Here is a 144179-nt window from a genome sequence, read left to right as displayed (position 1 = left end):
AAGCATACCCACCTATTACTGATTTAAGAAAATAAAAAAACACCCGTTGGAACTTGAAAAACAGAATCGACTTTTTTTACCACAGTTAATGTATCGATAAAATCATTTACTATGTTTATCAAAATACTGAGCTAAACGTCGTGGTTTGTGTCAAAATGACAACACATTAGTGTTTAGGAATGTGGTAGGTTATTGTAAAAGTTGAATTTGTACTCAATTAAACTTGAGAAATAATGTAAAATAAAAATATTTTTTTAATAATTAATCTTTTTATTCGACAAATTAAAAGTAATATTTGTAAAACTAATAAAGCTTTTTTCAAAGATTTTGAGTTACATAACCTTAACTACGTGTATAAAAATTTTATTTCTATGTTTCGTGAAATTGTTCATGCCAAAAGCCATTTTGTTGTAAAAAAGCTTGCAATTTTCCAATAAATAACAGCAAAATTTCCTTTTTCAGGAAAAGGCTCATGTTTAGCAATAATTTTTGAATAAAAATATTGTCGTTGTATGGATAAATTCATAAACGTTCTCTGACGTATATTTGAATTAAATAAACTAATATTATACATTACAAATATTAAGAATAACGATGTCCTGAAAAAGAAAATTAAATACTACATATGCATAAACACAATATTAAGTGGCAATCTATAGTAATGATTTAATCCGTCGCTTTAAATACAAAATACAAGAGAGAAAGAAATTAAATATGTCCTTACTCAACGCTCTTAGTTTTCACAATGTTACCACATTACCGGTAGCGGTATCATTGGGGATTAAGATCTCTCCTGCTTCCTTTTCAAACCTCTGTAATGAAATAAATACTTACAATTAGTTCTTCTGGTGAATACAAACAACCTATGTCATGTTTAAATTAAAATAGCGTGTTCTAGTTGTATAAGTATTTATAAATTAAATAACATCGTAAAAACACTAAATAGTGTTTATCTTTTTGAGAATGAACAATTACAGTAATTGTTTTGGAATCACATCGTAAAAATAGTGGATATTTTTTTACAGTACGTTTATTCTACTTACCTTTAGTTTACATGTTCTTACATGTTATATAGGTTATTGAAACTATATGTAAATATAATCTCCATTATGATTGATCATACAAATAATAATTAGTTGTTAACGTATCTTAAGCATAATTTGCATATTTTTATTAACGAATATTGTATTTATATTCATATTTCATTTTTCATCCTAGTACACATACGAAAATGTTATATATCATATTACGTGTTATATCTTCCATACACTTTTTACATTCGTTAAAAAATTAACTAATGTAATGGAACCAGAAATGGACATTTCGCACCGAGTCCCCCTTAAACCTTTTAAAATAATATTTAGGAAAATTGTATTTTGAAGAAATTAATGAGATATCCGTACATCAACTAATTAGGAAATATTTTGGCCTTAAAACATGAAAGTGTTGTATTCAGCAAAGATCTCCAAATACCTTTGAAGCCAGATCAATCTCGAATATATCTCCGTAAACTGCCCATTAGTCCTTGGAACGACTGTGTTAAGAAGAGTAAGAATTTGATATTAAGTCCTTGCTCTCTTTCTATATAATGTAGTTTTAATATTCCTTTTTTTTACTCTTTGTCAAACTGTGTTTACACAGAAAGATCTCAACAAATAATAGTCCTTGCTCTCTTTCTATATAATTTACATTTAATCTCCTTTTTTACTCTTTGTCCAACTGTATTTACACAGAAAGATATGTATGATATAGAAGCCTTAACAAATAAGTATTTATGTTATATTACATTGAAACATGTTTTATTGGCAATTGTAAATTTTAACTACTCTATAATATTGTATTATTCAAGTACATTTAAGTATAACAAAAATAAATATATGTTATAGATACGACTTCTTTGGATATGATAAAAAATGCTCATACATCTAGCTACTAGTCTTATAGCTGATTTAGAAACTGCTTACACTGGCATCTCTAGTAGCAGGCGCACTCCGACTTTCAATTTTGCATTGAATATAATATTTTGTATGTAGTGATAAATGCATTATCCGAATTATCTATATACAGTATACAGTATATCTGTATACTTAATAAACTGAGGGTTGTCTCTGTAACAACCATCTTTCAGTCGCCCTCCTTAACCAATTGTTATGATTGAGTTTTAAAGCGTATGATCTAGCATACCTGCGAATGGTAATTAAAAATTTAACTTCTCTAAGGTATTTGCTACCCGAGCCCTTTAATTATATCTAGAGGGTGTCATTAATAACCCAGTACTGCTGACAAATGATTTTATAATATTATTTATAAAGGCTTGCATGTGAAATATAACAATAACTATTGGTTGTTTCATTGAAAGTTCAAACACGGTCAGAATGTAAACGAAGGACAAAACTGTTTATGAAAATCATTTTAAAATACTAAAGTAATTGAAGTAGGTAAGTAACAAAATAACACAAATTTCACACGGATAAAAATTGTTTGTTGTAAACTATTAATTTTACTCACCTAATGGCTGTCTTACAGTAAATCATATAATATTTGAAAATTAAAGTGTAATGCTGTATTTGTTTTGCCTCAGGATCGAGTTTAAGGCAACAAGGGTTTAAGGGGGGGGGGAGTTTAAGGGTTTGAAAACACAACATTTTCAAATTGTCCCTCTCTCTTAGTTTAAAAACCACGACTAAGGATATATTGAACAATTATAAATTGCATTGCCTATATAATATGATATCTCAAACGTACTGAAACTACGATCGTTGGACTTAATATAACACTTGTGTATTCAAAATATCTCCTTTTTTAAACACAAACTAAATAAACTACGTTAGTAAAGTGGCTGTGCTCTTTATGAATTCTAAGAGTATGAAGTAGGACGCTTAATAAATAGGTCTGTATATAAAGCCAAAAGACATTTATTCATGAGCTAAACCAAGTATGATTTTATCCAGGCTAATGACAAAGTTGGCTGGAGTCAAACAGGAACGGGTTTCATTATTATTTCGATTATATCGATGCATTTTAATACGTTTTCTTAAACATCATTTCATTTTCTTAAAATTATATTTTACATTTACAATTGTTTGTAACTAAAATAGTGATAAATGATATATATATATATAACATTTGAGACTGAAAAGGAATATCATCCTGCTTTATCATAATATTTTTATCTCAAAGTCAAAATTTATTATAGGTTGTCTGTTATCCGACTTGAATTGAAATTGAATTTGAATTGTAAAATTCTTTATTGTTCATTTCAAATACAACAGAACAATACAATACATATTTATACACTAAGGTTCTACATAAGTATTACATGTACATTGTATTTATTCGAATATAAACTAAAAACCCAATACTCTTCACAACATAAATCTAACTAATTATTTTATTAAATGACGAACAATAAAGCCCTGAGGTTACAGAACCTGTGCAGGAAACAAACATTTTTAGTAATTAACTCGTGGTTGGAAAGTCCAGCCCGTCACCATTCCCACAGTAGTTTTATTACAAAATTAAAAACAATATATAAAACTAGGCTTCAAACAATAGCTTTAACACAGCAACCTATCACAACAAAACCTTATCTACCTATCTATTTGAAAACTGACCCTATACTGTCAATCTTCGTAATTACAGTACTATTTTGGAGTGTCCTGAACTTGCAGCTTATTTGAACATAACGAGCATTCCTGACTTAATAAGTGCAAGATTATTAAAAATAACTATGATGTAATGTTAGACCAATGAGGTAAGAAATGTGTTTATACTATCTATTTCGAGCAAGTAGTTTCGTGTTAATTTGCTGAATACATTGACGTTTTCACTTGCTTTGATGGGCTCGGGAAGAAGGTTATAAAAGGTGTACTTTTTTCCTTTTAATTTTAATATTATTTTTATAAAATCCTATTATAAACTAAATAGTTAAACATTGATTACATGAAACTAAAGGAAAATAAATAATAATATTGGTTGTACATTAATAGTTTTTAAAGCCATCTAATGGTCAACAAAACATATATCGTAATAATATTTATAATAGGCCCGCAGATAAAAATTGATACTATGAATAATTGTATTTTACTATTCCAACTAAATAAGCCTCCAATACTACCTATCAGAGTTTTCAAAGGAAGAAAACTAATTTCAATTTATATTGTTTACTAGAGTCATGAAATAAACAGCTATTAAGCTAATAAAGCTAATAAAGTACAGATAAAAGTAAAATAAATGCATATATAGTGCATAAATAGTAGCTAGGGAATTTATAATAGGATGAATTTGTAGTTGAAATGGTCCCACCTTTTTTTATAAGTCAGTTCGCAAATACATCGCAGGGGTATTACCAAATCAAAGTAGCTAAGTAAGGTACTCTAAGTACTTGTGAGCTGGTAGAAAGTTTGCTGAAACACTAAGATTGGTCCAGACCAAACTTGACGTCAAGAGAGTTTGAAACAAATCACATATAATCTTGAGACGATGCAATCCCAGATATATGACATGTTCAAATATATGAGACGGAACAAAATATTACGATGTATCAGTTTTATTACGAGATATTTCATCAATACTAGTAGATGATATGTTTTAGATTTTCAAGTAAGTTTATTAAATTTTATGATCTAGTGTTGATTTTGTACTTAATTAAACACAAGCACTGTAAACAGGACCCAACTACTTAAGTTTTCTTAAAGTAAGACATAGCTTTATTTCTTCAATGCATTAAACAAAAGATATTATAGTTGTGTTGGCTTGTGTATATTAACAGTGTTACTTACTTAATGTAATGCAGCTTGGGGAGCCAGCTAGTATAGGTGTTAGAACGCGGGGCACAGGTCCCGAGTTCAAATCCCGCCAAATCACCAATGGACTTTATCCAAGTGATATTACCGAAATTCCTAGGTCCAGCCTGAAGCTATGTGATAAAAAATCCCAGGCTCGTGTTTAACGTCTAAGGACAAAAAAAAATGTAATGCAGTCAAACATTAAATTTTTGCCAGTCTCTAAGGGTGCGTAATTTATTAGTACGACATCAATATTCATAATCTTCCACTGATTTCCATCGTTAAGCTCGATGAAATGTTAGAGTTTTATTAAAAGCTGTCAGAGGAAATGATGGATATTGCAATTTACTTGAATCCTAAACTTCTTCCTTTACTCTTTCCTTTTATTATAATAATTGCCTTTAAAACGCCCACTGTATAAGGTTTCATATCATTTGCATGACCATATCTGCCTTAATGTTATTCGATGCCAACACGTCATTCGAAAACAAAAGAAGGAGTAAGTTTGATAACCGATTTGAACGTGTTATTCAAATTAGTGCAAACCAACTTGAACAAATCCGAACTATATCCGTGCTTGAAACTATAATGATAACACGTGAACCGTAGACAGTTAAAGAGGAATACAACTTATTTATATCAGTTTGTACAATAACTGGAACTATTAGGTTGAAAGTTTGAATGAATTCAAGCAATTCCATTCAACGGTTCGTGACGAACATATTGAGTGACCAATTTCTCACAACAGCAATTACGCATGTGCCAGTTCATTTGGCAAATGCATACACAACATGATTGATGGTGCTGTGGGAGCCAAAACTATGCACGCACAGATAGTTGACAACGGCTGGTTGTTAAACGTGTGTCATATTGATTGTAATCGGACGCAATTGTTTTGTGTCGCGATTGACGCAATGTTGTTATTATTATGATAACAAATATTAAGTAAAGTAAAATATACGGCCGATGTCATAGTCACTTTCATCTGTCAACAACAATAAGTATTCTATATGTCCAAAATAAAACTCAAAACCTAAAATAATTATGGATAACATCGAGACAAAATTCGTAACTTCCTTATCCAATTGTAATGCTATTTTTGAACCAAATAGTTAGTAAGACTACAAAGGTAATTGCGTCAGTAAAATTTCCGAACAATTAATTTACTGCCATAACAGCACTACGTGTTTGTTGAATTGTTAATATTTTTAATTTATGTAAACAATCTTTTTACGATCCCTTAAATGTTAGGAGTTTTAAATACAAAAGATTTTACTCTAATGCTGCTCCTCGGTCCCATTAATTAAAGCAATGTTAATTAAGGTAAGCATAGCCTTTGTCATGGCAGCAGCTCTAATTAGCCAACTATCTCTGTTCTGCCCATTAGTAGCATTGATGTAAGGGGGAAGATTTGTTTTAGCTATCTCGCAAGAATAATATCGGAATACCGTAGTATTAAACTGCTTCATTTTTTAAACCTCCTGTATTACATACCTTACTACATAATTTGTGATTTATTTAAATTAATATTTTTAATGGGTATTTGGGGGTAATATATTTGTTTGATATTTAACATTCAACTTAATTTGCTTTAATTATTTACAGGGCTTACAATATTTTTCAAATCTTATGCATTCGTTCCACATTTAAAAAAAATCCAGTTTTGAGTTTTATAAAATATTTTGACACATCTGAGTATTAAAGAATAATTTATAAGCAAGCTCATACGTACAACTTGACAATAAATATAACAATTTCACATATCGTAATTGCAAAAACATTTTCTTAATTGTTTTGGTAATTTGTTATCGCTACACTAAGTGTTTCTCAGCTATAGCAGGTGGGTACATGCATGAACCATTTTACGAATCAAAACCTATCAAACTTAATGTTTTAAAGTTACTTATAATTTACCTACTTTTAAATTTACCATACAATAATTTCTTCCTTCGTATCAAGTATAATTGTAATTTTCTAATTAATTACTAAAGGAATAACATCAATTGTTTCAAACGATAAATATTGGCAGTGGCGATATGATGTAGTCTCAAAACAAATATTTTTACAAATGATAATATTAGTAAAGCTGCAAACAGAGACAACATTTTACAAATTCTCAGTAATGTTAATGTGACAAAATTGATTTATAAAAAATAAATCCAACAAATAGTTTTGACAAGAGTTAAAATATGGTTTATGTAATTCTGTTTTGGTTGAATATGGTTTATGTAATGCAATTGTTTAAGTAATGCATGTGATTGACACCTATATGATATTGATAGTTTTTAAGTTTTACATTCAGTCTAAAACGCAGTAATATCTCAGGAAGCATCCGAACCCAGGAGTGATTAAGAGGTCTCTACAGATTAAAAATCAGTTTCTGTGCATCCTAGTCCTACAATCCCGAAAAGAGAAAATAATATAATTGCTTATAAGTTTACTTACCATGCCAGATTTTATAAATTAAATTAAAAGACAATATAAAATTTGGCAATGCAGGTTTGCGAAGTAATTAAAGACTTCAAAAATAAAGGTCTTATCATCTTAAAGCTAACTAGATTAAAACTTAAAATGTCCTTTATATTTTATTCACAATAGAAATGTCGCATATGTAAACAGGAAAAATTTGTATTTACAACAAAAATATGAGTAAGACTAAGGTTTCTGTTGTTATTGTAAGTAAATAACTTCTTGATCAGCATTGTACGTGTTATTAAATTTACGAAATTTCCGTATTGTACGTACAAAACAACAAAACAATTGTTACTTATTTTACACGAAATAGTCTACAACAAATGTGAAAATGTAAGAGCATATATTTTGCAAAGTAAAAATATAAACGTAAAATAATTAAAAACAAAAGTAATATGCGATGCTAACATATACAATTCGTATATGAAAAGATAAAATATAGTGTTTCCTTACCGTTTACAAAATATATTATTTTATGTATTATTTTATGATTTAATCTCAGAGTTTGGTTTACCAATTAGTCTCTGGTTGCAACATTTAGGATAAGCAGGAAATTTAAACTTTGTTATCTTTTATTTTCAGACTATTTTTTTTACCTAGTATAAACACAATTTTTGTTCAAATATATTCTTTGAAGAATATACAACCCTTCTTCAAGGCTACAGGGATGTATATCATCTTAACTTTTTTACTCTTTACTAAAAATTATTCATAAGGAAATTTATTATTTTTTATATAATGGTTTTTATTGTGTTTATAGTGACTAGGATTTGACTAGTTTTTTTATATAATTTATTAAATATTATATTTCACGTTTTACGATGTCGTCTCTTTACAAACCTGATGTTGACAGCTAATTATTCCTTGGTTAACCATCCTGTTGCCACGAGGCGTCCTGTATTTTATGCAACTCTGTTCGTACAATATATGAAAAAATAATACCCCATTTCACTTCGGTAATTAACAATACTGCATAACTCTACTGATTTCCAACTAATTTTTTTAAATTAATTCTGTGCTACTTTTTAATTTTCTTGTCTTTAAAACAATAAATATTATAAACGGTTACAGATTTCAAACCTAAACGTGTGACAACATCACATAATGGCAGAGTTGTAGATTTTAAACAAGCTAACAAAAGTCTGGACTAAATTTAATGGTGCTATATTCCGTCAGTTTATTATGTAAAAAATTTAAAGATCATTGTTACGGTAAGTATTTAGAACGATTTGCACTTACAACGATACACAACAATATCCTACTCCAACTATGTTATGTAAAAGTCACATAATAATTGTTATGATGTGTAAATGCATTTTTAAAAACATCTTAATTTTTTATTATTATTGGGATATCAAATGAACAACCAAAATATCAAATGGATTACAGTTTGATTGTTAAAATATTTGCTTATAAATTTCATGTCATTGGTAAAATCCACGTAAGATTATTTCGTCGGGTGTAAAGTCATTATTGTTTAAATGTTTAATACATTTCCCAGGCAATATCTTGTAACTTTCCATAGTATAAAATACTGATGAAATACCTTGGTATTAGTTATGCACATCATTACAGAAGACAATATGACAAGGAAAGTATAGAACAACATTGTGTGGTTCTGGCTCATTTATGATGACATTATGTGGGACGACAGCAAATGTAGAGTAATGACGTGTGGTAGAATACACTGCATGTCATAAACAGCACAGCTTTCACTGTACAATTAGTATTTTATATAATAAATTAACTTATCGTTGTAAAATTAGTAGTTTTCTATTGTGCAATTTTCACAAAGCTTTGACGATACTTACATTCATTCATAATCACGCAATATACGATTAGTGAAATTAATATTAGTAAATAGATACTGAAACGTATTCAAGTCTAACTAATTCAGTTGTTAATTGTTAATTTTAAACGAAATGTAAATCCATGAAAAAATAAACAATCAATTCATGTCACATAAAAAGGTTAGCCCATAAGTAAATACACACACAACAAAATGTAAAGTTAATATATTCTAAAATGTAATAAAATCGAAATAATGCATTAGCACAGTCAATTCTCTTCGTAACTATTTCCAACTTATATATAGCTCATTGCATCACTGGAATAGCAAAATATCAGATAATACGAAAAATGCTTCAAAGCTCGAACCGTTATTAACACTAACTGTGGTTTGGACTTATCACAAGATCTAACATACATTTTAGGATATAATATATCTGGTTTTTAATTTCATAGCTCAGTTACAATATTACTACGATAAACACTAATTTTGTATGGGTAAATAAATTCCCTGTATTCTCAAATGATTTTTTTTTACTATATATAAAATCAGATATCATTCCAAAGATCTCAGAGAAGACTCGATTCAGTGATAATAATTACTTTCTTGTAAAGCAGGACGCAGCAGATTAAATCTAGCGTAACCAAGCGTTGAACACCTCCTTGAGGTAAGATCAATGGTAACGACTTGGCTTTTTAAACTATGTCTGTGGTTTTTCTTTTAATATTTGTAAACATTCTCATTTGATATTCTTTGACTTTAATATATTGTGTCAACAAGATAGACAAAACTTGTAATGTAGTTATCATGTTAGCAAATATCGATTAAGTTATACTAACATGAAGGGGTCGTTACAGAAAAAAATCTTATGGTATTAAGTATGTAGATAGATAGTTTACCATGTATTTTGGATGATCCAATAAACCTAAGTAACAAATAAGAGATTCAAACATTACATAGAATAACATATATAGTTTATCCTGACTGTTTTTAAGACTCAATACAATTAAGTGTATACAACTTTCAAAGATCTTAACGCATTTACATATCTTCAAACCGGGTCAATACAAAACCAAGTATTCTAGATTGGCATGGTTCTTAACATAACAAAAAAACTTTTGAGGATTTACTTTTAAAGACTACAAGCTCAAATTATTATAAGTTTTCGCTAATACTGCAACCAAATACCTTTACTATCAATCTATAACACTCCAGATGACAGGGTCTTTACTGGACATGTTAGTGGTAATTATTGTGTTTAAACCCGGGTTAATATAGCGAAATAACTTATATATACAATAGCTTACAATAGCTCACACAATGGAACACTAATCGCAAGGATCCAACATTCTAACATTGTCTAAGCTGTTTACCCTACACCTTTTATAGACTATAGTGTTTTGTGATTGGTTATTATTTGAATGTTACTGTATCATGACTTGACTGCCATACCTTGCATATTTTTTGACTGCTACTCTCTGTAGTGTATTCAAACTTAGGTTGGGCATTTGTGTATTGTCAGTTGTATTGTGTTACCCAAAACGTTGTGTAGAGTTTTTTACCATCGTGATGGAAAATGTCTGCATTAAACATTTGACCAACATTAACTACAACATTACCAACAATAAGTTTCAAACAAAGAAACATATTTTGTTTAAATAAATAGGTAAGACTTCGTTGTACCTAAGGTTATTTCAACATGGAAATTTGCTTAGTATTTAGGTGTGGTGCTATGAGGTACATAATACATACTTTGAACTAATCATATTTTGTCAGGCTTGTCAACTTAAACCATTTGAACAGTTTATGTGAAATGGTGGTTGACTATAAATTGTTCGATGAGTTTGAGTTACAACTACGGGGAAACTGTGATAATTTTAACTGTTTCACGATTGCTAATTGCTAACTTGACAATAATGAAACCTTAGCATTGTTATCCCTTGGCAATAACTTTACCATTGATTAATCTTCTCCCTGATTAGGACCTCACGTTAACTATTTCAGTTACAGTATATTTCTGTAGGCATATAAATCAGATTAGAGGGCAACATAATTTATTTGAATATTCAGCAAAAGTTTTTTTATACAAAAGGGAACATTTAATAAAATTAATTTGGCTCATGTTAAGAAATCGGTGTAGTCTTATTGGGTGAGAATAACCAAATAAAAAACTACGCCGTCAAAAGTAATAATATTGAACGGATAAACATAAGAAATATTCATTATAGATGTATTGTAAAACATGACCACAAACGAATTCTTTTTAAGATTGAAATCACAGTTATGGCTTTATTTAAGTTTTCTGACCATATTTATTTTCCAATATAATTTTCTATGCATTATTAGGAAACCTAAACAAATTTACAAAAATGTTTATTGTACGTTATTTAATTTAGTGTTGCTGAGCTTTTAACTATCAAATACTATCTCCAAATAACGTTTGGTTTTCATCTTCTCCTGATTAACTCTCAGTACATATATAACAATAGAATACAAGTATGAGATTTGTGAATATTTTAATTTCTTGTATTTTTTTTTTACAAGATTTAAACCCCCTCTATTTAAAATGTATTTAGCCCTATCATTTTTCACGATTGAAAGTTTATTATAAAATGTCTTAACATTAAATACACAATAACATGCACAAATGTTAAACAAACAGCCGAACGACGCAATCAGTAACAGCTGTTAGTGTCGGTGATATCAATTTTTATGTTCAATACTTTCCAAAACAAAAGCCAGCATTTCGTGTCTATTTATTTAGTTCTTTGTGACCAAATCATGTAGACTAACTTTTATGTCAAACATATTTTACCTATTCATATGGTATTGCATGCGCATAGCGATTTATATTTGCTATTACTGCGTTGCAAACCACTAAAAGACACATAATTAATTAGTTTCTTTATATCATATGTCATTTCAACGACCGTGCTTGATTATAATAGGCTCCAACCACTTCAATTTTATGCAATATAGCTATGCGTATTATTATATAGCTTCCGTATGTATTCATTGAATTCTGGTGCCTGTATCGACAGTAAATATAATTTGCTTAGTATGTGAGAAGTTATAAACTCCCAACCATAATACTGACGGGTAGAATCAATATTTTATAACAATAATTGATATGCTAGCTTCGCTTATACGGGGTAAGATACTTAACGAAGCACTATAAAAATTTTCTTCTTTTAAAATACGTAAGTATCATGGCTAAAACTTAAATCTTTTAGAAAATAAACCCTAAATTTCCTAACTTTAGAGGTAAGAACATAATTCCAAAACACGTTGTAAATTATAGGAAAGTTCATATTTGACACCATTCGACGTATTGAGTGTGAGAAGACGTAATCAAAGTTTGTCGGTGTGATTCAACTTGTTGGAGAACTCTGGAGTTGAGATTGAGTTGTCAGACGAGTCGAACTCTGTTTATCATTGAACAACTTTACTTGATCTACAATACTTGTGATCCATACACTTCAATTATACAATGTTTGAGTTTCTATTTAGCTATGCTGATTTGTATATACTTTCCATATGCAATCATTGTATTCCGGTACTTGTATCAATAATTCATACAATTTGTGCTATCGTTAGCCCATCTAAAATAATAATTAAAGTGAAAAAAAAACAATTTTACATCCATTTGTTTTAATAAAAACTAGCAACAGCTATTTATATATAAACATGATTTACAATTTATGTTTAGTATTATGACACATTTTACAGCTAAAATAACAACAGATTATGCATATAAAATCTCACAAATTTGTATGGACTACATTACCTATCACGCATTATATTACCATAGTATTACCATACCAGTTAATATTGTCGAGCTGTGTTGATAATTTAAAATAAAACCCTGAGATGGGTGGTAGATTTTTTGGTGTTTTGTTAAATGCCAAGTAGTTGTTAATCTAATAATATAATTTTACTTGAAACCCGCGATTTTCTTTCAATCAAGTAAATTAGACTAATTCTGATGCATTCATAAAGGGTTTAGTAGATGTTACAAAGTATTTCAACTGTTATATAACATGAAGCATTTTAAGCGATCGTAATGTAATACGTATAAAGGCCACACAAGAATAATTTGACGAACTTAATGGTCAATTTGATAATGTTATTCTACCATGAGTTTTCCTAAATAAGTCTAGAAATTGATCTGATCATTCTTTGCTAACTAAAAAAGTTACACCATACTTATTTAACATGGAGCATTATTTAATGTCATATAGTTTACAGATTTAAGAAATAGGCCCTACTGATCCATAAATTATCCAAGCAAAGATTTCGTAGGACAGTTATGCTTACATGTTAATATCTTTAGAAAACACCACGTGAGCTATAAACTAAGAATTTACGACAAAATACTGGTTAGGGTAAGATTCCTGACTGAATTCAATTAATCTTAGCTACATTAATCATCTTTAGCGGCAACACACAACATGGCAGATATTCTACATCATTTTACAACAGATACAGTATATTGTTTTGTGCTACATCAACATTTACAGCATCATCATTTATTTTGGTCAAAAACTTGTTTTTTAAATATATCTATATTTATAGTGGCGGACTTTCTTGATTAATCCAAAAACTTTTACATGACATTATGCATATTTAGAACGATAATTTCTGAATACAGCTAGCTTGCTTTTAACAACACTGGGATCAATAAAAAATATATAAACGATTTATGATAAGTGCGACTAAACACCAAGGCTTTAATAGTCCAATAAGTAATAAGAAATATGTATAGAATTCATACAACCCAGGTCTTTTACTATTTAATTTTCAAAATAAAAATGAAAATAAATATTCTGTTCATATTAAGAATTTTTTTATATCATTTAAATAAATTAATGATTAGTCTAAAAGAATTCTATGTTAATGTTACAGTAGTGACCATATTTAGAACATTACAATGTTCAAATCAAATAGTCGTAGACCGAAGTCCATTTGCATTGGTTTTCTCTAAGTCAGCTTAAATCTACCTTTGCTGTAACCCAACAAAACTAATGCATCTTTTAGTTAGGCTTTTGAGATGGGTAGTATGCATATCATGAAATTTGTAAATTTGATTAATTTTAATGAGATTTAATTTATTTTACAAAATAAAATTGTCGGGTTGTACTAAGAGTTAGGATACATTAATTTGGCTATCCACCATAATAAACATTCTCATGACATTTTGTGTTTGATCACTTACTTATTGCGTATCAATATAAAACTAGTAAGTCATAATAACAATTTTAGCATGAATGAACATGAATTTACTGAGAGCTTAAGTTATAAAAGTCATTTCATAACATGGAAATATTAATAACGTTTAAGTGATATTCCGACAAGAAATAATTAAATTTCCATTGAAACAACGATTCCTTTTTAGTTAGCCAGAGTCTCTATAACAGATTTCAATATTTTTGCTAAATTAAAGTTATCAAGGGAAACTTTAGTTGTTTTTAATCAATTCATTGAAAGGGTTGCTAGGTCACATCGAGGGGAGGGTGTGTTGGGGTTGGAGAGGGGGTTTACATCTGCTAGTGTCTGTCTTCCCTTTAGCTCGTCAGTTGTGCTCGGGCAGTGGCCGCGATTTCGTCTCCAACTTATACGGAATAATTTCAATTGAAAATGACGTGAATCTCACAGCTGATAGGCAGTCCTGTTCACCTTAGAGAGGTTCTCCTGAATGGTAGGTATTGGCTAACTTCACTAAATGTATAAAACTTATAAAGAATCATAAATGGAATTTTGATCGTTGCAGTAATGACCAATGATTTACTATGACCATTAATATAAAACGACATATTTCGTACTATTTACTATTGTTTTGTACGCAATAGTGATACGTATTTTTTTTAATTTTAAATGCACGTAAACAAAAATTTAATTGTTATTTGATGTATCTTTTCGTCCCACCGATTCACTTCGATCTGCTTACATGATGTAATGCAGATGAAAAATAAAAAATATCTAGTGATTCTCTTCTTAGAAAAACATCTTTTGACATAATGAAACATGAACTCATTAAAATGTAACAATAATGAAGTGTTGGCAAACCGTGGTAGAGTAGTTAAAAGGGCTTCCTGTGTCCAAAAAGTTGTTCAATTTTGAAAAACTTAAAACTAAAAAAAAAAATTGATAAGTCGTCACATTAATACTCTCCAATATAAGAAAGATAATATAAATCTGTTCAATAATTGCTTTCTATTTAAAAACCTAATCAACGATGATATTCATTTAGAAAATATTTAGTAACATTAGAATGATAAATTTTTTGGTTTTATTTGGAACAAATGTCTTCTGAACTATGATTATAAGTTTCTTCAAAATAAACTAGGATATTTATTTACCACAGTCAATAGTCGAGAGAGTTTATAGAGAACTGTTAAGTAAAGACGGATCACCAAGAATAATCTTTTCACCCTCAACCTACACAACTGTCTGCTCCAGGCATATCTGAAGCTGAGAGATGTCCGTATGAATACCACGAGAGAGGACGTTTGAAGATATCATAGCTTGTTTGTAGTGCTCGTAAGATATTTACTTATAACATTAAGGAAAATTTAATAGCTTAAAGAACAAATAGTTTTAAGTAGTATAAATTAAAAAGAAGGTAGCAAATTATAGATTACAACGACCTCTAGAATCTTGCATATACTGTACACGTAATTTTGTCTAACAACCTTGAAAACAGGTATTGACTTAAAGCTGTCGTATGGTTCAATGTACATAAAACCTTTGGCATTTGTTCTATTGCTAACTGAAATATTCTGAAATATATCGTTTTACTGATTAGTTTTAAATATGTAAGCATACACTGCTGTTGTTTGATGATACTTTTAATTGTTGAAAAAGAAAAAAATATATATAAAAAAACTTAAAATTCTGAACTGTTATTGTAATTGGTGCTTTTGTATTCATTGATATTAGAATACGATAGACATAAGAATAATGATAAATGGTGATTAAATTTGTATTTATTTTATTTATTTATTCCCTATTTTCTTAAAATGGCACAGCCATTTGAATAACCAAGTAATCCTCAAAGCCAGCGTACATTATAATAATAGCATTGCTTTTACTTATTAAAATACCATGTGAATTGCGAGGGTCTGATAAAATATATAAAAGTATTATGAGAATTCAACTTCTCTTCTGTTTTTCATAATTGATTTGCCTTTCCTAGCATGTTTTTACCAAACACTTTTGATCTTTTCGCCAGTTATATAAAGCAGAGGTGAAGTTCAAAAAATATAAAGTTTCCTGTTTAAACAAATAATAATTCACAATAAACAAATAAATACTATTGACTGTACATATAAATACTTTGCAAAACAACGGTAACTTGTGTTTGTTGCAAAAATGTCGACTATCTAATAGTGGTTGATAAAAAGTGTTCCTGACCTTTAGGGAACTACAATTGGATCATGTCCTAAAGTGAAAACATGCATTTACGATCGTTACAGGAATATTATACAAAACCCATCGAAACAGTAAAAACACTAAGAAAGCCACCAACAGAAAAAATTTTCTTTAAACACGAATAAAAAAGCTTAAAAGTATAGATAAGTTGTGTTTTTAAGCCCTAAAACAACTGCCTGTTAGATATCCTAAAATGCCAGATGATTTCGCAGCATTTTATTTTGTTAATACAATTTTTAATGTCTGTGTAGCCGAGTGGTTATAGTTCTGGCCTTCAAATCTTAAAGTCGCTGGTTCGAATCCAAGCGAGATCATTTCCAGACGCAAATGCCATTTGTCATTGCCTAGTAATTAACTATACCATCTAACAAAAAGTTCAACGTTAGGTAGTAACAAGACCGGGGTTTGGACCGTTCCCTTTTAAAACGTAAAGAATGCCACTGGTGTAACACACACACATAATAAAAAAAAATAAAAAAGTACAAAACATTTATGAGAAATGTTATTTATAAGAAAGTTATACCGAATCATATTTTTAAGGAAAAATAACGAGTGTAGTATTGTGTGTATAGTAATAAAACGTAATCACATTTTATAACCTTCAGTTATGCTGTTTGATCATAATTTAATATCACATAACATTATTAAATCTCCATACTTGCCTGAAAACGATTACATAATAGGTGTTGAGATCAAAACGTATTAGGGATGTATCGTTAAGATGTTTTTTTTTCTTTAGAAACTATAAATAAGATACCATCTTAGGCCAAACTATGATTTTCTCAAAACAGTTTACATTTCTTTTACAAGAAGACATATTTTACAATACGTCATATCCATTCTTGCCTGGAAACGATAACATAGTAGGTGTTGAGATCAAAACATATTAGGGATTTATTGTTAAGATGTTTTTTTTCTTTAGAAACTATAAATAAGATACCATCTTAGGCCAAACTATGATTTTCTCAAAACGGTTAACATTTCTTTTACAAGAAGACATATTTTACAAGTCATATCCATGTGTTAATCATTCGTGGTCTTATTGGAAAACGGCAAAGAAAAAATCTTTGTAATGAGTTGTAAAACGTATAAATAAATTTGAATTGCATTATTAGGGGATTCTAAAATCATCGATTTGTCAAAAGTATGAATCGGAAAATTTTTTAATATGCACTTACTTATTGCGTATCAATATAAAACTAGTAAGTCATAATAACAATTTTAGCATGAATGAACATGAATTTACTGAGAGCTTAAGTTATAAAAGTCATTTCATAACATGGAAATATTAATAACGTTTAAGTGATATTCCGACAAGAAATAATTAAATTTCCATTGAAACAACGATTCCTTTTTAGTTAGCCAGAGTCTCTATAACAGATTTCAATATTTTTGCTAAATTAAAGTTATCAAGGGAAACTTTAGTTGTTTTTAATCAATTCATTGAAAGGGTTGCTAGGTCACATCGAGGGGAGGGTGTGTTGGGGTTGGAGAGGGGGTTTACATCTGCTAGTGTCTGTCTTCCCTTTAGCTCGTCAGTTGTGCTCGGGCAGTGGCCGCGATTTCGTCTCCAACTTATACGGAATAATTTCAATTGAAAATGACGTGAATCTCACAGCTGATAGGCAGTCCTGTTCACCTTAGAGAGGTTCTCCTGAATGGTAGGTATTGGCTAACTTCACTAAATGTATAAAACTTATAAAGAATCATAAATGGAATTTTGATCGTTGCAGTAATGACCAATGATTTACTATGACCATTAATATAAAACGACATATTTCGTACTATTTACTATTGTTTTGTACGCAATAGTGATACGTATTTTTTTTAATTTTAAATGCACGTAAACAAAAATTTAATTGTTATTTGATGTATCTTTTCGTCCCACCGATTCACTTCGATCTGCTTACATGATGTAATGCAGATGAAAAATAAAAAATATCTAGTGATTCTCTTCTTAGAAAAACATCTTTTGACATAATGAAACATGAACTCATTAAAATGTAACAATAATGAAGTGTTGGCAAACCGTGGTAGAGTAGTTAAAAGGGCTTCCTGTGTCCAAAAAGTTGTTCAATTTTGAAAAACTTAAAACTAAAAAAAAAAATTGATAAGTCGTCACATTAATACTCTCCAATATAAGAAAGATAATATAAATCTGTTCAATAATTGCTTTCTATTTAAAAACCTAATCAACGATGATATTCATTTAGAAAATATTTAGTAACATTAGAATGATAAATTTTTTGGTTTTATTTGGAACAAATGTCTTCTGAACTATGATTATAAGTTTCTTCAAAATAAACTAGGATATTTATTTACCACAGTCAATAGTCGAGAGAGTTTATAGAGAACTGTTAAGTAAAGACGGATCACCAAGAATAATCTTTTCACCCTCAACCTACACAACTGTCTGCTCCAGGCATATCTGAAGCTGAGAGATGTCCGTATGAATACCACGAGAGAGGACGTTTGAAGATATCATAGCTTGTTTGTAGTGCTCGTAAGATATTTACTTATAACATTAAGGAAAATTTAATAGCTTAAAGAACAAATAGTTTTAAGTAGTATAAATTAAAAAGAAGGTAGCAAATTATAGATTACAACGACCTCTAGAATCTTGCATATACTGTACACGTAATTTTGTCTAACAACCTTGAAAACAGGTATTGACTTAAAGCTGTCGTATGGTTCAATGTACATAAAACCTTTGGCATTTGTTCTATTGCTAACTGAAATATTCTGAAATATATCGTTTTACTGATTAGTTTTAAATATGTAAGCATACACTGCTGTTGTTTGATGATACTTTTAATTGTTGAAAAAGAAAAAAATATATATAAAAAAACTTAAAATTCTGAACTGTTATTGTAATTGGTGCTTTTGTATTCATTGATATTAGAATACGATAGACATAAGAATAATGATAAATGGTGATTAAATTTGTATTTATTTTATTTATTTATTCCCTATTTTCTTAAAATGGCACAGCCATTTGAATAACCAAGTAATCCTCAAAGCCAGCGTACATTATAATAATAGCATTGCTTTTACTTATTAAAATACCATGTGAATTGCGAGGGTCTGATAAAATATATAAAAGTATTATGAGAATTCAACTTCTCTTCTGTTTTTCATAATTGATTTGCCTTTCCTAGCATGTTTTTACCAAACACTTTTGATCTTTTCGCCAGTTATATAAAGCAGAGGTGAAGTTCAAAAAATATAAAGTTTCCTGTTTAAACAAATAATAATTCACAATAAACAAATAAATACTATTGACTGTACATATAAATACTTTGCAAAACAACGGTAACTTGTGTTTGTTGCAAAAATGTCGACTATCTAATAGTGGTTGATAAAAAGTGTTCCTGACCTTTAGGGAACTACAATTGGATCATGTCCTAAAGTGAAAACATGCATTTACGATCGTTACAGGAATATTATACAAAACCCATCGAAACAGTAAAAACACTAAGAAAGCCACCAACAGAAAAAATTTTCTTTAAACACGAATAAAAAAGCTTAAAAGTATAGATAAGTTGTGTTTTTAAGCCCTAAAACAACTGCCTGTTAGATATCCTAAAATGCCAGATGATTTCGCAGCATTTTATTTTGTTAATACAATTTTTAATGTCTGTGTAGCCGAGTGGTTATAGTTCTGGCCTTCAAATCTTAAAGTCGCTGGTTCGAATCCAAGCGAGATCATTTCCAGACGCAAATGCCATTTGTCATTGCCTAGTAATTAACTATACCATCTAACAAAAAGTTCAACGTTAGGTAGTAACAAGACCGGGGTTTGGACCGTTCCCTTTTAAAACGTAAAGAATGCCACTGGTGTAACACACACACATAATAAAAAAAAATAAAAAAGTACAAAACATTTATGAGAAATGTTATTTATAAGAAAGTTATACCGAATCATATTTTTAAGGAAAAATAACGAGTGTAGTATTGTGTGTATAGTAATAAAACGTAATCACATTTTATAACCTTCAGTTATGCTGTTTGATCATAATTTAATATCACATAACATTATTAAATCTCCATACTTGCCTGAAAACGATTACATAATAGGTGTTGAGATCAAAACGTATTAGGGATGTATCGTTAAGATGTTTTTTTTTCTTTAGAAACTATAAATAAGATACCATCTTAGGCCAAACTATGATTTTCTCAAAACAGTTTACATTTCTTTTACAAGAAGACATATTTTACAATACGTCATATCCATTCTTGCCTGGAAACGATAACATAGTAGGTGTTGAGATCAAAACATATTAGGGATTTATTGTTAAGATGTTTTTTTTCTTTAGAAACTATAAATAAGATACCATCTTAGGCCAAACTATGATTTTCTCAAAACGGTTAACATTTCTTTTACAAGAAGACATATTTTACAAGTCCTATCCATGTGTTAATCATTCGTGGTCTTATTGGAAAACGGCAAAGAAAAAATCTTTGTAATGAGTTGTAAAACGTATAAATAAATTTGAATTGCATTATTAGGGGATTCTAAAATCATCGATTTGTCAAAAGTATGAATCGGAAAATTTTTTAATATGCACTTACTTATTGCGTATCAATATAAAACTAGTAAGTCATAATAACAATTTTAGCATGAATGAACATGAATTTACTGAGAGCTTAAGTTATAAAAGTCATTTCATAACATGGAAATATTAATAACGTTTAAGTGATATTCCGACAAGAAATAATTAAATTTCCATTGAAACAACGATTCCTTTTTAGTTAGCCAGAGTCTCTATAACAGATTTCAATATTTTTGCGAAATTAAAGTTATCAAGGGAAACTTTAGTTGTTTTTAATCAATTCATTGAAAGGGTTGCTAGGTCACATCGAGGGGAGGGTGTGTTGGGGTTGGAGAGGGGGTTTACATCTGCTAGTGTCTGTCTTCCCTTTAGCTCGTCAGTTGTGCTCGGGCAGTGGCCGCGATTTCGTCTCCAACTTATACGGAATAATTTCAATTGAAAATGACGTGAATCTCACAGCTGATAGGCAGTCCTGTTCACCTTAGAGAGGTTCTCCTGAATGGTAGGTATTGGCTAACTTCACTAAATGTATAAAACTTATAAAGAATCATAAATGGAATTTTGATCGTTGCAGTAATGACCAATGATTTACTATGACCATTAATATAAAACGACATATTTCGTACTATTTACTATTGTTTTGTACGCAATAGTGATACGTATTTTTTTTAATTTTAAATGCACGTAAACAAAAATTTAATTGTTATTTGATGTATCTTTTCGTCCCACCGATTCACTTCGATCTGCTTACATGATGTAATGCAGATGAAAAATAAAAAATATCTAGTGATTCTCTTCTTAGAAAAACATCTTTTGACATAATGAAACATGAACTCATTAAAATGTAACAATAATGAAGTGTTGGCAAACCGTGGTAGAGTAGTTAAAAGGGCTTCCTGTGTCCAAAAAGTTGTTCAATTTTGAAAAACTTAAAACTAAAAAAAAAAATTGATAAGTCGTCACATTAATACTCTCCAATATAAGAAAGATAATATAAATCTGTTCAATAATTGCTTTCTATTTAAAAACCTAATCAACGATGATATTCATTTAGAAAATATTTAGTAACATTAGAATGATAAATTTTTTGGTTTTATTTGGAACAAATGTCTTCTGAACTATGATTATAAGTTTCTTCAAAATAAACTAGGATATTTATTTACCACAGTCAATAGTCGAGAGAGTTTATAGAGAACTGTTAAGTAAAGACGGATCACCAAGAATAATCTTTTCACCCTCAACCTACACAACTGTCTGCTCCAGGCATATCTGAAGCTGAGAGATGTCCGTATGAATACCACGAGAGAGGACGTTTGAAGATATCATAGCTTGTTTGTAGTGCTCGTAAGATATTTACTTATAACATTAAGGAAAATTTAATAGCTTAAAGAACAAATAGTTTTAAGTAGTATAAATTAAAAAGAAGGTAGCAAATTATAGATTACAACGACCTCTAGAATCTTGCATATACTGTACACGTAATTTTGTCTAACAACCTTGAAAACAGGTATTGACTTAAAGCTGTCGTATGGTTCAATGTACATAAAACCTTTGGCATTTGTTCTATTGCTAACTGAAATATTCTGAAATATATCGTTTTACTGATTAGTTTTAAATATGTAAGCATACACTGCTGTTGTTTGATGATACTTTTAATTGTTGAAAAAGAAAAAAATATATATAAAAAAACTTAAAATTCTGAACTGTTATTGTAATTGGTGCTTTTGTATTCATTGATATTAGAATACGATAGACATAAGAATAATGATAAATGGTGATTAAATTTGTATTTATTTTATTTATTTATTCCCTATTTTCTTAAAATGGCACAGCCATTTGAATAACCAAGTAATCCTCAAAGCCAGCGTACATTATAATAATAGCATTGCTTTTACTTATTAAAATACCATGTGAATTGCGAGGGTCTGATAAAATATATAAAAGTATTATGAGAATTCAACTTCTCTTCTGTTTTTCATAATTGATTTGCCTTTCCTAGCATGTTTTTACCAAACACTTTTGATCTTTTCGCCAGTTATATAAAGCAGAGGTGAAGTTCAAAAAATATAAAGTTTCCTGTTTAAACAAATAATAATTCACAATAAACAAATAAATACTATTGACTGTACATATAAATACTTTGCAAAACAACGGTAACTTGTGTTTGTTGCAAAAATGTCGACTATCTAATAGTGGTTGATAAAAAGTGTTCCTGACCTTTAGGGAACTACAATTGGATCATGTCCTAAAGTGAAAACATGCATTTACGATCGTTACAGGAATATTATACAAAACCCATCGAAACAGTAAAAACACTAAGAAAGCCACCAACAGAAAAAATTTTCTTTAAACACGAATAAAAAAGCTTAAAAGTATAGATAAGTTGTGTTTTTAAGCCCTAAAACAACTGCCTGTTAGATATCCTAAAATGCCAGATGATTTCGCAGCATTTTATTTTGTTAATACAATTTTTAATGTCTGTGTAGCCGAGTGGTTATAGTTCTGGCCTTCAAATCTTAAAGTCGCTGGTTCGAATCCAAGCGAGATCATTTCCAGACGCAAATGCCATTTGTCATTGCCTAGTAATTAACTATACCATCTAACAAAAAGTTCAACGTTAGGTAGTAACAAGACCGGGGTTTGGACCGTTCCCTTTTAAAACGTAAAGAATGCCACTGGTGTAACACACACACATAATAAAAAAAAATAAAAAAGTACAAAACATTTATGAGAAATGTTATTTATAAGAAAGTTATACCGAATCATATTTTTAAGGAAAAATAACGAGTGTAGTATTGTGTGTATAGTAATAAAACGTAATCACATTTTATAACCTCTTTATTATTATAGGTGGTATCAAAATTATTTACCTACAAGTAGCTGAATTATAGGACGACTCTACTGTTCCAGTTATATATTCGGTGTTGTTGATATCACTACTTCAGATATACATTAGGATTTGTGTATCCGGCTTTAATAAATAATTTTTTTTTAAATACGTCACTAACTACATAGTAGTTAGTTTTTTACTACATCACTAACACTAAGTGTACAAAAACGCTTATTATTGCAAAACCTATCATTCAAAATGTAATCTTTAAAAATTTAAACTTTCAATCATTTAAAGAATTCAATAATCTTAAGTTTTATTAGAATTTAGTTATTAGATTGCAGAGTTTATTAGAATATCAAATGTCTTCAATTTGTACCACTAATCAACAAATCCAATAATAACATTTAAATAAGGAATATTGCGATTGAACCAAAACACAAACGACGAATTCTTGCGTAAATAGTTCAACCGTTTTTCCTGTAAAAAGAGTAAAAACATCGTAGGAAAATACAGCTCATCTCTCACAGTAATGTGGCTGCTTGTATCCACATCAAAAACATTTGGCAAACTCAGTCAGTTGCATGAATACAAATGTACTGCTTACATTGAACAATTCCGAGTAAATTTTCCACATATATTGTAGTATGGTGAATTTACCTCTTGGTGATGCCAGAGAAGCAAAGGAAATTACATGTTTGCGTAATATATTAACCGTCTCTAATTTGTGAATCGTACAGGGTAACACAAATATAATATTTATGTACAGAAATATTGTCGTGTACAAAAACAAACGAACCTGATTGAAGAGTTATAATTAAGAAATAATTATCTGTGGTATTCCTTAATTATGTAAAAAAGCAGCTTTGTAATTGATGTTTTGTAGAAACATATCACGTTTCTTGTTTCATATAGCTTCTTTCACAATCCAATATAAAAAAAAATAACTCGTTGCAATTGATGTTTTGTGGAAACGTATGACTTAAATATGAATTTTTAATTATGTAATTGTACCTTTTAGTATCAATATTTTACAAAATCACACTCGTTTTTGAATTTTAAGATTAAAAAAACTTACGTTGCATCATTAAAAAGGTTATTTTTAAACTCTTTCGCTATAAAAAACCGTTGATTTGGTAAGAAATGTCTTTTTTCTTTCGTTTTAGTGAAAGGGAAACTTTACTAACGCGGGTATTTGTTATTCATAGAATGTCGTTCTTCCTGAAACTGCCTGCATTGGACACCCTTGACAAGGGTACAAGTGGCCATATATAGGTAAGGGCTTTCTGAACCAGAATACTGCAGAGGATTAAACCATTATCTTGTTTTATTGAAAACGTGAAGTGCATATTTTATGTTCTTATTTGTTAGCAGAGCTCCAAAAGGACCTTTAAAACACGACATTGCTCTAAGAAAATCTAGAAATGCTGTCAATACAAGCTGGGATTTTCTCAGGAAGATATCGTACTGTAACAACTAAAATGACAAGTGTTGAAATCGTATAATGGTTTTGCTTTATTAGGAATAATTGATATTTTACGTAATACGTTTGAGAGGCCGAGTGGTTTCAGTGCTCGCCTTCAACAACCAACAATCACCAACGAGTGCAAACATGTTTTCAGATAAGTAAAAATATCACTACACGTACACGATAAATATTTTAGCCTTTTGCAAAAGAAAGTATTTTACTTACTGTAGTTAATTCTCTAGAAGGCTGGTGCTCGTTGGTTAGTTGAAACAACTTCAAGATGGCCCAAGTGGTCATATAACAGCAAGGGTCCCCTGACCAAAAAAGTGTCCACTGCACAAAATGTCTTTCCACCTGTTTTAATATTTATACTGGTTAGCATTTTCAACTTGTTCTAAGATATAAGGTACTTCATGCAAAACATATTTTCAAAAAATTATGCTTATTTCAAAGCAAAGCGTATAATTATTCTTCAACTAGGTTTATAATTATTATTTATGCTTCCCTATTGATTTAAAATTATTTTTCCAAAAGAAGTAAACTAGTTTTTAATTTATTACAGTGCAACGCTAATTATATATATTTGTTTAGAGTTATACGTTGTCCACTATGCAAATGTATATGTATTTCAAAGGGTTTTAAAAGGTAAATAGAGTGACTGCAGCTGTAGAGACTACAACATAATTTGTATTTTGTTCATTATAACAAGGAACATTAAAACATTATGCCTAGCGAACACTTTTTAATAGAATTTATTTAGAATTTACTTAGTGTTGTAAGTATTTAAATAATCACTTAATAGTTTTGGCTTGCAATTTCAGTGTTTATCACATTCTAGTACTTTGTCAGATTTTATGGAGTTTGTTGGGCATAGCAAGATTTATTAGTGTCCATTGAATATTTTTAATTTAATTCTTTAATGTGTGTATAGTAAAATTGATTAACTAAAATATCAAAGTGTCAATTGCAGAAAAAATACATTTGAACAGAACACCAGAGAAAATATAAGAATAATGCAAAAGGGCGCAAAATATTACTAAGTAAGTAGAACAGTAAAAAGGTTGTGAAGAAAGGTAGGGAAATGTAGAGCCCATCCCTCACAGTAATGTGGCTACTTGAATCCACATCAAAAACAGTTGGCGAAACTCAGGCTGTCGCATGAATACAAAATGTGTTCTTTCACAATGAACAGATTTGTATTGCCAAGTCTGTTTGTTTATATAGAAAATCATATATGCCAATGTCCTCTTATATTGGATGAGCGTGCTGGTCTAGTCTAGTGGCCGAGTGTGGGACTTCGGTCTGTGAGGTCCCAGGTTCAAATCCCATCGTATCACCAATGGAATTTACTCAAGCGATAATGCCGCATACCCTAGATCTAGCCTGCGATCCCGGAGTCGTGCCTAACGTTCCGAGACAAAAAGAAACTTCCTCTTTTATTGATAATACGTGTTAGTTGCATACATGATCCATAACTGGGGTTTCAATAATAATAACGAAAAATCAATTATTTCTTTTTACCTGGCATTTGTTTAGAATTTTTTTATCAGAATGACTTAAACATGTAAAGAATTATAAACAGAGTAAAGATTTAAGGATAGTTTATACCTATGAGTTAAAAAAAATATTTTATATTTCCTTTTATGTAAGTTTTGTTTAAATAGCACTGACATATACTAAATACAGAATTATATGAATTAGAACAATGTTTTTACTGGCCCCATTCTCTCCAGTCCAAGGTTTGTGGACGACAGTTTTAAGTGACGTTTTAAGAGGCCATAAAGCAAGTAGAGGATCCCCTTAGCCGTAGAGAGGGCCTCTTCAAATATTCTTTCCTAGGCTTTTCCAATGAAGAATCCGCATTACGATGAATATTGAGTTAATTTTGATTTGTCACAACATTAAAAGTAAAATGGCTTTATCTTCTTTATTTTCACAGCGTTCCCGAAGTTGTCCAAACTGGTTTTTCCTCATGTTAGTTACCAGCATAAACAAATTTTTCAAAGCGGTAATTTTTTTTGGTTGAATGGCAATACATAAGCGGAAGCATTTTGGTAGAACTCTTTGTTATAATTCTTACAATGTATGTGATACATTATTTACGAAAAAGAATATTAATTTCAAAATCAACAAATGCTTTTGAATTGTACGGAATTAAAGGGCTTTGCTACGATTTTTTTGTACGTTATTCTGAGGTGTTTTATGTTCTTAGCCATTAGGCTATACATACTTACAAGCTATTAAAAACTCTGAGTTTTAACAAATGTTTCAAGTTTTGTTATTGAATTAACGCTGTGTCCTTCAAATGGACAACTAATTTAGGAAACAATACCAGGACGATGCTAATAATTTTAGGTAAGAACCCAAATGGACGACAATTTTTGTTGCTCCATGTTTGTTAAATGGTTTATATATATAATTAGACGCGCCCTTACATATTGCACTATATTTACATATAAAAGGCGTAAATTTTATCATATTACAGCCCCCGATTTCGATTTCTTAGACACTAAAAAATATAATAAAGAGGTGTAAACTATTTCATTATTCTTGAACCAAAAATATGTTAAAATTGGCTACAGTTCAAACTTTTTAAGTAACGGTTTTCCTTAATTTTAATTTATGAAAGATTTTTTGGCATACAAGATTTATTAAAGTGTTCCCGAAAGCTGGACAATGTCCCAAAATTAAGTCAGCCGTGCGACGGAATGAAATATCCCTCTTTCAATATTCCGCTGCGCAAGAGACTCTGGTTTCACTTTATTTTTATTCGACTCCTTTTATTGGCAAATTCTTTCAAGACAAGTATTACATTATTGCTTTTAATGTCAAATGCATTTAAAGCTCCCTTCGCAGACTTAGAAAGATATCCACTGCTTTGTACATGTTCAAGACAATATTATTTGTTTACGGTAAATGGTTATAATTAACGAGCATTACAAATGAATATTTAATTTTTATTGAATAGTGTTAGGTCATGATAAATTATATGTGTGTATTTACGGCTTAAATCACACCAAGATTTACGATCACTAAAGGGGTTTATTTTTTTATTTTTATTGATGTAATAGTTGATTTGACTATATTTCCTTATAGAAATACTGACCTAAGTAACACTTTCAATTGTTTTATCATGTATCTACTATTCTTGAATCTATTTACTTGATGAGTTTAAACTGAAATAGCTTTGAAAATAAACTTCCAGATATTACATTTTAAGTTTATTTAGTAGATGTTGTGCACATTTTAACATAGTGACATGAAAAGTGAAAATTACTATTTTCACATATTGTAGCCACAGTAGTAGCTATTAAAACACCTCACAAAAATGCAATATTCACAAAGGCTAGTATAGAATGAACTGAGTTTTCTCTTAGGTTTTAGTGAGCTGAATCTTTACTGACTAGTATTTGTTATTCATAGAATGTCGTTCCCGGTACTGCCTGTAGTGGACACCCTTGACAAGGGTACAAGTGGCAGTGTAAAGGTAAGGGCCATCCGAATCGCAAATACTGCATAGGTCTAATACATTCCACCGCATTTATTGAACACGTAAATTTATGTTTTATTCTGCAAAAATATGCCATTTTGAAAACTTAGATCTATACAGATTGGGTAAAATAACTTGTCGTATAAACAACACTATTTAACAATAATACAAAATATGTAGGTACTATTTAAGCTTGTTAGATTTTTAAGTATAATTTAAGTTTGTACCAGAAACGACACTCTATACCGATGTTTTCGGCTATGGTTGAATGCAAATTCTCGATGACAATTCGTATAATTGATTGTTGTAACTCTGCACACGTAGAGACTCTGTATTGGTTTCATTTCACATTCAAACGTGACTTGCATTGTTGCATGTGTGTTTACGCTATACAGAATATTGAATAGCATACTTCGACCTATCATGAAAACGCTAATAAAAGAATGCAATAAAGTGTATTAGTTTCTAGAAAGGTCTATACAAATAATAGTGCGACATTGTTCTGAAAAGGAGAGAAAAAATTGGATTGGAGTGTCATATCGAAATCGATCACCACTTACCATATTTGATGTATATTTACCGTCTTTTAAGTGACGGTATAAGCGTAAATATATTTTTTCGGTGTTATAAGAACTTTCTTTTATTTACTTTCCTTATTTCAAGGAATCAAATTATAACTGTATTGTTTTAACCAATATATTTTTAAATAAGAAGGTACTATAGACAATTCGACTAATAAAGTAAATATTTAAAATTTATTATAGACCTCCTAACAAAGATGTTAAAATGATGGTTAAGATGATAACATGTGTATTATAAGCACAATACATAACGTATAATATTTTATAGTATATTTCACTTTTGGCATTAACATATTTTATGAATTAATTGTAATCGTTTATTTTTCCATTATCGTTCCACTAAATGCAACTAATTCATTTGAATTCCACAAAAACCAATACAATCTGGGATATGTTTTTATCGCAATGCCATTACGGCTATGAATATTAGCTATTATTTATTTGAAAGCCTATAATGGTTATGCATTAAGAGAAAATTTATTTTCGACGTATCACGCTTCAAACTATAAGTTTAAACCAACCAGGGTTAATTGTTTTATGATAAAAAATTAATTACCTTTCAACCAACCATTTACCTTTTTTTATGTATTAGTAATGACTTTAATTTCAAAGTAGATAGCTATACTGTATATTTCCTTTTTACAGTAAAGGCAGTATAAAATGTTTGTGACTTGGGGGTAAAGTGTTTTTTTTTATTTTTAATTTTTTTTTGGCCTAGGTTGTTTGGCACGAGCCCGGATTGTTTTTTACGTTACCACAGACTAGAACTAATGGTTGTGGCATTATCAGTTAGATCAAATCCTTTGGTGATTTGGCGGGATTTGAACCGGAATTTCAGGAATCGCGGTCCCGCGCACAAACCACTAGACCAGCACGATCCTCCAATACTTCCCAGTAAAAAAATAGGTAGCACGCCGAACAACAACAACAAGTTAAAGGAAGCGTTGTCAAGGACTTATTTATGTTTATGTTTCTCTTAGCTAGGTTCCACATCATGTATTTATAAATATAATAAAATCATGTTCAGGTTTGATTCACTCTACATGCACAGGCCAAATACCCCTAATACTGTTGAATGTAAACTTAAATATAGCAGCAAACCTTATTTTATAAATACCATTATACAAGTATACTTTATTTGGGATAACAAATTTGAGTTATTCACGATGTGGTCTCTTCACGAGAAAAGCTGGTATAGACAACTTGAAGATAGCCCAAGTGGTCATATAACAGTAAGGGTCCCCTGACCACTAAAGTGTCCACTGCACAAAATGTCTTTCCAACTGCTTTAATATTTATACTGACTGTGTTTTATCTCTCAGTCTACGTTATATATTTCATAAAACATACTATTTGAAATCACTTTTCATGACAAAAGCGTGTAAGAAACTTGAAATCTAGTTTGGTTGTTATTACTTTCTGTTTTCCTAATAATATAAAACGTTTTTCCCAAAAATACAATACAAAACAAAATTACCAATCAATTGTATATTATATTTTTACTGTGTTCATGTAATTAGTTGTATGAAATGCTAATATGGATTTATTATTGGAGATTTTATTAAAAAATACGGTTCTTTTTATTTTGAGGTTTTGTGTGCACAAGACATTTGCGTTATTTTTAGACAAATAACCGCTAACACTGTGAGTAGCTGGAAAACCACCAACATAGGTTTTTAACCTAAGGTATTTATTGTTTTTTCTTTTTTTCATGTGTGTATTTTTGTGTCTGTTGTTGTATGGAAAAACAATAAAGATTAAAAAAAAATTCATTATTTTAATACAATAAAACTTTAAAATTATAAAAAGTATATAATCAAGTAAAGTTTACAAATTAGTACAGCCTTAGATAAATTAAAATAATAAGTGGATATCAATATAATTGTTTTTAAATATATTATAAAAAATATATTACATTTACATTGTAAATAAAATATAAATACTAAATATATTCTCACATTTACTGTTAGTTTTTCTTCTATTTAAAATACTAATAGCTATATACCTAAAATTATTACACTATTACAATAACATAAATTGTAAATTGTTTCCATTTGGATATCTATGATACAAATTCTTCTAAATTACATATGTTGTACAATTTGACTAAGACACTGTACTGTTGTTGTTTCTGTTGCGTTATGTTCTACTGCAGTCGTAGCTCTGGTGCAAAAGTAGGGTTTATAACTTGGTTAAGTAACTTCATTCTTAATTGCACTCTATCGATCTATATCATTTTAAACATTCGCTTCACTAAATTTTCACCCTCACGCCTTAATTATCAAATGTTAGCAATATTAAAAAACTTTGTAACTGATAGTATTAATTACCGAGTAAAATTGCATAATAAAATAAGGTTTATTTTATGTTTATTATAAGTCGTTGCATTATTTTTTTGTACACAATACTAGTTATTTTCCAAGCCCAACTGAATAACAATAATTAATTACTGTGCTTATTTTAAACGTAAATTTGTACTTCACTAGTAATTATTTTAATTAGAGGTGACTTGGAATTACTCTTCGTTTAGCATTTTTTATGTCCCAGCCTAAGCGACTAATTCCGACAATTTCTACGTAATATCAATGTACTAACTTGTAGAGTATTAGGCCTATCCATCTTTATTTTGAAATTTTCCTCATATCAGTATACAAATCATAAAATCGGTATGGTTGATTACCCGATGATAGTTGAATTCAAACAGCTTTAACAGCCCAAATTTGAAGATTATGTAAATTATGTAAATCATTCATATTTTTGTGTACATTCTTTAGCTAAATTATAATACATTAAATCATTAGGTACTTACATCTTGCACCCAAGCCCTTTTTAGCATGCATTATTTAAGACATCAGTGGTAAATCCTACTAATTTGATGTAAAGCTCACAATAATATACTAAAAAGATAAAAACGAAATAGCATTCGAACAAACTACTACAGAAAGGACAAGTATAAGGGACAATGACGCACAGTATTGCCACATAAAAAGAACAGTAAAAAGAATGTGAAGAAAAGTAGGGAAATGTAGAGCCCATCCCTCACAGTAATGTGGCTACTTGAATCCACATCAAAAACATTTGGCGAAACTCAGGCTGTAGCATGAATACAAAATATGACCCTTCGCATTGCACAGATTTGGTAGAGTCTTACCTTTTATAAGAAAAACTTGAAAGCAACGTCATCTTAAAAATAGAGAATATTAAAATTTTTGTTGATGTAGGATTTTCTTATTTTAATTCTTTTGACATGTTTACGATTCGTTTTAAGGATTTAGAAAAAAAAAACAATATAAATGATATTTCTTCTACCAAACTAAGTACACAGTTAGGAGTACAAGTAATTTATCTACTAACTTATATACACAGTTAAGCTGAAGCGAGTTCAGTAAATTTGTTAGACTATGAACTAACAACAACATTTACCCGTACAAAACGCGTAACGATATTGATTTTTTTAAGAATAAGATATGTTGAAACATTTAATGTTAATTTTAAATGTATGTGTACCAGAGAACAGACCAAGTCTCTATATTTTGACAATGTACACAGTGTGACACGATTTTAGTTTATAACTAAGAAAGAAATATGAGACTTTGCCAAAATGTGAAGTAAGGAAATTTGCATGCACTGCCAACTTTCTCTTTAGTGATAGATTTCCCAAGCAATTATTAAGAGACACAAGAATTACATGTATTCAATGTATAAAACTAGTAAATTGATTAAATTAATATATATTTTATTGTTAATTATGTTTCGAAACTAATTTAAAACCATATATGGGTTTAAACTAGTTAAGCAAACTTAAACATAACAACATAACATGATAAACTCATCATATAACATAATAGCCTATATGCTCATTAAAATTAGAAAACAAAATTTAATGATATTTTATTTCCTGCAATTTAATAAAGACACTGAAACTTTTGAAACGTAACATTTAAATCCAAATTCTAACACAACCTTAAAATTTATGAAAATGCATAGGAATGTCATCTCAATATTTTTGAGCTTGTTATATTTACTTTTTATATGTTAATTATTACATGGCCTTTTGTAAATAATTTTGATAGTGAATAAATTAAGGATCAAGAGATATATTGACCCAAGTCATATACGGCAGAAGATTTTTTTATGACAAATATCACTATAATATTACTATACTATATATACTATACTATTACATAAGTGTTTATTATGAGGTCATGTCATGTTTTTTTTTTTGTAAACTACACCAAAATTTAAATTAATTATACAAGTATCAGTACACAAAAGTGATTATGCATATAAATATATTTTGTTTTTGTTATAACATGGTTTTAATTCTACGCTTAACATGACTGTATGTGGTTTATTAAAAACAGAAATAATAAATTAATAAAAAAATATAAAACATAACAGATAGCTTATGGTGAGAAATTTCTAATTGCAGCTTTGCCCAGTCAATTGGATTGATTGATGGGTTTCTCTTTTAAACAAAAGCTTTTGAAACTGGTTTTAGTGAGAGTGCTTAGGTCATGTTTTAGTTTAAGCTATTCGCTTGATATAAAATAAATGAATTGCATTGAGAGTTTTTAGTTTTTGTGAGATGTTTTTTTAATCTTTTTGTTGTTTCCCCTTTAAGGCTTAGACTTTTTAGCAGCTTCTGTCTTTTTATATGATCGATTTCACAGATCTTGCTGAACCAAATTTATTTTAATACTAAAATTTACTTATCCACATAATATGTTTTCCAAAAACAAAAGTAATTTTATGAAACGAAAGTATTTTTACAAAATAATAAATTACCATCCAGGTTAGCTTGAAATTTGTTAAAAACATTCCTTATACATATTCCTAATACATTTGAGAAATCTTATAATCAATTAATGAGGTGAAGACGCAATTTAGGTACTTTAAAGTCCCAATATTTAATTAACTATATATTATTTAATTCGAATTACTATTCAACTAACTATTATGATACCAATAAACGAATACATTTATTTGAACAGTGCCACTTCAAACTGAGACGATAACATTCAAATCAAACAATATTTCAATCGAAAGCAATAAAATACACTAATGATTTTACATAGCAGATAAAACCTTGAATATTAATCTTGGTCATTGTAACAATAACTTTTACCACCGGAACACTACAAATTACCAGACTGATCGTCGTCCTAGAAGTTGGGGCGTTATGTGCAAACTGTAATTGGAATAGTGGCATGTACACAATTGGAGAACGAAGCCAATAGAGTTCCGAGTGTAGTTAGACTCTAGTGCGCGTTCAATCAAGTTAACAGGCTGTTAATTAAATTGTAGTTATCGTTCACAGACCGGGTCTCGTAGCTGGCGCCAGAGTGGTGTAAACCATGGACGAGACTTTGTTGTTTGGTCAATTTAATATTGATTACATTTACAGCTTCTAAATTGTATAGAGGAATATTCTTCGACAAGATAAATTATAAACGTTAGCTGCAATTTGTTGTCAAAATGATTTCTCATTTATTCATTATTATATATATGTGATTCAAGTTAAAGCTTGTAACATTTGCAAAAGGAATTTACTAAAAAGACAGTATACTGAGTTCACAGCTTAGGTTAAGGGTAAGAGTATCCTGTGTAATACACACTTTTATTTAAGTTGCTAGGTGAATGCCAATTGAAAAGCTCATGGTAGAAAATCGTTTGGAAAAATATATCAATCAATCAATTAATCAATAAAATTATCCTTAATTTGTTTTTTACACAATATACTGTACATGAATATGAATGATCATGAACCGATTTTAATTTTCTGGTATATTACAACAATATAATACACTATTATCTTACCTGTTTAAAATTATTGTAATATGACGAAAACAATAGATAAATCGTAAGTTATTTATAGCTACGTAATAATAAATAGTTATATAGGTGTTTTTTTAAATTAAAAATTGATACGCTACGTTGTTAATTATTTGTGTAAAACAAACACAGCTTTCTTAATATATACTGGTTACTATCCATAAATATCTACTTTGCAGTTGCGTAAAGTTCAAAGAGGAGTAAGATAGGAATCTGTAACGAGTTATTCTAGGAAACAACAAAATGTGAGAGCTTTCATCTGTAAACTATATTCTCCTTTCAATATGAAGTGTTAGTTTTCAGATACATTTACTTGATTAAAACATGGTAATCCACAATTCAAAGGTTTGAATCTATGACAATAACACTTACCATTATATTAGATTGATATTATATAATTGTATTATATTATACATTGTATTATATTATATATTGTATTATATTATATATTATATGATAATATAGTTTTAGTGCTATTAAATGGTGAATCCAGTTTTGATGAACAACGCAATGCCGTTATTACTTATTCTGTTGCGAAATCGAGTGTCTATATAGTACAACAGTTTTTTATAGAGCATCCAAAAAACATAGTGTCTTAGAATTACGTGTTTTGATGTCAATATTGTAACAGCATAACAATAATTTTACATGGTATAAAAAATGATAAATTATATTTTTAAACAGAACCGTTCCTACAATGTTGGCTGAACTTCTTAACAAATTCGCAAATAATACTTAAAGTGATGTGTTAGAAGTTGGCAAGCGGGTTAGTTGTTTTCTATGACCTAACTGTGTGTTAAAAAAAAGTCTCTAACTTTCCAACGTTCCCTAAACTTCGATTTTAATTGTAATTTTTGAAGAAAATCTCATAAGTAATAGTATTTATGGCATTTATTTACTGTTTTTCTTATAAAAGAGAACCATTTATCGAAAGTAGATTATTCCGATTTTTTTATGGATGGTGAAAAAACCACGTTTAAATATTCCTTTATATACTAAATATCCTTACCCAAATCTAACGTAAAACTAAAAAATACGGGATCCCCAGTTAGAGTTTAAATTAAATTTATGCACATAGACAACTCGCACAAAATATTTTACTTATTTTACATTTAATTCCAAAAAAGCCCGCATACGAGTTTAAAAGCACAGTTAAGGAGATTAAAGTAAACCAACTCAGAGAGGATGATCATGGTTTTGGCAGAGTGGAATCACCACATCTCACATCTTGCAGCTGTTGTGGTGAGGTGGGTAGTTGATGGGGGATGATGGGATGTGGAAAGGGGGAGAGAGAGTGAGAGCCCCCCCCCCCCACTGAGCACTCCCCTCTCGCCTACACAGTTGGGTGTCGGGTCTCTACGTCGTCAGTTGTGTTCGGACCTCAAACCGAAGTGTATTGAATTCGGGTCCGGGTTTCAGTTCAATTCGCAACAGCCGTCGTGATTGGACGTATGGCGTCAGTGTTCTTGTAGTGGAACTTCCTATGGTGAGTGGATAAATATAGTTTGTTTGATATTAAAGCCAATAATGATAAATGTATTATTTTTAATAAAATTACAGGTTTTCCCTAAGTGCGTGATTTTAGGATCAAAAATCTATTTTCATACATAATTATAGATGACGGTAAAGTAAAAGTATTTGACGGGGTAATTTATACAAATTATTATGTGACAAATGCTTATTTAGTATGACTACCAAAATATGCGGTAAATTATAACTGATTTCATATTTTTAATTAAAAAAAAATTATAATGATATAGCACTCTTACACATTTCAATTATAAAATCATTATGTTGTATGTTGTGTTATATTACCTACAACAATTCGCAATTAACAGAACTACTTGGTTCGATAGGTATTGCAATATTTACACAGACCAATTGAATTAGCAATTAAGGAGTAAATTGTGTCGAGCTCTACAATAAACAGGCAATCATAGCATGTGTAATTAACCTGATTGAAAGTTGATATTTTGTTGCAATTAAACCTCATTTTTGCGCAACAAACATAATTTTCACATTTATGTTTTTTGATGCTAAGGTCGTAGATGTTTTTCTTAATTTTTTATCACTATACTATGAGGCAAAATTTTATTCTTAATATTCATAGTGTTTGTTCATTTGGGAGAATTTTCCTATGCGTGTCAGGAAAAAACTGATTATTTTAAAATAAATAATAAAATTGTATCTAGCAATGCAAAAATTAAAATTTTAATACTGAGAAACATTTTTTGTATACAAGTTTACAGCTTATTTAATAAAAAAAAGTTCCTATAACTCTGTATGTATTAGTGTACTTAGTGAAAGGCTAAACGTGTTTTGTGGTTCATATATCTTAACGGCCATTAACAATGCAGAGAGCCTGTTATAAATAATGCAAGAGAATTGAAACTCTGCCAGAGGCTGTAGTGAGTGTTGCCAAACGCTGAAAATGAATCAGCGCAGGTCGTTTTGTAATTACTTATTTTCCTAAATGGCTTTTTTACATTTACTATGTTGTAGCCAAATCCAGTAAGGATATTGAAAATAGGATAATTTATATATCAGTATAATTTATTTGGTCTATGTCTGAAAATTAATTTAGAAATTTTTTTTCCCTACTGTCACCCGACAAAGATGGGCTTCCTTGCAAAAGATTATAGTAAAGTACGCCTTACTTTGGCACACACAAGTATTCAAACCAAACAATACAAAATAGCGTTCTTTTACTATACACGTAATCCATGTACGATTGAAAATAAGTTTCCTGTTGCAGAAAACCTAAGGACTCAATAGATAATAAATTTCAATATAAAAAAATCAAAAAATTTTAACCCCAGGTAAAGGGATGTTTCCTATTACAGCATATTTGCCTTTGCATTCCATAACTTCTTGGAAAATAGATAAAAACGATACTCCGTGATGTATTACACCGTTTTACATATTTTCGTTATTTATACATGTAATGTGGTCAATTGGATATTCACTTTTATTTATTCCAGGCTCTAGGCTGGGATTCTTTTTCATATTACTTCAGGGTAGGCCTTGAGAAAAACGCTTACCTATGCTTTACTATGGCACGTCAGCTATACCTCCACTACCGATATCTCCCCAGGAGTCGTACAAAGCAATACGAGGCAAATTTCCTGCTTACGATCGCAGCAGATGTACTTACTTACTTGATACTTACTTGATACTTGTGTCCTTAATCCTTGACCGACAATGTCGGATAGATTGCGTCAGAGACACATTAACATACTATTTATTTACATATTATTTAAAACTAATATTTACAAACTTCTTACTAAACAAACTATTTATTAATTGAGCTGTGGCGATTTGATTTCCTAACTGATTTCCTACTGTAGTGCTGTTTTCAGCTAACTTTTAGTGGCACTTCCCTTAATTCCTCTAAAGAGTAGAGGGGTCTATTAACCAGATGGCCCTGCAGTACTGCCCTGAATTTATTCCTGTCTAACTCTCTCACTCTTTTTGGCAGCGTGTTAAAGATCTTAATTGCTGAGCGAGGGTAGCTTTTGATGGAGTGGCTAAGCCTACACCGCGGCAGATCAAGGTCCTGGGCCTTTCGAGTGTTATGGCTATGCTGGCCTTCCCTCATATCAAAAAGGTGGAGGTTATCTTTTAGGAGTAGCAAACTGCTTAGGACATATTGGCTGTGCACTGTTAGCATGTACAGTGACAGCCTGGATATAACAATGTTATCAACAAAAAGGCTAAGAGACTCAGGCATAATTAATTCATTATGTAACTCAACTCTATTTCGATAGAGAACCGTGAATGTGAACTTAGAACCGTGTACGAGTTTGAGCTAATATACGGTCTGTTCAGTTTGTTACAGCTTTGCCACCAATACGTTATCAGACAGTACCAAATTCGCTAGTAAAGTACCGGTATGGATCATAAACATAAACAAATGACGTTTTTGGCAAGAAATAAACATTATTTAACATTATTTAAATAATGGAACTGTCCAAACCATATGTGAATGATATTTAGTAATGGATTCGGGGCAAAAAACTTAATTTTGTTGATGTTTTTGATCCATACCGTTATTTTTCTAGTATTCGTGCAAATACATCAGTTAACTTTTTAAAATAAAATATAATATAGGCAATTATATGTTACACGAATATAAGAACTTTAGCGGTTTTATGTACATATTCTGTTTCTAATATCAACTATAAAACTTAAACTAAAAGAGTAATGAACTATATCGGATAGTAAGAAGAAAAATATTGTTAGGTATGTTCAAATAGTTTGCTTTGACTGTAATAATATTTGTATTTATAGTACAATATTTATTATTTATTCTCATAAAAATATTTATTGCAATGTTTAGTCTACGTGAGTTAGTTCTGCTATGGACTAAATCAGCACTGAATGTTGTTGTTGGTTGGAGCTTGCATCTGTTTGTATAATCAAGTGATCATTCAAGCACTTCGTAGTGTGTGATTATGTACGTAGTGACTAAATATGTTATTCACTAACACGTTGTGTAGGTTAACTCATTATGTTATCCAATATTTAACTGTTAATGATAATTAAATAAAATCTTAGCTAGAAATAAAGGTTCTAGTATATTCACAAAAGAATAAAACAAACTAGTAAAAGAAAGAACATTTTTATCTTATTGCCATCTCAACACTAAAACAAAAACATCATAACAAAAACATAAACCATATGCTTTTAACAAGACAATATAGAATAGAATATTAGACATATGATCCAATATCACACTTCTCCCCCTTCAGATAAAGCTCCGCTTCTCTTACGTAGCTGGTCTGCGTGTTTTCGCTTCAGAAGTCCACCAACCCTGACTTGGTATGATAGCTCACCAGTTCTTGATGCAATCACTCCTGGATTCCAGCCGGCACCTATTTCTCTCTGCACCCAGACTTCTTCCCCCTCAGAAAATTCTCTACGTCTACTTTTGCCATCGTGATACTCCTTTTGTTTAAAAACTGATTCTGCTATCACGTCTTTCACCGTAGGCTTCAAATTGTCCAATGGAGATCGAAGTCTTTTGCCGAAGAACAGTTCAGATGGAGGTTTGCTCGTAGATTTTTGTGGTGTGTTTCTGTAGGCAAACAATAGCTTCGCCAACTTTTGTGTTTGATCTTGCCTGTCACCTTTGCTGGACAAATATCTTGACTTGAATGTTTTGATGAACCGTTCAACTTGGCCATTCGTCTTCGGATGATATGGTGTACTGCAGACATGTTTTATCGCGTTATCCTTGCAAAACTTCTCAAATAGCTCTGACGTAAACTGTGTCCCATTGTCCGTGACTATCATTCTAGGAACTCCATAGCGAGAAACCATTCCCGTAACTTGTTCACTGTACTGGCAGCCGTAATAGATCTAACCATTGAAATCTCTGGCCATTTAGAAAATGCATCTACACCAACTAACCAATACCACCCATCAAATGGTCCAGCATAATCCAAGTGTAACCGTTCCCATGGACCATATGGTACATTCCACGAGTACAGAGGTACCTCCGGCTCCCTTGGACGGTTCATCTGACACCCATTACAAGTCTTCACATACGTTTCTATGTCTTCGTCAATCTTGCTCCACCACACATAGAACCGTGACAAACTCCGCATAGCTTCAATTCCAGGATGTCCTTGATGTAAAACACGTAGTGTTTTCTTTTGAAGGGTCTGTGGAACCACTATTCTATTTCCCCACATCAGAATTCCTTTCACAGAAGAGAGTTCTTCCCGTCTGTGAAAAAATGGAGACAAATATGAAAGATCATTAGGCAACTTTTGTGGCCATTGTGATTCCATAAACATCATTACCCGCTTGCAAGTCTCATCTTTTCTAGTCTCTTCTTGCAGTTCCTTTGATGTCAGAGCCATATCGTCTATCTTTTCCTGAACCATTAGTTTTGCAGACAACTCTTCTCTTGATGGGAGGTCACTCTCGCTGGGCAGTCTAGAGAGTGCATCCGCCAACACATTGTTCCTACCTTCTATATACTTTATATCAAAGTCGTAGTTGTTTAAGAAAATAGCCCATCGAACCAACCTGTTATTCATCGTCTTGGTCAAATCCCGATGTTTACCAAATATTCTCTCTAAAGGCTTGTGGTCACTAGTTAAGGTAAAATGTCTGCCATAAAGATACTGGTGGAATTTGACCACTCCAAACACGCAAGCAAGTGCTTCCCTGTCAATTGATGAATATCGCTTTTCTGATTCCTGCAAAGTACGCGAAGCAAATGCAACTGGTCTTTCTACACCATCGTGATCAGTTTGTAGGATAATTGCTGCTACACCAACCTCCGAGGCATCACAGGATACTGTTATGGGCAAATCATCTCGGTAAGGAACAACCGTTGCATCTTCTGCAATCAGATTGCGTGCTCTGTCAAACTCCTCTTGTTCTTGGTGATTCCACACCCAAGAAGTCTTAGAACTTGTTAATCGGTGTAATCTTGAACAAAGACCATGAAGATGAGGAATGAACTTCTCATAATAGTTGATGGCTCCCAAAAACGCTCGAAGCTCTTTCTTGTTTGTTGGAGTCTTGGCTTCCTTTAATGCCTTTACTTTATCTTCCCTAGGATGTATTCCATCTTGATCAATTTTATGCCCCAAATAGTAGACACTGTTTCGACCTAACTGACATTTTTCTTTCTTCGCCTTTATCCCCGCAGCTTCGAGACGTTTCAACACTGTTCTGACATTGCCCAGGTGCTCTTCTTTGGTTCTTCCACTGACTATGATATCGTCTATGTTCACCCCAACCAAAGGGATATCACTGAGGAGATTTTCCATGAAACGCTGAAATTTGGCTGGAGCATCAGTTAAGCCAAATGCAAGGCGTTTGTAGCGGAAATACCCCATATGAGTAGCTATTATTAAGTAGTTTCGATCTTCCTCTGCAACCTCTAACTGTAAGTACGCATCTTTCAAATCAATTACAGTAAATAATCGACCTCCAGCAATTTTGTTTGTCAAATCAGCAAAAGTAGGCATGTGATAAACTTCAGGCACAATCGCCTTGTTCACGGTAACCCTGAAGTCTCCACAAATCCTAACCCTACCTCCTCCTTTGTTGACATTTACAGTAGGCGTTGACCAGACTATTGCTGTTTCACTTGGATCAACCTTCTCTAAGACTCCGCACTCAACTAGTCGGTTCAACTCATTCTCTACGGAGTTTTTCAAAGGAAAGGGTACTCTTCTGGCTTTCAGTGCAATTGGTGGAAAATCGTTCTTTACATGTATTCTAGCCTTTACTCCTTCAATTTTGCCCAATCCATCAGAGAAAACACTATCAAATTCCTTCACCAATGATTGGACTTCCTCTTCCGTAATATTCACATTATCATTTGTTACATTGTTTGATTTTACACTTACTTCAGGTGGAAGTTTCATTCCAAATGATACCATCCACGGAAGTCCAAACAATGGAATGTCATCTTTTTCCATTACTGCCACTGGTAATTTCCTAGTTTCCCCATTCAAACACACTGACACATAGCATTTGCCTAAACATGCTAACGGTGTTTGACCATAGCCTGTCAACCCGGAGAGAGGTTTAACCTGGGGCTTACCGAGTTTCTTCCATAATGTCTGCCCAATTGTAGAAATTCTAGCACCAGAATCGAATTCCATAAGGCAGGGCAGTCCATTCACATTCACTCTTATTGAGGCACGTGGAGTTCTGTTTGAAATCTTCTTAAGAGCATGAAGATCAGATTCGACCCCATCTGAACTGTGCTCACCATCGGAATACTTCGTGTCAATTTTACTGACAAACTTCCTTTTGCACACCCTAGCAAAATGTCCTATCTTCCGGCATTTGAGACACTCTTGGCCTTTTGCTGGACATTTCTCCTTGACACATTTATATCTGCCACAGTTCTCACATCCATTCACTTGACCAGTTGTTTGCCGCTTCTTGACAAAACATACGTTCGATGTAGTACTGGCATTCACCTCGTTTCTGGCACGCTCCATCGACCTGGCCAGCTGGAACACTCTCTCTGCCGTGACAACACTGCCACCGGTCTCTACACCATCCGGCCAACGATGCCTTACTTCCACTTCAAATTGTTCATTGAACACCCCTGCGATGAAACGATCCCGGATCCGTTCATCCAAGCCTTGGCCATACCGACAGTGTTTGCTTAATTTCTTTAACCGGGTGAAATATTCTGTGAAGGACTCACTTTCATTCCTAACGGCTCTTTCAAACTCAAAACGGGAAGCGAAAATCGTTTGGTTTGGACCATACAGTGTGAAAAATGCAGTCTTAATTTCTTCATATGAACAAGAATCAAGGTTCTTCGGGATGAAATAATTTTGCATCTTCTGGAATGGTTCACTTCCCACATAAGCCAGTAGTAAGTCTTTTCTCGCCTCCTTACTACGCTCATCTGAACCCCCCAACCCTTTCACCCGACAAACACGTTGAAAATGTTCAATGTACTCTTCTGCTGTTTCTTCACATTTGTATTTCTCAAAGACAAACTTCTCCATTTTCCTCTCCAACTCACTGTGAGACTCTTCATCAACTTCCCTATCACTCTTCTGCTTCTTTCTAGACATCCTCGTCGCCAGTGTAGTATATTCACAAAAGAATAAAACAAACTAGTAAAAGAAAGAACATTTTTATCTTATTGCCATCTCAACACTAAAACAAAAACATCATAACAAAAACATAAACCATATGCTTTTAACAAGACAATATAGAATAGAATATTAGACATATGATCCAATATCACAAAGGTATACCTACTAGTTGTTTTCGTATGGACATGTTCAGTTGTTCATCATGAGTTTAAGTATGTTTTATACTTAAAACATTATGTTTTATACTTAAAACATATGTATCTATATATTAATAGTTTAATTTAATATATGCAATGGCTGTGCGAAATCACATAATAGTGTTTTCTACCTGAAAGTTCTAATGCCACTCTCAACGTGTTACCTGATATAAAGCTATACTTTTTGCGTAAAACTGACACTTTTAACAAATATCAGCCATTCAAAATATGTTTATTTTATATCATTACCTCGTCAACCAACACCCAAAAATTGTCATATTTGGTGTAGTTTGTGTACTGCATGAGAACTTCAAAATTGAATAATTCACCCTGATTCTAAGAATTGTTTAACGAACTTAATAGATGGCTAAAAGCATTGTTAACTATATATAATACCTAAGGGAGTATGTTTTATCTATGATAATACTTAGACATTAAATAACATACCAAGAGTATAAACAATGGTTTTAGAAGTAAATTTTTGAATCATCGAAAACATTTTAGGGTGTATATTTATTTGATTTGATTTACTTGAAGAATGTTTAAATTTGCACAAACAATTTGCTTATTAAGCAACATATGTTTAAATGCCTTTACATATGAATAAAAACTTTCTGTGCGAAGGTAGCATATTTAAAATGAAGGTCCAGTTGATGTTAAGGGAAAGTATGAAATGGTCATTTGTGAGTCAAAAGCTGCTCTTGTGAATACAAAAATACCTGCTGAATGCTAACTCACTTATTCTTGCAAATCATTGCGTTTGCATTGGGATTTTCATGTGTGTTGTCTCTTGGGCATTTTACTCACAGAGAAATACTCAAATTCAGACTGATAATATTCCCTTTCATCTTTCCATATTTTATATGTTTCCATGGAATATTTGTTTATCGCAGTATTTTAAATTTAAAAAGCTTGATATTAAAACTAAACTATTAACAAAGATTTTTTTTTATAAATAATAATTAGTGAAAAACCCTGATTCATCCACAACCTAGCAAACGCTTTAATAAATATTGCAGACACTCTATTTACAACCATTTATTATTTTGAATCAAAAGTTTTATACTTGAACGATGAAATTGTTTATTTTCACGCTTTAAATTTGCTATTGTTTGTTGATAACAAATTATTATTTCATTATTTATAATTATTTATTTTATAATAGAAATTTGGGATGGTTATTCTTTTTTCATTAAAAATAAAGTAGTGGCCTACAGGAACATGTTTTTGTGAGAAAAGTCCCATCTAGAAGCTTCCTTATCATTATAATAGGGTGGGTAGGGTAGAATGTTTCATAGCCTAACATAAGGGAGCTGCATATCCGATTTGGCCTATTTAGTTCATATTCACAAATGTTAAGAAGTCCTGGGGTTATTAAACAGCTTACTAAATCAGTGAAATCCATTGTCTTCTAGTTATTTTCTGTGTCTTCCCACAATATTACAGTAAACTTTTTCCATGTTGTAATCTTTGGAACACAATAGTTCAAGTATATCAATAGCATTTTAAATTAAAAGGGAGCTCTTTCAATTTAGAAAGTGAAAACCATAAGTTTGGGAACAATGGCGTAATTATATCTTGGATCCCACTTTTGATCAATTTACCAACAGATTGCAACTAAAACTAATCTGGCATTAACTTTACAATTAGATGAGTGTTAATTGGTCCATAAAATAGAAAAATATTCCCTGTCCTCCATGCTAAGATAAATGTATATAATTTTATAATTTGACACAAAAAAGTAAGTAGGTAGGGCTAATAGCATATATTTCTACATAAGGAACTATAATTGTTTTAGATATGAGAGGTTCCGTCAATAATATAATACCTAATTATAACTCATTATTTTACCGTATTATTTAGAGTCAAACTAATTTTTAAACCAATACCTAATAAAGTATCTGAAAGTAATTGGAACCCAATGAAATATTACGTTTTGGAATTTAAAAGTTTAACCCTTGATATATGCTTTGTTATATTACATGTTATATGTCAAGCAGATTATTAAACCATTAAAATGAGCTGTGACCTAGAACGAGAGGTGCTTAATATGACAAAACTAATTAATATCACGGACTGCTTGCTTAATAGGTCTCGTTTATTGGTTCAATTAGTCTCAAATATTTGCCATACACTTTATGATTGGACAATCACGCTCTATTTGGACTTGAAACTCGCAAATTATTAAATGTTTATTTATTTTTCCAAGATCGAACATAGTTTAAATTAATGTGAGACCAATAAGATATTTAAGTTTATCTCACCAATAGTCTTATTTTTACTATACCTGTGTATAAGTAATAGTTTTCATCAATTTAAAATTAACTATATAAGAAATTAATTTAATTGAAAACTATTTTCTCACTTTAAAAAGTGGAGGGACGGCTTGAAAAAACATAAATATTTGTTATGACTCTTCATTCAACTGTACAATCAATATAAAATACATCCAAATTTAATTTCTAATACTGTAGTTTAAATTGTAAATGTTCTCACTTGCTACGATAAAATCATTGATATTGTAAGCCTAGTTATTGTTATTTTTTCCTGAAAAGCCTAAATTATAATAACTAAATTGGTTACTAGAACTAATGTATTGAATTGGCATAGGCATAACCAATGGATACTATTTATAATGCAAATGTTATCCCAGATCGGTACAACGAGCAATACAACATTTAAATATATAATTAATGTTTCATTTTCCAATACAGGTATTTTAAACCACTTGTAGTATAAAACTAAGGGCATTTTTGTAACTATTTCACACCAGTTTTATATTTTAATTATCGAACCATCTCTATAAAATAAATCGTATACAATTATACATTTAAAAACTACTTTTAGGAGTTGGGTATGAATAAAAAGAAGACTAGACTACTACCATAAAGCATATGACGTGACTATTTATTTGAGACCCGCATTTATATATACAGTTAAACCACGCAATACCAGTTCAGTATTTCTGTTCAACCTCTACAGTTTCAAATACAAAACTCCATGTGAGACCCGCAGGTGTTTTGTAACATAGAAGCTTTGACCACAACCAGAGTCTACAGCGTTGGTCAACAGATGTGTTTACCTGCGGTCATTCCAGAGAGGCCAACTACTATTTCAGAATTAAAACCAAACGTATAGAATTGCTTTACAAAAACACCTCTATCAAACGCTGCCTGCTTTCTAACTATGTAAACGTTTTATGTGTATTCCTCGTAATTATATTCACATAATCATATACTAGTGATAATCTATTTGTGTTCATTTCATATCGTGGTATTCGTTTTACTCCATTATACAATTAAATTTACATGTAAATAAAAGGTTTGGTGTTCGGTTCTCTTGATCCCATGAATCAATAAGAAAAAACAATAGTCTTTGAGTTTTTCAAATCAGTACATCCGTTTGGTTTTTTTGCCTCATTTAATGGACCATGGCAAAATATGGCTCTTACCATAGATAAAACACTTGTGTTGCTTAGTCTATGCTCTTACTCTTTGAAGGTTAATAGAAAGTACGGTGTGTTTTAAAATTATACATAATTAAAAAAATAAGGACTGTGTTACTTCAATATAACTTATTTTAACGATAAATTGATCATTTATGTAGTGAAACAATGAGCTTAGCATTTGATATGTAAATCGCTTAAAAGCCTCTCTTTGCCTAAGTATTTGTTTAACGATTAGAGTTCTCATGAATAAAATGTGTGTATACTCATAGGTAATGATGTGACAATATCATGTAAAACATTCATAAAAACTTTTAAGCGCCTGGAAGTTGAGTAAAAGCAGTGGCATCGTCAATAGTTACATAGAATCTCAGTATTGATTGGACGTTTAATGTCGCCATCTGTTAGCATGGTTGGTCAATAAATTACAGTAGACCCTTGTTAACCATCAGCTGTTAGGTTGTCGACATCCTTTACAGTCCACTTGCTTGTCAGCTGTGGAAACACCATCGTAATCTGACCTTAACATCTGTTCGATTTGAACAAAGATCGCTCTGTGCAAACATTCATCGTTAATAGTTACTTTGTGTGGTAAACTACAGAAATATACGTACATAAAATTACTCGAAACAATGCATGGTTTTGATTATTGGGACTTCTAATTTTTTATCGCTGTCATAAAGATTTTCATTTAACCACAATTAGGTTTATTTAGTATTATCTTAACTCCAGGATATACATAATTGATAACTCAAAAAATAAGTGGGGATCTTTAACATGACTTTGTTTTAGGGTTTTAACATGAAACACGTTATATCAATTTATATTGGTATAACAAAAATAAATTCACGTTAAAACAGTAAACACCTTCACAGCAGAAAACCTGCAGACAAAGCGAATTTCAATTCAATTGCCTACAATTCCACTAAAATATGTTATCATTTTGTTGAGGTTAGCAGCCTCTTTTAACCTTGCACTTGCCGTCCAATTAAACTGCAAATCTGTGCATGGAACGTATCCAGCAAATCAAGGGTTGAGCCAGTAGTGTAGAAAGGTGATCTGTACTGATAAAATGTTTGCGGCAGTGACCAGTATCCGAATCAACGACTCGCCGCCTTGGGCCCGAAGTCCATGACGCTACCAACTGATCGACTGACTCACCTAAATTTTGTCGGATTTGTTTCATTTAAATAATATTCATTGAAATGCGAACTTAGGTTTTCTGATACAAGGAAGGTAATAAGGTATTTCGTTTATCAATTGTAGTAGTGATAACTTAGTATAAAATAAACAAAATTGCAAAATTTCTGAAATATTTTGTATTTTTTAAGCTCCATAAAATATATCGGTAAGAAATCTTATGTTTTTAGTGTCGAAAATGGGAAAAACTAATTTCACCCCATAAAACCCCCCTGAGTCCCCATAATCAGATCATGCTGAATCCGAACTCGTTATAATAAACGTAGGATTACGCGGTTGTACAGAATTTTATCAAAATTTGATGATTATGATAATTTTCTTGAAAACGGACAAAACATTTGCAAATATATTTGTGAATTTTAACGGAGCGTGTTTCGAACTCAAAACAAAAAATAAAATTGGGTCCAGGTATTATCTTTCTTTATTTTATATAATGCTTTTCAATAAGAAACTCTAATCTACTGCCGTCTAGGCCGTACATGCACGAAATAAACCATAACCTTGCTTCTAAAAACCAGAAAAACGTTATAAAGGGTAAAATTTAAATGTTAACTAACATTACTCAATATGTAAAATTTTAAATTAAGTTCACTGTTTTGCCATTAGAGTGCATTAATAAAATGTTTATTCATAAATAAAATGTTTATTCATAAATAAATTGTACTGTGATATTTCCTGCACAAAATAGTTCAAATTAAACCTACGGTTTTAAACTTATCATTATTTCAATTATTCGTCCTATATAATCTTGAGATTTTTAAAAATTGATTACCTTCTTTTAAAACTCCACTGAAATTTTGAAAACCCCCGAAAAGGTACACAATGGGTCAATTTAGGCTTCCACTCCAGAAGAGTTGTTAATTAAAGACATTTTAAACAGCGTCACTCGGCTCAATGAGTTCTCTGATTGCTAAAGCTTTGTTATGGCGTTGGCAGCATGAAAATGGAAACAATGGGATGAAGAGTTCATTCATGGAAAATTGTTTTTTTTTTAATTTTACAAAAAGATTACAGCAGGAAATAAGTGTAACACTTTTAAGAGTTGATAACAATATTGAACACAATTTGTTATTCAAAATTACATAATATAATTACATAAACTTAATCTTTATCGTAGGATTAATGGGATACGTTTTAATAAAGCTATTTATAAATTTGTGTGTTTGAATATGAACATTTCTCTGTCAAAGCTTGAAAACTCAGTTTACCTTGCGGGACAAAACAAGTTAAAACAGGTCCTCAACAGATTTTCTTTTAATTATATCATAAGCTAAAAGAGCGTGCATAGTATTTATGAATGTGAACTTTCTTAGTTCCAAATAAAAATAAAATAAAGTGAATACTTAATTGCAAAATATAAATTACAAAAAATGCTAGATGTTGACCTGAACTTTTTCAAAAACCTCTAATAAAATATGTATTTTTCAATATAATTGTAAATATTCATACCTCGTAGCTTATTTAACTACACCAATTTCTAAATATCTCAAAATTAAACGTAATTTTGTATACAATTGCCGACATTTAAGTCTCAGCAGGGTTAAACATGCGGGTAACGCTACAAATGTCAGTTCCCCGCACGTGTTCAGTTATGTAAGCTCATGTTCAATTATGCACCACGCCCACATGAACACCGCACGCATGGGAGTTGTATGCTGCTTCCTGACTCGATTTTGCACATGACATTGCTGGTTTAGTCTCTCAGTCCGTCTATATTTTATAGGTAAAACTACACCTTAACTATTCTGATTATAATTGAATTCGTTAGAGTGAAAATTATGTTTGTAAACTAATATGAACGTTAAAGAGGAATCTCATGAAGTCTTTTGGGATTTTTAATCTTTTTGAGTACAGATATGAAGGAACATAAAATTGCATAAAGTTCCATTAAATGTATCAATAAAACTTTTAATAAAAGTGCCACGAAAGTAAAGTTTTTGGTTAGAGTAAAATTAAAAAGTAACTATGAACTTTGAAGGACATGTAATGAAAAGAGCAACGTGAATAATAACCTTAGATAATTCGCCTCTAGTAGTCATTTTAAGTTACTTATCATATTGTAGTACCAATAATAATTGTTCACCAATTTTTTTTTTTAACTATTCAAAAGTATTTCAAGTAGCTATTATACCAGAGACTCTTGGCATGACCTATTGGCTTTAATGATGATTATTCGTTGATTGAAATCGGTAATGAATTAGAATCAGCTATACAGTACTTAATATATATATTATTATATATATATATATTAAGATATATTATATAGTATTAAGATTTGCATAGAATTTCATAGTGAAATTGCTGTCGAATATAACTAATAAAAAAACGATATTATGAATTTATCTCAGTGTTTTTTTTTTGTTTAAAATATATTTAAATAAAAAATAACGTAGTACGCATAACCTATGCAGGGAGTTTCATAAAAACATGAAATTTTGTATCGTTAGACTATTAAAAAACAATGTTTCTAATCAACCTTAAAATTAAGAATACAATGGAAACTCCACGTACAATTTCGAAACTTAAATTTATTTAATTAAAATACAAAAAAGAAAATAATGGGTTCACAATAAAGTTTACAATCAGTGGGGAATTAATTTAATAAGGAAAGCTTTAGGCTAAGCCTATTACAATAGTTCTAAAGGTTCAGGTGTTATAATTTATTGCATGAATCTTTATCTTTGGTGGGGTGATCGAGCAGCATTTGAATTTAATCTTGAGATTTTTTATAGCCTAATTAAAATTTTGTTTGAAATATAAAATAGGTTCAAATTATAGATCGGTTGAATTAATTGAAGTTCTGAATATTAAGCTTCTATTAGTTTCTTGACTTTGAATTTGAGTACAAATGTCCAAAGGTTAGGCCTAAAATGATTTAATGACTTCTAAAGGGGAAATGTCTATTGGAGTGATCTCACCAAATTGATGTCTTCTTCGCAGCAAAATTTCTTGATGTAACTTAATTATTAATGTTTGTAATAAGGACGGTTCTTTTTCAAGCGAATTTTACTAATTTAGGTTCAAATTTAGACACTTTTTTTATACATTTTGATATTACAATAGGTAGTATCCAATTTACATCTTCATACTAGCTCAGCTCCATTGGAAGTCATGAAGGTTTGATACATTGTTGCACTCACATATGTCAATGCTGACTTAATCACATAAAATTGTAGGCCACTGTTCACACATATATATTATAACAAATTCCATTTGCTAGAGAGCTATATTTGAATTTTGAAAATTATTTAAATAAAATGATATTGAATTTGAAGCGAATTTGTTAACAAAAAGTTATAGGCTATTATATATTTACATGAAATTATGTTATTTGAAAATCTTTATATTATATTGTATTAAATTGATTACCTATTGGTCTGCATGGACAATTAATTAATTACTATATATGGTTTAAAAAGGGATTGACATTTAGATAAAATTAAAAACATATGGTGAAAGTTAAATTATCTATGAAAAATATAAGTGAAAATATTGAATTGTTACATGTTTAAATGTGATATCCACCGTTTTCATAACATAATATATTTCAGGTGTAACATTATTTATGTAAATATAAGATGAATGTTCACCAATGTAAGAGATACAATAAATCGATGTTCTTATTTCAAGAGGAGCCGGCATACGATCATATTTCACGGTGAGGTATGATTCATTGTATGCGATAAATCCCTTCCTACGTTGCGGAGGTTCTATACATTTGAATTCCTATAACCCAAGGTTTTATACACAAGAGTCTTTGCACCTGATATATTTCTTATAAATTTAAAACCTAAACATAATACAATACATGCCTATAACATGAACAAATCGCTGAACTTTTCAGAAGAAATAATTAAGTTTGTTTATTCAATTTAAGTGTTTACTAAGACAGTTGGTTACGGTTAATTTTTCTAATTTGCTACAATGTTTTCAGTGCATTCTATGTATTCACTCATATCCACGCATGCACTTATTTACTGCATGTTGGATAATTTAACGATATACAAGTTGACCCAATCATTTGTTTACAGAGCCGGACAGATGGCGACCACGCTCACAGGGTTGGGGTTCGTCTGGGCCTTTCTATCCTTGGCCGCAGCCATCACATGTTGCTCAGGCTTCTATCTGCCGTTCTGGATTCAGGTATGCATTTCACTTTTTCACCACCTTATGATGTTTTTAGCTATTTTACAAACGTTAATTGAAGGCTGAAAGCTACGTTTTGCTGTCCAGGTCCAAAATGCCAGCTTTCGTTGTTATTTGGGGCCCGATCAGGTTTTTACATCCCTAGGCCCGAAAATCAGCTGTTCGCAAATTGACTTAAAACATTCATGTGTGCATTACAATAGACCCAATTTATTGCTTGCCTAGCAACTATTTATATATCCGTTGATCCCTTTTAAAATATTTCTTTACATAACCTAAAGTTTTAGTTGTTTATATAGACTATTGTACCTACGCAATTATTGTATATCATTTCTCAATTTTGTTTAGTGTGGTGAAAAATAGTGTTCGTACCACGGGCCGAAAGGTTTTTGCAGCTCTCATTCGTTTTGAGTTCCTGACTTCGTCTCGACTTTAAAAATGGTCTTGAGCCAGCAAAACCTCATTTTTACCCCAAGATACGAAACATACTATTCTGACAGGATTAATAGTTTGGGGTAATAAGTATATAGATAATAAACAATGAAATGATACCACTTTGTCAGGTTCAATCCATTTTTAAAATTTAACCAGCTAAGAGGATTTTTCCGTGTCCAATGGAAGGGTTTTAAGATGGGTCCATCCAAATGTTACACCATAAGTAATGCTTGGTGAATAAGCATATTTAGTAGATTAGCATAGTAAAACTAGATCATCATCGTCGAATGGTTTTACACATTCTCGTATACGACAAATAAATCTAACAGTTGAATCTATTTCAAAACGAGTCTATGGCAAAAAGTAGTCCTTAGTTTGATACTTAAGATAGACCAACTAATCAGTTATGTATACGGTACATTAAACCATGAACATTTTATAAAAATTATGGATGTGTATTATGTTCTAGTTTTTTATTTAATGTGCAAATAAATTGTAAGTTAAATTTTTATTGTTAACTAACAAATTTCTGACTATTTCAAAATTACGTAAATATAAAACCACAAAAACCCACTAACGGTAAATCGACATTTGATACAATGGATGTTTGGCGTTGTTCATTGCTTTCGACACATTCAACATTGTTGGAATTGTTGTTTGACAAAATACCTTTAATTCCATACGGATATTTCTGGAAAGTCTAAAAGAATATACGTCAAGCAATGTTTAATATTACGTTTTTTATTGTATTTCAATAGTCCATTTATGAAACACTACTTTTGAACATTAATGAAAGTTTGTCGTGAAATGTTCGTTTGATAAAATACCTGCATTTTCAACCCATTATTTTGATCGAATCTAACCCATACCAAAGCACAGTATTCTGTATTAAAGTATATTCAACACTTTTAATATACCTTCGATTTCAACCATATTTCGATAAATAATTTCTTGAATAATACGTATCCTGCACTTTACTTAGAATAGCAGTCCTTATAATCGTATAATCTATTTACAACATTCAAGTTTTTTGTTAACTCGTTAGTTAAACTGTGGATTATAATACTCACCTTTAAAATCTAATGGACACTTTTTCGATTCCTCACTTTCAAACTTTAAAATATTATTTTGAGAAAATATATCCAATTCTATCTGTATACGTCTGTAAATTCTGACATAATATCTCGCACACCTTTGAACACAGTATTCTTTATCAAAGTATAATCCGTGTACCTGACACTATGATCAAAACCTCATGAATACTGTATGAGACCCCTTACCCTGTAAAGGACATTACATCCCGCCGAGGTGTAGGCCATAACTCATCCCTCCATAACCAACCCTCCACTTCTTGCTCGTCTGTTTTGGCCAGATTCCAAACAGTTTCATAACGATACATCCGGCCTGAAACCATTATAACCCGTATTTATATGCAACGACGCCATAAATAACTATTTTGGCTACAACCTTTGTATATAGATGTTATACATCATACGACAAAAAGCAGCACGAGCCAAAAACTAGAAGTTAACAGCATTGGCCATAGAATACCAAAGTAGAAATTATACATTTTGATCAGCTGCAGCCTTTTTTAGAAAAAACAAAACATAGTTTTTTGAGCCTATCACAAAATAGTGCTATGGTCTAAGTGGTCTTGTTTATTAAAAAAAATATCAATAACTACATATTTTAGAATGCCGATTAGCTACCTTAGTAAAGTGTAAATTTAGTTATCGTAGGTTTGGAATTTCCTTGGTTATATCTAGTTAACTTTCACCATAATATATTGTTGAACAACTTTAAAATTGTTAGATGATTTTAAAAACTTGAAATACGATTAGAATGAAATTGTAAAATATCAAATATGGGACAATAATACTCAAACGCAGCCTGAAACGATCACGTTAGTTACAAATACAAATTTTAAAACACATAAATAAAAAAAAGATAACCACGAAACCTGACAAAACAAAAAACTATAAAAATATACACGATGGAATATTTCAGGGTGTATTCGCTATAGACTGTTAAGTTATCGTCGTGAAGTTGTTGGTGTTAGATTTTTATTATTTGGACATTTATGTGTCCAGAAGCTTGAAATTCAAACACTTTGAAAGATTTAGACTTCATTCAGAATATTTGTTGCAGAGGATGCACATGTAGTTGAATTGTGTTGGAATTAATTTGAATAATAAAACATGGTTAAAAATTTCCATTTTGGTATTTCAGTTATATACCTGATAGCATACTGATTATTCAACGGGGTTTGATTTCCATAATACCATATGTATTAAAACTTATCAACTACCACGATTTACAATACATTATGATCATAATTTCAGTTCTCAATTCTAGCAATTGTTTTAAAACACTCCTAAGGTTTTTAAAATCTTTTAATAGTGGTAATTTGTGTTTAAATCACAGCATAATTCGTAAAATTATTAATTAAGATATTAATTACATTTCACTACATCGTTTGACTTAACCTTTTAAATTATTTTTTTCGAATTTTTATTTTCGCCCATCGAGTAAAAACTATGCCTATAAACCAAACCCCAGTTGACCGTAATTGTTTTAGCCCGGTGTTCCAGTTAGCTAAACTCGTACGATAAATATTCCAGGCCCTTAAGGTGTACAGTTATTGCAGCCACCACGATAAATGGAAACCACAAATGATCCCCAGGTGAACCTTTCCGTTTAAAGTTTTAAGTGGATTCTTTACAGGGTTAAAAGGTGCACGGAACAGAGGTAATTAATGTCAGATTAATCTAGTAGTTAATTGCAGGTATGGAATTATTACTATGTGGTTTCCATCGTATTAAATTGCAGTAATTAACTAGTTATGGTAACTTGTAACTTCACTAAGGTATGTTAAATTGTAACTGATGCAGGTTGGTAATTGTATTTTAACTAGTTGTTCATACAATATATTGTTAAAATGGTTGTGTTTAAAAATACTATGTAAATAAACCCAATTGATTCGATTCATTATTATACACCTTGACACTTATAGACTTGATCTTGTGTATAACGCTAATTAATTTATATTATTAACCTATGAGTTTATAACCTATATTCAGTTACAACATTATTTAAAGATTTAATCAATTTGCACAATACACTCATAGCATTATTCAACTAGAACCAATTTTCCCAATTTCATATAAAACGGAATTCTAAATAATAATTTTAACTACTTATCTATAAAAGGTTACCAATGGTTGATAAAATTACTAAGCTAGAGTTAAATGAGAATAGTGTGCTAACATCTTCAAAAGGTTCCTTAATTAATTAACTATTATTATTAAATTTTCTTTCTAAATGTGTTTGAACTAATTACCAAAATATAAAGGACACATAAAACGTACTCATGGCTATATTTTTATATAAAATATCTAGAGTAGTTCATTATCGAAATACGAAGAGTTATTGCATTACCACAACACCGTAACAATGCTTTCAGTTGATTTCATATAGGTTTAATCATATTTGCCAAGAAACATATTTTACAGGAAAATTGTAATGAAATCAAGCAAGAATTTTATTATTCGTTGTAACAAAACAGTTGTTTTCATACGTATCTGCACGGGAGTGGAATATTTATTGGACCAAGGGTTTACAAAAAACCGAATCCTCGTGGTGTAAAAACATGCACGGTCACAGCGTCCTTAAATTAACGCATCACTTCTTCGGATGAACATATCACCTTGTTTTGTTTTGTGATTTCAGGGAATTAAATAAGAAGGATTAAATACATAGCGTTTCTTGGCTTGGAATTACAATATTTTTTTATTATTACAAAAACTAAAATAAATTACGTCATCAAGAATTTAGGTGGAACGATTTATACCTGAGTTCGTTGTGTATTCAGTTATGAAAATTCTTAAGTGTAAACTTATAACTAAACTTCATCATTGTATTGTTAAATCGACTCCTTTTCACACAGACTTTTAGGGAGATATTCATCATACATAATGTTATTGTAATTGATTTTTAAAATGTGTTCAAAACTGTTATCTACGATCAGTTTGTATTGACTAAATAGTGTCATTATTGGCATAACAAAATAATAAGATGGCCCGCCTGCAGGATAACTTAAATTCATATTTGTTACCAGTTTTTGATAACTATATACTATTAAAAGTTTTCGTTTTCTTTAATTGCCTGCTACACTCATTTAAATATGAATTGTATAAATGGATTTTTATTTACACCACGGCACCTACACATACACAAGGAAGCCCCAAAGCGCCAGTAGCAAGGTCCCACGTCTCGTGTAGCTCTAGGAATAGCCACCGGATTTGGACAGCTAAGTTTAGACTCGTATTCCTCTTCTTCCTCTGACAAATTTATCAGTCCCGCTAAGAGCCAAGACCCTAGACTGAGAGGTTAATGGGCTTTCTATTCCTGTTTCCGTTTAAATAATACTTTAACAATTACATATATTGGTTGACGTACGATGAATAATCATTTATAAAGAAAACGCATTAATATAATTTTCTTATTTGTTTGCCAAAAGACTATTTCCTGATATACATAAATAAACAGTTATATGTTCTTCAATTGTTTTTGGTTGAAAACAAATAATAGGTAGTGTGTTGTTGTGTGGAATGAAATAAAGAAGATGGTTTTTGTTCACATTTATTTTGTCATTTTTTAATGTTTGATTTAAGTAATCGTCCGTGATATCAAAGTAATTGAATCACGTATAGTGTCAAGCTAAGCTGTCCTTCCAGCATGGCACATTGTCCCTGGCCTAAGTAAACTACAATTATTTTTGCGACAACTAGCTAAAACATGTACATAGGAATTAAATATCTAGTGCAGTATATAGTCAAAGATACTAAACATAACAGGAAATATGACATATTATTTTTCACTACACATCTATCTTACGTTGGGAGTTTTAATACTCGTAAACAGCTCAACTTATGATTTAAAAAAAAAAACGAAGGGATTTATGTATTCTGTTAATATTTGAGCACGAGTGTTTGTGAAAGTTCACACCAATGTAATTTAACAACTAGATGTAATTTACACTAAGGAAATATCAGCACTTCCATAGTTATGTATGATATTACAGTTGTTCTTATTTATAATGTTCGAAAGTGGAAATATCTACATAATTATCTTGATACATATTTACACCAGTTGTACGAGTACCAGGTAGAAGTTAAAACTCCAAAGGATTTTTAATGTTAAATGAAAAAAAAAACTGAAGCCGAAAACATGTTATGGACGTAAACAAGTTGTATTCCCGGTGGTTAAGCTTATTTTAAATTCACCAACAGACAGCTAAGGGACTGGGAGTGTTTATCGTTCTGAACCAAATAAACTACGAGCATCGGAGTGTAGCGTACAGGGACATCGTCGCTTAGCAGGCTTTCGATTGTTTTGTTTATGATTTAGAAAATTTAGATTTTATATTTGTGATAAATAGAATAGAAACATTCTAATAAACTAAAATACTGTACCCTAAATACAGGAACATAGGAAACATTTTACCTAAGACAGAGATCGTTTGATATGTTCTTTTGTTTACTTTTAATTATTCTTTTTATGTTTCAAATGAATAAAACATATTATTATAATTTTTAGCTGGTATTGGTAATATTTTGTTAAACAAACGTTGGCAACAAGTATGAGAGTTAAACGATAACTTCTTCATATGTATTTGGTCAAATTTGAGGAGGTTGTTGATTTATTTTGCATCCCAGTTGCTGTCACATAAAATACATTATATTCTGTTATACGTTACAATAACTTAAACGTAAATATTATATCTATTCCAGTTTCAAAAATATGTGTCGTTTTCAAAGCTTAATACAGCGGTATTAAGCTTCTATTTGTGATATATTTGAAACGATATATTTTAATATTACGAATTTATTTAGTAAGAAACGTGTACATAGTCACAAAAACATAAATAATGTCCAACAGCTCAAGAGCTACATGCATAGAGTTAAATTGGATTAAAAAAATAAGGATCCTATAATATAATGCAAAACAGTTTTGGCATACCTTACACAACTGGGAAATGTTCTACGACTTTGTAATATCTTAGGTTAAATTTAAGTAGTAATACTTCCAACATCTATTTACGTTTACAACATCAAATCACTCGAGAATCTCTCTTAGAAGAAGTATAACGAGCTGATGCATCCAAGATGCAGACGGCTCCAGTCTCGTTATATCTCAACAAAGCCTGTCTGGAATCCCGCCAGAAGTCGTGAGTAGGTGAAGAAGCGCGGGAACAGTTCTGCGGATGAGTTATGACTTTATACCTCGGTTGTTGAGCGGTACAGGCAGTAACTGACGGGTAGCTTCATTTATAAAACATGTTGTTGAAATCTCTGTGTCTGACTGTAATAATCAAGATTTATTTTACGGGAATTAAATCAACGAATCATATCTAATGGAATGGACGTTCAAAATAATATCATTGGATGCTCTTTCATTCAAAAGTGTTGTTGTACAATTTCCATGACATTAAATATTTAGGTTATATGTTTAATTATAAGTATGTTTTTTACTATTTTTTTTATTTTTATTTTTTTAGAGGTTGGTGGCCTCTTTTAACCTTGCATTTGCCCGTCCACATAGACTACAGATCTGTGCGTGGAACGTATCCAGCAAAGTAAGGGGTGAGCCGGTACAGTACAAAGGTGAACTGTAGTGATAAAAGTTTGTGGCAGTGACCAGGATCCGAACCTACGACACTACTGCCTTGGGCCCAAAGTCTGCGACGCTACCAACTGAGCCACCGACTCACCAATTATTAATTTAATATATTTCGGTTTACACCAATCAATCGCATGGCATTGACTATGTATTTGTCTTTCGTAAAATTGCAATCCTCAGATATTTTTTTCTAATATATCAAACTACCGACCCAGATCTTGGGATAATTAGATTTGTCCCAATTCAACACTGTTTTTAACATTTTAATAGTGTTATATGAGATAAATACAAAACATAATTATTCTCTTTGTTTAAAATTCATTGTTGGTGATGGTGAGTTAATGCTGTTCAAAGATTTACTGCTGACATGTTCCATTACAATGGTAAAAAAACAATACACAATGTTTCAGGATCTTGAATCTGATTCCGTCCTCAGGTGAAAACCCTTAATTTGACTGCTACCCTCTGTAGTGTATTCTAACTTAGGTTGGGCGTTTTTGTATTGTTAGTTGTAATGTGTTAGTTAAGTTTTTTCACTGAGGACGGGATCAGGTTCCAGATCCCGAAACGTTGTTATTTTTTTTACCATCGTGATGGAAAATGTCCGCAATAAACCTTTGAACAACATAAATATTCTCTTTGAAACTGTTTTCCACTGACACTTTTAGTCACGAAGCGTAAATAACATACCTTATTGGCTTAATATTCCGATTTCCAGGTATGGAATAAATTAACTAATCCAGCATCCCTATCAAGTCTATATAGCACTACAGGAGTTCTTAGTTTATTTTTTATTATAACAAATTCATATTCAATTGGTCCGACACTATGACGTAAGACATGATCAAATTGTCAGTTTTATGTGACAAAGTAACTTCGACTGCAAATCTAACTTTTTAAGTGTGGCACGTTTGCTATTCTCTATATATCATATTAATAATATACTATAACGTTGTCTCTTAGCTTCGTCATGATATCAATCTGCCACCAAGAGAAAATCTAGATTGTAAAAACACTTAACGTGCTCAGCATTAGAACCACATAAATGCATCAGCTGTTGATGACAAAGAAGCTGCTTGACTATGCAAACTGACTCAGCCGTGCTGCACTAAATTTCAACAACAAAACAAAGTGTTCTGCTTTCGATCCTGTGAAGTCTCAAGTAACCCCTGAATAAATATTCTAAATCTAAAAAAAAACATGAAGGAAATCCATTAATCAAATACATTTATGGTACTTCGTCAATGATTTGTGAATATTATTGATCTTTATAAATCTGTATTGTAAATATAAGCAAAACATAGATTTTTGAGAGAAATATTGCAAAATATGTAATTTTATTTATGCACTTAGACAATAAGTTTATTGAACTGTGTTATCTATTGCTGCGGATGCATCATAGCACACACAGTGACAGAGCCTTATTGTTCTCCTGTTACGAAAAAAATGAACATAGACACATTGAATTTAAAAATTATTGTACAAAATATGTTTATTACTAATTCTCATTACTAATTTTTGATTGAAAAAAAATCTATGCAGCATCGTCGACAATGAAATTATATTAAAACTTACAGTGGATATCTTCGTCAAAATTAATGACATAAACACTCAATAATGTTTTAATCTGAGGATAACACACTGCAGAAAACTAAATAATTAGCCAAATGGTCATTTACTATAATATTGTTTTATTGACTTACAGACTAACGTCAGTGAACTTTCTCTCTAACCAATTTCATAACTAAATAACAAGAAATATTTACCAGACAATAATTGTTTATGGGTTTCTTACAATACAAATTATTTGAAATAATAAAGTCAACAACGAGTATGATTTTCAAGCCGCTTGCATTTATTTTACCCTTAATCACATGTCACTGCAAACCTCGATAAGAAGTCAATCTTAGTAACAATAATCTCTTAATAATTCCCAAGAGAGAGTTGTAATTGAGGTTCCAAATTATATTTTTATTTTACATTACGATAGAGTATATATTAACCAAAGATGGTAGAAATTATGAAGTCACTTGATTATGCAAACTGTTCTCAGCCTTCTACAAGAGGAAATTCTGCCTCGTTGAGTACAAAGTCTTTAGTACTTCACAATACTTTAATACCCTACCAAAATATATAAATAAATTTTAATAAGCTATGTGCAATCAACAAAGGTAAAAATCACTTGACGTATATTTTTTTTATTACAGTATGACCTTACTATTACAATGATTATTTAGTTGTTGTATGTGTGTGAGTCCATTAAAAAGTCATATGATTTTCAAATTTACCAGTAAAAGCATCTAAAAGACAACAATGTTATCTCCAGTCTCAACTCAATCAATTATTGTTTTATTAAGTCTAAATTTGTACACCTAACAATTTATAAATTATTTTGAAATAACTCTTAAACAAATAAGCTATAAAAATAATAAACTTTTTATATAGTTAAAATATTTAATATGAAACGTTGTAGTGCTTGTTACGACCGTGTTGCCTAGGGTGTTCTGAATACCGTCATTCTCACTACATAGTATATTACAACTCAACAACTCAACACCGTTTTGCGTCTAATACAAACGCTACATTCATCACTTTTTACTTAGTTATTGCTAAAATACTACTGGAAGGATAATAAATAAAACTTTCCCAGTAGATATTATAGTGATGATATCAACATGTACTAAGTAGCATAAATTGAAATTGTAAACCAGGATTTATTAATTTTAGTTATGTGGCCATGTTAAATATAATAATTAAAAGTTCATAATTGTAACCATGTAAATAAAAATTTAATTGAGTAATAATTGGTGAACTTATATTTTATTGACACATATAAATTAGTGTTTGTTTAAGGTAATGTTCAGACAACATTGATGAACGATATGTTTTTATACGTTTTTTTGTAATGAAAGTGGTATTGAGATAGTTTGGCAATTGAGATAATTATATAAAGCCTAATTAGAACATATTTATAACAATATTTTCAAATTTTAATACTTTACAGACATCACAAATGTAATGTTAATAATGCAAACTACCAAATGAACTATGGCCTAGGTTGTTTTTCTATTAAATACCATTCTACAGATAATTTACCACAGTGGAAGTTTCTATTACGGGGTTTTCATTGTAAAATTCCGCATAACTTATGTGTTTAAAAGTATCCAATTGTTAATATTAAATGGCTTCAAACAAAATATTATGAGTATTTTGAGTGAAACATTGTAAGCCTACAGCTTTATGTTGAAATAGTGTTTCGCTTCTATATTTAAATCACTCAGCTACAATTTAACAGAATTGCGAAAAAATTAAAACAATGTTCGGCCGAATTAGAAATGTATTGTTAAAGATTTTCAAATATAATAAAATAGCTACTGTTTTTAAAGTGGTATTACTTTTTTATTTGATGATACAAAACTATTTATCCTTACAGGTAAACCTGAGACTTATTAACCTAGTACCCATAAAAAATTGTAGTTTCCATCAATGAATAAGACTTTCAGATACAAAATTATAGAATAATTAACTCTATGTATAAATAGAAACTTCGTGTTATTGGCAAATAACTATTATAAATAAAGGCAGAACATTTTATAACTTATATTATTAACACTCCGGACGACTTGAAACATTATTTTCGTGGCCCACTTTGGGAAAAATCCCGTCTGGAGGCTCAACATTATGTCTGCTATCAATGGTCGAAGTCATCCCATGACATTTGAGGAAAATCGGAACTATGCGTCACAGTTGTTACGCACTCAGGTTGCGTCCCCATCTCCATGATTGGTTATAATTAGTTCATCTAGTACCCTCCGTGCCAAGAATCATGGCCTTGATATGGCCTAGGTCATAAAGAAATAAACACCAAAAGAGAGCCCTGTTGACTTGACCTGAACAAATGTCACAAACAATCCAAGGTAGGTCCAACAAAGTAGATCGGGCTATTTTGTGTGTGGTCTGATAATTTTAGGACAGTCACACTAAATGCAGGCCACTTGCTTGCATGAACTCATTCTCCATTCTCTTCCTAAAATGATGTCTTCATTTGTATTCTACAAGTATTATTGTATCAAAGCTTATGATATAGCGATGCAAACGTACTTTTTTGATCGTGCTACGTTGTATTAAAATAAAATCATAAGGAATTTAAAACTCAACTATAAATTAAACAACAGTTTTTAATAGTGGGAAAATATACTTTACTGTATTGTAGAAGGTGATAGAGTTAAGATAAAACAGCATCGTGCTGCAACGTAACTACTCAATAGGTATTTTTGAACTCAGGTTTAGTTACAAGATCACTAATTATAGTAATTTTTATTTAAAAATAATACGTATTATTTCCAATGAAAATGAAATCTAAAACATGAAATTAGTAACATTTTTCTATCTTTCACGCAAAGTAAAATTCGAGTACAAAAACAAATATTCCACTTTCAAAGATCAGTATTAGGTAACGATTATTTAAAGCAAAGAAGTTGGAATTTAATTGTATGGTAACAAAGACATTTTTGTTGTTAGGACTTACAGTATAAAATATATTCTTCACATCATGCAATAACATGGAACAATCAGTAACATAATGGAAGTTAAACATATAAGTATTTCCAAGACAAGCTGAGTATGGCTATCAACAGAGCTGTATTGTGTTTGGAGATTGAGCTGGCGCATCTCCAACTAGTGTCTTATTGTGATTCTGGCACAAACTATAAACATTGACTAGCTTCAGTTGTGGGTTTAAAGAAAAACTGTTGTGGAACTTGGACTCTAAAAGAGATACTATAGTTACAAACAAGATTTCTTTTTTAAAGACATAATGCAAATAATAACTCATCACTTGTTCCAATATTTTTAAATATACATTTTGCATGTGACATATTATTGGAATTACTACAATATTCTTACTGAAATATATATGTTTGATTTATGGAAAGAATAAAGTTTTTAGTAAACTAAAATCATTTAAATATATTTTTTCATCTTAAAACAGGGTTTTCCACCAAACGTATATGTAATGATATTTACCTTCTTTTAGTTGTAGCATCACATGGATAAAACCGCTTGTCCTAGTTTGATTTTTTTAGGGTTTTATGGAAAAAGCTGGGTGACAGGTTCAATCAATTTCACATAATATCATATATGCAATAAACATTGTTTTATAATATAAAGTGGTTACATTATAACTGCTGACATATCCATATACCGTATGCAAATTTATATGCTTGACATATAGCCTACTTTGAGGGATATTAGTCAAAGCTTCAAAGAATAAGTGTAACACCTAATATTATACACATATTTACACACATTTCAAACCACTTTTTTGGACCTTTGTTTTGCAATGTTAAAACAATGTAATGTAACAATGCAATGTTGTTTTTTAATGTTGTATAAAGGTGTTAAAATTTCAAACATTGATTATAAAAAGAATAGTATTAAAAAAACCACCACAGTAAACCTGCAGTCTAGGTAAATTTCCAATTGCCTTTTGATTTTCACTCAAATATTGATTATAAAATATTCCTCAAAGAGGAAATTCACCGAAACTCTAATTGTCATAGAGTAATGAGACTTAAAACTAGAATTAAGATAATACGTCTAATTAAAGATAGGCTATTAATAAGGGAAATAACTCAACAGTAGGGTTAACAAAGTACAGGGTGTTTATAAAAAAACTTTACAACTTTAAACAATCATAAAACCTTTATTTTTTCACTTACAGCTATGAAACAAAAATTAAAATTTAGGAAATTTTCTCAAGTTTTATTTACATGATAAGAAGTTTACCTAACTTCAATGTGTTTCCCGTTGTTTGCTCGCAAAAAATCAAGTCGACATTCCAGTTCTGACCAAACACGACGCAAAATTGAATGATCTATTTCATCAAACGCTCTCCTGATCCTTTCTCTTAGTTCTTCTTTGTTGTCCACTTTACTAGCGTAGACACGATTCTTAACAAAACCCCAAACAAAAAAGTCACAAGGAGTTATATCTGGTGACCTAGGAGGCCAAGGTGTTGGCCCACCACGGCCAATCCAACGATTTGGGAATTTTTGATCCAAACAATCCCGAACAAACCTCTTCCAGTGCGGGGGAGCACCGTCCTGTTGAAAAATTACATTTGGCTGTAATTCTTCTAGTTGGGGAAAAGCAAAATTCTCCAACATATCAATGTAAATGTTTCCATTTATGTTGTTTTCTTGGAAGAAAAAAGGACCTATCACCCTATCATGAAACAATCCACACCAAACATTAATTTTTTCACTGTCCCTGGTGTGCTCTTGATAACATTGGGGGTTCTCGGTTCCCCATATTCTAACATTTTGCTTGTTGACTTTACCTGATAAATGAAAGGTAGCCTCGTCTGAAAAAAAAATTCTTCTCAAATAATTTTCATCTTCCGCCAACCGATTTTTTTTCACTGGAAGATTTCCTAACAAATGTATAATTGTTTTTAATATTATGATTGTTGTTTTGTTACAATAGATTTTAGTTTGATGACAAATCACCTGTCAATCATTGATGTAATGTGATGATAATAAATAAATAAATAAATAAAAGATCTAGCACAGTCACAGCAAATTCTTTTCGGAGAATCCAGTCATTCGGCGTGATCTTTTGCAAAATTTGAAGTTTGTATGAACAAATTTCAATGATTTAAGGATTTTGTGTACAGTAGAATGTTTTATATTCAAATCACGTGCCGCAGATCTGGTGGATTTTTTCGGGTCGTTCACAAATGATTGTTGAACACGCCGCACATCTTCATCGCTTACACGGGGTCGACCGTTTCCTCTCTTGTGATTCAAACTGCCAGTGTTCATAAACTTATAGTACCAAGCCCTAATTGTGGGTCTTGAAGGAGGATTCCTATTATATCTTGTCCGAAATCTCCGTTGAACAACAACATCAGATTTCGTTTCAATGAACCACTCCACACACTGCGCTTTGATTCGTGCTTCCATTGCGATGCTAATGAGACTTTTCAATTATTTGTTTTTGTTTACCAAACAACAATGTAAGGCCATCAGCTGATTGAACTGCCAGCTGATTAAAACTTTTTGAGCAGCCCTTTCATGTGGTGTCAATAGGAAACGTTTATGTCCCATGGATCATGAATGGGAGAATGTTAAAGTTGTAAAGTTTTTTTATAAACACCCTGTATAATAACCTTAATACGTTTTGGAATGAACAGCAAGAGCCCAGATGACTGATGTTTGAAATTAGAATATATTTTGGTTTCACTTAACAACAATTTAAATTATTTATTTACGAAGTTAAAAGATATATTAATCGTTAAGCGTTCCAGGGATTAACGTTGTCTTACATGAAAACGTTTAACAAATATCATCTTAAGTGACCAATATGTTAAGTATTATTCTTTGTACTGCTCCTCAACTAAATATTACATTTCACATTTCAGGGAAAGCTGATGGGAAAGGTGGACGCTTACTTCAGCTCGTTCCGAAGATGTAACTATCCTAGGGTGACGTCTCAGGGTGCGGTTGAGATCGTAATGGAGTGTGGAAGATATTCCAGGTAATGCTAACCTTATAAATGAATATTCACCACAGCACACTATGCAATGCACACTATGGGTATTCTCAGATTGTTGAACAAAGTAAAATTTAACTTGAACTCAAGATCTAAATATTAATTAAGGATGAAATATTAGAAAAGTATTTGTCAAATACAATAAGGTATGTTTCTGAAGGTGTAACAGTTATATTGATTTAAGTTCATTTTTACGCTTTTTAAGTTTGTATTCATGAGGTGCAATGGATTATTTATTTTAACTTTTTATGTAAAATGCCACAAAAATTCACTGGTATGGAATTTCTGCTCTCAACAATATGTGTGTCTCTTTTTACTTCATTCTAACTTATTACTATACCCTTCTATCTATCATGGTCAAAATCAGGTTATGGGCTCCTCAAAATTTGAGAAGAACTTAAATAAATTACTAGCCTGCTATTTTAATGTTGTATTAGTTAATAAATCAATAAATGTAAGACTTACTTAAGATTTTTTTGTTATTAAATATCGTGTCTGGAGTAAATAATAATTTGTCTAAGGATAACGTAATTTTTAAGGGTTTTAAAAAGTCTTAAACAACTTGTCCGTTGTTTAAAAGGGTAAATAAAGTACAATTTAGCGATTAAAAAGACTTGTTATACCTCCTTCAAAGACAATGGACAATCTATTATCGATAAGCCTGGTAATAATTCAAACAAACAATTTAAGTCCAGTTATAAGATTATTTGTCTAACCGAAATATGAATTTCTAAACAACTCAGACACAAAGATTACTCCAATAAACCACTTCGAGGAGCCCACTGGCGCCAAGTGTTGTTATTGCTGAGGACGAAGAGTATATAGCAAGTTCTAGACGGTGATGAGGGGTGTAAAATGGGTACGAGATGGTACTGCTCTGGGGTTTGTTGGCAACAATTCCAAAACATCTTGGTACACTGGGTTACATCAAATCAATAATCACAGTCCGAAACTGTCCTCAAACCATTAGTCTGGCTTACTTGGCTCTCAACTTGCTGGAAAATATCCGGAACAATGGTACACACTGTTGACTTTAAGTATCAATTTGTTAATTCTGTATTGTATTTTCTAGAGTTTTTAAACTGACAACCATTATGTGTTCAATATATTTCATTCCATTATGGACACTTAATTGAAAATAAAAAAATCGTCCTTCTTAGTTTGGCCAATACATGATATTTTATTGCATACGGAATTTCTGCAATACATTTTTGCATTTTTACAATAAAACAGTACTTTTAAATTTATTTCAAAGCTAAAAAAGTGAATTATAGGTACACCTATATCAAATTTTATCAAAATCGGATCATTTTTGCTCGAGTTATCGTGCTAACGGACATATATATATATTTGAACGGATAGTGTTTTTGACCTATAGGGACCTCAAAACGAAAAAAAATCGGTCCAGGGTTAGGATCTCACCATGAACACTACGGTAATAGCTTATTTCCTGTATGGGAAATTAGCTAAAAAGATAACGAATTCAAGAACGTTATTGTAAAAGTATTACTTAATAGAAATTGTTGCAACTACGGTTACCACACAAACCTAATTAAAGCCAAGTATAGTACCTGTTTTGCAGTTTCTAATACTTTTATATCGTTACTATAGTATGTTATTGCAAAATATTACAAATAATTTAAGCAATATTGTGCAAAGTACTATGCGATTCATTTTTTAAAAGGCGCATTATAATGAATATTAATTTGTCATAGCATGCTATTGTTATATTTTTACTAAATACAGTGTTCATACAGTAGGTACTAAAATTGAAAATTTTAATTGTTTTGAAAGTATTAAATATTTACTATCACATCGTGTAGACAATGCTTTAATACTAATTTATAAAGGCATGCAATTCCAATAGAAGGGTTAATGGAGAAGTGAGCTAAGCCCTTGGGCTCGGTTGGCCCAACTTCAATAAATATCACAGAACGCGACTTTGCATGAAATCAATATTTGCAATCCCCAGCGATTTAAAATTATTATCCTCCCTTGCTTGTTCATTTCTATTACTGATCAACCCTATACGTATATCTTTAGCATTCAATACTGTATTTTTGCTTAAAACATTAAATAATGTGCATATTATGTGGGTTGTACCACAATGCATGAGTTCAAAGGTCAGTAAAATATTAAAAAATTAAAACTGTACCCATAAGCTACATCTACGCTCCAATATACTCATTATACACAAATTACGAGATAACCCAAGTTTAATAAGATTTTATGTTAAGTTTTTAAGGTTAGTAAAGTCCTTGTCTTATTATTGAAATAACATGTTATGTAGTTATAAGACATTAAATGTATTGTTAACTCCACTGACCCCGCCAACAAAGATATACTTGTCCCCCTCCACTACTTTTATACTGGAGAAAAGCATTAAAATTGTAATATTTATGACACGTAGATTGCTTTGAAATCGTATCGTTTAAAGCTATTTGAAAAGGAAAAATAAAAGAGAAGAGATTCTATTGTGGATGGAAAACGTAACTTATCTCACTGTATTTACAAAGATTAAATTAAAGAAAAGCAGCTGAACATATGACTCATAACAAGACAAAATTTATCATACAGAACAACAGGAAAATGAATTATTAATAATAAGTAGGGACTTATTTTTTAATGCGAGCCCCATACCAGCACAGGAAAACCAATGAGCAAAATGCAATAGCCTATAAACGAGACTTTATAATGGTATTATTTAAAAAGGGAAACGAAGATGGCCAAATTTTTGTTTTTGTTTTAAAAGAATAAACTATTTTATAATATGAATTAAACATACTCTCTTGTGTTATCTTATCATACTCATGTTGTGCTATATAAATGAAATATAAGTGATTGTGTTATAATAAGATCTTGTAAAGTTATATAGGATATTCGAAGCCCCTGATAGCAGGCTAGCAGAGTAATGGTAGCTACTGGCAGTGCATTGAGTCTTCTAGCACTAGCTGTCTATGCCTGCTATATATACGTAGTTCACACATAATCTAGTAGGGTCACTTACAGTATGCCATGTTTTCAGGTTCTGGGATATCCCTAGTCCCTGGTGGCAGGCCAGTACAGTCATGGTAGGCACCGGAAGTGCACTCAGTCTTCTAGTAGCTGTTACTGAAGTATCTGCCTGCTATACTACTATAGGTAGTTCACACATAATCTAGTAGGGTCACTTACAGTATACCATGTTTTCAGGTTCTGGGATATCCCTAGTCCCTGGTGGCAGGCCAGTACAGTCATGGTAGGCACCGGAAGTGCACTCAGTCTTCTAGTAGCTGTTACTGCTGTATCTGCCTGCTGTATTACATACGTAGTTCACACATCCTCCGCTAGGATAGCTGGAGCGCTACAGCTCTTCGCTGGTATGTTTTTTTTTTTTTTTTAAAGGAAAGTAAATAAAAGAAACGTCTTATAACACTTAAAACATATATTTACGCTTATACTGTTACTCACAAGACGGTAAATATACAAAAAGAAGGCAAGTGTCCAATCGAAATCGATCACAACTTACCATATTTTTTGTATATTTACCGTCTTGTGAGTAACAGTATAAGCGTAAATATATGTTTTAAGTGTTATAAGACGTTTCTTTTATTTACTTTCCGTAAATTTAATAACACGTACAATGCTGATCAAGAAGTTTTTTTTTTTTTTTTATAAGCCTTTTATCTACTATAAGCATGTTACCTTAAATATAATCAATGGTTAGTATATCGTATGTATTTTTTTGTAAGAAATCTCTTTAGAAAAGTAAAAATAACATGTTATATCTGCACAATAACTAAAAAAAAAAAAACATTATACTTTATCCGATATTTCAAGATATATTTCACATAGAAGATATATGTTTGTATATTTTCTAGTGATTCCAAGATAACTATTAAGAAAAACACTTTTTAGAGAAATAACGTTAAAACAAACATAGGGATAGCCAAAACTTGCGTACATGTATTAACGAATAAAGCTTGGTTCAAATTATCAACCCCAAAACCACGAGACTTTATTCATTTTAACAAGTTCGAAACATTTATTTCAAGACTATTTCGAGATAAGGAACCTCAATTAACTTCAATTGCATAAATCGTTCGGTAGAATCATTTTGAAACAAATAAAACTACTACTTAACAGTAACATATTGATAAAATAGTTTTAACGATATTATGATTTGCTCCTGTAAATCCCAACACATTTAATTTGAATGCAAAGTGTAATGCTTAAACACCAATATTAAATATTTATCTAACGACCAAGTAAAATAAAACGTTTCAAAATGTAATATTAATTACAAATATTTCAAAGACGTATTACCTTATTACCATCTTCTTGGCCGTTGACCCATCGTATGATGGGAATAGGCTGTGTCTGCGTAAAAACTACTTATTTTATTTCCGCACATATTTATATGACTCACAAGTTTTAAAATATGTAAAAAAAATAATTTTAGTACTCATGGCGGTCGCTATGTTCTACTTCAGCTCATCCAAACTACCTTCTAGGAATTCCTTTATTGAGAAGTAGGGATTTTTTCGGAAAAAATATCCTGTGTTGGTTTTAAACTTTCTGCTGGCGAGGGTCTTAGTGGCAGCTGGGAGTTTGTTGAAGAAACGGATGGTGCTTCCAGGGAATGAGTCCCTATTTCTACTGAGGCGTACAAAAAAAAAATAATAATCCTATTAAATTAAAGCTCTCCATTTTCGACTAGGTGAAATCATTAGTTTTTAAATTTAAACTATATTTAAAAACAACAGTCATCCGACATATTTTGTATTTTGTATTTTGACATATATTTGTACCATTTATTTTAGCAATTGCGTATCATGTGTGGTACGTAATGTATGCAATTACGTATAGTATAATAAATAACGAAGATAACATAATTTGCACTCTTAAAGAAGCTTATCAATTTTGATTATGCTTATTTCAGCACTGCTCGTGAGTGGAGGTGTGGCGCTTTACCCCATTGGTTGGGACAACCGAGAAGTTAGAGATTGTTGTGGCAACACGTCCCACGTTTATAGACTTGGTGAGATCAATTTACTTCACCACTCAAATTACTTCACTCTTTCAGACAAGTAGTAGTGCACTACTTTAATCATTTCATTTTATCTCTTGAACTATTATCATAGTTTTCAATTTTGAAAGATAACAAAAGTACTTTGAAACCAGCGAACACAGAATAAAAATTTTAAAAAAAATTTATTCTGTGTTCGCTGTTTGGAACCAAGCACTTGTTTACAGAATCATGACTATGGACTTAGATAAAATGCATTCAGGACATCGATTATAAACATGTTTATTGATATATAAAAACAGGAGTGATGAAAACTATTTTGCATTACACTATTAGAAATGGTCATTTTACATAAAATATTTACTTAATTTCATTTAAATGTAATTGACTGGCTAAATTTGAGAACATTTTACTCAAAAATGTACTATTGGTAGCGTTATAAATTAATTTTAAATCCCTTCTGAGAAACAAAACCATCTAATCAATGTAAACTAGAAACGTCTTTGATCGTCCGTTCCATCACTTACATTTATACCTCAATTAAATAATTATTTTAAATTTACAAGGTTAAAATTAATAACTATTACGGGTAATTTTGTGACGAAATAGTAGTACAAATGGAACATTTATATTTTTTACAACATTGAGTTCAATAATTACGTTTTAGCTAAAACTGCATATACGAAGAGTCTGGATGTTTAATGAAAAAAAAAACATTGCGATATAGTTTTAAGGTATTGTTTTATGACGATAACTCAATAACTATGTCCTGACGCAGGCACATGCCAGATCTCATGGTCCGTGTACTTGCTGAGCGTAGCCGTGCTGATGCTCCTCTTGTGCTTCTGCCTCAGCTTCTGCGCCTCTCAAGTGAAGCCAGGCTGCTTCAGAACGTGAGATTATCGACCGGGGTGACCCAACGCTCCACCGTCACCTCGGTCAAAGTTCTAACAGACTATAACAACCTAAGAATCAGTATTCAGTGTAAATAGTGAGTCTGTATCCATATAAGAATATTGTTGCAATTTTAAAAGTACAGATGGCCATACCGAGTTGAGTGAGCAGCTTAAGCATTTATTTCAAACTCCCTTGAGATTTCCAACCATACCATGTACAGAATTCACGCTATAACCAAAACCGCATTTCTAGGGAGAGCTACGTTCTTGCACAACCATTCACCACACTCGGTGTCGCCTTCTTTACTCAGGTCCTTCTATGAGCCGTCCTCTTTAGTGATACCTAACCGTGCTTGATGTTTCTTTGGAGTGGTGTTCACATAAGTGTGTAGAAACAGTTGTTGAATGTATAGGCCACGATACAACAAAACATAATGACAATTTTGTTTACGAATATATATCGAGAAAGTTCACATCTGTACGGTATTTTTTAACAAATTTTAAATTCCAAAGAACTAGTATCGAATAACAATCACCTGCATTAATGAAATAACCTAAGGACCTTTTGCTTACTGATTTTTCAGCTTAAAACAATAAAGCAATGCCATATGTTATTTTGTAAACTTCATAAGCTTTATTAGCCAAAGACATGTTCAATATGACTAAAAGTACACTGTTCTTTATTTAAAATGTACTTCTTGTAATTAAACGTTTTGTCGATAAACAAAGTGGTACCAATCATTGCAATGGTATTGGTTCCAAACCTAGTTGTATGAAATATGCTCAAGGCAAGTCGCGAACTGACTTTACCATTATGCTCAAGTTTCTTAAAGTAAGTAACTATAATCTAGCCTAAGTGTTATCGAACAAGCATGTTAGAACTTGGATATTTGATCTAAACTTTCAGTTATAATCTTATAAGATCATAAGCATCCCTGTTCTATATTCAATTTGTTCTGTACTACTTTTGCATTTTGTTGGTTACAACAATGTATATAAATAACGAAGCATCAAATTATAAAAATATAGAGTAAATAATTATGTACATAGTTTATAAAATAATGCATCGATGACAATTAATATTAAAAATTTTATGTAAGTGTAACAATGTACCATAGATTGTATGTTTATAATGTTAAGAGTTAAAATACAAATGTATAGCACTGGAGCGAGATATTTTTGTCAACGAATGATTAGCAAATATATATATTACTGTTTTACGATGTTGTTTGTCTTTCCCCTTTCAATTCTTTTTTTATATTTGTACATTTGGGCCCAAAATGGGTTCTAAAATATAAATTATATTTAACTTCTTATAATCAATTCATTGCTAACAAAACATGTTAGCATGTTAGCAACGTGTTAGCTGTATGTTTTTAAATACAGCAATAAGAGACCCTGTATAATATACTGCAGTGCCAGATCAAGAACTTAATGGTCAAAATAGTATTAGTTCAAATTGCAAAAGTTGTTTTTTATAACTATAAATAACACTTTGTTTACAGAGTGTATGTTTTGGCCATACACAGTAGCTATATGTCGCAGTATGGAGACTTAGCAGGCAATTAAGTACCGGTAAATAAGGCAATCGCATCAAAACTTGTTACATAAATTGCCTAAAAAGAACAGGAAAAAAAAAAAAAATTAAAAATAAAATGCTGATAGTCCGTTTCCATGATATCAAACAGCTGATTGATACACCAATGGAGAGGGCATGTTTTTTAGAATTTTTCTTTGACAAGGCTATATTTTGTCTCAGTTGCTTGGTTGTAAGTTGCTTGTGTCCACGAAGCCTGTCAACAAAATCGAAGAATATCAACATCAATTGATGATATCATTGGAGAATGTGTGTTTTTTTGCTTCTCAGTAAGCTTCAACGCTCGTACTAAGTAGGTCTATAATACAGTACATCTACAACTGATCATGTGACACCATTTTCCGAGCGTTAGTGCCGCTTTTTAGAAAACGTAGCTTAGGCTCTCTGTTTCTCGCATAGCCTCCGTATGTGTTATTTTGGAATTCTAACATATTCTTCTTATTTAATCATTCTTAATTGACATAAAAAGGGGATTTTCCCTCCTTTATTATCCATTCATCTCTAAAGCCAAGTTACAGAATATAAAATCATTATTGTACTACTGTATATTGGTTAGGTAAAAAAAAGGGAGAAATAGTCAAAAACCATGAAATGTCCATGAAATTTCTAGTAAAGTAGATAAGATATCTTCACTTTATACCTTTTGAAAAACAAAGCACATACAGTAAACTACTTGCAGTATACCATATAACGTATTTGGGATAAGAGTACATGAGCAATGCCACACAACATTAATTCTTAAAATTTTCTGATTTGCACAACATGGGCATACACACATTTACGTTCATTAAATCAAGCATATAACATATCATGAAATATTAGTTGCTTCGTTCATGTATATCAATATTATAGTCTGGCTGGGACAGAAATCGAATTACTGTAACTTAGTTGTAAAACAGTTATTTTATTTCAGCTACAGCTAACCGAATGGTAATATTATTTTGGGAATTCTCAATTTATGATAATTGACTCGGTAAGCAGGTATTGCTACCAAACTCATTATAAATTTAAAGTCATATTTTCCGTATCCTAGAGCACGATATCACGATATAGTTAAATTTGTTTTAACTAGGCCTATAATTTGTATTATTTCTCTAGAGCTGCAATATGGCTTCCTATAATACTTTTTTGACTCATTCATTTGTTCTCACACTGTGTAGTTTTGTGGTGGACAAAAACAAGAATATTACATCTATAAAACTTTATAATAATAGATTTTACATAATTAATTCTTAAGTTTTTTAAATTGTATATTCAGAGTTCAAAGTTCGCGATCTTAACTTGACTGTTTCAGAGAATCAATAATCCTCATCTTTGTATCAAAACCTATATTTGGTTAGTTTTTAGCAAAAGGTCATGGACAATTCAATGTTATACCTAAGTTATATAAAAGTTAAGTTTATATGCAATAAGTTTATTTTCTGTGTCCAATATTCCAATATCAATTATATGTGCTATATTTTGTTGTTCATTTTTCTAAAAACCCTTTTCTAAGGTGTGTGCTTTGTTTTTAATTTCAGCTGCAAATTGACAAAATAATAATATTCTAGTTCTTTAAAAATTAATTTCGTCAATATCTTAAGAAACTTGCAGTCATTACGGTATCAGGTATACAAACAAATTAATCAATCTATTAATAGAGTGTGTTTATTCCATTTCCATTATAGTATTATATATAGAAAAACTTTATTAATTATGCAATGTGACAAATCTATTTGTACGATGAGACTACATTGCAGTTTATAGGGATGGGTTAACATTGCATTGCTCCCTTGGGTACATTTGTCATAATTAAATGTCTATAATACATATAATATTACACAGTACGTAGATGTAGCGGCTGATAATATTCTAATGATGTTTAACTATACACAATAACATTTTAGTTGACATGTACGGTACGGGTTACAGTATTTTTGTTTTGTTGTTTGTGTTACTTGTTTTACTATACATAGCAAGGTGTTTCTAATAGAGAAATTATATCTCTTAGTATGTAGATGAAATGTATGTATACAATATGAAGACTTAAATATCAACAACTGGTCCGATGAGACCGTATTTTAAACCGTATTTACTTAGTGTAAAATAATTGGTTGTGTAAATATCACTTTCACATTAATCACATGAAGACACTTACTCTAAATTGATACTACAATACAACCCAATTTTATTGTCTTGATGATCTGGGAAAATTAACCTTTTATTTCACAATGGCAAAGTCAAGGTTACAAAAACGCTTTACGTGTTTGCGTTAGAACCACATAAACGTTTCAGCTGCTGACGACAAAGAAGCTGCTTGACTATGCAAACTGACTCAGCCGTGCTGCAGTAACAAGTTGACATACAATGTGCTGCAGTTATCGTTAACGTGAACAAGATGTTCAGTTAATGGTCTAAGAAATCCTTAAGTATTACATAAAACATTGAAAGCTAGCATATCTCAATTACTTTTTAATTACTTCCCTTACAATATTTGTAGCAAATTAACAACTCAATCAAACAGTTTTAATGTATATTTCATTACCAGTACCGAAAACACGCAATTTTACGTTCGTAAGCCGACTACGGTAATAATTGGAACTAATGCCGGCCAATTACTTTCAATACATTTCAATCTACGGTACAATGTATGCATGATACGTTATATCTTCTAATACTGTAATGGTTAAACTACCACAAGACTTTTCAAGCTGGTGCTCGTCAATCGGAGTAATCTACACAACGCAGTAAGTTTGCATTGTTGCACTGTCTATAATTGCAGATCAGTCGGTAGCGTCGCAGACTCCGGGCCCAAGGCAGCGATGTCGTGGGTTCGGATCCTGGTCACTGCCACTAAAATTTATCAGTACAGTTCACCTTTGTACTGTACCGGCTCACTCCTTGCTTTGCTGTAAACGATCCTCGCACGGGCACCTAGTCTATGTGGACGGGCAAATGCAAGATTAAAAGAGGCCACCAACCTCTTAAAAAAAATAAATAAATAAAATAAAATTAGATAAAGGGGTATGTGTACGCAACTCCAGCTGATTTTACCGACCCCTTTAACAAAAAACAACGGAACGACCTTTCCATTACATTTTACAACGTGTTTTCTGATTAAAAAGAGTACATAAGAAAGGTGCTTCTGTGAGGATTGGCAAAAGTTATATAGGCTAAAAACCTATATTTATATATAATTTTCCGTGTACTAAACATTACACTCATTAATGATGCATATTGATCTTTAGGTAAATATTTGTTTTTATTTTGTGGAGAACTGATGGGAAATAGGTACGAGTATTTTAGCTCATTTTGCAGAAAAAATTATCTAAGAGTTATATCACAATAAAATGTTTGAGATAGACATGAAATGTAGATGATATTCTAGGTTATTCCAACCTAATAACGAAATGTTAACCTTAGTTATTATAGGCCTATTGATATTTCAAGAAATGCCAGATGGGTAAAGATAGTTAAGACACGTATTGAGGATCAATATTTTAATTTTAATGTTAACTATTGGAAATTTATTTTTAAATACAATATGTTGTCTTACGTAGATGTGTATGCTTTTTACAATATATTTTGTTATTTAGAGGGAAGTAATAGAATAATCATTTTATTCTCTTATATAAATCAAAACAACAACATTAAAATTCTGTATTATTGGTGTTTGGATCATCAAAACATTGGTATTTTTGTAATTTTTTAAATCTAAACTCATCATAAAACGTATAGATTATACAAGGCACAACTAGGTTAGATTCGCTTTTACCTTTCTAAAAAACCTAATAAAGGATAAATGGGATATGGGATAAAGAACAATTTTCCGATTAATACAGATTTACTTACTACACTAACAGATTTTCAGACAATTAATTACCAGAATGATAAAAATGAATGGTTTGAGTATAGTTGCTAAATAATGTTTCCGCCCTTATCATAAATTCCTGAATCACTCAGACACACAGATTACATCAATAAACTCCTTGTTGAGCTAGTGTCCCTCTGGCGCCAAATGTTGTTATTGCAGTGGAAGGGAGGGTATACAGCAAGTCCTAGACGGTGATGAGGGGTGTAAAATGGGTACGAGATGGTACTGCTCTGGGGGTTTTGTTGGCAACACTACAGACCCATCTTGGTACACTGGGTTGTATCAAATCAATAATCACAGTCCCCAACTGTTTCCAAACTATTAGTCTCGCTTACTTGGCTCTCAATAGAGATTGAAAATATCCGGGAGAATTGTCAGATACACTTGCCGTAACTATACATCCGTTTTACTATACAACTATACAACCACTTTAATCTTTTTTGCTAGGGCTTTAAAATGAATAATACATAGTATGTTTATTATTTATCCCCTTTAAAAACACTTTTTAAAACATAAGACCTCTTGCTTGTAAATTAAAATATATGTTTGTCTTGATATTAACTTCTGCGTGTAAAAGTTTACAATGAAACTATATTTTTATACTACAGGTTAAAGCTAGCTGCTTGAAAGTTAATTTTAATAGGCGATAAAAAAATAAAAATTGAAATAAAAATCATCATATGAATATTCCATACTTGATAATGTTGCAATTTGCTGTTCCAAAATGGCCTCATAAAATATAATTAAAACCTAATAATGATTCCAGACACTGTTGATTGCATAGTGCAATATGCATTAACAGTACATGTTCATTGCCCTGATGGTAATAATATTATATAATCACCTCACATTAATACAGGATCTATAATTACATCAATTACAGTGGAGCAAGAACGAGACTGCAAAGCAAATAACACGTTTAAAACTGCGTAAAATGTATTTAAATGTGTTTCATAATACTAAATTTAATTTGTTATTACAAAAATCAATATATCAGTTTGTTATTGCATATTTTGTTGTTTATACTTTAGCTACAATGTGATATTATAGTCTACTAAGAATGGTCCATTTTATGATATGTAATGTTTTTTATTCGATGATAAATATAACCACCACGTTTAAATTAATGATTACTAAAAGATTTTGTAATTTATTTTTCTACTGTTCCACCGTGTTACAAGACAGATTAATAAACAATACAATATAGCAACGAGGTACAAATAAATAACAGTCAATAATGTAAACAATAATTTAAATGACACCTACTTCTGGTCAGCGGGTCCATCGGACCTAGCCGGGAGGACTGATAAGCAGATCCACCGACCTTCCCCTATCCGCCACCTGGGGACGCTCCGTATTCGCTGAAGTAGGAAAGCGCACGGATACTTTATTACAAGATATATAAAACACTATCACTAGGTACAATAGATACTTAATACTAAATACATAGCCTACCTAATACTAACAAGTTGGTTCCAACGTCTTCTTGCCTTTATTCTGTCTCCACTTGTCTTCAATCGGCTCGCAGTGTTGTGCAGAACTTCCAAGATTCTTCCTCCTCAAGTTTCTCAGAAATTGAATCCCCTTATCCATAGTTGCATTCATTTCCAAAATTTCATCAAGTTTCTCAAACATTGTCCCGTGCCAAAAGATTTGGCACCTTACTCTGAAAAATCCTTTCAACTATGTGGAACTATCCTTGTCTATGTTTTACAAGAGCAATACAACATCTGGTCTCCATGTAGTTCAATTATCCCTAGGAGTTGCTACTTGGTTACTTACTATAGTGAAATTCTTCTAGGTTGTTCTTATGTAGCAATAGGGGCAGGGGACTCTGCTATGGTTTCAATGTTTTATGTTTCATCTTTCAGAAATGTAATTCTTTGTACCCTCTGGATGAATGAATCAAATACATGGTTTCTATAGAAACATATAATTATATACTGTTAATATGCTGTTGTTCAAGAACCCTACCTTGTACAATAAACATCATCTAGCTATTTCATTTCTATATAAAGTTGAAGCTAAATTTTGAGTGAAAACAAAATTTATTTATTTAATTGAGCTTCCAACAGTATGTGCTGCTGTTGGAAAACAGATTTTTGCTATATAGTAACCAATTATGCCAAGCAGAAAGGTTTGCTTCTTGTAAGCTCTAGAAAGGATTCTGTTAAGGTCCAAAATCCAAACTGGGTCTCAAGATGATTGACAAATTTCACTATATACTTTATATTTTTATTGTATTTATATTTCTCACGATGTGTACTTAATCAATATTATAATAATTAATGGATTTCTTTGATACCCTACTAATTTATACAATTTAATATACAATTGTTGACAATAGTTATTTCAATAACTAACTAATATGAGCGCTATGATTATTTTAACACTGCTTAAGACCAGAGAATCGGTACCTTACACCATTGGCTGAGATAACAGAAAAGTTAGAAACTGTGGCAACACGTCCCACGTTTATAGACTTGGTGTGATTACTTTACTTCACCACTCATATTACTCTACTTCCTCAGATAAGATGCACTTGCTTCATAGTATTAATTTTTGTATTGCTCGATCTTCTTATAGTGTTCTTATTATTGGAATTATATAAACAACAGCAAGTACTTCAGGAACTTCAGCCACTTGGTTACTGATTCAGATTTATTATCATGGGTTGTTTTTTTGTATTAATATAGGCCTAGTTTTAAATTAACATTCTCATAAGCAAGAGCAATTAATTGTGTACACTTTTGTTTAACTTTTTGTGTCCAATGTAGGTGTTGTAAGTTATAAAAAAATTGTAGAAATACGTTTTTTTTTTTTAGAAATATATTATGTATATATATATCTCATTTGCGGAGAAAACTAACTGGATTCTTTTACTGTTATCATGGAAATACGTCTTAACACAATAAAAATATATGTTAAAGATTCCGAAAAAGCTAATTTACTCCAAAATAAAAACTTTATATTTATAAACTTAATTAATATGCTGCGAACTTTTTATTTTGGTTATTACTGTTGTGCCCTTAAATATATTAAATTAAAACCCATTTTGTTAGAGCCACTTCTTTCATTGTATTTAATAACAAAAACCAAAACTTAAAGTAAACATGAAACAATAATATATCAAACCAGATGACAAGCAAATAAACAAACTATTAATGTAGACCTCAGGACATCTCCCTCTTAAAGTTCTTCTATGAACCTCTTAGCAGGTTTAACAATTCTGGTAGGTCTGTGTATGGTTGAAGAATGATTATGTAGGTTGGATCTTGGTGTATGTGTCTGTCTTGGAAGAAGTGTCTGTGTATGGGGGTTTTCTTTATCAGGATTTTCTCTTTCTCCAGAGGAGAACATAGGGAATAAGAATTTTGAATTCCTGATATATCTTCCTCCCCTTTTTGTTTTAACATTATATTTCCTGTTCTCTAACTTCTCCTTGATTACCCCTTCTTCTCTTCGGTCCGATACCCAAACTTTAGCGTTTTCTGGGTAATCCTTGACCTGGGTCACTCTATGTCTTTTATTGAACTGTTGTTCCTGTTTCCTCTTTTCTTCCATTTGTCTAAGTCTATATCTATTGTGATTTGGAGTGGCTGGAAGTAGAGTTGCTTTATTCACTGGTAGATTTGTTCTTAAATTCCGTCCCATTAATAGTTGTGATGGGCTATAACCACATTCCTTTGGCGTCGTATTGTATGCCAATAAGCCCAGATGTCTATCCTTACACTTCTTTAATATGTTTTTGAAGATTTTCACACCACTTTCAGCTTGACCATTGCACTGATGATGGTATGGTGAACTAGTTTCCACTGTGAAGTCGTATTCTGATTTGAATAGTTCCCATTCTTCTGATAGAAATTGCACACCTGAGTCTGATCTAATTGACTCGGGGATGCCATGCTTTTCAAACGATGTCTTCATTGATTTAATCAATATTGCCGTTGAACAGTTAGATACCTTATATACATCGATGTATTTGGAATAATAATCCATGAGAATTATGTATTTATCATTGTTGAATTCACAAAAATCTACTCCGATTTTCTGCCAGGGTCTTTCAGGAACCTCTGTAGGAATCATAGGATGGCGAGGAGGCACTCTGTCAGCAATGCATTGTGGGCAATAGGTTACTTTTTGTTCGATGTGATGATTAATTTTGGGCCACCATACTGACATTTTAGCCCTTTCTTTACATCTTTTAATACCTTGGTGACCTTGATGAATATTATCTAACATTTCTTTTCTCAAGGATGGAGGAATCACTATTTGATTATTTCTCATAAGTATATCTTCATTGATCGACAATTCTGCTTGATGATCCCAGTATTCTTTTAATCTTTCATTTAATAGGTTCTTATTTTTAGGCCATCCTTGAATTGTAATATCTAACAATTCCTGTAATTCTTCTCTTTGATTTTTTATTATTACATCTAATTTATTAGATGATACTGGGATTGATTGAACTACTGTTCTTACACATGCTTCTGCTTCTTCTGCAAGTTTCTCAATATCTTCCTCTTCAGTTTTGTTGATTGGCGCTCTTGATAACGTGTCGGCAGTTGTTAATTGTTTTCCTGGTACCCACAATATGTCGTACGAATATCTCATTAATCTCATTTTAAATCTCTGAACTCTTAGCGGCAGTTCATCCAAACCCTTACTACTTAAAAGAGGAATCAGAGGTTTATGATCAGTTTGAATTTGAAACTTCAATCCTGTTATAAAATTTTTGAAACGTTCACATGCCCATACTATTGCATAAGCCTCCTTTTCAATTTGTGCATATTTCTGTTGAGTCGGTGTTAAGCTCTTTGATGCGTAGGCCACAGGTTTTAAATGTCCTTGATGTTCTTGCAAAAGTGTTGCACCCAAACCATAAGCTGATGAATCGGCCGAAATTATAGTTCTCCTTTTCAAATTGAATGGTATTAAGGCAGGAGTTGTTTGTAAACTCTTTAAGGCTGTTTTAAATGATTGTTCTTGACTAGGACCCCAAACAAAAGCCCTATCTTTTTTCAGTAGTTCCCTCAGTGGTTGAACGATATCAGCAAGGTTTTCTATGAATTTTCCGACATGATTCAACATCCCTAGAAATCTCCTAACACTTCCCACATCACTGGGTGTGGGGAAATCGATTATTGCTTGTAAGTGTTTGGGATCTGCTTGAATCATACCAGAAGAAATAATGTGACCTAAGAATGAAATCTTTGTTTTTCCTATTTCACACTTGTCATTTAAGGTAACTCCTTCTTTTTCCAATTCTTGTAACACTTGGTCTAGTCTGCTGTCATGCTCGGGTTTACTTTCTCCGGTAATTAAAATATCATCCATATAACACAAAATTCCTGGGATGTCTCCAATAATACTTTTCATCCTGTTACAAAATATTTCCGGGGCTGTTGAAATTCCGAAGGGAAGTCTTTTAAAACAAAATCTACCAAATGTTAAAAATGTCATAAATGTTGTCAATTTTGAGGAACCCTCATCTAGCGGTATTTGCCAAAACCCCGAATTAGCATCTAATTTTGAATACCATTTGGAATTCCCTAGACATCCAAGTAAGTCCTCAACAGTATTAAAAACGTTATTTTCTCTCTGTAAATGGTTGTTTAAAGCTGAAGGATCAATGCATATTCTTACACTGCCATTAGGTTTAGGTCTTACCACCATTGGATGACACCACTCCGTAGGTCCGCAAACTTCTTCAATGATTCCCGCTTCAACCATTCTTTTAAGTTCATTTTTCACTTTTTCTCTTAATGGAATAGGTATGTTTCTAGGAGTTTTTAACTCCATCGGTACCGCATTTTGTTTCAGTTTAAGTTGAGCTCCTTTCTTCATCTTACCAATCCCATTAAATAAACTTGGATATTTATTCTTGATCTTCTGTAGGTCTGTGTTGATATTCTGGTTGCTACAATATTCACTTGACTGAATGTCATTTTTAACTCCTCTGATGACCCTTAAGAACCCTAGGGCTGAGATGCATGGTTTCCCAATCAATGCCTCCTCTTGACCATTGATCACATATATTGTTTGACGAGTTGTTTTATTCTTATACTGAATTACACCTTCAAATTTACCTAAAACTGTTAAATACTTCCCCCCAGGTGTTTTTAAAACAATGTTTGATTTAGTCAATAATTTGTTTCTAGCCATTCTTGGAGGCACAATCGTCACGTCGGCTCCACTGTCAATCTTGAAATGTTCCAATTTCCCATCAAGTTTTACATCAATTTCAAATTCATTCTGTTTATTGTAGTTCCTTGTTGTCGCTCTTATTTTCTTAACTTCAGCTCTGTTAATGTAATACCCGTCCTCGCTTCTATTATCCTGTTCCAATCTGTTCTCGGTATTTTCCTGAATTTGATTCAGGGTTGGGTTTCTGTATTTATTGTTCTGATTTCTGTATTTATTATTCTGTCTCTTTTTACAACATCGGCTGAAGTGTCCTTGCAATCCACAGTAGTAGCATTCAATATTCTGAGCAGGACATTCCTCCTTAGGATGCCTCTGTCCTCCACAGTAAAAACAATTAGAAGTATATTGTCTTATGTTTTGTTTCAAGTTCGGATGTTTTTTCACTTGGTCTATTTCTGCAAATTCTTGTTCTCTTGATCTGTTAACAGTAATTTGTTGGTTCTTTATAATTTCACTTTGTTTCAATCTATTTATTGTTTCATGCAAGGTTAGGTCAGCCATCAGTTGAAGTTCCTTAGATAACTTTGAATCTGTTATTCCAACAATGAGTTTATCCCTAATAAGGCTGTCTTTCATGTCTTTGTAATCACATGAAGAAGCTAATTGATGTACATCTGTTATAAAATCGGATATCGGTTCATTTTGCTTTTGTACTCGTTGATTGAATTTCGCTCTCTCATAGGTCAAATTCACCCTTGGTGTAAAATACTTATTAAGTTTTTCCACCACTTTATCATAAGTCTTTTCATCTTCTTCTGTTACTGCTATTAATACATTTTCTGCATTATCACCCATGGATATTATAAGGAAATTTACTTGCTTTTCTCCATCTATTTGATCTAAATTGGTAGCATTTCTGTACCTATTGAACTTTTTTAACCATGGGCCCCAATCTTCTGGTTTAACGGAGTATTTATCAATGAAGCCCAATGTTGCTGAATGTTGTGTCATTTTAGATGTTTGTCTTCTTACTGTTATATCTGAGTTTTCTGAGTCTGACATTGTAATGCAGCATATATATTAGACACCCTGTTACTAAATTTATTGGGTCTTTACCGCTGCCACCATGTTGTGCCCTTAAATATATTAAATTAAAACCCATTTTGTTAGAGCCACTTCTTTCATTGTATTTAATAACAAAAACAAAAACTTAAAGTAAACATGAAACAATAATATATCAAACCAGATGACAAGCAAATAAACAAACTATTCATGTAGACCTCAGGACAATTACTTTATGTCACAGCTACATGCCAGATATTACGGCCCATTGCTGAGCGTTTCCATGCTGATGCTTTTCGTAGTGACCTAACGCTCATCTGTCTCCTCAGAAAGCTATAACACTTTTTGAAAACCTTAAGAAACAGTGATTAGTGTAAGTAATTTCCCCTATAAAAATATTGTTATGCACGTTGTCTGTTATGATATTTCATTTACTAATCTTAAAAGGAACAGTATTAAGAATTTCCTAGTGTTAACTTTACTCTGCATCATCGACAACTCACCTAGTTAAATGGCTTAGCACATAGAAAATATGAATATGGACACACGAGTTATCACTGCATAGGCAGGTGGGGAAAAGTAAATAAAATTCAAAACATAAATACACTCATTTTTGATAGTCATGTGAAGCAAGCTACTGACGTGGATGTGGTTTTAACAATTATCATCCTTTAGACAGGCGGGACGGTCCGCAAACATTGATGCGGTTTCACAGGTAACTGTAGGGATTTGTGGTTTATTGTTTCCAGCCTGGACAAGGGTAATGAACAAATACCCCATCACCTCAGTGGTTAGGGTAGCCATACCCATATTATATTACCATAAAACTCTGTGCGATTGACTTGAAATTTGATTAGAAATATGCCTAGTCAATAAGAATTAATAGTTATGCAAATAACTATGATATATACCGGTACGTCTTTAGTTTGAGTACTAATTTGAGTTTTATTTTTTTTTTTACTACCACTTAAGTTTTTATTCCTTTAGATTTTTTTATGATGCTCAATGTTTAACAATAAAACTATATGAGTAATGCTGAATTGAAAATGAGTATATAGGCTTAGATGTTAAATACATTATGACTTAAAAAAAAAATAAATAAAAATGACTGAAAAAGTATAAGTTGCAACAAATCAACAACAGATTAACTTTAATTAATAGATGGTGCAAGATAATATAACAACTAAATGTCGTGTAGCAAAAAGGAGTTCTAACGAATTTTTTATCAATAAGAAAATAATAGAGTAGCCACGAAGTGTGGTACTTACTGACTACTTTTTGCTTTGCTTACTAAATATACATAAGACAATATAGTTTTAAATAAATTCCTATAAAAATGCACACTAATCATTGTATCTTTGTAAAATGTAACTTGTTTCAAACATGGTCCCGACCTAGTGTTACAAGATATTGAGATATGTGAACGTAGTGTACAGAACTAACAGCTTTACTTTGTCAAGTCTAAATATTCTGCAGACGCAGCTGCTGTCGAGGATTATAAGGGTTATTACAGGTTGACTAAACTAATTAGCCTACAACATATATTCAGTGCTTTATAAAAAGCGATAGGATGAAATACCCTGATAGGACTCATAACTAGGGTTCATTCTTACTGTGTTATAAATTATTATCTTGATTAGTTCATTTATTCTGATGAGGTTTGTAATGTAAAAATAATAGCATCAGAGTCATGCAATCGATAATTTAAAATAAATAGATGAAGGAAATTTAATTACGTCACACAAATAATGTTATTATTTAATGTTATTGTTTTGACATGTATAACAGAGTTAGACATTTAATTTACTTCTGTCTTATAGTTTCATCAGCTTTCAATTTTATTCCATGTGGTTTTACAATGAGTTCACTGCCATTTCATGTCTGGTTATTAATATTATTAACTTATTTTTCAAGAAAAATATTATCCATAATAGATTAAGTATTAGACAATACTCTTAACAAGTTGATTTATATTTAATTGTCAACTGGGACCGTAAACAATATTTGGTAAAAGGCAATGATCATTTGTGGGATAAGAACTGGGCCTCAAGAAGGTCACTACACCAGAAGCACATTGTGAATACGTTAAATTATCAACCTGTATAAATAATATTTACCAAAGAAAGATTATACAAGAACTTATAGTATCATCGATTGTAGAATTTTTTGCTAGTATAAGCTTTGGCTACGGAAAACCTCCATTTTTGTTTTTAATTTTGTTTAGTGGAACATTAAATATTAAGAAAGGATACAATTTTAGAACAATAAATACACCATTGCAACACGCGAAAAAAGAATGAAATCAAGCCCACTCACCATAGACTTGAGTTTTACACAAAGAAGCCGTCTTACAAAAGAGCAAGTTATTTCAGAAAATTGCCAAAAAGAATTAAAGTGTTAAATAAACCGTTCAAAATTTAAACTAAAACTAAAAAATTACTTGGTTTGCAAAGTATTATATTCTATAAAAGAGTAAATGAATAGTTAAGCTAATTTAAATTGAAATAGCTAAGTTAACACTATTCAGATGTACTAACATGTACTTGTCTTGTACGAATAAAGATATTTTGTTTTCATTTACACATTCATATTTACTATATAATCGGAAAGATCTAATGGCAAACAATTTATGATCTATTCGGGAAATAACAAACATGTTTAAATGTAACGCATATTTATATAATTTTGAGGTAATTACAGGAAATTACGTTCATTAGAGAAATACTGTGACGATGATTAATAATTCATTTATTACTCCATGACGGGCGTGATAGACTTTTTACTAACATATATTTAGCACAAAAGATATAGCTTGAATATAATGAAAATTTGACATTTATTGTGTATGTGTACTAATTCAAAAGTTAGTTCATACCTTATAAACCGTCATATTAGTTGCCATTATACAAATGGTAAATCTAACGTCTGTTATTCTTGAAATCAATTTCCTTGTTGAGTTTGCCATCACACTCGTATTGCAGTGATAGTTTTAGGTACTATATTTCTTTAATAACTAGGCACAAATTATGGAAATTCCTTCACAAGTTCAGAAAATCCCTGTTGTAATATACTAAGAGTTATTAAATTATTTAAAAAATCGTGTATTATCGTGTTTCTTTATCTTTTCGTTTTATATTAGTTGTAGTGAAAAATCTTAAGTTTTTTATAAAAAAAAAAATGAATCAATTAAAATAATAAAAAAATATTGAAAAAATAAGACTTGTAGTTTATGTTCCAAATCATGGGTAGAAAATATTTCCTTAGAGTTAAAAAGGTTAAGATTTCTCATTTTTAATTAAATGAGCTATGATATTTTTCTCAATATTATATAAAGTGTACATGTTTCCGATAAAGTAGTGTGTGTTGATTAAATAATCTATTCTAGGTTTGTCATAACAATCTGTAAGAGACATAAAAGTTAGATCATGTGAGGAAGGGCCAATGGTGTGAAAACCACCACTGGTTGTAAATATTGATTTCATGCAAACTCGAGCCTAACTTGAATTATTGAAGTTGAGCCAACTGGCCCAACAACTATAACGACCCTTTTCCTTTCAATGCGACATCATCACATTCTGTGGCGAATACAGCCGACCATAGGAGCGATAATATTTGTAAAATTTCCCATAAAGATGTATTTTTCTTATTGCCGCAACTTGCCAACAAAAATATGGAACCATAACGATTCGACATAACTTGTACTACACAAACAAGCAGATGGTACTGTATTGATGTATATTGTTGTTAAGCTCAAATTCCTATTTCCTTAATTATTTAAAATATATAGGTCTAATGAGTGATGTCTCACTTAGCAAAACCTCAAACTTAATTGTCACGTTGACAGTTGTTTTCTGTCTACTAAATCATTGTTTTTCAATTTCGATATTTTTTGCTTATTAAAGTTTATATCTTACAAAATAAAACAGTGGCTTAAACGCCTTTTACTGCCAGGGTGATTTTTGTAGTCTTTCCATGCTACAGATTTTAATTCTCAACGGGAGTCTTCATCACACCAAGAGGTTTTAATTTTCGTTTAATTAGAACACTTTAGTTTATTAGAATAATAAAAAACCTAAATACATAATAGAATTTACGGAAATAAGTAAACACAACGATTAGGCCAATAAATAAAAAAGAACATTTGCATGGACTTTGTAGCATGCTGCACTGTCATTCGTCTAACAAGACTAATAAAGACATATTCTATTGTTTTTATTTTCGAAATAACATATACATTTGACAAGCCTTCAGAACAGTGTTTTAATTGATAGTGAAATTAGTCAATGTCCTAAGGTCACGATTTAAAGAGTTTTTGTCTTAAATCATTTGTAGTTTTCTAAATGAGTGCATACCTGACAAATTATTTTTTCCCCAAAACCCTCATACTTTAATTCGAACGTTAAACTACAACGCTAGCTTACTTAACCTCCTTACAGCTCCAGAACAGTTTCCAGGAAAAGTGTATTTTGATTTCCTTGAAATAAAAAAAAACAATTGTGAGTCTCCTTTGAGTTCTACAAAATAAACTATAAAATGTAATTTTAAAATTATTACTATAAGTACCGAATCGAAGTACTATAAGTTGCGAAAATATCCAGACAACTTCTAAATATTATATAAGCTTATTAACAATTGAAACCTATTACTGTAAATATTATTTTAATGATTTTTGTATTTTTTTTTACAAAACTATAAGCTCATAAATAATAAATAAATTTGTTGAGTATGCATATAATAAAAGGAGTAGTTCCCCTTAGAGTATTGCCTAAGTAACAATGCAGAGAGCGATTCAAGCTTTGTCATTATTATCAATTATTATTATAAAACAACACAAAACGCTGCACCATGCCGCAGGACATGTACGTGATAACAACAGTGATAACGATGCTTACGATCCAATTTGACCCTCTGGACCTAGCAATACAGGGTAGTACTGGTTTTTAGTATCTTTTTCCTGTAGCCTAACCCCATTTTCATGAAAATTCATATGGAAGCCCCTTAACTTCTATAAAATGGAAGTAAATGTATCAGATTACAATCAAAAAAGTGTTTAAATTGATATTCATTTGCTCATAAGGGAAAATTATACTTTTAAATAAAACCAAATAAAATCTTGCTATCACATTATTGTTATTTATATAATTATGTATAATCCTGTGTTTTTTATTTGAAATAAAAGGTACACATTTCGTAATATTTGCGAAGAAAACTACTTGCATAATTTTATATTCAGCTCGAGATTTGCCATAAAAATAGATTCCAGTCAAAACACAATAGTAAAATGGAGTAATTAGAAAATTGTCACAAAAATGTTCACGCATTGGCTATTGTATGTAAATCTGTGTATTACTACATTTTGCATTACCAATTGTAGTGGCGATCATGAAATACCTGATAAATTGGGTAAACTAATTACAATTAAAAAAACATATTCAAAAGAAAACCCCAAATTAGGTTGATATACTGTAGATCTTATTTCAATGCGTTATTCAAATATTCGTAAAACTAGAATAAAGCAAAGACTAAGGATCACGTATTAAATCTGAAATCAGACTATTTAGAATTGAAATACAAGCTAATATTGTAGACATGTCTGATACTCTGATACCCATTACCTGGCCCTCATCATATTCTAGGGGTTTTTGGGAGTAAGCTACTGGTACTGGCGTCCCTTTGATTTGAACTATCCGTAAAAGCTTTTCTATAAATATTTCCCACATTGTAGTATACATATTGAATTACGTATGGTAGATGTTTTTTATTAGTTTGTTATCGTATACTATGATAACCTGCATTCCAAAGATTATTTTATAATTATAAAGTAGAAAATAATAGTGTAACTTAAATAACCAAATAACCTTCTCGAAACTTTATATCTTTCCAACAAGCATTGGCCACCAATTTTACCTTATACTGTATAAGATATTTTGGTTATACTTATTTAATTTGGTTACGAATGTTCGATGAGTGTCTCAGTTCATGATACCCACTACGTAAAATCGGACATTACCAGTAAAAAGAGAATTCAACTGCAGCACAACGACTAACATTATCTTAGAGTTATTTCCTCCGTAAAAAAATAAGATTGTCTGGAAAACCTATATCTGTCTTAGGTAAAGAAACGTTCCCAGTTTGGAAGATAGCCAACAACAAACCTTATCTTCATGGTTCGTTGGGTTAGTAATAGCTCTGGATGCAATATGTGAGGAAAATCAAGTATTGTTTTTGACGTGTTCTTGAAGGTAGACTATAATGTAGGTTCATTGTAATTGAACTAAAATTTTGTAACTGCACAATCAAACTTTCTTAAGTGGCGCCAATGGCATACATCGTTAACATTGAGACTGCACAGAGTCGAATGGCTAACTAACTCAGTTCAGCTATCAGTTACCTGTTGTGGGTTGAGTCTTTTATATCAATAAAAAAACCAATTACATATAATAGTTGGGAAGATACAATTTTATAGGTTTGTCGAGATTTTTGCGAGTAGGCAAAAATTAATGTATAGTAATGGGTAGTAATTATTAGATCCGTACTACATTTAGATGATGCTTTAAGTATCTCATTGACTAATCATTAACCTTAAGAAAATACACAAATTTAAATCTTAAAGAAACTATGACAAACATTAAAATGCTTTAACTAAACAGTAGAAGCAGAAATTCAAATAGTAAAAGCTGTTGCCAAATTTATATTTTGTAAACATAATTTGATTTACTATCGGTCTTTAAGTTAGTTTTGGATTTTCATTAACTTAACACGACCTAAAGAAATACATTTGCAGATTTTATACGTTTGTATATGAATGATTGAGGGGGTAAAGATGCATTCATATAAAATCAGAATGTTACACAAAGCTATGATATATACTGTTTAACTGCTGTACATCTTTTCTTTTGTAGCGTATTGCTATCAAAAAAGTTTGGGGCTGAATGCATAATATATCAGATAGAGTTTTGAGGAATTCTGCAAACCAATTGCACAGGAATCTATCTAAATTAATACACATTTGTATAACTAGTTTATATAAATCATGATACTATTTTAATAGATAATAAAAATAAATATACAACAATTAATTACTAAAGTGTTGTTGCTCCTACTAGTGTAGTACTAGTACTAAGTGGTTTTGAATTTCCTTAAGGTTCAGGAATAATAACACATTCTATTACAATTCGTGATAATATATTAGCTAGAGTTTTGAGGAATTCTGCAAACCAATTGCACAGGAATCTATCTAAATTAATACACATTTGTATAACTAGTTTATATAAATCATGATACTATTTTTAGTAGATAATAAATATACAACAATTACTAAAGTTCTGTTGCGTCTACTACTATTACTAAGTGGTTTTGAATTTCCTTAAAGTTCAGGAATAATAACACATTCTATTACAATTCGTGATAATATATTAGCTAGAGCTTTGAGGAATTGTGCAAACCAATTGTATCTAACTAAATGAATACACATATTTATAACTCTTTAATCTTAATCATGATACATGATCATGATTTTTTTAATAGATAATAGATATACAACAATTACTAAAGTGTTTTTGCTTCTACTACTATTACTATGTTATAGTGGTTTTGCATTTCCTTAAGGTTCTGGAATGATGACGCATTCTGTTACAATAGCAAAGTTAATGTTACAAAAACACTTAACGTGCTCAACATTAGAACCACATAAATGCCTCAGCTTCTGACGACAAAGAAGCTGTTTGACTATGCAAACTGACTCAGCCGTGCTGTAGTAACATATATCTCTTGTGTGCTGAGGAGATTGTTTATCCGTTGTTAACAAGTTACATGGTTAATGAACCAGTAATCTTAAAATAATCCCTCAAACTTTTTGATTTCAAAACCCTTCTTGACATGGATTTATTTCGATTAAAACTATAGCTAATGAACCTAAGGAGTAATAAAATATAACATAATAAATACATACCAACTATACCTTTTCACTTTTTACGGGCCTGCTGTATTTATAGCTTTACTCTTAGCTGTATTTAAATATTTCTAATGCGTAAAAAAAAAAAAAAAACTGTAACATATTATATAGTGAAATATTTTTGATAGAAATCCATTAAATTAATGGGGTTAGATTAAAATGTGTTATTGTTCTTCTACTTAATGTAAAAGGTTCAAGCAATGCTAACGTATTTCAATTATTATACATTATACAGTATATACATGCTTTTAAAACGGCTATTTAATTTTAACTACCACGTTTAAATATATGTGAAGCCAGCCTTGTGGTTAAAGAGAATATAACACACATACACACACACATACACACACAAACAATCAACCAACTGTTTATTTGTTATAAAATCTAAATAATTCGTTAAATCCTTAAAAAACTTAAAAATTCTCTTTTGTAAGCCCTCTGGCTTACAAAAAAGAATTTTTAAGTTGCTTTTTATTAATATGACAATTTGTTTTTTAACTTATGCTTTAGAACAATTATTGACATTTTAATGTAAGATTTGGACTTTTTGTCTCTGGTAAAAATATGACTCTACCTTGATGTAGACAACCGCTCCAGATCGTACGCATAACGAAGTCACTTGATTATGCAAACCGTTGTCAGCTCTTCACAACAGTCTTCGTCGTAGGTGATTATTATTTGTCAGAAAATCAATAGAACCTGCGTAGAAAATTTAGCTACAATATTTGTAATAGTTCTAAGACAAACATGTTGTTACGTAAAGGAGGTTATTAGTCTGGTTACAGGAGGATAAAGTATTTTTTGTGACTAATACATTTAATTACTTTTTTAATGATTTTATTTATTGGATGTTGAAGTAAGAAAAATAAACTGAGGGTTAAGCAACTGCTGCTTTTGAAGCAGTAATAACTATATTGAGCCATAACCTGATATTAAAGGCTCTAAATTACTAAAATACTTGAGAGCTTTAGGATATTTGAGTTGCAGAATGTATGTTAAAATCACTTCGTTAATCCTTACAACTAGCCAAATAATAAATAAATAAATAAATATATATATATATATATATATACCGTATACACACACACACACACATATATATATATATATGTATATTGTATATGTATATATACATCCGAGCAGACTATTAAATAAATCTTAAACTTTTTTAAAATATTTAAAGAAATTTGTCATACAACTGAACATTTGATACACAGCGTTAGTGGCGGCCCTGTTGCCTCGGGTGTTCATAAATATAGCCAGACTCTCTCTACAGTATTTTAAAACTCAACACCATTTTGCATCCAACTAGTGATTTGTATTCAACAGTTTTTCTGCAGAGGTTATATTTTAATATTGCTTTTATTATAACAAATAAGATGGTTTCACAGCTTCTTCATATTACTCCAATTCAGTGGTTGTGTTTAGATTGCGAATTATACGAGTTCTGAGTAGTACAATTTAATACTTTCATTTCTAGAAAAATAATATTTTATGCATCGTCAATATCTATAGGTATCATCATTATCAACTTGATTCCCTTTTGTATTTAATACTCTTAGTATTTTTAATAGAATAATTATTAATTGTAGGGATTTAATAAGTTATTATAATTTGGGATAGGTTTTCTTAAACTTAATCCTGCAATATATACTAACATATTCTACACACGAATATGGCGAATGAACAGGTAAATCATATTTTGAACTGAACTCCAAAATTTAATTATTATTAAAGTTAGTTTTCAACGATTATTTATCTTAATTAATAAAGCAGATTTTTTAGGTGGCATACCAGAAAGTAAACAAGCAAGAGTTTTCTATTGTACTTTTGACTGTTTCATAGACTGCATATCAAATTCACAACACACAACGTTTTATATAGCACAACAATTCAAGATAGACACATACTTGGTTTAAAAAGATGAAACAGTCAAAACAAAACGATGCATATCACTCAATATAAGTGAGGCATTTGGTATTATAACTATATTACCTATCCATGTGTCCACTACACTATTACTAAATATCAAGTGTCTGTCTTAAAACCATTGATCTAAGAGAAGACATATTGAAATGGTACTACCTTCGTTGTATTCACATAATTACTTTGTTTCAAGAGATAAGCTTTCTTACTGTTAATTAAAAAAGATGAAAAATATACTTTCTTTCTCATGTTACAATAATATATGCAATTGCTTAACTAATAAAGAAAAGTAATGGTCTCTAGCTAGTGTTGTCGACAAAAAATTAACCAACCTATTTATCAAAATGTTCACCTTCATAATGATTGTGTAGGCGGTTTTAGCGTAGTATAACCAAAGCCTTATTTTTTTTATTAGTTAATTGCTTTTAAAATTAAAGACATCGTTGTTTATAATTAGTAAATTGTCGTTGAAATGCCTCAAAACATGATACAATGTAATTAGGCTTCAAAGGACCTGTTACAGAGTTACAAGAAAGGAAACCTTTGTGTTCGGGCTGATGGCTTTAATGCAATGCGACAGTGTTCCTCCAACCTCCCTTCCTTATGTTCCTTATCTTCCTTATGTTTCTTGTAATATTTTCCTTAAAAGAGGGGGTTTACCTTTTGAGTTTTTTCAGTCTTTGATTTATAAATGAGTGTAGTTTTCCTCTAGAAATATAAACCATCTATTTGTAATAATGTATTATAAAGATATATGAAAATTACTAAGTGTGCTGACGTCTATTTCCCAAAAACAATAACTATAAAACAATTAATAAATATTTTATTGTAAATTGAATGTTTTTGAGGAAACTCAAATTTAAGATCAATTTAAAAAATAGCATTTGTTGTTGATCAAATACGACTTATTAACCCAGCGACCTGTTGTGGCTTTCTCACAGATTAAAAATAGGTAAGTAGGTATTTGTTTGGGTTTAATATAGACACAATTATAACTCCATGGTTGTTGTTCTAATGATTTAGGCATTACACACCAATGAAGTTATTGGAAGTAAAACATAATTGTATTGTTAATTGTAGTGAACTCTTCGGTAGTTCTTGTAATACGTTACGCGAAAAAATATTGTGTACATGTGACGAAAAACGTGTATTTAATTACAAAGAAATACTTATTCTCATGTACACAGATTTTGTGTTATAGATGGTCAATGTATTATAATAACTTTGTGTTTGTAAATTTTTAGATATAACCACTTACGCATGGTCATCATTTTATATGGACTGGTTTGGCCAAATAATGCAAGGTTACATTAGTTATTCATGTTTTATACATAGTACTATTAAATAATTTATTTTATTAAGATCACATTAAATTAGGACTTAAACGTTTAAAACCCCTTTTAAGGGAAGTAGTCCAAACCCGTACAATGCTTAGTAGATGTGTTGGGTATCGGACTTTGGCAAGATCTATAAAATTATAATAACTAAACATAATTAGACTTAGCTTGCATTAGACTAACAAATTCTATAGAAAGATTTATCTACAACAAATCTAGTGCATCATACTAACAAATAATAATATATGATTATTTACAATTCCGATCCTGGAATTTTAGTTAAATATTCTTTGATGCTGTAGGAAGTAAAGTTTTTCTAAAGAGGGTTTTTTTAGGTTCGATTACAGCTTTAAAAAAGTGGAAGTGAGTTACCGGCTGCCACCATACCAGTCATAGCGTTTGCTTCCTAGAAAAAGCCTTTTTTACAGATGTAAAAAATATGAGCTATCAATTAAGAGATGTGCAATTAGCTTTTTGTATTCAAGGGCAGAGAAGGCAGAATTCCCGATTGAGATCTGATAAGCCTGAGGCGATGACTGAGCCTCGACGATACCCTTGTTTGTAAACACATAGTCTATGAGACTATGAAGCACATATACAACTCTGTTGTTGGTGTGTATAATATTGTGCGGATCGAATTAGGCTACGTTTTACACCCGTTAATGAACCCCCTTATGGCCCTTTTATGGCCTTTGATGAATCATATTTGTTTTCAGTATTTTTAAATCTTTTAAAAAAAATTACCACCGGCGCCAAATGTTGCAGTGAAGGGAAAATATATAGCTAGTCCTAAACCAAGATGAGGGAATGTAAAATGGATATGAGATGATACTGCTCTTGGGGCTTTGTTGGCAGAACTTCAGACCCATCTTGGTACAGTGGGTTGTATCAAATCAATAATCACAGTCCACAACTGTTTCCAAAACATTAGTCTGGCTTACTTGGCTCTCAACAGAGCTGGAAAATATCCGGAACAATAGCCAATACTTTTTCCTTCCATACAAATTTGTTATACGTTTATATTACTGAAACTAGAGTTTTCAACCTAGGAAAATCTTTTGATATTCTCAAGAGTTTTCTTTTTTGGAAATGTTTCTAAGCGTTTTAAACATTTATTATTAGATTTTAAATTTCCTAATATTTGTCTTGATAATAACTTTATTACTTTAATAATTTGTTAACAACAAATCTGTATTTTTATAACTTGGATTAGTATCAACCATTTGAAGATATATTTTTAAAAGACTATAAAACTAGTAACCAGTATGATGAAATCAAGCATAAATAAATATCCAAGACCAATTAACTAACGTTGAATTAACAGTTTAAATTTACAGACTAAATATATTGTGCCTTCGATATTAACTCTATGTAGTTGGTCGTACAAGGTAAGACTAGAAATAATTATTTTCATACTTAAAAAAAAATTTCTTTGGATTAATAGCCACCTCACGAAGTTAAGGTCAATTCTGTGGATTCCAAATGTTAATGTATAAATATTATTAAATTAATACTGTTGCATTATACGGTTAAAATGGTACCATATGAAACTAATTATAACCTAATGTAAAAATATGCCGGGTGCTGTTAGTCTATTGCATCGTGCAATATGCATTAACAGTAACATGTTAATTACTCTTGCGATTACCACATCAACTCGTAACCTCGTATTAATACATAATACAGAACCAATAATAAACAATGAGAACGACGCAATCACAAAATTATTGAGTATTCAGGGTTTTTATACAGGGTGTTTCGAAAACTCTCTCCCGAAACTCCGTGGTCATGTTCTTTAGTTCAAAGAAAACAAAAAAAAATCATATAAACATATGCTCTATCTTGATTCGTTTTCTGTCTGTCGGTGTGTATGTATTTATTTCATAACTAATTATAGCTTTAGAACCACTTGAGGTACCAGCTTCAAACTTGGTACGTGTATGATGACTAATAGGAACCATCCTTTTGCAAACCATTAAGCTTCTACTTTGTATAATTTTAAAATGACAGTAATTTTATTTTTCAAAACTTAATAACTCAAAAACCATAGGATTTATATAAAGGTTAGAAAATTTTAAAAGGGTGGAAATTTAGGTCCATAACACAAATGAGAGAGAGAAAAACAAATTCTGAAGTTAAAACAAAACATTTGGGCAAATTCAATAAATTCGCAGGTATTACCTTTATAAAAATTAAATTTTCTCCGTTATTTGTTTTATGACCCTACAGAAATATTACATCCCTGTAAAAAGAATTAAATATCGACCATTTTTGTAATTGGTAACATTTTTATAAATTCTTTAGTTTTTTACTTGTTAAGCTTTGAAAAATGGAAAGGGCCACCATTTTAAAATTACACAATGTGACGTACGATGATTAATATCTATAAAGAAAACCCTAAATAGATATTTCAATATAAGTTTGCCCAAAGACTGTTTCATGATTAATAAATAAACAATTTTTCCTCATATTTGTTTCCTCAATTGTTTTTGGTTTGAAAACAAATAATAGTTTCAGTGTGTTGTTTTGTTGAATACAATTAAGAAGATACCTAGTTTTTGTTAAAATTTATTTTGTAATTTCGAATGTTTGATATTAATCGTCCGTGATATCAAAGGAATTGAATCACGTATAGTGACGACTTCAAATGTACAAACTTAATGCTTTGCTAACAAATAGTTCCAATTAGTCATCATACACGTATCAAGTTTGAAGTTCGCATCTTACGTCGTTTTAAAGATATGGGAAGTTATTAAAAAAAATACGAACATACTTAACAGTCGGAAAACGAAACGAGATAGGGCATATGTTTATATGATATTTGTGGTTTGTTTGGACTTAAGTAACATGCCCACGGAGTTTCAAGAGATAGGTTAAAAACGCCCTGTATATTCCTCAAAATACATTGCTAAGATATGAAAAATATGCGTTTTGTGTAATTTTAGTTGTAGCTTTAGCATTGTCCTTAGGAACTATGTATTACTATAAAGTTCTAAATATCCATACGACTATTCAAAACTATAGTTTCTCTGTCTTTACTAATATTACCGCAAACCTTTAGGAAAAAAGGTTCTTTAACAAAAATAAATGTCTTTTTACCTGTGGTACAATATTATTTTTTTGTTTCCTAAAGGAAGCTTTAGTATAATTTAGTAAAACATTCTGGTGATTGAAAAGATTTCAATTTAGACCCCTTTAAATATATGGAAAGGCCAGTAGTATATACTTTTGTGACTACGTTAAGCAATAAATATATACAAAATAGATTCTTGGCCAAAATTATGGGAGAAATACATAAGCATCAATTAGAATTTCCGAACAAAGATAATTTATTTGACTTGAAAGATTATACAGTTATATCATTTTATTTAACTTTTAAACATAAGAAACCTTATTTATGCTATTTATAGGACATTATAAAATGCTATGGCTTGATGATTCGACTTATTAAAGAAATATATTGCAACACATTAAACTCGGTTATGTATACAATCGCAAGGTAAAATGATTTGCCATAACGTTCATTAGCTGCACAATATTGCGACTGTGATTAATAATCCATTTATTACTTCATAAAGTGTGTGGTTATTTGCTCACTAACACACTTTGCACAACAAATATGCACATGTTATTTAAAAACCTATTGCCAGTTTTCCCTTTGATTTAACTACTAAAAGTTATTGTTGATGAACTCGATGGAATAAGACAGAGTGTGATTTATTGAAATAAAAAGAAATGAAAAACTATTTATTTAGACAGGCAAAGGGTTACATGGCCTTTTATGCATTCATAACTATAAATATTTTTTACAATGTAATAAGGAATTTGATAGAAATAGGCTACATACAATATAACAATACGTGCATTTAATAATCAAGACATATTTACGAAATAAATAGGTACAGCTAAATACATTCGTAAACATCAATAGCTGAGTGGGCCTATAAAATAAAATTTAAAAAATTGCTAAATCCATTCAAATTACAAAATTTACTTATTGTACTAAATTATTTCCTTTTTAAGCTCTAAAGAATGGGGTAGAAATAAGTTCAAAAGTTTAGTTTTGGCTGACAGCAATTGGATAACCAATGTTTACCCCTCAAAACCCCTATTTTGTTCGGGTTTTTCTCAAATAATTGTGCTAATGGACATACACATTTATATGAATTCAAAACTTAAGTAGTTTTTGGCTTCAGATACGTTACACTGAGTTTTGCTATGAATCCTACAGTAATAGCTCATTCCCTTGAACATCCACCAAATGTATAAATTAAAATTTTTTGATAATTCGAGATTCAGTTTATTCTAAGTCATCTTACACACTATAGTCAAAATGTAATGAAATACATAAAAAGAGAGAACTAAGGAAATCTTTATATAACTCGAGGGTGTTTTCCAGGATATTAAAGTACTCAAATTTCCTTGCAATAAAGGAAATGAAGAAAAGGACTTCTTATATTGTAAACTAAAGACTCTGATAATTTAAATTTTTCTAAAACCCTTTTTTATATTTCCTTATTTCAAATTATTTTAAACAATTAAAACCTTTAAAGATAAACACAAATTTATTTATGTATGTTATTTGTGGTTTTAAATATTAAAAGTCTTTTGTAAGCAAGTTTGTATACAATAAACACATACATTTACCCTTTTTAAGGTATAACAACTGTTTAGTGAGTTAAACCAGTTTTGCAATTTTTGTAAATTATAATAAAACAACACAAAACGCTGCACCATGCCGCAGGACATGCATGTGATAACAACATTGATGATGTCACCTGCGATCCAGGTTTACCCTCTGGACCTATACAGCAGTTGTAGTTATAGTAAACAATTTGTATATACTTCTTTTTGAATAAGTTTTGTCGTGTAATTTACATTCACATAAAAACAAACCAATAAAGAAGCTAAAACTTCTTTAATTGAGAAGTAAATGTGTAACATTAAAACTCACAAATAGATTCAATTTAATTATTATCTTAATCATAAGCTGGAAATATAGTTGCTTAATTTCTGGAATTCATTTTATTGTGTTGAGTTTTATAAATTGAATTTAAACGGTTAAAGTGTCTGTATGCCGATTGTAGTTAAAGGGAACAGATAAAATTTTTGCCAAAACATTTAGCTTGCATTTTAGTTAAACAGAAAGCTATTCTCAAAACTTACACCCTGATGATCTTTAGGATTTCTTATTTAAAATGCCATTTTACAAATTTTACAATTCATAATTAGTCCAGGGCAGAGTTTGAGTACCTATATTATCCAGTAAAAAAATAAAAAAAAATTGTAAAAAAAAATATAAAAATTTAGGAAAGTGCAAGAGAGGTAGACCGAAAGGAAATGGGAGAAAGAAATAGAGGATGTTCTACATTCGTGAAGCTCTACAACTCACTGCAGACAGAAAGTCATGGAGGCGCCTTGTAACCTCGACACCAACCGGTAGAAGAGGACAGGATTAAGTTAGTAAGTAAGTAAGTAAATAAAATATATTTGAAAAAAAACTTACAGAATGAATAACCATGAAATGCATAGGCAGTGCTTTCTCATAACTTGTATCACAACAATAGCACCACATTTCGATTAGTTTGCTTTATTAGAACCAAAACAAGTTTTGTGTGCATTATTTGTTATTTTATACCCCTTGGGTAAGGCCATTTTAATGAAATAGCAACTAAATCAGTGTATTATTAGTCCATAATAACACACTCACTACCGATTTACCATAGGATTTATTCCAGCCTACAGACTAGTATAGAGTAAAATGGTATTATTCATTGATGGCATACATGATTACATGCCCTGCATTGCAGAGATAAACATTAATGAAACTGGAATTAACAATCCTCGCTGTGTTCGTTAATGAAGCATGAGCTTATAAAAAGTATAATTTGAAACAGAATTTTGATAAAAAATGTCATAGACGTTTAAAATATACTTGTCAGTTTATTGATCAATATTAAAAGAAATAATTAAAACTAAAACCAAATATTATAGGTTATACATTATTCTCTTAGGCGACCGGTTTCAAGATTAAAATCCCATCGTCAATATACGACAATACAGTAGGATCACCGACGGACAGGTAATATAAACCATTTAATTGAAAGTATTTGCTGATTTATTAAATTGAATTTGATTTTACAAGTATATACTACTTGAATTTGTTGCTTTTTACTATTTAAATTATATTTCTACGCGATTGGGTTAAACTACCAAACTATTACCACCTTCACTTACCATTAAAACTTTCAATAACCAGTTGCCACTCTTTAGGTTAAGCTGTTTGTGATTTTATGCCTTAATAAACATCCATATAAGGATAAGGACCTCAATTAAAATAACCGTTGTACTGAAGCAAGGTTAACTCTACGGTTACTAATCGTCTAACTGTCGTACACTCTCTGGCAAGAAAACCCCTGATTTTATACGCCTTTCTTTGTTTAATCATGACTATCCCGCCCTCCCCTGTTCTAAAAGAATATTTGCAGACATTTAAATCTGGTTTGCCCAAGTATTAGTTTTGGGTTTACTAATGCTCCATTTACACAGCGGTTGAGCAAAAAACGTTCTAATATTTTAGATAAACATTAGACGACTAAGATAAAATTATGAATGGCTTTATAGATAAAAAAAATATATCGACAAATATGAATGAAGAATAGGGTGAGTTGATGTTTGTAGCCTGCTCCGAAAACTATCAGATTCTTTTCCAGCTTAACTCTTTATATCTATAAAACTTAACTATTTTTATAGATAAGCTAAATAAGGTTAATATCATAAGGACACTGTCTTTAATTCATCTACAGAGATTCCACTATAGTAACTATAAATACATAAAATACACTATGCATGCGTTGTCTCAATAACCTTTTGTCATCTTTCGTAAACACGACTGACTCTGGAGGACAAACGGTTGAATAACAATGTCAAGTCAGCGTCAAAGCTGTTCCTTCCGCGTAGAATAACAACGTTTACTGTGTAAAGTGTTTTGTCTCTCAAAAGGAAAGCGAGGAAATGTATAGTTGCGTAATTAAAAGGCAGGTTTCAGTTTTGTCAATTATAGCTGCAACGTTTAAATGTTATTTACCATTTTATGAATTATAAATAACCACCAATTAAAAAAATCACATTTATAATCTTTGTAAATATATATATGGCATAACAAGGTTGAAATTAAAATTGTAAAACAATTTATTTAAGACATTAAGACTTTAAAGTTGTTATTTACTATGCTTAAATTTAAAGAGTATATTTGTCTTTAAATAGAAGCAAATTTTTATAAAATTGTCTATTCGTATTAACGACATTACAATCTGAAAAACAAACGGGGCTAACTCCATATGCATTTTACTTATTCAATAGGCAGTTACTTAAAATTACATTTATTTATCAGACTAAATATTATTTTACAACTTTCTAAAAATTGCAAATAAACTGTTAAAAGTTTAACATTTTTCTAAGCGTTGCTATAATTCTGTTCAATTTATAAACAATTAAAACAGGTCCTCATCGAAGGTGGCTTATTTAACTTATTAACAAAAGTTTTACCGTATAATATGTTTACTACCATTTATTTAAATATTCAATTAACACACGCTTCTTACACTGTTTTTAAACTGCATTCAACGATAATTTAGGTAATACAACGATAATTTTGTAAATTTGTTGTTCAATTGGCAACTGAATACAGTCCGTGGATAATACGACATCCACAAGCCACAGCTAATTACAATATGATCCACTGGATCATGGGATTTTGACACATTAAACGTAGATATAGCTTTGGTATTACGTTTTCAAATTGTAATCGAATTTTTTGAAAACATTTTGAGTTTTTAACTGCATTTACATAACATTCGTTCTTGCAAAATTATTTGCATAGGTAACAAAACATACCATTGTATTGTCGAAGGACGGACTCAGGGTTCACCAGGGCTGTTTTTGAATAGACGCTTTACAATATTAGTTATTAAGTAACTAGTGTATCAAAATAAATTTGTACAGCCAGACTTACATTTACTTAGACTACAGTGGCATCAAGGTAATTGTCGATAGTGTTAGTGCGCCCACCCAGCAACCGACAAAACCAGGTTTCGTAAAAGTGTTAGCTGTTATCAAAACCCTAAAGATACTTTATCTCGCTGTAAGACCAAGGTTGTAGCTTGAATATCTTTCCAAACCTGCCATATAGTAATATCATGCAAAAGCTCATTTGGTTTAATCTTCTTCAAGCTTCTTATTAATATTTATAACTATAAAACGCGTAGTAACAAGGGAAGACAAATAACATAATGGTTTTGTAACTCTTATATAGTTGATTTAAAGTTAGTTTGTAATTGAAGGATGATTTTTTTCGTTGAATATGTTATACAGTATATCAATTTAACATCTATTGCATGTAAATTAACGTAGTTTGTTTTTTGTAATATTAAGATGGAAACTCAAACACAATCGCGTATGCCTATGAATGTGCTAAATGAGATTCTTCATTGGCTGTAAGAAGAGGAAAAGTCTTGATTACTAAAAAGAACCATTACTATTGTAAAAATATGTTTAATATAACAATCTTCTTTTAACATGAGAATTAAAATAGTAAAAGTTATTATATTGATGAGTACAAGCCGCAATTAGCCAATAAAGAATTATATATTTATTTATGTTCATTTACTATTAAACGTATAAATTTATATTTCTGAATTAATAGGTATTAGTACAGTTAACTGAATATGAATGGGTATTTAATTATAGTTTTCCCATGACGGTAAAAGCCTAGAAGAGAACGACACTATGAGGTCCATTTACTGAACCCTGCAAAACTCAGATAAGAGACTTTGGCCACAAAAGAAGCTGAGGACACTCTCAAGTGTCACGTAGCAATAGTTTAGATATAAGGAATTAAACTTGGAAGAAATATTAACTGTTGGGCAATAAGAAGTTGTATTGAGTGACTATATTAATTTATAGTTGTAATCAGTCAGGATAGTATTTATTAAATAGGAATCAATATTGTTTTGCGTAATCAGTTATCAGTGTTTTCTAACAAGATAATCTATAAAACTGTTGTAAGCGAAATAATCTAGGCAAATACCTGATTTACGTAGTTTATTTTACGTAGGCCATATACGAATTTATGTAAAAAAATGAATCTTCAATTTAAGGTCATGGACGAAATAAAGTCACATGGAACCTATAATAATTTGACATTCATTGATGTAACACTACGAATAACATTCAGGGTGTTCATAAATGGTGAGAACATATTTTACCTAATGATTCCTTGGGTCAAAATAAAGAGAAAATCAAAATTAGTTTTTTTTTCAAAATCGCTTCGTTAACCAGATATCCGCATTTTTGTATTTTTTTACGTTAACATTATTATTTTTGAATTATTTCAACCGATCCTTATAAAACTTGGAATGTAGGTAAAAGTAGAAAAGACCAATGTTAGAAAAAAAAATCCATCTTGATTCAACTGAAAATTTCTAAATGGCGGCCATTTTATTTTGTTTTACTGAAATTACTAAAAAACTGCTAATGTTATGAAAAAAATTCAAGGAAAACATTTATTAAGACATTTTAATTCCCTATTAAACGATACCAAGTTCAAAAAGATCGAATAAGAAATAGCTTAAATATTACGATTTTTAGTTGTAAAATGGGGTAGAATAAGGCAGAAGCTAGTCAGGTTTGCCCCATTTTATACTAAATATCGTAATATTTCAGCTATTTTTTATTCGATATTTTTGACTTGGTATTGTTTGATAGGTAATTAAAAATTCTAAATAAAAGTCTTCTTGGCATTTTTTCATAAAACCAAATTTACGAGTAATTTAAGTTTAAAATAGCCGCCATTTTGAAATTTTAAGTTGAATCAAGATGAACTTTTTTATGACACGGGTCTTATCTACCTTAAAATACATACAAAGTTTAATAAATAACGGTTGAAAATATTAAAAGATAAAAATGTTTATGTAAAAAATAAAAAAATGGCGGATATCTGGTTAACGAAGCGATATAGGAAAAAATGTTATTCTTGATTTTCTCTTTAATTTGACCCAAGGAATCACTAGATAAATATTTCCCCACATTTTTGAACACACCCTGTATAACGAATTTATTGTCTCCCTAAATTAAAATTAAATCTAAATTAAATCTTTTTTAAATCCTGTTTCGGAAGGACTCCTATGTACCTATGTTGTACATTCCAAAACATAAAGGCCAAGGTAAAAATTATTTATATTTTTCATCCTTACCCTAAAACTATTAAATTTGTTGATGTGTTACAAATAAGTAAATCCATTACTTATTGTTCTTTATCCTTATTGCAAAGTTATTAGGAAAATTGCTGCTGCCTAATAGTGACGACGGTATTTTCTATTCCTTTCAAATTATGTGTTTTAATTCTGAATGTTAAACCTTATTCTTATAAATTATAAACATTCCTTATTAGTCTTACGTTAATTTTATTGCTTTTTTTAGGAATCATCTTATATGCTAAAAGATAAGTACTAGGAAATACTCAGGAAATAGCAACATGCTTTATAACGCTGGTAACATAATTAATCCTTTGGAAGTTCCATTTATCTGGTGTTATTTGATTTAATAGGGCATAACAAGGTAACACATTAGCTACATAAGCGTATGTGGATAACTAAATTTTGCTTACATTGTTTGCAATACTGTGCACACACAATAATTATTTCCATAAAAAATCATAATGCAAGCTATAATGTAGCTTATATAAACGAATTACCTAAGTAGTAGTAAAAGAAAATTACGTTTAATTACGTTGTGTAACCGTAATTTCCTCCTGGCCTATACTATACAATTTACATTACTACTTATTTTATGTCTAATAAAACAGGCTTTAAATTATAACCATAAACAATTTTGATTACTGAAGATGCCACAAAAACTTTAAATCAAAGCCATCTTTAAGCTATTTTGAGCACAATGTCATTAGAATGTCATTAAAATGTTTTATTGCTGCTTTGGGCAATAGGATTGGCTCATATAATTCTTCAAAATTCACAATACTGTTCCTTTTATACATTGTTACATAAGCTATGTTTTTAACCATTAGTTATTTAATAAAAAAAAAACAAAAAAAACAACAATATGTTTTTTTTTTGGGGAATGACTCCCATAGGGAGACAGGTTTTTATTTCTAAGTTAGTACTATAACGAAAGCATTGTATAAGTTAATGACTTAATAAACTTGATAAACTTTTTGCGCTCCAACTACTCCCACGGGTAGTTATATATTTAATATTTTCGTAATTAAATATAGTGAGCTATTTTAGGCCTATAAATCTGTATAAATCCATGTTTGATATCGAAATGCAATAAAACCTGTTTTATTATTGTCAACGTATAATTAACACTGTTGGCCTTCACAATTAAGTCTGGAATGCATTCAACAAGAAACAATCACGTCAATTTAAGCTCCGCTCACGTTCCTTGGATGTAAAAGAATCGTCGTCTTTTGTTCTTCCTTGATAATTATTTCTCAAATTGATTCGGAATTGAAAAGGAACGATTCAACCTATTTCTCTAAACAATTTACATTAATGTAAAAATGTATACGCCTACGTAATAATGTTTACTATTATGGGAAACACTAAATATAAACGCATATAAAATTCAATTTAAGGTTCCCATAACATGTTTTTAATTAATTTTTTTTACCTAAAAAAAATGTTCACCTCGAAATTAACATTAATTACTATTATTTACAAAATGACAACCGTAGTGAATAAAGAGTTAAGTTAAGAAACCTTTTAGGAACTAATGGATTTGCTAACTGAATAATCTGTAAACAGTGGAAATACTATTTTGTAATTCTAGCTCTTTTAAAGAAATGATTTTCCAACCTATATTTTTACCAAGCACCTTAATGTTGGAGAAAATTGTTAAAAGCTTGTCCGATTTATGTATCCTCCGGTTTTTTTTATTCTTTTAAGATAATATCAGAATTAATTGTTTTAAAAATTCATTATTTAACTTAATACATTAATTTATAAGGATTGAGTTCCAAGAAAAGGGTTTGTCCCACGAATTATCTCTTGCTAAGGTATGCCATACTAGGTATTTACTGAGCACTAATCAACAATTAGTTATCTAAGGATAGTTTACAAAAACAAAATTGACAGTTTGAAAAGAGATGTTAACGACATTATGAATAATTTTTAATCATCTTACCCGAGCTTACCTAGCACATGAATCTTAGCCACTCATTAAAGAACCTGTAACGCCTTATTGCTTGGAATATTTCAGTAAAACATCTAATTTTCTTTTCAGTTTCATTTAAAGGAATAGTGACAAAAGAAATGCAGTATATTTCAGTTAACAGGCAATTTTCTCCGAGACATTGAGGAAGACCAAAGTAGAGACTGTGTCTATGGCTTCCCAACAATCATGAACTGTCCGTTAAAAACTGGTAGTGACTAAAATATTCCGGGTAATATTTTATAAATAATTTTTTTATATTTCCACCAATATCTAATAAAAAATTAAAATTTTTTATCGTATCCTAAAGCACATGCCTACTTAAAGTTTGATGGTGGTAGTATTCAGTTTTTAAATTAATAAAACTTAATACTTGATGTAACAGTTTTGTCCTGAATATTGATTTCAACTCATTAATGATGCACCTCAATAATAATATTAGTATTTAAACACTTAACACGTTTAACATTTTTAAATATGCACCATTAATGTATGCAAATACTAAAAGTGTTAGCTTATAAAATAGAATATAGAGTATGCCTATGCATATAGACTTGCAAAGTAAGCTTGAAAAAAGGTAGACACTTCTCATGACGGTAAAATAAGGAGAATTTTTGTCTCCATAAATAACTGCCAAAGATTAATTATACTTTGGTAAGACCAAAAGCTTGCTTGCGAATATTTTATGTTCTTCAAAGATCAAAATTGTCCTTTCATGTTATATAAGATAAGATTATGTGGTCAGTAATAATGTTTACACGAATTTGAATTTAATGGATGTTCGTTTTCAAAAGGTTTTTTTGCAACGTTCTGAATTTGGTGTAACGAATAAAAACTTACTAAAATAAAACAATTTGTTTCACTTTGATAAAATTTAACTAGCAAAGCTTTGCTATTAAAAATGTGTAACAGTGAAAATATCCATTCAGTAATTCGGTTCATTTAGGTTGCAAGAGGCGAAACATGTTATTTTCACAAACCTGTATTTGTCTACGTCACTGATTAGCCATGAGCTAAGTTTGACAGGCTAACATCGTTGAAAAGGTTGTTTTTCGAGCCAATGGAAGACTGACATTTAGAAATCAATGATCATGTTAAATGTTTGAATATTGTTCACCATTTTAGTTTTGTGTTTCGAACTATAAAAATTGTTGATGTATAAACATGACTTTCAGCAATAAACACACAAAAAATTTAAATCATTGTGGCAGTTTGTAACCCGCGTGATTGTTTCAACATAGGGGTGTATGGTTGGGCCAGCAGAATTTATTATTTAAGTTAGTTTATAAAAAACAATTTACATTCTACTATAACCATAAAGTAAAGAATGAGTTTTTTTTTCTGTTGGGGCAAACACTTGTAACAGCCGAGATAATATTGGGTTGAATTGATTAAAAGATACATAATTATGAGAATCCAAGTTATTGCTAGGAATTTACAAATATTCATTGAAAAAGAAATACCAGTAAGTGTTTTGTATTTATCAGTAGCAACGTAAACCTATTAAATTTCGATAGAAATGAGATTTACTTATTTAGGCGGGATAACGTAATAGAAATGAATCTTGTAGCAAGTTTAGAATAAAAAAAAAATATTAAAAAAACATTGGTTTTTAGCATTTATTTTTGTAGTGAAGATGTAATAACGGTTTTATTAAATTATACAACAAATTTTTAAACACATACATTGTATAACAAGAAAGTCTAACTGAAGTAAAGTAAAATACGCTGCTGAAAGACGTAATCATTCAGAATAAACGAAGGCTATCAGATCTGTCTGGAGAATATATAGACCTTATATTGCTTTCAGATTTACTGTCTTACCATGAAACAAGAATGTCTTACTACGTAATATTTCCTTTAAAGTTTTTTTTATGTTTCAAGGAGCACGAATCATGTTAGTTAAATCATTTTTGAAGTAATATGAATAAAAGTTATATGTAAAGACATTTACCGCTAAAAGTAATAGTTCTTTAACCAGATATTGGTGTTACAACATAAATAACCATTTAAATTGAACGGCTTGTAAAATTAATTTCTATTTTCACAAAAAGTATTTTTGTCAATAAACTTTACTTTTAACACATAATTTGCAAACAATTTCTAAGCTAAAAGCAAAAAAGATTGTAAACTAGAATTTTCTGTAACTAAAATTGTACTTGTAAAATTGTAATCAAAACTATTAAAAGTCTCTTGTAAAAAGCTGTTAATCTTTTCATTTAATGGGTGTTATAAAAAAATACCTTAAAATCCAAATAAAAACAAACTGAAGAAACATGGAGATGCGTAGTACCTAAAACAACAAATCAGACGACATTATTCTGTAGTCGTAGCTATCTCTTTTACGCACACACAAACACTTCGAAACCCCATTTCGGTTTAATGGTAACCCAAATAGGATGTTTCACCCAAAACTCAAATTAGAAAATGTTGAAACTAGACTTTCTCTATAAACTATGTACAGAGAGATACATTTTTAAAAGCTGAATTTACCAAATGAGTGTTGGATAACCCTATTCGTTAGATATTCTTGAACGTCTTTTAGCCAATCACAATTTAGAAACATTTACCGAGTAGTGCCGTTAGAAGTGCTTATTATGCAGTTAGTATTTTGTAATGTTGGTATATGACAGGCATATACATTATTAACGAAATATTTATGTTTATTTTCCTATATTGAACTTTAATAGTAAGCACATAGTAAGCCATTAGATGCAAAACTTATATTTAACAGCTTGTATTTAAATTTAAGTTTGTTAACAACGTTCAAACATAAATAAAAAGTAAAAATAAATACAACATTCGAATATAAATATAAGTTTAATATTCCTCAATACCTATACAGTTTTCTTTCCATTAAACTAAGTTAAAAACTCTTACAAAAAGACCTATGAACAGTTATTAAATAAATTGACGTACCATAAGACACGTTGTTAACAATGTTGGGTTAATAACGCGCATGGAACTCAATAAAGACGACGAAGGAAACTTAAGATAAAAACTGAGTGGATATAAAATTTCATTTCAACAACAAGTTTACAGATTCATGTAGTTTTCACTTTAAAATTATAATATTAAAGTGTAAATAGATGAGTCAACTGATTTAAGGCCAGAACCTTTTTTAGTTGTGTTGTTATTTAAAAAACAATTAATATTTAATACAAAAAGTAATTATGAAATTCGATTCTAATAATTTTAATAACCTCCAGTCTCCACAGCTTAAAAAATGAGTGCAATCTGTGAGAAATTGGCAACCCTACCATATGTATTTAATTACATTAACTAATAACTACAAAAATAAAAGGACACCTAGCTGTTTTAATGAGTATAATACATTTGCAAATTAAGAATTTAAAATGATAACATTATGATTTTGAGTGCAATAATACACAATTTACAATTTCAAATAACAATTGAATCGTAATTATAAACCCACTTGTATTGTCTTTGATTTGTTCTCTAGCTATATAGAGAACATCATTGAACAGTATGATATATTGTATTCATTATTAGGTTATTTTTATCGAAATCCTACTGCAAAGATTTTTAACTAAATGTGAATCTAAAAGAAGAAAGCTTTCATATTCTAAAGTATTGATACCAAGGAATACAATTTGTATAAATATTATAATCCGTAGAAACTGGTAGAATTTTACTTGTAAGCACTAGTTGAATTAACTTGAGTTGCTTGTAAATACTTTAGTTGCTTTCCCTGTATGATAAACAATATGTTTTATTATTTAAGATTAATTTTACTGGCAAATGCATGTGTATGTTGATCTGGCCCAATCAATGACTTATTGACTTGTATATTTAATATGATTTGTCATTGTCACGTTAAATTTTAACTACTCTTGATTTGCGATAAGAGTAAACATGCTTAAATAATCAACGAATTACCAAAATGATTTAAAACATGTTAACTAGAACTAATTTGGATTGTTGTAAAGCTTAATAAAATGCATACACATAAATTGGATAGAAGAGACAAACAGTATGCGGGACGTGTTAATAACTTTCGTATTTGAACTGAGAACTCAAACATTGCCCCGCTTCACCTTGGTAACTAAATTAAACACAATTCAATGAAGAATTTGTACATCTCAAAATTCTATTCAAAGGGACTTTCTGCCTTCGTTAATCAAAGCATTTATAATAGGTTATTCACTTAAAGTTCATATAAATTTCAATGACATATATTAAAAATGATACGTAAATGACACAGCTCATTATCAAGAATATTTAAATTTAGTTGACTAAAGAGAGTGCATTTAACGGTTGTATTATTTAAATTGGTTTTATTATTGAATCTAACACCCCGATATTGCAAAACGCAATAAAATACACAGTTCAACTCTACCCTTCAACTCTGCCCGTGTTTTAATTTATTGGGCTGACTTCCCAACGTTTTTATTAATCCATTTAATAGATTCACTCTGGTTCAAAACTTGCGTATGCGGTTTTTTACTATTCAATAGAAATGTTAACTTAAGCGTATTTGAAAAAAATAAACCATTTAATATTCCTTTTCTGAAATTATCACCCTGTTAAGGGATCAAAGACTAGTGGTGGATAATGAAAGTATTTCTAAAGTACCTCGAATGAATGGGTTCATAATACACATGTTATGCTACTAATGCGAGTTTTGATACTATTTTTTGTTTTTACCATTATATGGGGCTTTTATTTTATATTTGTTTAGAATTGTAATTCCTTCCGAATAGATAATATTAAATTATAGAAATAATTAATTCGTCATGTGATTGGACCTTTGAAATCAGGTAGTAATACTAAACTCCATAAAACATATAAAAAATGTTTGTAACTGTAAAGTAACAGCTTTAAAGGCCTTATCGTTGCTTTTATAGCTTAAGTACGAAATCAATATGCAATGTGTTGTAATCCTTTCATCCACTGGATTACAATGTAATTACCTGGGATTGCAGTGGTCACGTGATTAGCCGCTTGTACTCAGTTGTCGATTTTACAACGGCTTTGCAATATCTATGTATTAATACAGATTATTGTGACAGAAATTGGTACTGGTTTTGTCGATTTATTTGTTTAATATGCTTGTCTAGCTACCTATACATTATCAATTTGTTATTTTGTGGACAGAACATTTCCTATATAGAGTTTTGAATATTTTTTTAAGTGTTTGGTCTCATTTAAAAACGCTGAAACTCTGAAGTTATGCAGGTCTTGAACTTAAGCGCAGTTTGTAAGGATTTTTTATAGTGGCCCTCAAAAGTTACCATGATAATTTTGTGGAATAGACTAGCCGCTATACCCGTGCTTTGCTAAAGGGTGGTTATGTGGAGGAGAAAATTTAGTTAAAAAATTTCGTTAAAAAATTATTAAACACCCACAATTTAGAAGAAACTAAATTTGACTGTTATGTTAGTTTGATATAAGTTTTTTGCCATAGGGTGCATGGCACGACATACAAGTGGTGATGATATACCTATAAAAATGTTGTATGTATACGATTGAAAGTAATTTTTCAAATTTATTATTAATTTGTAGTCAGTTGTCAAACGAATCTTACGAAATTGGGCCTTATAGTTAAGCAAACAACATTATGATTTTTAATGTTACATAAAATATATTACACACATTCTATTATTACAGTAAGGTATCTTTAGCCTGCAGCTTAATAAAGTAATTTTATAGTAACCAAAAATAAAAATATTACTGAAATCTTTGCTACCAATCGTTTGCAAACCTTTGTTGATAACTGTTAATCCATACCCTACTGTTTATTACTACAAAAGTTTCCTTAATGCAAATATTTAATCGACAAACAACCAGATGGAAACCTTTACAATAAGGCCATTAATTTACCCATTTCATAGTTCAAGGCTATTGCATTTACACTCTTCCCTTTCATTAAATGAACTACACTGTAGCACATTTACCTCGTGTAATTTGTTAATATACTTACCCTGACACATTTCGATTAGTATAAGTTGAAAGTTGTCAGTTATATGGTTATGTATCGATTTAAAACAATAAACTTGCATTTAATAATTAGTGCGTACACAATCTGAAACCTATATACCTGTATGGTTTCATAAAACTATTGTTAACTTTTTTTAGTGGAACAAATATTTAACTTTTATGTTGATTTAGAGTAGTTACCTTAAAACTCGAAGCTAAATCAGTGCAGGTATGTAAGTCACGTATGGTCTGATAAAATGTCACGTATTTTACTGTGATTCGAATCACGTGCACTGAAAGAGACTATATCTTGGCTTATTGTCAGTGTTAGCTATGAATGTCAAAAATCAGTTTGGTTGAAAGATTATAAAACAAACTTTAATAAGAAATATATATAGTATGAGGACCGAATTTATACATATTCGTACCGAAATAAAAATCCATATCGAAATAGCTTATACGTTTAAATAGCATTTAAATACTTAGAAAAATACCCTTTAAAGAATTGATGTATTTGTATTTGAGTTACGGTTGATTATTGAATGAGAATAAAATTTTTCTTTGATGTTTGTGTTGTCAATGAAAAATATTCATTAAAATTTGGAGTAGTGCATGCCAATGTTATAATTCATAAGGTGGTTAATGAACACAATCGACTACGAATAAAAAAACCAAAGCTGAAAAGTACTATGGAAATTGAACCAAATATGTTTCTTGTTTAAAAAAAAAGATTATCAAACAAAAGATAAGTCAAATATTTAAATGAATTTGGAAGTTGTTCTTTTGTGTCGAGGCATGTTTGTATAATGTACGAAAATGTGTTTTTGTTGGTTGGTACCATGGATTGATGGATTTAATTGGTTAACATACAATTATACTTACTTACCAACAATACATTGTTTTTCTATCAAGGCTAAATAAAAACATGAATTATAAATTGGCGTGTTGATCTGTTTGATTATAATATAAATTTTTTGTGTGAAGCAATTATTGTAATGTGTGAGGTATTCGTCATTTTAATAAGGCCGTATTTAAATATTACCGCTCGTTTTGCTAAAAAACACGCAATATAAAAGGGCGTATATTATGTTGGATCCATTTCCTAGATCAAACCACAGAGAAGTAATATACTTCTCTGTGATCAAACTTTATTTTTAATAGACTTACACGGTTTTGTGCTTGATGCAGTTAATCAACTTCTCTCAAATCCGTTTTGTTTTCAAATAGCAAATGAAATATCCAACGTTTATGTCACGGTAAATCCGATTGGAGTAATTTGTATTGTTGTATTGTTTAATGTTTTCCATTAAACTTAATGTTGAAGAAACATTTCAATGTATCCTATGTTATAAAACCTAATATTACAATGAATTGTGTTCATACCCTTGGGATGACCTCTTGCATAAGAAATGGGACAAGGAAAATTCCTAACTCTCTAGGGATAACACCTTCAAGTAAAATATTGGTACACTCTATTTTATCTTGAACCTTCTGATTTCCTATCTCTTTATTTTTTACGCTCAACTTTAACCATGTTATTTTTATATTAGTTTATGTTTTAAAGACCTTTTTTAATGAAACCGTCATCTGCCCATACAACTTGGTAGGTAATGTATTTAAGCTTAAATTAAGTTCAAGGGATTATTTCACATAAAATAATTGATGCTTACCTTGTTACGTTCTAATATTTCAAATGATTAAATAAAACTATCTTTATAATATAATTCAGATAATTTTAGTACTCTTAAAAACTTATTCATCCGGCTCCAAAATCGACAGGTCGTAACAATGACTTTGGCCGCTTGACCTCGCTTACTATAGTGATATTGTAAATGTATGTATATACATGAGAGAGACATGTGTTGTTTTAGTTGGAAGCCCGCCATGCAACTTACCTACACAACATTCTGGGAAGATATCAGTTGGATGTGGTATGTTTGATGTAAAAGAAGTTAAGAATAAAGTGTAAACAAACTATTGCCATTAAATAGTAAATGTTAAATAGTTAAAATAACATATATCATTGGGCATTACTAGTATATATCAAATATTTTTTGGTGTAGAGAATTTAAATGTTAAATATGGTTAGTAGAAAATCCATTGTTTCCACCTGTATTAATGAGTCTTACATTTTACAGAATTTCATCCTGAAGAGAGTGTAGTATATTTTCAATGCCTATTGCAAAAACGGTAATAGGGTTGGAGTTAACACAATTAAGTATTTTACATTATTTTTCTTCCTACTACTAATACACAAAAAAGAAAACTCATCCATGTCGAAATAAACACGATTGGTGGAGTGATTGTATTAGTTATTATAGAAGAATACCAACCAATTGCAATCTAAGTCTCATTCTAGCTTAATGTACTATCAAAATTTTTATTGTGAAATAAATATTACATGCAGATTAAGGGTGCATTAAAGTTGCTAAGCATGAACTATTTCAAATTACTTTTACCTTTACTTCAAAAGGTGCGTTTAAAAATTGCCTTATATCAATTTACATCTATTAAATTTCTTGTGCAGTTTGATTGCAAAAATTCGTTTTAATTTCACATTATATGTGTGATTAAATTCATGTTTTTTATTCGTAAGGTACACTTCTTCCATACCAATATCAATACAGTTTTGGTAGAAAATAAGTAAAACGTATTCAAAAACGTGTATTTTTTTAATATGCACAGATTGGATATACTTGTGAAGTAACAGCATGTTTGCAGGTATTCTGCATGTCAGTGTACAAAAACAAACTTCCCCCGTGAATAAATTCTAGCTTTAGTATTATTAATTCACGTGACTGAAGTTCGGGAACACACATCAAGGGGGTATTCAGTCTTCATTAGCGCTGAATAAACTTTTGCTTTTTTAACCATTAAGTTGATTTCAATTTTAGTTTTTGTAAACCATAAATCCAATAAAACACCTTGAGAATAAAGAAAATTATTTGCAAGAGGAACATAATAAAGTACAATTGGTTACAAAGGTACTTTTGCCTATAATTTATATTCAGACTAATGGCAAATTATTAAATAGTTCTTTAAAAGCTACCTGATTAAAACAGTACTCGTCTACCATTCTACTTTTTAGAGGCACTTATATTTAAAAATAAATTACTTTTACATTACCTATTTACATGATCTTTATTCAAAGTTTGCGCACTTTGGAATAACGTTTAGAAAGTACACACATTTATTTTTTTTTTATGGAGCTGTTGGTTAAATTAACATATTTTCATGCTTTAGCATAACGAAAAATCAATAGTTAACAATTTCGTAGGACGAGGTTGGAAATAGTATTTACGCACTCAGGTGGCGTTAATACTTTCACACCTTTAATGTGAAACTCCCACGGGCTTAGAACCAATACACAAATTAAAAACTTCATCTACTCATAGGACTCTATACGGGAAACACTTAAAATGAACTTCATGAGAACAAGGCCGAGTTTTCCTGTACCCGAAGATTGGGAGATCACCATGTCTAGACAATCATTTGTTACACGACCTATCGTGAAATGTCTAATCAGTCATGATTGTTAAAATCTCAATAGGCCTATATCTCTCAAAAGAAAATTTGCTGAAAGATTGGTTTTTACCTTTTGTTAATAAAGACTGTCAAGGATTTATTTTAATTTATAGTCTCTTGTTTTCATTATTTTAAAAAAATAGCCAGAGTAAGTTTTTTTCTTTTGCTTTGTTGAAAAGACACTCCTTTTAGTATGTTGTAATATATGGTTTAGCTTTTTATTGACTAAATCCAATTTGTATACTCGTCCATGATGTCAAAAATCGTGAATCACCCATCGTGAAGACAACAGACTTAGAGTGCAATCCAATTCCGATCATTCATTTTGCCTTTGAGGATGTCCAAAACGAAATTAGACCAGAAGTGTGCTGTTAACTAAAATAAACAAAAGCGTAAAAACAAAACACAGTTTGTTTGCCATTTTCTTCAATTCAGTTAAGGGATAAATTATATACGTTTGTAATTTAGCTCATAGGCTATAAACTAACAAACTGATAGGAAAAAATATGTTTTAATTAAATTGGTTTCTGGAATGAAGCACGCGGCAAGCTGAAACTTTGTTATTGGGTTCATTCGATAATTTGTAGCCAACAGTTTGCTATCTAGTTGCTTAAGAAACAAACTCCATCGTAATTTAACACGGGGTTTACTATATTTTTATATGTTATTGTTACTGTATTTATGAGTAATTTAAGTACGAGTACATTATTATGTACTCAAATCCAAAGTTTCTGAATAGATAACAAACAGTCTCAACGATTATTTTTTTCAAGTGGATCTATTTTGTATTTGGAAGCACAGTTTTAGTCAAAACTTTCGTGTAATGTAACATACATCCAAGTTTATGTAGTCAATCAGAAATATGTTTTTTGTATGTCGGATATAAAAAAAAAACAAATATACAAAGTGTATAAATTTTCTCTATACGTTTGGATCAAAAGACAATTTAATTGATGTCATAAATACTTTTATCATTAAATTGTAGTTGGTACTTAAATGCTGTGCTTATATTTAATATTCTGAACACATTTTCATTAGCTGCCTTAAGATTGGAAACAGGTTTGAACCAAATTGAGGTTAAGCTGCGCGACTCGAGACAAGGATTTACTATGAAACCGTTCCGTAATTATAATACTAACTTAGGACTGTAAAGTTTTTAAATTTTAATAAATAAGGTAATTTTAATAAATATTATTAAAACTTATTTTAGATTTTTTTTGTAAACATGATGATTTTGTAATAATGTGTATATTTTCTTGTAAAAAAAATATTGACTAACATATTAAAACGTTAAAATTTGGTTTATGAAAATTTTCGTGACATTAACCAAGTAAGACTTTATTTTTGTCCGGGCATAGAGGCCAAGGGAGATATGTGACTTTAAAAAAAATGTCATTGTATTTTTTTCATAGTCATAAAAAATAAAATAAAAAAAAAATAAATTCACTCATACCCCTTGGCTTCCAACTCTTAGGTGTTTAGTTTGGAGGCCAAGGGATATAAGTGAATTATTTGTTTAAATTCCACCCTTTAACAAAACCCGTTACCATGACAACATTTTTTAAAAAGTATACTTTTATTTTATTTATATATTGTTTTACACTATCATTTTAACCAACGTATACATTTTATATTTTGGATAAAAAATGAAAATGCCCTTATGATTACTTGATGAATAAATATAATGACGAAGTCATAAAATACAAACTACTTATGAGATCCTCTTTACTTTGAAGCAAAGCTAATTTCGCTAGAATGTTCAGAGAGATATTGTCTAACTTACATTAGCAGTAGTTATACAAAACAATCTAGCTGTCTTTCATGGGTTATATATTTTCCAACAATAGTTTGGCTGTTTTATCACTATACGAATAGGGTATTCGTTCAATTACTGTATTCAATTACTGTATCAGAAACACTGGTACATATTGAAATTACACATTGAGTACATATTGGTACATACATCATTGTAAAATGTTATGTATAGTAAGATAGTTTGCAATTTAAAAAAAATCTTACTCTTTTTTTGTAAATTTATCCCACACGCTGAATATAACACCGTTTACAATTTGAAATTGTTCACTATTGTTACACATTAAGAACGTAGTACAGTAAAATGTGTTGAAAAAAAATTAATGCTAAATTCACAAATTTGACATTCCTTCCGATAACATTTAGACAACGCAATTCTGGTACATATGATAGATACTACCTTGTAAGCCAGTACAATATTATATGTATTGCAAGATGTATACTGGGTAAACATTCTCTATAGAAACCCCTGTTGTCTAGTTCTTTGTTGTATGATTCTTTTGTCGTTCCAGCAAATAACCATTCCCATGCAAAATGTCGTTACCACACTTTATTGATTCCCATTAAAAAGTTGTATGTTTAAAATATATTTTCTGTTCCTTTCTTTTTTACACCATCGGTTTATTGGAAACTGAGTCGTATTTACCTGGGACACAAATTTCTTGAAAACATAAAAAAACTTGTACCGCATAAAAAGTACTACCCTTGCTTTTGCCACATAAAAACTTTTTGCAAAACGTTTTAAGAGGTTTGTGATCATTGTAACCTTGCATTTGCCTGTCCACTCTTGCTTTTAGCCTGAGCGAGGAACGTATCCAGCAAAGGAAAGGGTGAGCTGATACAGTACAGAAGTTCAAGGTAAATTATCAATAGCATAAACTAGGAAATTTAATTAAAATATTGCTATTATCCTTACTAAGTAGATTAAGAATCTCCAAGCAGGCAATCAGGGACAAAAACAACATTGAGAAAAATCCAAATATGGAAATTACCCTTGTTAGCATTTTGTTCAGGCTCCATTGACACTTTAATCAATGCAAAATACCAGTAAAATATGTTATATCCACACTTTTTGTTTGTAACAAACCGAGGCTTGGAAGAAGATAAACAAACTACCACTGTTTACAGTTTAAGGCAAAAGAGGTGTAACTCTACTACCAAACTATTATCTTGTATGTCAATTACAGCTGTATAGTTCCCTTTATTGTTGTTCACCGTTCTATCAGCTTGGATCTCTCGTCTACTATAATCTTCTTGAAAATCAACACAAGTCTATATTGCAGCTACTACATTAAAAATGTAGCTGAAGATTTATTTCACAATCGATATATAAATGAAGTAAAAATATAGTTTTTTAATACAGTATAAACAATATTTTAAATTACATAATTACATAACTTTATGATTGGTTTCAACGATTAGCATGTAATTAGCATTTTTTAAGCTCTTAAATACATGTCTAATAGTTTCTAAGTATTGCCTGTATACAATATTTGTTCTTTTAATTCAATATAAAAACGCATATTTAAATTGAATATTTTATTATTTTATTACAATTCATGCAGGTATGGTTATATATTTAATTTAGAATTATTACTTAAAGGAAAAAACGGGCTGTTTTTGAGTTTGCTTAAAGTAATAATAGTGTTTTAAGAATATTATAATGACAAACTTAATATTTGTAACAGAATGCTCTGTTTCAATAGGTTTACAATAACATTAAAGGATTTTTAATTTTTGTGAGAAAACCTTATTAATGAATAATAAGTAACAACACCACTGAGGGAAAATGACACTCTTTAACTTGAAAGCTTTTATGTTTTTGCAGTCTTTTCACAGTACAATCTGCAAGGGAAAGATTATTGTAAAAAGCTCTTAAGAAGACGACTTCTAATTAAAATGCTACTAAAGACCAACAAGTAATAACTAAATCAAAATATTCCTCTAGAGCTTTATAAATTTTTTTAGTAAACGCTTACTTATGTATTTCGTTGAAGTATTTGCAGATTAGGATGACTTTGAATACAAAATTCTCTATAAGAGGACGAAAATTACTGAGTCTGACTTTCAACAAGTTTGTAATATCAGTATCCACACGTTTAGGAATATAAAATATATCCTCTGATGACATACAGTATTTGGCTGACAAATAATATAAAACTGTTTGTGAATTTTTAAAAGGTACTGGTGTTGTTTATTGCGCAATTAAAATAAATAAACTACACCCTTCGTTAAATCTGAAGAGGTGGAAAATATGTTGAATTTAAAATCTTAATTGTATTGAAAACATATACTAACGTGTTTCCATCTATGATTTTTAGTATATAAAATAAACGTCATAATCTTGTATTGTTATTTATTTCGTAGAGGAAATAACAGAAAGAAAACCAGCGAAAGTAATGATTATAACCAGTCATTGAATGTATGGTTTTAGTTAAAATAACGTCTATCTTTTCTTGCCATACATTTTTGAAAGTTTGTTGTATCAAAATGGGATTTGCGGCATTAATTTTATTTAGCTCTATGATGAGCTTCTTGGTATAAGTTGTCTTTTAGACAATTTAAGCTACCCCAGCAAACCCCATTTCGGGGTGGGGGTAAATTTCAAAATGCCACACAAAAGTACTTTACATTACCTTAGCGTTTTGAAGATGTTTTGAATACATGCAGCCGTTCAAAAATTAGCCCGGAGGAGTATTATGATGCACGTGGTATAATGGAAAGAGGGGTATGAAAATGACTTTTGAATTACCATTCATTAACATCAGTTGGGCTACACTTACAAGGAATTTGAGTTATATGCAGAGCATAGTGCTAAATCAATAATCATCAATAGATCTAAATATAATCATACTCTCAATCCGATAGAGAATTTTGCCACAAGCGTTATAGAAATATGTAAAATAAAGTAGTTCCATCAATATTGACACAGTAGTTTCCTAAAGATGTATAACCACTAGTGAGTGGGAGGGGTCTGTCCACGAATATAAAAATTAATTTAATAATGCTATTACACAATGTGTTCAAAAAAGGAGGTAACATAAGTTAAGTAATAACTCCTTGGGTCAGAATAAATTAAAAAATCAATAGAGATATACTTACTTTCATATAGGTACAAATGCATTCGTAATGAAGAATACATTAATCTAATGGGTCAGATGTCGATTGGAGTGTCCAATCTAAATTAATCACCACATACCATCTTTTATATGTATTCATCATCTTACGAGTAAAAAGTATAGGTGTAAATATATTTATTACAAGTGTTATTTGGGGTATTTTTGTAACAAAGAAAAATTTGTAAAACAAACATTAAGTTATATTTTTTGTCAAATATTAAATACTAGCATTAAGTTTAATGACTGTGATGTTTGAAGGTTGCAGTGAAAATTTATTTTTATACAGGTCTTTAATAACTCTTTGGCAAAACCACTGACGTCAAGTTTCTTAAACAGCTAACTAGAGACATCTGTTGTGTTGCTATAAATCAAACATATTATTGCTTCCTTTAAACACTCATTAAATCTTACTACGCAGTATTTCTTTTAGCCAATATTCTTTTAAGGCAATTCTTAACCATTCCTCACGTGGATAAAATAACCAACTATCACACATTTAAGAAAAGGAAATTTCTAGAAAACCTGGAGCAAATAGGATAACGTTTCAGATCCCTTAAATGCCCATTTCAAATATACCGCAATAAAATGAAGTATCTAAAAAAATAACATCAATCACTATTAGTACACTAATTTTAGGTGATTGTGTAGAAATTAAATCTTGACAGTTACAGTAAAACTTAAAACTTAGAATGCGTACACTACTAGGGCATACAAATTGGGCAATCTTACCATAATTATACAGCATTGTATATTACATAATTACAAATTGTTTAGTTTAACTTACATGTTATGTTATTGTTGACTAAATAAGTTTTCAGCTAATGCTTCTCTGAATGAGTTACAAGTATGCATACGGTATGTTTGTTCTCTATAATTAATAAGTTTCTAGAGTGTCAATAACATATTAGCCTAAGTATCGTTACTTACATTAGTGAAACTTATTCAGGCTTTGAAAACAATATCGTTGAAACGTGTATATTTATTTTTATTTTAAAATCTCTTTAATTTTATCGTATCCTGATTTCCGATTTCACAGTTCAGCTACTAAAATCACTAATACTTAGTCACTAAAATTGACTAAACACTTTTTGAACCTTACTGCATTAAGTCCAACCCCTAGGGTGCATAGGGGTGTGGCTGGACATGTGAACAAAAAGGGAGAATGTTAAGCGTGCCCAGAGGATTCCTTTATCAAGTATATATATAATTTAAATAATATTCTTACAAATAAAAGATAAGGATGAGAGGATGGAAACTAGTTTGAATTCCAATAATGAGGTAACATAAAACTATATTTAATAGCAGTAATTTTCTCACAATGCCTTTTTACTTCCTTGATTTTTATCAGAGATTATCGGTATTTTTGATCAACAGAGCACCATGTAATCAAAACATGATCCAAAAATAATATGTTTTTTTATCTACACATAAAACTGCAAAGTGTTCTGAAAACCAAGAAACCATCAATCTCAACTTTAGCAAGTTATTGCTTACTTCCTGTTGAATTGCTTGTTGCTAATGTCTTTGATGACGACTTGGATAATCTCAAACACGACACATACACAGACAAGACCACATTCAGAATACAAATTATATTTATGGATAAAATATTAATACTAATTTTTTTTAGATTAATATGATTGCAATTCCTTTAAAATAAACTATAGTCACAGCTTGGAATAAACATTACATGAAACATACAAATGACTGCTTACATTTTATACTAATTTAACACATTAAGATGTTCCTAAACATTCTGTCGAAAGGTGGCAAAAAAGGATTTTTCTTTTGAAAACTCATAGCAAAAACTAAAAGTTTACCAGACAATCAAATCTTTAGTTATTATATTTTCATATTCCATCGTCTATGCCAATACTAAACCTTTTGGTTTAAATCTTGTTTGGTATCTTTAGGTAGTACATTTTTCCGTCTGGTAAAGCAAAAGAAAATTTTATGTAGTTAATAGACGTTAAAATGGTATTTATAATAATCATTCAACTATTTTAAAGTAACCAACTTAGTTAGTAAATAGAATGTGGTTACGAATTTGAATCTCAATAATTATTGATGTCAGCTTTAATTGAAGTTTGTAATTTTTTACATCTTCAGTTGACAAATATAATCTCACATGTTTGGCAATGTGAAGATGTGTTTGTAAGCTAAGTGACAAGTTTATGGACTTTCTTTGAATAGTATAGAAAAAATATATTGTTCACTAATTTCAATAATTTATTAATAAATTCTGAGTGTACAATTATGTTGCATTCATAACGTTTGAAAAATAAATACATGAAATTGACAAACAAAGGTTTGACACCTAAATCACTAATGCAACACATTTTAAAACAACTGCCAAAGTGTCATTCTCATTCAACTTTGTTGTTTCATATTTAATGGTATGTGAAATACTGTTTGCTAATTTTTAACCATCAGTCACGTAGTTAACTTTTCAGTGTAATTGTAGAATATATTTCGGTTTATGTTAAAATCAAAAGATTAACCTAAGCAACGCCTCAATTCACATGGGCTAATGAATGATACGCAAGGCTAGACAGACATTACATGTTACATTTTTTATACAAATCGACAGTTAACATGAGTTGATATAATTATAAATAATACATCATAAAAGCAATTGATAATTTATGAAGTATTTTAATTTGCTCACATTCTCCTCTTTCAACAAAAGTTAATACCTTTTTTTAAATTGTTATTGGTTTTTTTAAACAATGGTTTACACAAGAAGATCGTGAAAAAAATGTTGTATACATAGAATCAATATTGACCAAAGTTAAATTTGAATATATTATTCGATTCATTACATATTCTAGAACGTCTTGTAATATTATTGAAATCGTACATATATGTATGGTTTATTTTTTAACCTCTCATACAAATTTAACTCCACTAGCAATGCTTGGTCCCTTGGTTCTCATTTTTACTGGTGTTATTGATTTGTTTTAATATTCTAAGTCCATTTCCTTTCAGGCCAGCTAAGTGTATGCTTTAGAAGTGCACAGCAAATAACCGTATTTTAAAAAAAGTACCCTATACCATTTTAAAGCTGGAAATTGTAAAAGATGGAACAAAAACAAAGTCTTGAAATAACTTGAGCGTTAAAGAACGAAGGAAACAGAGTCTCTATGAAACGTAAAAACAAGACTGGCTCGTTCTCATGTCTCAAGTAAATTATTCTTGACATGTTTATGTCTTCATTGTATTCCTGATTTCAATCCTGGAATTCTGCCACTTAGCTTTTTGTGTTATCTCTTACAATAGTAAGTTTTAAGTATTCTGAAATTAATTAAATTATTTTACTTTGCTTAGTAGTCGTGTTGGATAGCTTTATATTGTACTTTGTTGTATTCCACAATCATCATAAAATTTTTTTGATTGTCATATTTACGAAAAGACATAATTTGGTCAGGTAATTAATAATAAACAATTGAATGCGATTCTATACCAAATATTTACATAATTAATTGTATTTACAGCTTGTATTTTAATTACGTCTTATTTGTATCCGAAACTTCTTATATGAATTGGTAAGAACAATTTCCCTGTTGATTCACTTGTTTTAACTGAACAAAATTAAGCTACTGTATTAAAAAAAAAAAAAAAAACTATTTTATTCCGTAAACTATTTAAGAGTACTATATTTATCATATTGTCTGATTTTATTATTGGCTAGGATGTATTTCGGCTAGCAGGAATTAATTTTTTTTTACAATATTTATAACTTAAAGACTAAAGATACACATTTATTCATTATTTGTTATTTGGCTTTCAAATTTACAATACATATATCGCTCTGTAAGGTCGAGTTGATAAAACTTGCATACGCCTACGTTTGTGTTTTTGGCAACACTCAACTCTAAGATCGCTATGCGGTTTATATTTTGTAATTAATAAATTATTAATAAACGTTTACACTAAACATATATATAGTCAATGAATATATATATTATAAAATATGTACGCCTCTACTTTGTTAAGAACTTTACCAAGAACTGTGGTATAATGTTAGTGCAAATCCTTAAAAAAATATTAAAATTTATTAAGCTATAAATCAAAACTGAAATTGTAGTAAGTGTAATAAATAAATGTAATGTATACTGAATTTATTATAAATATATAGTATTATTATAATTTGTCTAGCAAAGGGCCTAATATTTTATGTTTGGAAATCAAAGCTTTTATAAAATTTAAATTGTAAATGTAACAAACACTATAAAAGTAGTCCAATATTTTCCGTTTAAATTGCTAAAAGCCTGTAAGTATAAAACTACAGAAGAAATTAAAACGTATAGATTGGGTTATGACAGATTTCAAGTTTAGTTTAGTTTATCAGGAATTTTAATCAGACTTACTACTGAAAATTTTACGTCGATTAATAAACATTATATTTTAAAAGTTTCGGCAGTATACGTGTATTATCAGCAATAGTATCTGAACATTAGTCTCGAACTTTGAGATATATCTCCTTTTAGTGAAATCTAATTCAATTTCAGTCCTAGATTGTAAACTGTTAGGTTGAAGATAATATATGTTAACTAATCTTTGGATGACGAACAGAAACGTTATATTATTACTTAGCTAATCCGGGATAAAATAGTGGTAAATATTTTGGCTAACAATTAAAAAAAAATATTTAGACTACTCTAGTTTAAAATTTGTATTTAAATGAATTCTAAATCAATACATCTTCAATATATTCTATATATTCAAGTGGTAGATTTGCAGGCACCTAAGAATGATCACGTTGATACAAATCCTATATCCACTAGTTTAATTATGTTATATTATGCCAATCATAAAATGTAATCTCTTTAGGTTCATTATTTATTAACAAATTTTAAAATATAATATCTACGTATAAATCTGAAGCTCTCTGAGAACTTTATCCAATATTGCTCTCGTTGAAGTTTTACTATCAAAGACGGTCCCTTTATCAAACATGGACAAATCCGATCCCTCTAGAGAGAGTTACGTTAAAGTATCTATATTGTCTATCTTCTATCTTTGTTATGTTATATTTTATCAGTCAACCGTGATAAGAAAAATTATATGGAAAAAAACGAATAGTTGGTTAGCATGTCTCTCCTGCGTATTTTACTCGAATAAATATCAAATATGTATCTTTGTAGGAGACACTCTGAAAATGTTGCATATTGTTATATTGATTATAGAAACCTTAATTGATATCAGTACATTTCATAAACAGTATTACCAAAATTTAATTTATCTATTTTCACTCTCTTGAGATCTCTAACTCTAAAAGTGACCTAATCTGTTAATCGAATCGTATCTTACATTCTTTATTTATTGTAAAATAACACTGTATACTCACGTTCATGTTTACCGTGCTAATTCCCACACGAATGATTGAGTTTGCAATGATAAACCACTCCAATTATTTTAAGAATTAGTAATAAATTACTTTTATAGTAATATGCTGTATTCATAAGAAACGACTAGAGTAGTTTCTAGTTACTCCTCATGTTAAATTATAATTACTCCTTAGGTAAAAATTATTGTTACCAGGCAAATAAATAGACTACTGTATAGGCTAAACAAACAACGCAAGTATCTTTACTGAGACATACCAAAGCACCCCTTAATCATTGATCAACTTAATAATAAACCGTTGGACGAATGAATATTAAAAATATTTAATAAAATGATATTAGATTGTGTCAATTCTTGTATAAGTTCGCTTTGTACATTATTTTGATTATTTTAAATTGAGTAGTGAATACAAAATTATTTCCCCGCGTTTAACAGAATACTAAATCCAGACCTTTAGTAGTGAAGTTAAATTCTTTTCTTTATCCTTTTGATTTTATCCCCCCTTATGACAGGTGTGGATATTTTGATCTTCCAAGCGCTTTCCTAACCCTTGACATGTTGAAAAATAAATGAAGAAATCGGACTGTATCTGTAAATTTTACAAACTAAAACTTTTACAGGTGTTTCATTGATTCTTGTTTATTGATTGAACGTTGTAAGCTTACAATGGATACTAGAAAGAAAACTCTTGACACCATGGGTGATCTACAGACCGGATGGTATATATACAAATATATATATATATATATATGGTGAGAGTTGTGAGAGTGTATAACCCATTAATGTCTACAACGCACATTATCATGCTGTTAATTTTTTTTAGTTTAGCTTGCCACTTTGTTTCAGGTTATATAAATGGTAAATTGTTTACACCTATGATATTGTTACTTACATCATGTTTACAACACGTGTAAATACGTATTCATATTAAACCGCATAATACTAATTGAAAGAAATACTTAACAGAGAGGCATTAAAAATCTTTCATCACTTGTTGAAATCGTACATTTGATTTTGTGTAAATATATTTAAAGAACCTATTTATATGCATCTGAACAAATATTGTTCTTATATATGAAGCTTAAGGAATTTTTAATGAGACATGAAAATTATGGATCCAACATTTAACCAACAGGTTTCAAGAAATCCTCAATTGCTACATTGGTTGGTACTAAAAACATAGTTTCCTTAAGCCCTAAATTTACGTTATCATAAAAAGAATAAAATCAAATCATATGATAATTGTTTGTCTGTTTTTAATTAATCATTCTAAATAATTAAACTAAAACTTAGTTAATGTTCCTCAATCAAAACCTGATATGCTAACCCCAAAGCTTGGGCAGTGTTTAATGTTATTATTCTGGAATTACTTTAGGCCTAAATTTCTATAGATTCAACCGAAGGTTTTCATTTAAAAAAACCAAAAATAAAACCTCTTTGTTTTTGGGCTTAAAATTAAGTTAACCTACAGCCAATTTAAACGTTTAATAGTTACTAACTTTAGATAAGGCTTAGTCCAATTCACATCCATTTGTTAAGTTTTTAACAAGTAAATCACGGAAAAGCTTACAAGCCAATGACAGCCTTAGGAACAGTTTTAAAGGTAACAATTAAAAGTTCTCAAATCTCTTTAGCAATATTACTTTATAAGAAAATATGACCTGCATACATAAGCTATTTATCAACTTGTGTTTAGGCTAATTTAAAAACACACTGTGCAGGTGTTTTGTGACATTTTTGCAACCATTTTAGGATTAAATATGATTATCGTTTAAAATTATCTTGGGTACTATATTGGAAAACACGCGTTAAATTCAAATATATGAAATATGTTAAAATAAAACCATACCAAAGACGTAGGATTTTAATTTCGCTCCTATATGTAAGAACAGGAATGAACAAATATTAGAAAGGGTTTGATATAACGATGGAAATAATTGACAAAATCATCTAGCCTTTTAAAATTCCCTGATATAAAAATATGGTAATTTGATTAGTACATAATATGATTTCATATCAGCACACACAATTTGCCAACAATATTCATTTTCAATAAAAATTCATAAAACATAGGGACTTACGTTCGTTTTTCGGTATAAGCACGTTGCTTCAGAACGTTTTGTTTATAAGTCAAAACTAAACGTTCTGAAGCAACGTGCTTAATATGAGCAACGTGCAAACGCAATGCTCATATTAATTAATTAAGCCTATTTTCATTTAATGTTAAAGTAATGTAATGTTGATAAAAAATTTGTTCCTAGAACGCTTACATTTCACTAGTCACCTGTGTTCTTTTTTAATTTTAAATACAATAGTTTTTATACAAAAAATACATATTTATTATGAACCTATAACATACTAAGAATGCCAACCAATTTAACACTATACGGATATGTAAGATAATCTACTACACTATAACTAGGTATTCTGTGGATATTCTTAATACTAGTCACTTGTTGTGTGCGTTTTAATGGTAATCTGAAAAAAAAACATTTGCAAAACTTTGTGATTTAAACATTTTCCAGTGTGGTTATTCTATCAATGTGTATTCAGTAGTATTCATATTCATAGGTTCAACATCGGTATCAATCATTCCTGTTGATGAAAACAACAAAGGAAACCAAGTGATGTCGGTCATTCAAACTGTGAAATCACATTTTACCAAACGCTTTACGATATTAAATTTTGATAGGAGTAATGTAAATCTTAAATAATTTACAGCAATAAAATACATTTCGTAAACATTTAAATACTGCAAGTTAATCATACCCAAGGGTATTAGTGTTCTATTTTATATGTATATCTTTTTATCGCTAGAAGAATGTATATTGAAAAAACTCAATCATATGAACTCCGTCAAACTGTATTCCATCATTTATAATATTTAAATAGGCATCTTAAAGATCAGGATGCTTATAAGTATAATGTAGAAATTTCATCATCTATATATATAAAATCCAATGTATGTTTGTTCGTTTGTCCTTTATGGACTCCGAAGCCACTCGACAGATTGTAATGAAACTTTCATTCATTATTAAGCATTATCTAAGGATGGTTTGTGTGAAGTTTGGTGCAGATTCGTCGAAAGGGCTCCGCCCTAGTGGCCCAGGAGTTTCCCATGTTAATCTTATGAGTACTCATATTTGAATGGAATCAAAGAATCTTAACAGCTGGTTCAACTAAACAAGTTGATTCTGTGATGTTCAATAGCATTAAAAAGTTAATAGGATTATTAAAAGGGTGCAGCACTATTATTTTTTTTTATTTATTTATGACGAGAGCTAATTCGCAACCAAAAGGTGAGTGAGTGTAGCGAACGAACTTGAACCTGGAGGTGAGTTAGCGTAGCGAACGAGCTAACCCGAAGGCAAGTGAGTGCAGCGAACGAGCTCTAACCTAAAAGTGAGTGAGCGTAGCAAACGAACTTCAACCAGGACGTGATTGAGCCATGCGAACGAGCTCACTTATGAAGTTAAACGGGGCAGAGCCCGCGGGTTCAAAAAGGACGTGATTGAGCTATGCGAACGAGCTCACTTATGAAGTTAAACGGGACCCGCGGGTACAGCTAGTATGAAATAAAACCCATCCGGCAGAAACACAGGATAGTTTTTTCTGTGTAGATTTGTGTTCACTTGAAAACATACTGTTATATTGTGTAGAACTAATCCATTCCTAAATCCTAAATCAATAAGAGGTTTATTATTTATTTAGGATTAACAAAACCTAAATACCAATACCTCGAAAACACGTCAAATGATTTACTTTATAATGTGCCCACTTCTTCTAACTGTCAACAGGTTTCAATAGTTAGAAAGCACCGTATTTTGCTTCCTTTCATAAACTTTGGTAATGATTTTGTCTTGTTCGGGTTGTATTAGTGATGGTTATTTGCACATTATGGACATGTCTAATTTGTCTTAGAGTGTATATTTGATTATTAACCAAACAAAAAGATAATTATGAATTCGTTTTAATATATATATAAATTGGATTATACACGTGTACAATAGTAAAAACCGTTCAGTTTTGTTTCTTTAAGAATACCGATTTCAAATGTATAATGTCCTATTGTAAAACTGATGCCTCGTTAGAAAAAAATAGGGTTCAATCCTTCACACTGCACTATTGTAAATATATATTACCGATAAATAATATGAATGATATGTGGTATTTCTTAAACTAATTATGTTTGTACGGTTATTTATCTAGTGACGTGTCATAGAACATAGATAAAATATGCAATTTCTCCTTATTCTATTTATTTGTAATTATTTACTTTCTAAAATGTAATTTTAGTGACAAACATATTCATTATTGTACTTCAAAACCGTTTTGGTTTTGTTATAAAAGTTTTCGAAGTACAAATATCCATTCAGTTTAAACTTGAGCTTTACGGTAAGTAAGCTAAAACAGCCTCACCCTCCTGTCTTTGCAACCACTTGACACCATCGCATAATGTGGAGAATACAACACTTCTCTGGAGCCGCTGAACAATATTATACTGATTGTACGTGAATGTTAAAAAAGCTTGATAATACTCTCACATATTCGACACTACGTGGTTCAGTTTTTAACTGAATAAATTATACCGAACATGAAACGAATGGTTTTTCTAAAGAGATTATACAAACAGAGGTTCTAATACACAAATAGTATTTGTATAGCCATATTTAATCCTCCATTATTCTAATATTTGTATTTTTTAAATAACTTCAGGTTAATAAATCACCAATATGTTTGAGAAACAAATTTTTTCACATAATTTGTTATATCCAAGGATGTTTAGAAGAATCGTGATAGGTTTTCCTTTTTGAGCACCAGTGTTTTTAGCGAGCCATACATTTGCTTATAATGCATGCGTTTGGCCTAGAATACATATTTTAGTGAACTATTCTTAATTCAACACGACGAATTCATTTAAGTATTCCAATACAGAATGTGTACGTTTTAGAACCAACAAAAAACCCATCAATGATACACAAACATAAAGCGAAAGGATATTATTCAAATTATAGAAATTAAATCAATCCAATGATATTCAAATCTTCCTTCATATTTTTCCTTTTTAACCACTCCAAATCATTTAACAATGTCGTTTAACTAAATGTCATATGTCAGTTTATACGTTATGACTATTATGGTAAAACTCTGTCCAAATATAAACACCTTGTCAGGTATAGGAGTTTTGAATGTAGAGCTCAAGGCCTAATCTTTAAGGAAATATTCCTATCTTGCTCTAGTTGGTCTCTTTCACTAACAAGGACCACCTTCCTTTATCAATTGTTGACTGATCCAATCCTATTGAAGAGTTTATTTTAAAAGTATCCTAGAAATACTATCTTCCAAGTTTTTTTGCACATATGTGACAAAATGATAAAATATATCAATATACTTTTTTATACTTTTGTTTCATTTTGAAAAAGACTAAATAGGTAGGACAAATATTTAAATATTGTACACATAGAATGAGTGTAAGACATTTATAAAATCGTGTACAAACATAAAACAAAAGCTTGCATCCATAGCGTCATCTATTATGACAACATTTACTGTGCCACAAAAGTAAACAATTTTTTGTTATCTTTCCATCAATGCCTTTTACAATCCTGAAAGATTAAATAACAATATTGACAATATCGTATTCAAAATATGTATCTTCTCACACCTAATAAATATTTGTATCAAACTGAGTTTTTCACTCCTCTCTTATTTAAATTAATATACAAGTAAACTGAATTGTTTCCTCGTATGCGTGCTAATAACCAATTAGTAATCACGCATCGCCTAAACACTCTATCATTATTTACCATAGTATAAGTTAAACGATATTTGATGTTTAATTAAAGAAAAACCCTTTAGGGAAGCTGCGTGTGCATTTGTTAACTAGAAAGGTAATTTACGTAATGGTTATTCAATGAAATAGTCAACTCAAAATAGTTCAGTAAGAAATAAAAATATAAAAAAAACTCTCTCTGTGAAATTTGCTTACACGAAGAAATATTTAACATACAAATATATAATTGTAAAAAAACTTATAGTTTGTGCGACTACATTTTTAGTTTGCATTAAGATATTGGAAGTTGTAAGGAAATGTGTTCTTTATTTTATATACAATTATGATACCATTGCTAATATATTGTAGTTTTCCGTAGTTTGTTGGATTCAACTCATCCTCATCCCTAGAGAGGTGCAGGTTTGGATGTGTCGATCTCCCAATAGCCTGTCCCTAGGAATTGACGAGAAGAGTTCCAACTGTTTTTTAACTGTGACTTTTACAAAATTCAAAAGCTTTTTAAGGACTTCAACTAAATTTTAGAATAACCTATTCCTATTTTAAAAATGTATCCTGCCATGGGTGTTTATCAAATTACAAGTATTAGACCAAATATAAGCAATGGGTTTTTGTGTATTTGTACGTCGTACCTGTAAATGTAATTGTTTTTAAATATACCAAAAATGTTGAACCAAATGTTTATAGTAGTAGCATTTCAATATATTTTTATTTAACCGATAGTAATAAGGGTGTTTACCATTCTACGCATAAGAACATAACTGTAAGAATATACTACAATATTTTTAGTTTAACTTACTCTGTACAACTAATATAAATTGTCACGCAATGTTATGTGAACACCTTAACTGCTTCCTACAAAATGACGAGTACATCTTTGGACGAGATGTTGGTGCGAAATATCTTGTAAACGACCTAGTAATGTTTACACCACACATTACCACTCTGTTAACATAACGACCTGTTATTTCTTGTTTAATGATCTTTAAGCTATTCAAGATGTTGAGATTCTCCTTTTACACTAATATAAAATTCCATGGAACGAAAGAAAATTACAAGTTACCGTAATTCGTTTGTCAAAATGCCATGATAATTTACAACTTTGGGTTCTATGTTAGAAATCTTTTTTATAAAGGTTTACATAGTAGTTTACACAACAGAAGTAAAACGTAAGAGCCTTGGGGATTTTCTTAAAATGCTACGATTGTTTCAAAGGCTAATCACGCAAGCTGCTATACTTTATTTACGATAGTTTTTTTTAATTTGTTTATAACGATTGTAAAACTAGATTATATACATTCTTATGTTACTTATATCAGAATACTGCGATTAGTATTCTTTCTATATATATAAGGTAAAAGTACAAATATTTTGCATATTTTTAGCATTGCTGAATACACGAAACTATTTATTTTCAACATTTAATTAAAAACAAACTAAAACAAAGTATCTCTTAAATTACAATTATTACCAGCAAAGGATAATCAATAAACGGCTTAGCACACATATTACTTTGTGGTTACGTCTCTTTGATTTACGTGGTAAATGCTATTTACAAACCGTTTAGTCTATGTCGTATATTTTACCAGAACTACCTGATATTTTCTAAATTATCCACACATTTTTTTTTTAGATCCGTAGTACATATTAAGGCATTAATTGATAAATTATGTTTTATTGGTAAAGTAAATTTTTAACGCTTGAATAACAGTTAACAGTAATAACAGTTACCTAAGATTTAACTGTTTTATTTAGGTAAAGTAATGTAGGCATACTTGTGTTACTATGGTTTCGTACGTACTTGTATTACTAAGATGCTGAGAAATGTTTTAATGTCAATGAACATTAGGTATTCATACAATACGCATGGATGCCTCCTATGTCATACAATACGTAAATTCTCTGGAAAAGTTTCTATTTTCAAGAAACCAAGCTTGTAATAAGTCTTTCTATAGTATAATTATGTGGTTTGATTATTACATGATAATATCCAATACAACCAATAATATGATATGATAATATGACAAAAGTTTATTTTTATTGAATTATGTTTAATGATTCAATTGGGTATTAGCTGTAGAAATTAATGTTATACAAATATGACTAAAATAACCATCGTCGTGTATGGAAAATTTGTTTTTACCAAGATTTATGATGTCTTTATATATACAAGGCATATTTTAAGGTTAAGACTAATACCAATCGATGTGTTTTCTGATTAACAATGAACGAAGCAATAAGGAACAAAGTATCAAACCATATCCACAACGGGATATTTTTAGTAAAATTAGCCTTTTAACCAATTTAAAAGTATAGAAGTGCCTATCTCTAGATAACATGTAGTCAAATCCAAATCCCTTGATAAGTTTTAAACTAATAAATTACGGCAAACTCGGAAGCGAAGCCTTGGAACATTTTTAGGGGTTTCCATTAATAATTCTGGAATCTTAGCTGGTAGAATTATCCTATACAGAAAAATATTAATTCAAAACTATAAACTATTAAACATTTAAAGTATTTTTTGAATACCATGGGATTATCCTTATGTAAAAAGCATCTTCTTTAGGCGTTTTGCAATTAATTATTTAAGGTCCATTTAAAACCCTCTAAAAATATCATCATTGCAAAACACAGTATACTTAAGCGGTGTTGTAGTTAACTAATTCAACTCGTTCAGGTCTTTCGTGGTTCCATATCAATAAATATTATAGATTTATAAACGTGTTATCAGGTTACTCTATGTTGTTAGACTACCGGAAACCCTTCAGGAATCGTCAGCCATTTGGTGATTATTCAGTGATTTATTTTGTTGTATTTATTTAAGCAGTCAAAACAAAATAATTGAACTAAAAATATAGAAAAATAAAATTCAATCAAGCCTTAAGCTCACTTCTAGCTTTGCCAAAGCACAGACTTTGTCGGACTTACTAATAGGGCTAGGCAAATGGTTTTGACCTTAAGACCATTCCAAGCTATAAAGTACTAACCATTGATTCCTGGAATAGCAGACATCAATTATTAAGAAGTACAACTTTAGGTAAGAAATTAGTATTCATTTATGACCATCTTAACGTCAGTAGTTTAATATGTAATGTATTTGTATTAGATATGAGGAAATGGATAGATGATAATGATAGATACATCGGTAAGTTAAATCAGTTTATTTACAAACAAATGACATTAGAATTTTACATATATGTTTGATTATTATAGTTATTGAAATGTATCATTGAATGTGTCGTGCCAACAATATCGAATCTGAGAATTAATGTTTTGCTGAAGGCTGGTGTCTCAAACTAGGCAAACTTCAATTTACTCAACCAACACTGAAGACCAGTAGGCTACAAGAAACTCGTCTTGAAACTGAGCTGTACAAAAAGTTATAAAAGTTATAAAATTACACACTTATTTGATAGTACTTGTACTTAGTTATGTTTTAATAGTTTCACAAACAAACAATATTCGTATTATCGGATATTAGAAAATTACGGTGGCTATTCACGTTACCGGAACAGAAATTCTAGGAATGTATGATATGAGAGAGCTGGTCAATATCTTTTTTAACTCTACGAATACTAAGTAACATTTCCTTAATTAATTATTAAATACAACTAACTGTCTAAAAAAGCATAAGACTTTGATGAGGTACAATACATCAGGGATAATAGTTTTGCTTAAGAATTACACTTAAGATCAACTAATTTCTTTTATTTGATATTATGAATTCTCTATGTCAATGGATAAAAATATTAAAAAAATAAAGATAAACATTTTCTAAACGGTCGAAAAATGCACCTCTTTTGACACTACTAGTCATCTAGCAACCCAAAAACGATAATATTATTTAATGTTTAAAGTACACTACTGATTTGCTTGCAGTTGTCTTTGTAAACTTTACATTTAAGTTGAATTTGTTGTTCAACGATGTCATACTGTCAATTGTTTTTAATAATATCAAGATGAACTAAATATATACAGTGCGCGGAATCGAATCTTCAACTCTACGTGGCTGTGTAATTTTTTATATGGTATTTTGGCTATTTGTGGAACATAGTTTACAATGATCCATACAATCTTCAGAGTTATCGTGATAATAATGTAACTAGTTTTTTACTGATACATTAATAATTAATTATTACATTAGAGTTGATTTTAGACGAATACTTTACGATGGAAAAGGGTTTATATGTCTGCGCACAACTTTTAAAGAAGATACGAACGAAATCAAAATCTAGTATTATAAATCTCTATGAGCTAACAAATTCATTAGGATTTTAATCAGTACTATTACCAGCAGGTTTAGTTACACTATTTATTAAAAATTAAAATACAATAGAAAACTTTAAAAAATATCGCCAATGATCCCACCTACCTACAATGCATTCCAAACCGCTAATTTTAGGGAATGCAACGGATTTTCTACAAATGTTTCTAAATTCTCGTAATTAAAAATCCGTCACTTTTTTTGGGATTCGTAAATAATTTAGTCTTATACGGGTAAACTCCAAATATTGGCTGGTTTTTTAACAAACTTCCACCATGTTTTTGGCTGTGTATATCCACAGTTGCATATAGTGTTCATAGTCTTTGCCTTTACATATTTAGGTCACTGGTTCTATTTAAAGTAAGTTATTTACCAGAAAGAGATTTAATTTATTTGTCTTTCGGCTATTAATTAATGATGTTTTCTAACAGCAGATGGACGATAGAATAGTAACAAGACCAGGGTATCCTTACAATACAATACATATGTTATGTCACTGGCGTATAGTGAAAAGAATCTTTATCTTCATCAACATAGTTGACTAACAAACGTTGCATGGAAAGGGAATGTTTGGAAGAGGTTAAATATGCGAACACGGACAGACAGATGAATGAATATGCATGGGATTCAGGGGAACGAATCTGATTAAATACCTTTTGAAAACTCTCTGTAAATTACAATTCTTGTAAAATGCTAGTTCTAAGTAAACCTCATTCTAGAGCATTAAAAGATTGATGTTACAAAAGCTTGATTTAGGGTAGCAAATATATTTAGAATATTTTACCAGTCAATATTTTTTGTTTTACTACTATTACATTTTATTTCTTGGGGGACAATTAATTTTCTTAAGCCATAACTGTTCAAAAGGTAAACATTTATAATCCACTTCACAAACTTTGCAGCTTTAATAAAAAAACAAAATAAAAATACTCAATCCTATAAAAACTATATATAATGTCGTACGTAGATTCTACTTGAATATACTCATAAATTTTATGATTGATATTTTGGTTCTGAAACATATTTTATAGAGATTCTACTAGGTTTATGGTAATTTCTTAAGACCCGGAATTAAACAACAATAAATTTACTAAACTGATATTCATTGTAAACTAGCAGAGTACCGGTCCTTCCTACCGGGTTTGCGTATAAATGTGAAATTCTTATTCCAGTTATACCTTCTGTATCCAATAGTCAATGGTTATACTCATGCTTTGCGTTTCCAATGGCAGAGGACAAGGTTTATGAAAATTTGGATCTTTTAATTTACAGTATACTATAGTATAGTATAGCACAGTCACCATAGCTATAATTTTCTACCACTGCACCTAAACGAAAAAAAGTAAAGTTATCATTGTGTATCACAGCTTTTTGTTGCTGCTTGGTTCATCATATTAGCTGTTGTCATAAATGTAAAAACAATTATAGTGCTGCACCCTGTTGGCAAGCCTTTTAACTTCTTAATGTTATTGCATATCATAGAACCAACTTGTGTAATTGAAACAATTCCTTTTAAATATGAATACTCATAAGATTAACATAGGAAACTCCAGAGTCACTGGGGAAGAATTTATGAGAGCCTGAAAGGACTTTTGAGATAAGAATATGTCTATATGTCAATCAGGAAAGTAGGATACCATCATACCAAATTTCAGCCCAATCCGACCAGTAGCTATTGCGTGATTGAACTTCAAACAAACAAACAAACACAAAAACTTTCCCATTTACAATATTAGTTAGATAATATATATTGATGAGATCCTTTGGTATCTTTATTACCTTTATACCCTTATTAATTAAATTGGAGCCCTATTTTACATAATGTAAGCGGCTATTCATCCGGAGAGAAAATAGGAGTAAAAGTAGAAGTAAATGAGAATGAAACACCTAAAAAACTATTTTAAATTTTCGTGGGAATGTAAAATTTTGTTTAGTAAAATATTACAGTACATGTACTTGACTCGTCCTTTTATCATTTTATTTTTTAAGTTTTATACCGTGTCATGTTGAAATGCTTCATTAATTTACAAAACATAGACAGAACAGTAGTTTAGTAAATAACATGATACACTCCTAACGTCTTCTTATATCAGTTTGTGGGGTAAATAAACCAGTCTCGTTGTTTCTTTTATTTGTTCTTGTATGTTTTTTTTATGGAAATAAATAACTTTTTGATCAGCATTGTACGTGTTATTAAATTTACGGAAAGTAAATAAAAGAAACGTCTCATAACACTTAAAACATATACGGGGTGTCCCACGAAGGGGTTTAAACGTTTGATTTCATATTACGTGCCCATTCATGCATCGAACTTTCTTAAACTTTACACAGTTTACAAAGTAGGTTCTAAAAATATTCTGGAAAAATTTCAACTCCCTAACCTTAGTAGAAACAAAATGGTGGCATATTAACAAATTTACCAATGTGCTTTCTATAAAAACTACTTTCATGATTCATTATTAGTTATTAGATTTATTTTTAGTTTTCCATTAGGCTATATTCTAGTTTTTTTATATTTTAAAGTCATATTGACCTGGAAAGTAACAATAAAAATATTTTATACAACCAAAAATACCTTTTTTAATGTTTTTAAAGTAACGTTTTTCAATTTGCAGCCATTTTGTTTCTACTAAGGTTAAGGAGTTGAAATTTTTCCAGAATATTTTAGAACCTACTTTGTAAACTGTGTAAAGTTTCAAAAAGTTCGGTTCTGAATGGGCGCGTAATATGAAATCAAACGTTTAAACCCCTTCGTGGGACACCCTATATTTACGCTTATACTGTTACTCACAAGACGGTAAATATACAAAAAAGGTGGTAAGTGATGATGAATTTTAAAATTCATAAAACAAAATGGCGGCCATTTAAAATTTTGTTTCTTAATTAACTCAAAAACCGTTGATTTTAAAAAAAATTTAAATGGCCGGCATTTTGTTTTGTAAATTTGAAAAATCGTCATAATTTTTTTGTAGCTTTGTCTAGTTGTCATTAATGTTTGTGCAAAGTTTCCATTTCGTATGTTTAACCATTCTTTAGAAAAAAATTAATAACTGAAAAAACAAAATGGCTGCTGTGTGAGTAACTAAGGACTTCCGGACAATTTAAATATGATATTTAGGTATGTTTCTTACCTAGGAGCAATGCCATAAAATATTGGTAGAGAGTTCCGGGACACCCTGTATAATATCAATTATAACGATTGTGATAGCTTCTACATTGGACAGACTGTGAACTTCGTTGATCGCTTCAAATACCACATATCAGCATGGAGGAACAACAAACCGGAAAGATCAAATGTCGCACAACACCTGTTACAAAATGGGCACTCACTAGGAAAAATGGAGGATAGTGCCACGATTGAAATTGTGACCGGGGGCGTAACCGGGATCGATTTAAAATAATAAGAATACTTTAGTGAGAGGTAAAAGAATGTTTAATCATTATTCAAATAAAGTGGATGGACAATATGATAAAGATAATAATAAAGAAAATAATAAAAATGGATGATAAAATAATTACAGGCTCCTTTTATTTAAGTAGGCCTAAGCAAATTAAATTTATATAAAACTCTAATAATTATGATTCTTTTTGACACGTTATTATATTCAAACAGGAATTTAATAGTAACTATATTTATTCACACAAATTATAAATGAAATCAATTATTATAAAAATGATTACGATTAACATCAATCAATCACTGACTTTAAAAGGTTAAGTTAGCCTGGACAATCACAAAAGTTATAAAGTTGAAATACTGTATTAATAAAGTAATCGCCTTACCAAAAACCCGGAGACCGGCGAAGTGTCCCCGTGAGATGACTGGGGCCAAGTGTCTTCCTTTCGGTCAACTCCAACCTCAGTCTCTCCAAAGTACAATTGCTAAGTCTACGGTTTTTGTGGGTCGGTCGATTGAGCAAGGTACGTGTCATCAAGAATTATGTCTACTAAACGCCAATGTTCTGACACTATATGCATTGTGAAATCCATTTACCAGGTCTTTTACTTTTGAAATATAATCCCGAAATTTAGAAAATAATTTTTGGTGACTACCCGTCACATTACCCCCGCCCAGTTAGACATGGTCCCCATGTCTATTAAAAGGAACCTGTGCAATTGAAAATTAACAATGTCAAAATTGGTGTTGATGAGAAGACGGTAGAGATGTAGAGCGGCTGTGGATTGGGTTGTGGCCAAGACTGGTGGCGTCAGCGAAGATGGTAGACTAGTGTCGGGTGTGGCGGCGACCTTGCGGACTAAGTGCAACTCAGCGATGTGTTGTTGACCGTCGTCGGCATCTCAGCTCCCATGGATGTATGTAAACAGAAAGAAACAACATGTGTTAGTGGTTGTATGTATGTTATGTAATATAAAGAAAGTTTATTTTTATTTTTTTATGGGTTTATGGCAAGGCGAACAAAAAAATAATTAATTATTAGCAACAGTTTCGAAAGTAAAAAGAGATAAAAAATATGCTAATCATAAACTGTTGCTGTTGTTGTGCATGTACTCAATGCACAGCAACAGCAATTACATTATACAGCTGATCAAAATGTAAACAATTATGTTCTTCATAAGGATAACATGGGAACTTTAAAAGCAACTGGGGCAGAGCCCAAGGGACTTAAAAAAAATTTAAGGTCAGTTTGCAAATCTACGCGACACGCTCTTTCCAATGAGACGACAATAGATAAAATCGGCTAAGAAATGGCGGAGGAGTTCAACCGACAAAATTTCATGTAGCGTATTAATTATATAGATTTAATGAATAAATGTGTGGATTGTTGACCTATATTATTACAATGTATTACACCTAAATCTACCTACTATTAAATAATCCTTTTTACAACTACCTAGTACCTTATTTTTTTTTTATTTTTTAGGTGA

The 144179-nt window shown here is 30.5% G+C and overlaps 3 protein-coding genes across 3 annotated transcripts; 1 reads left to right on the top strand and 2 right to left on the bottom strand.

Annotated features, from left to right (window-relative positions):
* Positions 1-36589: 36589 nt before the first annotated feature.
* On the top strand, positions 36590-74609 carry LOC128987777 (LHFPL tetraspan subfamily member 6 protein-like). Its single transcript, XM_054408795.1, has 6 exons — positions 36590-36722; positions 52701-52812; positions 67355-67470; positions 70678-70844; positions 72407-72505; positions 73272-74609. Exons 2-6 carry the CDS (start codon positions 52711-52713, stop codon positions 73388-73390), a joined length of 603 nt encoding a protein of 200 aa, XP_054264770.1. The 5' UTR covers positions 36590-36722; positions 52701-52710; the 3' UTR covers positions 73391-74609.
* LOC128985026 (uncharacterized protein K02A2.6-like) lies at positions 39968-40531 on the bottom strand. Its single transcript, XM_054404400.1, has one exon. It carries the CDS (start codon positions 40529-40531, stop codon positions 39968-39970), a length of 564 nt encoding a protein of 187 aa, XP_054260375.1.
* LOC128985024 (uncharacterized protein K02A2.6-like) lies at positions 40528-43803 on the bottom strand. Its single transcript, XM_054404399.1, has one exon. The coding sequence runs from the start codon at positions 43801-43803 to the stop codon at positions 40528-40530; it is 3276 nt and encodes a 1091-aa protein (XP_054260374.1).
* Positions 74610-144179: the final 69570 nt, after the last annotated feature.

The sequence above is a fragment of the Macrosteles quadrilineatus genome, unplaced genomic scaffold (assembly GCF_028750875.1).
Source record: "Macrosteles quadrilineatus isolate MER2022 unplaced genomic scaffold, UCM_ALF_1.0 Scaffold_2__2_contigs__length_208266976, whole genome shotgun sequence".
In the NCBI taxonomy this organism is placed as follows: domain Eukaryota; kingdom Metazoa; phylum Arthropoda; class Insecta; order Hemiptera; family Cicadellidae; genus Macrosteles; species Macrosteles quadrilineatus.
Note: the sequence above shows the minus strand (reverse complement) of the source record. Positions and strands in the feature narration are given on the sequence as shown.

Excerpts from the sequence above, each read along its gene's own strand:
- LOC128985024 (XM_054404399.1), bottom strand. The coding sequence starts at position 43,803 with ATGTCTAGAAAGAAGCAGAAGAGTGATAGGGAAGTTGATGAAGAGTCT.
- LOC128985026 (XM_054404400.1), bottom strand. The coding sequence starts at position 40,531 with ATGATAGTCACGGACAATGGGACACAGTTTACGTCAGAGCTATTTGAG.
- LOC128987777 (XM_054408795.1), top strand. The coding sequence starts at position 52,711 with ATGGCGACCACGCTCACAGGGTTGGGGTTCGTCTGGGCCTTTCTATCC. Across the intron at positions 52,813-67,354 it reads ATCTGCCGTTCTGGATTCAG|GGAAAGCTGATGGGAAAGGT; the intron begins GTATGCATTTCA and ends TTCACATTTCAG. Across the intron at positions 67,471-70,677 it reads GAGTGTGGAAGATATTCCAG|GTTCTGGGATATCCCTAGTC; the intron begins GTAATGCTAACC and ends CCATGTTTTCAG.